General features: G+C 42.3%; 1 protein-coding gene across 1 annotated transcript; it reads left to right on the top strand.

Annotated features, from left to right (window-relative positions):
• The first annotated feature begins 34833 nt into the window (after window positions 1–34833).
• GABRA5 (gamma-aminobutyric acid type A receptor subunit alpha5) lies at window positions 34834–128192 on the top strand. Its single transcript, XM_040257044.1, has 9 exons — window positions 34834–34965; window positions 48805–48926; window positions 49751–49818; window positions 49921–50141; window positions 99759–99841; window positions 116608–116751; window positions 119131–119283; window positions 122322–122533; window positions 126901–128192. The coding sequence occupies exons 1-9, from the start codon at window positions 34880–34882 to the stop codon at window positions 127198–127200; spliced, it is 1389 nt and encodes a 462-aa protein (XP_040112978.1). The 5' UTR covers window positions 34834–34879; the 3' UTR covers window positions 127201–128192.
• Window positions 128193–144179: the final 15987 nt, after the last annotated feature.

Here is a 144179-nt window from a genome sequence, read left to right as displayed (position 1 = left end):
ATGGAGAACTAATACTCTTTCAATCAATGGCCATGATACAGTCCTTCATTTAAGTTGGTATTTACCAATATCACTTAATAAGGTTTTATGGCTTTCTATGAAGAGATGTTGAATATTTGCATGTTTGTGTAATTTAACCAGTTTTAAAATTTGAGTTATTGGATCTTCTATACAATTACTGATTCTTTCCTGATGCTTTTATCCAGTTGCTGAGAAAACTGGGTGAAAATTTCTCTCAATGATTGATGACTATTTTTCTGCTTCACTCTTTAGTTTGGACGATTTACATATATTTGAGTCTGATTTTTAATATGCTAAACAAATTATGGTAGGTGTTGCAAGGGGGCATCAGAGGGCAGACACACTGAAACCATACTCAGAGAAAACTAGTCAATCTAATCACACTAGTACCACAGCTTTGTCTAACTCAATGAAACTAAGCCATGCCTGCGGGGCAACCCAAGACGGGCGGGTCATGGTGGAGAGATTTGACAGAATGTGGTCCACTGGAGAAAGGAATGGCAAGCCACTTCAGTATTCTTGCCTTGAGAACCCCATGAACAGTATGAAAAGGCAAAATGATAGGATACGGAAAGAGGAACTCCCCAGGTCAGTAGGTGCCCAATATACTACTGGAGATCAGTGGAGAAATAACTCCAGAAAGAATGAAGGGATGGACCCAAAGCAAAAACAATACCCGGCTGTAGATGTGACTGGTGATAGAAGCAAGATTCGATGCTGTAAAGAGCAATATTGCATAGGAACCTGGAATGTCAGGTCCATGAATCAAGGCAAATTGGAAGTGGTCAAACAAGAGATGGCAAGGGTGAACGTTGACATTCTAGGAATCAGCGAACTAAAATGGACTGGAATGGGTGAATTTAACTCAGATGACCATTATATCTACTACTGCGGGCAGGAATCCCTCAGAAGAAATAGAGTAGGATCATGGTCAACAAGAGTCCGAAATGCAGTACTTGAATGCAGTCTCAAAAACGACAGAATGATCTCTGTTTGTCTCCAAGGCAAACCAGTCAATATCACAGTAATCCAAGTCTATGCCCCAACTAGTAATGCTGAAGAAACTGAAGTTGAACAGTTTTATGAAGACCTACAAGACCTTTTAGAACTAACACCCAAAAAAGATGTCCTTTTCATTATAGGGGACTGGAATGCAAAAGTAGGAAGTCAAGAAACACCTGGAGTAACAGGCAAATTTGGCCTTGGAATGTAGAATGAAGCAGGGCAAAGACTAATAGAGTTTTGCCAAGAAAATACGCTGGTCATAGCAAACACCCTGTTCCAACAACACAAGAGAAGACTCTACACATGGACATCACCAGATGGTCAACACTGAAATCAGATTGATTATATTCTTTGCAGCCAAAGATGGAGAAGCTCTATACAGTCAACAAAAACAAGACCAGGAGCTGACTGTGGCTCAGACCATGAACTCCTTACTACCAAATTCAGACTCAAATTGAAGAAAGTAGGGAAAACCGCTAGACCATTCAGGTATGACCTAAATCAAATCCCTTATGATTATACAGTTGAAGTGAGAAACAGATTTAAGGGCCTAGATCTGATAGATAGAGTGCCTGATGAACTATGGAATGAGGTTCGTGACATTGTACAGGAGACAGGGATCAAGACCATCCCCATGGAAAAGAAATGCAAAAAAGCAAAATGGCTGTCTGGGGAGGCCTTACAAATAGCTGTGAAAAGAAGAGAGGTGACAAGCAAAGGAGAAAAGGAAATATATAAGCATCTGAATTCAGAGTTCCAAAGAATAGCAAGAGATAAGAAAACCTTCTTCAGTGATCAGTGCAAAGAAATAGAGGAAAAGAACAGAATGGAAAAGACTAGAGATCTCTTCAAGAAAATTAGAGATACTGAGGGAACATTTCATGCAAAGATGGGCTCAATAAAGGACAGAAATGGTATGGACCTAACAGAAGCAGAAGATATTAAGAAGAGGTGGCAAGAATACATGGAAGAACTATACAAAAAAGATCTTCACGACCCAGATAATCATGATGATGTGATCACTAATCTAGAGCCAGACATCTTGGAAAGTGAAGTCAAGTGGGCCTTGGAAACCATCACTATGAACAAAGCTAGTGGAGGTGATGGAATTCCAGTTGAGCTGTTTCAAATCCTGAAAGGCGATGCTGTGAAAGTGCTGCACTCAATATGCTGGCAAATTTGGAAAACTCAGCAGTGGCCACAGGACTGGAAAAGGTCAGTGTTCATTCCAATCCCAAGGAAAGGCATACCAAAGAATGCTCAAACTACCGCACAATTGCATTCGTCTCACATGCTAGTAAAGTAATGCTCAAAATTCTCCAAGCCAGGCTTCAGCAATACATGAACCGTGAACTCCCTGATATTCAAGCTGGTTTTAGAAAAGGCAGAGGAACCAGAGATCAAATTGCCAACATCCACTGGATCATGGAAAAAGCAAAAGAGTTCGAGAAAAACATCTATTTCTGCTTTATTGACTAGGCCAAAGCCTTTGACTGTGTGGATCACAATAAACTGTGGAAAATTCTGGAAGAGATGGGAATACCAGACCACCTAACCTGCCTCTTGAGAAATCTGTACGCAGGTCAGGAAGCATCATTTAGAACTGGACATGGAACAACAGACTGGTTCCAAATAGGAAAAGGAGTACGTCAAGGCTGTCTATTGTCACCCTGCTTTTTTAACTTATATGCAGAGTACATCGTGAGAAACGCTGGACTGGAAGAAACACAAGCTGGAATCAAGATTCCTGGGAGAAATATCAATAACCTCAGATATGCAGATGACACTACCCTTATGGCAGAAAGTGAAGAGGAGCTAAAAAGCATCTTGATGAAAGTGAAAGAGGAGAGTGAAAAAGTTGGCTTACAATTCAACATTCAGAAAACAAAGATCATGGCATCTGGTCCCATCACTTCATGGGAAATAGTTGGGGAAACAGTGGAAACAGTGTCAGACTTTATTTTGGGGGGCTCCAAAATCACTGCAGATGGTGACTGCAGCCATGGAATTAAAAGACGCTTACTCTTAGAAGAAAAGTTATGACGAACCTAGATAGTATGTTCAAAAGCAGAGACATTACTTTGCCGACTAAGGTCCGTCTAGTCAAGGCTATGGTTTTTCCCGTTGTCATGTATGGATGTGAGAGTTGGACTGTGAAGAAGGCTGAGCACCAAAGAATTGATGCTTTTGAACTGTGGTGTTGGAGAAGACTCTTGAGAGTCCCTTGGACTACAAGGAGATCCAACCAGTCCATTCTGAAGGAGATCAGCCCTGGGATTTCTTTGGAAGGAATGATGCTGAAGCTGAAGCTCCAGTACTTTGACCACCACATGTGAAGAGCTGACTCATTGGAAAAGACTCTGATGCTGGGAGGGATTGGGGGCAGGAGGAGAAGGGGACGACAGAGGATGAGATGGCTGGATGGCATCACTGACTCGATGGACGTGAGTCTGAGTCAACTCTGGGAGATGGTGTTGGACAGGGAGGCCTGGAGTGCTGCAATTCATGGGGTTGCAAAGAGTCAGACACAACTGAGCCGAACTGAAACAAATTAAAATTGTTATATCTCCTTAATGATTTATAAGATACCTATCTTAATCACTAGCAAAATTTTTGCCTTAAAGTTTAATTTTATCTGATGTTAAAATAACTACACTGATTTTCTTTGGTTGGTATTTAGAGTTTAGCATTTTATAGTCTTTAATTTCAAATTTTCTATATCCTTGTTTTTATGTGTGTATTCTTTTAGCAGTAGATTTGACATTTATCTTTAGTGTCTTTGAGTTGTATCCTGACATACAAAAATATAAGCTAAATTACTTTTGTTGTTGTTTTTCAGTTGCTTTCTTGTGTCTGACTCTTTGCGACCTCATATACTGTAGCACGCCAGGCTCCTCTGTCCTCCACTATCTCCCAGAATTTACTCAAACTAACGTTCACTGAGCCATTGATGCTATCAAACCATCTCATCCTCTGTCACTCCCTTCTCCTTTTTCTTTCAAGCTTTCCAGCATGAGGGTCTTTTCTAATGAGTCAGCTCCTCACATCAGGGGGCCAAAATATTTGATCTCCAGCATCAGTCCTCCCAGCGAATGTTCAGGATTGATTTCCTTTAGGATTGTCTGGTTTGATCTTACAGTCCAAGGGATTCTCAAAAGTCTTCTCCAGCACCACAGTCTGAAAGCATCCATTCTTTCATGCTTAACCTTTATGCTCTCTCACATTCATATATGATTACTGGAAAAACCATAGCTTTGACTATACAGACCTTTGTCAGCAAAACAATGTCTCTGCTTTTCAATACATTGTCTAGTCAAGGTTATGGTTTTTTCAGTGGTCATGTATGGTTGCAAGAGTTGGACTGTGAAGAAAGCTGAGCACCGAAGAATTGATGCTTTTGAACTGTGGTGTTGGAGAAGACTCTTGAGAGTCTCTTGGACTGCAAGGAGATCCAACCAGTCCATTCCGAAGGAGATCAGCCCTGGAATTTATTTGGAAGGAATGATGCTAAAGCTGAAACTCCAGTACTTTGGCCACCTCATGCGAAGAGTTGACTCATAGGAAAAGACTCTGATGCTGAGAGGGATTGGGGTCAGGAGGAGAAGGGGACGACAGAGGATGAGATGGCTGGATGGCATCACCGACTCGATGGATGTGAGTTTGAGTGAACCCCGTGAGATGGTGATGGACAGGGAGGCCTGGCATGCTGTGATTCATGGGGTCGCAAAGAGTTGGACACGACTGAGTGACTGATCTGATCTTATCTGACCATAGCTTTAGTTTACTGTCTTCCAGAAATGTTGATAAATTTGTAGACTGAGCCTCAGTTTTGCCAAAACAATTGGCTGTGACCCTAAAATGTAGCCCTAGTCCACATTTCTCCCTTTCAATTTATAAAAGGGTAGCTTTTTTGTAATGGATCTTCAGATTTGTATTTAGATAGTGAACATGACTCAACTTCTATAAACTTTCTGTTGAGCTATAATATTATCATACTTATCTTTTCATCACTAAAACATAAAATTTTGCCAACTTTTCACAGTATTAAATAGTTGGAGCTCATAAAACAAAGCAGGTTTTCTGCAAACTCATGATTTACAAGCAAGATAGTGATGAAATTTTTAAACTTCCTTTTTTTATTTTTTCTTTTATTGAAGTATAATTAATATACAACACTATGTTAGTTTCAGATGTACACCACTATAATTTGATAGTTGTACATACTGTGAAATGATCACCAAAATATGTGTAGTTAAGTTCTGTCACCACACACTCACAGAAGATTGTTTTCTTGTTATGAAAACTTTCCAGATTGACTCATTAAAAGCAGAAAATTATGAAACTGTATTAGAAGAAATCAAAATGTCTACAAACAGAATGATATTCTGTACTTGATTATTGAAACTCTCAATATTGTTAAAGCATCAGTTTTTCCCAATTTGATGTATAGATTCAATGTAATCCCAATTAAAACCCCCCACAAAGATATTTTGTAGATACTATACTTTGTAGATGGGTCCAAAAATGGCCAACACAACACTATAGAAGAACAAAATTGGAGGACTGGCATTATCCAATTTCAATAGTTACTGTAAAGTCACAGAAATTAACACAGCATGGTATGGCAAGAAAACAGAAACAGATGACTGTAACAGATACAGGGGTCCAGAAACAGACTCACACAAAGTAGTCAATAGACTTTTTAAGAGCAAAATCAATTCAATGGAAAAAGTGTGATTTTTCAACTAATGGTGCTGAACAATTGGACAGAGACATGGAAAAAAATCTAGACACACACTTTACCTTTATTTCCCAAAAAATTGCATAAAATGATTCATAGTACTAAATGTAAATTTTAAGACTATAAAGTTTCTAGAAGGCAACAGGAGAAAACCTCCATGACTTTGAGTTTGGAAATGAGGTTTTAGATATAAAACTAAGAGCAAGATCCATGAAAGAAAAAAATGATGTTAAACTTGATTAAAATTAAAGACGTCTATTAGATTAAAGACACTTTTAAGAGATTAAAAGACAAAGCACAGGCTGGAAGAAAATATTTGCAAAATGTCTATCTTGAAAGGAATTTGTATTGCAGTTATGCAAAAACTGTTAAAAACTCAAAAATAAGAAAGCAACTCAATTAAAGAAGCAGGTTAAAGAACTGAAAAGATATCTCACTCAAGAAGATATTGAGATAGTAGAGTATATTAAAAGATGCTCAATTTAATCTGTCTTTAAAGAGTTGAGAAACAAATACGCCTTCTAAAATCCTAAAAACTGACAAGATCAAGATTACTGGCAATAATGTGGAACAATAGAAACTCTCCTCCAATACTAAAAGAAGGAGAAAAGAAATAAATCATCATGCCCTAAAAATATTTAATATTTGCCCATGTTCATAAATTTAAAAGCCAGTATGAATAGGCTACATACTCAGTTATTCCAGTTACAGGACATTCTGAAAAAGGCAAACTACAGAGATGATAGAAAGATCAATGGTTGCTAATTGTTTAGACTGAGGAGGAGGTTTAGATAGACAAAATAAGTTCTATGGCTATCAATCAGATTCTGTAGGCAATCAACTTATTCTGTATGACACTGTAGTGGTGGATACATGACCTTATGTTTTTGTCCAAACCTATATAACTTTAGGGACTTCCTGGGTAGCTCAGATGTTAAGAATCTGCCTGCAATGTGGAAGATCTGGGTTCAATAACTGGGTCAGGAAGATGCCCTGAAGGAGGGCATGGCAACCCACTGCAGTATTCTTGGCTAGAGAACGCCATGGACAGAGAAGCATGACAGGCTACAGCCCATGCGTTTGCAAAGAGTCGGATACGACTTACGGACTAAACATACCACCAACACGACTGCGTGACTAACCCTGTCACTTTCACAAGGGATATATTACCTTTCATAGAACTTTATAGTATAAGAAATTAACTTTAATACATGCAAATATTTTAGTAATCATTTAGGAAGTTGAGGGGACCCAAGATGGAGTCCAGAATATGACACCAAAATTCTAACTGTAGTGTGATTTGAAACAACAATAGAAATGGTATGAAACAACCATACAAATGGAAAGGAGGGAAGATGCTAACTTAAGCTACTTGAAAAATCAGTAGAATATGTAATACTAAAGGCAAAAGAAGCTGCACATAAGTACTGTATCTAGGTGATTAGGTATTATACCACAGGGATCTAGCTTAATAATTTTGAGGTTGCTACATATTTATACTAGAATTGAACAATTGATCGAGTGACTAGAAAATGGTGGGAGCCAGGTTCCTCACTGTCTGGTTCAGTTCAGTGCAGTGCAGTCATTCAGTCGTGTCCAACTCCTGCAGTCCTTACATGGACTGCAATGCGCCAGGCTTCCCTGTCCATCACCAACTCCTGGAGCTTGCTCAAACTCAAATCCATCAAGGGAGTGACGCTATCCAACCATCTCATTCTCTGTCATTGCTTCTCCTCCTGCCTTCAATATTTCCCAGCATCAGGGGATATCTAAAGAGTCAGTCCTACACATCAGGTGACCAAAGTATTGGAGCTTCAGCTTCAGCATCAGTCCTTCCAATGAATATTCAGGACTGATCTCCTTTAGGATTGACTGGTTGGATCTCCTTGCAGTCCAAGGAACTCTCAAGACTCTTCTCCAACACCACAGTTCAAAAGCAGCAATTCTCCAGCACTCAGCCATCTTTATGGTCCAACTCTCATATCCATACATGACTACTGGAAAACCATAGCTTTGACTAGATGGACCTTGTCAGCAAAGTAATGTCTCTGCTTTTTAATATGCTGTCAAATTTGTCATAGCTATTCTTCCAAGGAAAAAGTGTATTTTGATTTTGTGGCTAAAGTCACCATCTGTAGTGATTTTTGGAGCCCAAGAAAACAAAGTCTATCACTGTTTCCATTGTTTCCCCATCTATTTGCCATGAAGTGATGGGACCTGATGCCATTATGTTAGTTTTCTGAATGTTGAGTTTTAAGCCAGCTTTTTCACACTCTTCTTTCACATTCATCAAGGGGTTCTTTAGTTTCTCTTTGCTTTCTGCCATAGGGTGGTATCATTGCATATCTAAGGTTATTGATATTTCTCCCAGCAATCTTGATTCCAGTTTTTGCTTCATCCAGCCCTGCATTTAACATGATTTACTCTGCATAGAAGTTAAATAAGCAGGCTGACAATACAGCCTTGACATACTCTTTTCCCAACTTGGAACCAGTCTGTTTTTCCATGTCCAGTTCTAACTGTTGCTTCTTGACCTGCACTCCCTGATATTCCCATCCCTTTATGAATTCTCCACAGTTTGTTTTGATCCATACAAAGACTCTAGTGTAGTCAATGAAGCAGAAGTCGATGTTTTCCTGGACCTCTCTTGCTTTTTCGATGATCCAACGGATGTTGGAAATTTGTTCTCTGCTTCCTCTGCCTTTTCTAAATCCAGCTTGAACATCTGGAAGTTCTCGGTTCACATACTGTTGAAGCTTAGCTTGGAGAATTTTCAGCATTACTTTGCTGACATGCAAGATGAGTGCAATTGTGCAGTAGTTTGAACATTCTTTGGCATTGCCTTTCTTTGGGACTGGAATGAAAACTGACATTTCCAGTCCTGTGGCCACTGCTGAGTTTTCCAGATTTTCTTATATATTGAGTGCAGCACTTTCACAGCCTCATCTTTTAGGATTTGAAGTAGCTCAGCTGGAATTCCATCATTTCCAGTAGCTTTGTTCATAGTGATGCTTTCTAAGGCCCACTTGACTTAGCACTCCAGGATGTTCCCACTGTTAGTATAGATAAGCAAGCTGCAGGAAGCTACCATGTGGCAATGGTTTAAAGTTGACCTATTAGTAAGTAAGCTTAAGTTGTAACAATGTACCATAGATGAGATTGCCTTGAAAAAAAACAAAATTGTTCTCTTACCATTCCAGAAGCTAGAAGTATAAGATGAAGAAGAGTCTCCCTGATTTGATTTCTGGTGAGGGTAGCTGCCTTCTTGCTATGACCTCAGAAGGTCTTTCCTCAGTGTGTACATATGAACAGTAAGAGAAAGTGAGCTCTCCAGTTTTTCTTTTTGTCAGGATATTGATCCTATCAGATCACAGCCCCATCCTTATGACTTCATATAACTTTAAATACTTCCTTAGACGTACCATTTCAAATACAGCCACATTAAGGATATAAAGGAAGGGGCTGATATGGATATGATATGAATATTCAATCCATTACAGTTGGAGACTGTAATGGCATCAGGTCCCATCACTTCATGGCAAATAGATGGGAAACAATGGAAACAAACAGTGATAGGCTTTATTTTCTTGGACTCCAAAAATCACTGCCGATGGTGACTGCAGCCAGAAAATCAAAAGACACTTGTTCCTTGGAAGAACAGGACTATACATACCTGCATATACACAGGTTAGTATAAACATATATATTTCCTTGACTATTCAATTTAGATGTCCTAGAAGCTTGACATCCCATAGCAATGACCACATTTAACACCTAGGTCTTGGTTTCTAATGCCATTTTCCAGTAAAAAGAACAAGGGCTTCTGGGAGAAATGGCTAATGTTAACAATAGTTCAGAAATTGTACAAGATGAACCCAGAACATCTTGTATTTCCAGAAAGCAAATATGTAGTCAAAAGAAAAAATACACACCACACTGATGGGGAATTGTTAACAGGATACAGAAGCCAACTGAAAGAGCTCCCAGTATCCAAAGGTGGAACAATTTGATCAAATAAATAAAGTAGTACTGAATTTATAAAATATATATATTAAAATAAATGTACTTGAGTACACAGTGATATAGAAAGTAATTGATTGAATAAATAAAGGAGGAAGCAAGAGAATCCTCTTATTCAGAATTCCAAATAATTTATATAGCTACTCTGCCCCTAAGGATGTGGACCGTAGTTCTCTATTACTTACATGTGGACTAAACATAGTGACTTTTTCCTATGAGTACAGTTGGAAAGGAGTGGAGAAATATAATTTTACAGTTTGGAAAACTGCAAACAATTTGATAACAAAAGGAACTAATTATAACATCGGCTGAGAGTGGGCAGGAGTACCCACACAAAATTCAGTAGGACAAAAGGACAAAGGAGGACAAAAAAGAGACGGCTGGATCTGCACCTGAAGGGTGGGGGAACTGTCAGACCAGAAAAGGGTGAAAGAGAAAACAGTATCAACCATGCCAAAAGTTGGTTCTTTGAGAAGTTTAATAAATTTAATATCTAAATGATTTCTACAAAAAAAGAGAGGAAAAACTCAGAGAAGGGACACATGCAGCAGTATTTGGAGTGAAAGGACATTACTACAAATAAGGAGATACCAGGAATAAATGTATGCTAGATAAGTTTGAAATTTTATATGAAATGGAAAAATACAGTAGAATATAAATCAGTAAGTTTATTTAAGAAGAAACAGAAAATTTGATAAGTGCCATGTACAAATCCTATAGTTGAATCAGCGCCACTTTCCAGTTTTTCAGGAAAAAGAAAAACAACAACTACATAGGACAAAACAGTTTTATACATACACTCTATCCAACTTTGAAGGAACAAGTGTTTCTAAATATGTGCAAACCCTTGTAAAAAATATTTTATTTTTGCAAAAAAGGAGAAATCTCCCAAATCATTTCTAAGGCCAGTATAATCTTGATACAAAGACCAAATGAAAATTCTTTTGTCATATGTATTTTACCACAATTAAATTCTTTTAATTAAAAAATGGGAGGAAGACAATGAAGATGGTAGAGGAGTAGAGGCCATGGAGCCCATCTCTCTCCATGGATACATCAGGGATACACCTCCAGACACAGAAGATCTTGTAGAACATCAGTTGCGAGCAGGCAGGAGTACCTGACCACAGGAACAGAAAATATAGAACCACACACAGTTCAGTAGGAGAAATGAAGGAGGGCAGGAAAGAGCAGAGTGAGTAGGACTGGACCTGTGCCTGCAGGGGGGAGGTGAGGCAGGGGTCAGATCCCCACACTGGGGCATCTATCTGGGACAGAGATGAAGCATTTGAGGCTGTTGGAGAGTGAAGCAACTTATCTGTGACAGTCTGAATGGAATCACACAGATAATCCTAGCCGCAGCCGGACAGGGACACGAGTCCCCTAGAAAGCTCAGTGGCTGAGAGCTGGAGCATAGCGATTGGAGAGCAATCCCAGGCAAGCCCTGCTGTTGACTGTGGGGAGATGGCCCTAGGGGACCTGAGGGAGGCAACAACAGTGGGAAATGCTTGTGAAGGAAAGCCAGGCAGAGGGGAGGCAGGGCGATTCTGCTGAGTCACACACTGTGGGGCGGGCCAGCACTCTAGTCTCTCTCTCCCCACACGTCAGCACCTGGCAGCCGAAAGACCCCAGAGAGGGAGGTCCTCTAAGCACCTGAAGGGCCAAGCAATAGAGAAGAACTCCAGCCAGGGTGGACCTTTAAGTGTTTGATGTGCTGAACAAAAGAGAAGGACCCCAGCTAGGGGGCCCTGTAAGTGCCTGCACAGGCGAAGCAACAGAGAAAGACCAGCCAAAGAGGCCCTCTGATTGCCAGCTGCCAGAGGCTAGAAAAACTCAAACAGGTCCACGGCTCCTGTGGCTGAGGCAGTTGAGTCCCTGCACATTTGGTACACCAGTGTTCACATAATCCAAGCAGCTGCGCCACCTCCACACTCAGTCCTTACTGGGTTAGAGTTGTCAGAAGCTAGAAAAACCCTAATAGTACCATACTTCCTGTAACAACAGCTGCCAGTACCCTGCATATCCAGCATTAACAGGGTCCCTGTGATCCAAATTCCCATGCCCACTCCACGCATGATCTACACTGGGGCAGAGAAGCCAGAGGTTAGAAAAAACCGTAAGAGCACCATATTTCCTGCTGTCCCCACCACTGGCTCCCCTGAGTACCTGGTGCTGCCAGGGCCCCTATGACGTAAGCAGCTGCACCACCTCCAGAGCAGGCCCTCTGTGGGACAGACTCGAGTCCTCCAGGGCAGCCTCCAGAGCAAGCCCCTGTGGACAACTTACACACAGAGGTGGAGATAAAACCACAATCGAAACCCAAGGGTGGTGTGGCTAAGGACGAGGACACAAAACCTTCCCACCAGCTGTACAAGCTGCAAATTAAATCCATACAATCAACCTGGCAGACTTTGTGTCTATGGAATATGTAAAAAGACAATAAGAGTTTCCACAAAAGAAAATGCACTAGCACAGGCAAATGTGGACACTGGAGTCAAGAACATGCAGGAGTAGGACAAGATTAGAGGCTGAGCTGCCTCTGCAGCAGGTCCAGAGATGAGCTCAGTATTAGAGGGCATCCTAGGAAGGCGAGGTGGCCTGTGACTCACAGTGAGGGTGCTGACAGCTGAGATCCAAGGAAAACATTTATTATTCTTATAGTTTTAACTTGTTCAATATAGCTTCTAACATTTTTTTCTTTTTTCATTTACCTCCCCACTCTGTTGCTAGAGTTGTTGATTTTATTAGTACTAATACATCTATTTATGCTTTTGTGAATTTTTTAAATCATACTTTTTATTTCCTTTAAATACTTCTGCCTCTGCTTTGGACTTTTGCAGTTTTATGGGGTTTATCCTTTTTTTAATTAAAAAAATATTATTTTTTACAAATATTCTTTGTTAGGCTTTTTTATTCCTTTCCTCTTACAATTATTCTTTAAAATATATAAATATTCTTTATCTACCTCTATTTAACTTTGCTTTTCTATTCCTTCCTTTTCTCACCATGTTCATTAGCCTGGATTCTTTGGTTTTGTTTTCCAGTTTATGCTTTAGTTAGTTTTGCTTTTACTGGTTGATATAATTTTGCTATCCTTTGCTCTCCAGGTCAAACTCTTCTACTTTCTTTCTGTTTTTTTGGATTGTATTGGTTTTGTTTATGTGTGTGTATGTATGTGTATATATGCCATTATCTTTGTTAGTATCTGCCTGATTTTGTATTTGCCATATATCTGGGATTTGCCTTTTGTTTTTTGTTTTAGTGTGTCTGCTTTTCTCTCCTTTAATGTCATAACAAACCACCTGTGGAATCTCAGTTCCCTGGTGATAGATCAAGCCCTGAGCCTTTAGAGTGGGAGCACTGACAACATGACTCCAGACTGCCAGAAAACTCCTAACCCCAGGGAGTATTAATTAGTAAGAACTCCCACAAAGGCCTTGAGCTGTATATAAGACCTAGCATCATCCAACTGCCAGCAGTACCAAATGCAGGATGCCTCATCCAAATAACAAACAATACAAAAACACAATTCCAATCATCAGCAAACAAGATTACTGCTTCATACATCCTTGTCCATCAGAGGAAAAAAAAAAAAAAACTTACCTCCTCCCATCAGTGTACAAGCACAAGTCACACCCAACAGAAGCCTATATAAACCGTTGGAACAACCTTAGCCACTAAGGGCAGAGACAAAAGGGAAGAAGGAATTCTACCTCAAAACCTGAGAAAGGAAACTTCACACACAATAAGTTAAAAAAAGTTTTAAATAGGTGCTGAATTTTTGTCACAGGCTTTTTCTACATCTATTGAGATGATCATATGGTTTTTATCTTTCAATTTGTTGCAAAATTCTGTAATTATCCTTCAATAAAAAATTAATTAATTAAAAACAACATTAAAAAAAGTAAAAGAAATATTGTGCAAATGAAGGAACAAACGGAAAACACACAAAACCAAATAAACAAAGAGGAAATAGGCAAACTTCCTGAAAAAGCATTCAGAGTGATGATAGTTAAGATGTTCCAAACCCTCTAAAATGGAGTGGAGAAACTGCAAGAAGCAATGGATACAATTAACAAGAACACAGAAGAAATAAAGAATAAACAAACAGAGGTGAAGAACACAACCACTGTATGGCAAAACCAATACAGAATTGCAAAGTAAAATAAAAAATAAATAAAAATACTCTGGAAAGAAAGAGTAGTAGGTTAGCTGAAACAGGAGGATGGGTACGTAGCTGGGAGACAGAATGGTGGCAATAACTGCTAAACAGTAGAATAGAGAAGAAAGAATAAAAAGAATTGAGGGTAGCCACAGAGACCTCTAGCACAATATTAAACACACCAACATTTGAGTTATAGGGGTCCCAGAGGAAGAAGAGAAAGAGAAAGGCACTGAGGACATTTTTGAAGAGAGCACAGTTGAAAATTCCCCCAGCATGGGAAAGGAAATAACCAGTCACATTCAAGAGGCACAGAGGGTCCAGTATAGGGCAAATCCATGGAGAAACACATCAAGACACATACTAATCAAGCTAACAGAAATTAAACACGAGGAAAGAATATTAAAAGTAGTAACAGAAAACCACGATGGAACATACAATGGAAAACTCACAGAATTAACAGCTGATCTTTCTGCCGAAACTATGCAGGCCAGGAAGGAATAGCAGGATATAGTTAAAGTACTGAAAGACAAAAATGAATAAAAATAAAACTACAACCAAGGCTAACCTGCAAAGATCTCATTCAAAACTGATGGAGAAATCTAAAGCTTTAGAGACAAGCAAAAGTTAAGAGAATGTAGCACCTCCAAACCAGCTTTACAGCAAATGTTAAAGGGACTCATACAGTCAAGAAATGCAAGAGAAGAAAAAAGATCTACAAAATCAACCCCAAATAATTAAGAAAATGGCAATAGGAAAATATACATCAATAATTGCTTTTTTTTAAAATGGTGGATTAATGTTGGATTAAATGCTCCAACCAAAAGACACAGACTGGCTGAATGGATACAAAAAGAAGACCCACATATATGCTGTCTACAAGGAGCCCGCTTCAGGCCTCAAGACACATACGGACTGAAAGTGACAGGATGGAAAAATATGTTCCATGCAAATGCTAAGAAGAAAGCTGGGATAGCAATCCTCATATCAGATAAAATAGGCCTGTAAACAAAGAAGATTACAAGAGATAAAGAAGGACACTTCATAATGATCAAGGGATCACTCCAAGAGGAAGACATAACAATTGTAAATATCTATGTATCCGACATAGGATAATGAAGAACTGAGGCACCCAACACAGGAGCACCTCAGTGCATAAGGCAAACACTAACAGACATAAAAGGAGAAATTGGCAGGAACACAATGATAGTAGGAGGCTAACACTGCATCCACACCAATGAACAGATCATCAAATAGAAAGTTAATAAGGAAACACAGGTCTTGAATGATACATTAGATGAGACAGATCTCATTGATATCTTCCGGACATTCCATACAAATGCAGAAGAATACACCTTCTTTTCAAGGGCACATGGAACATTCTCCAGGATAGATCACATCCTGAGTCACAAATCAAACCTCAGGAAATTTAAGAAGATTGAAATCATATTAAGCATCTTCTCTGACCACAACACTAGGAGACTAGATATCAATTACAAGAAAAAAAAACTGTAAGAAACACAAACCCAAGGAAATTAAACATGTTTCTAAATAACCAACAGGTTACTGAAGAAAAGGGAAATCAAAAAATTTCTAGAAACAAATGACAATGAGAGCATGACAACTCAAAACCTACAGGATACAGCAAAAGTGCTTCTAAGAGGGAAGTTTATTGCAATAAAATCCTACTTCAAGAAACAAGAAAAACATCGAATAGACAACTTAACTTTACACCTAAGGCAACTGGAAAAAGAAGAACAAAACAACCCCAATATTAGTAGAAGGAAAAAAATCATAAAGAACCAAGCAGATATAAATGAAAAAAAAAAGGAAAGAAACAATAGTAAAGATTAATGAAACTAAAACCTGGTTCTTTGAGAAGATAAACAATACTGACGAACCCTCAGCCAGACTCATCAAGAAAAAAAGAGAGAAGAATCAAATCAACAAAATTAGAAATGAAAAAGGAGCGGTTACAACAGACAATGCAGAAATGCAAAGAATTATAAGAGACTATTATGAACAACTATAATGGCCATAAAATAGATAACAAGGAAGAAATGGACAGATTCTTAGAAAAGTTCAATCTTCCAAGACTGAACCAGGAAGAAATGGAAATTGTGAACAACCCAATTACAAGCACTGAAATTGAAGCTGTGATAAAAAATCTCCCAAAAAACAAAACCCCAGGACCAGATGGCTTCATGAGAGAAATCTATCAAACATTTAGAGAAGAGCTCATGCCTATCCTTCTAAAAATCTTTCAAAAAATTGCAGAGGAAGGAATACTTCCAAACGCATTCTATGAGGCCACCATCACCCTGATACCAAAACCAGACAAAGACAACACACAAAAAAGAAAACTACAGGTAATATCACTGATGAACACAGATACAAAAATCTTCAACACAATTTTACCAAACAGAATTCAGCAACACATCAAAAAGCTCACACACCATGATCAAGCTGGGTTTATTCCAGGGATGCAAGGATTCAATATATGGAAATCAATCAATGTGGTATACCATATAAACAAATTAAAAGATAAAAGACATATGATCATCTCAATAGGTTCACAAAAAGCCTTTGCCAAAATTCAGCACTCATCTATGACTAAAACTCTTCAACAAATGGGCATAAAAGGAATCTACCTCAACATAGTAAAGGCTATATATGATAAATCTACAGCAAACATTATTCTCAATGGTGAAAAACTGAAAGCATTCCCCCTAAGATCAGGAATAAGATATGGGTGTCCACTTTCACCAGTATTATTCACATAGTTCTGGAAGCCCTAGCTACAGCAATCAGAGAAGAAAAAGGAATCCAGATCAGAAAAGAAGTAAAGCTCTCACTGTTTGCAGATGACATGATACTGTACATAGAAAACTCTAAAGATAGTATCAGAAAATTACTAGAGCTAATTGGTGAATTTAACAAAGGGATACAAAATCAAAACACAGAAATTGCTTGCATTTCCATATACTAACAATGAAAAATCAGAAAGAGAAATTAAATAATCAATCCCATTCACCATTGCAATAAAAAGAATGAAATATCTAGGAATAAACTTACCTAAGGAGAAGAAAGAACTGTACACAGAAAATTATAAGACATTAATGAAAGAAATCAAAAATGACATAAACAGATGGAAGGATATTCCATGTTCCTGTGTAGGATGAATCAACATTCATTTTTCAAAGAACTAAAACAAAAAATTTCACAATTCATATGGATACACAAAAGTCTCTGAATAGCCAAGCCATGTTGAGAAATAAGAAAGGAGCTGGAGGAATCAACTTTCCTGAGTTTAGACTATACTATAAAGCTACAATCATCAAGGCAGTATTGTTCTAGCAAAAAAAAAAAAAAAAAACAGAAATACAGACCAATAGAACAAGATAGAGAGTCCATGCTCTCCATGGGTACCTTAGTTGTGACTAAGGAGGCAAGAATATACAGTGGGGCAAAGACAGCCTCTTCAATAAGAGATGCTGGGAAAACTAGACAGTTACGTGCAAAAGGAGGACATTAGAGTATTTCCTAATGCCATACATAAACACAAATTCAAAATGTATTAAAGACCTAAATGTAAGACCAGAAACTATAAAACTGTTAGAGGAAATAATAGGCAGAACACTCAATGAAATAAATCAAAGAAAGATCTTCTATGATCCACCTCCTAGAGTAATGGAAATAAAAAGAAAACTAAAGAAGTGAGACCTAATTAAACTTAAAAGCTTTTGCACAGCAAAGGAAACTACAAACACGTTGAAAACCCTCAGAATGGGAGAAAATAATAGCAAATGAAACAACTGACAAAGAATTAATTTACAAAATATACAAGTAGCTTATACAACTCAATATCAGAAAAATAAACAACCCAATCAAAAAGTAGGAAAAAGAGCTGAACAGACATTTCTCCAAAGAAGACATACAGATGACTAATAAACACATGAAAATATGCTCATTATTAGATAAATGCAAATCAAAACTACAATGATATTCCATCTCACACCAGTCAGAAGAGCCATCATCAAAAAGTCTAAAAACAATAAATGCTGGAGAGTGTGTGGAGAAAAGGGCACCTTCATACTTTGCTATTGGGAATATAAATTGATACAGCCACTATGGAATATGGTATGGAGATTCCTTAAGACCTAGGAATAAAATCACCATATGACTCAGCAACCCCACTCCTCAGCATATACACTGGGGAAACAAAAACTGAATAAGACACACATACCCCACAGTTCATCTCAGCACTCTTTACAAGAGCTAGAACATGGAAGCAACCTAGATGTCCATCGACAGATGAAAGGATAAAGAAGCTGCGGTACATATATACAATGGAATATTACTCAGCAATAAAAAGGAAGGCAAATGAGTCATATGAGGTCGACATACCAAGAGCCTATTATACAGAGTGAGGTAACTTAGAAAGAGAAATATATATATCTTATACTGATGCATATATATTGAATCTGTAAAGATGATACTGATGAATTTATTTGCAGGGCAGCAGCAGAGAAACAGACAGAAAACAGACGTATGGAAATGGGGGGAGGAGAGGAAGGAAAGGGTGAGATGTATGGAGAGAGTAACATGGAAATTTACAACACCTTATGTAAAATAGATAGCCAATGGGAGTTTGCTGTTTGTTTGTTTTTTTTTTTCCTATTTTTAAAATTTATTTATTTTAATTGGAGGCTAATTAGTTTACAATATTGTATTGGTTTTGCCATACATCAACACGAATCCACCACAGAATATGCTGTTTGAATCAGGGAACTCAAACATAGGCTCTGTGACAATGTAGAAGGGTGGGATGGAGAGAGAGATGGGAGGGAGGTTGGGGAGGGGGTGGAAATGGGTGTACCTATGGCTGATTCTTGTTGATGTTTGACAGAAAACAACAAAATCCTATAAAGCAATTATCCTTCTATTAAAAAATAAAGTGGGAAAAATAAAGCAATGAAAAAGAAGTTATAATTGATATCACATAAATACTAAGGACCATAAAGCACTACTGTGAGCAAGTCTATACCAATAAAATAGACAACCTGGAAGAAATGGATAAATTCTTAGAAAAGATCAACCTTTCAAGACTGAACCAGGAAGAAATAAAAATATGAACAAACCAATCAAAAGCATCAAAATAAAAACTGTGATAAAAATTCTTCCAAGCAACAAAAGCCTCAGGCCAGATGGCTTCACAGGTGGTCTATCAAATGTTTAGAGAAAAGCTAACACCTATCCTTCTCAAACTCTTCCATAAAATTGCAAGGGAAGAGCACTCCCAAATTTATTCTACAAGGCCACTCTCATCTGATACTAAAACCAGACAAAGATATCACAAAGAAAGAAAATTACAGGCCGATGTCACTGATGAACATAGATGCAAAAACTCTTAACAAAATGCTAGCAAACAGAACCACTGACAAATTAAAAGGATCATACACAATAACCAAGTGGGATTTATCCCGGGGATGCAAGTATTCTTCAATATATGCAAACCAATCAATGTGATACACCACATTAACAAATTGAAAATTCAAAAGCATATGATAAGATTTCCCTGGTGGTGCAGTGGTTAAGAATCTGCTTGCCAGTGCAGGGGAGCAGGTTTGATCCCCGATCTGGGAAGATGCCATATGCCAAGGAGCAAGTAATCCTGCGAGCCACAACTACTGAGCCAACATGCCCAAACTACGAAGCCCATGTGCCTTAGAGCCCGTGCTCCGGAAGAAGAGAAGCCAGCGTAATGAGAAGTCCACGTACTGTACAGCTAGAGAAAGCCTGTGCACAGCAATGAACACTCAGTGCAGCCAAAAATAAACAAACAATTTAAAAAATTTTAATGATAATAATAATAATAAACCATAAAATAATCTCAACAGATTAAAATAAACTTTTGACAAAATTCAATACCCATTTATGATTTTAAAATAAGATTCCAGAAAATGGGCATAGAAGGAACATACTGTAGGCTATATACAACAAACCTACAGCAAACATTATTCTCAATGGTGAAAAACTGAAAACATTTCCTCAAAGATCAGGAACAAGACAAGGGTGCCCACTCTCACCACTGTTATTCTACATAGTTTTGGAAGTCCTACCCATGGATATCAGAATAAAAAGAAAAGGAATCTAGATAGGAAAAGAAGTAAAACTCACTGAAGATAACATGATACTATATATAGAACATCATAAAGATACTATCAGAAAATTACTAGAGCTAATCAATAAATTTAGTAAAGCCACAGGATACAAAATCAATATACAGAAATGCCTTGCATTCCTGTATACTAATAGCAAATATCAGAAAGAGAAATTAAGGAAATAATCTCATTCCTCATTGCAACAAGAAGAATTAATTATCTAGGAATAAACCAACCTAAGAAGACAAAAGACCTGTATACAAAAAAAAAAAAAAAACTATACAGCTGATCAAAGAAATTAAAGGTGACACAAACAGATGGAGAAATACATCATGTTCCTGAATTGGAAGAATCAATATTACGAAAATGACTACAGTATCCAAAGAGATCTACAGATTCAGTGCAATCCCTATCAAATCAGCAATGGCATTTTTCACAGAACCAGAACAAAAATGTTCACAATTCTGTATGAAAACACAAAGACTCTGAGTAGGCAAGGCAATCTTGAGAAAGAAAAATGGAGCTGGAGGAATCAGCCTTCCTTACATCACACTATACTACAAAGCTACACTAATCAAAGCATTATGGTACCTGGCACAAAAATAGAAACCTAGATCAATGGAACAAGATAGAAAGCCCAGATATCAACCCACACACCATATGGGCACCTTATCTTTGGCAAAGGAGGCAAGAATATACAATGGAGAAACATAGACTCTTTAATAACTTGTGCTGAGAAAACTGGACAAATACATGTAAAAGAATAAAATTAGAATATTTAGAATATTCTCCTTCACTCATGACACCATACATGGAAATAAACTAATGATGCATTAAATACCTAAATGTAAGGCCAGAAACCATAAAACTCTTATAGGAAAACATAGGCAGCACACTCTCTGACATAAATTGCAGCAAGATCCTCTTTGACTCCTCTCCTAGAACAATGGAAATAAAAACAACAATAAACAAAAGGGACCTAATTAAACCTAAAAGCTTTTGTACAGCAAAGGAAACTACAAGCAAGATGAAAAGACAACCTTCAAAATGGGAGAAAATATTTGCAAACAAAGCAAGTGACAAAGTATTAATCTCCAAAATATACAAGGAGATTATGCAGCTCAATATTAAAAAACAACCCAATCAAACAATGGCAGAAGACCTAAATATACTTTTCTCCAAAGAAGACACATAAATGGCCAGCAAATACATGAAAAGATGCTACAACTGCTCATATTAGAGAAATGCAAATCAGAACTCCAGTGAGGGGTCGCCTCATACCAGTCAGAATGGCCATCATTAACAAGTATACAAACAAAACGTGCTGGAAAGGATGTGGAGAAAAGGGAACCCTCTTGCAATGTTGATGGGGATGTAAGTTGATACAGCCACTATGGAGAACAGTATGGAGATTCATTAAGAAACTAGGGGTAAACCTACCATGAGACCCAGGGGTCCCACTTCTGGGCATATACCCTGATAAAGCCATAATTCGAAACAACACATGCATCCCAATATTCATGGTAGCACTATTTACAATAGCCAGGACATGGAAGCAACCTAGATGGCCATTGACAGATGAATGGATAAAGAAGTTGTGGTATATATACACAGTGGAATTCATTTCATAAAAAGGAATGAATGAGTCAGTTCAACTGAGGTGGATGAAACTAGAACTTGTCATGCACTCTGTCATGCGTGAAGTATGTCAGAAAGAAAAGAAAAATAAATATCATATATTAATGCATATATAATGGAATCTAGAAAAATGTTACTGATGAGTCTATTTGCCAGGAAAAGAGATGAAGAGAATTAACTTTTGGACCCAGCAGGGGAAGGAGAGTGTGAGGTGAATTGAGAAAGTAGAACTTATGTATGTATAGTACCATGTATAAAAGAGATAACTATTGAGAAGCCGCTGTATAACACAGGAGCTCAGCTGGATGCTCTGTGATGACCTAGAGGAATAGAACTGGAGGGTGTATACTTATAGCTGATTCATGTTGTTGTACAGCAGAAACTAGCACAACATTATAATTACCTCCAACTTAAAAATTTGAATAAATTAAAAAGAAAAGTTAAATACAATAATTATCAGCATTTATTGACATCATAACAGATCCTCAAAATATATGAAAAAAAAAGACAGCACCATGGGGAGAAAGATATAGCTCTTCTGTAATAACCAGAGATTTCAGTACCTGCTCAATAAGAGACAAAACAGATAGACAAAAGATAAGTAAAGAAATAGAGGACTTAAATGACACAATATGTCAACTAGATCTAACATCAATATACTGAATACCCAACAGTGATGCACAAGACCATATTGTCTGTGAACAGAGATAACTTTACTTTTTCCTTTTCTGTTTATTTTTCTTTCTTAATTTCTCTGACTATAACTTCCAGTGCTATATTGAATAGAGGTGGCAAAGTGACATCTTGTTCTAAACTTAGAGAAAATGTTCTAGTCCTTGATCACTGAGTATGATATTAACTGTGGGTATTTAATATATGGTAATTTATTATTTTGAGATAGTTTCCTTCTATTTCTCATTTGAGTGTTTTATCAGGAAAAGTTGTTGAATTTTTTTTAAAGCATTTTTACTTCTATTGAGATGATCAATAGGTTTCTCTCTTTGTTTTTGTTTTATTCGATCTGGTAATTTGGTGTACTGCTTTATGAGATTCTCACACATAGGGTTAGGGTGCCTTCTAGGAACAAATCCCACATGGTTATGGGTCATTTTCACATGGGTCACGTATAAACATTTTGATATGCAGCTAAATTTGGCTTGTTAGTATGTCGCTGAGGATATTTTCATGAGTCTTCATAAGGCATATTGGTCTGTAGTTTATTTTCCTTTAGAAAATTTTATCTGGCTTTGGTATAAAGCTAAAGCTAAAGCTGGCCTTAAAAAAGGAGTTAGGAGGTGTTTCCTCCTCTTCAATTTTTTGGAACATTTTGAAAATGATTGCTGTTAATTTTTATTTAAGTGTATGTTAGGAATTCACCAACGTAGCCATGTGATCCTGAGCTTTTCTATTCTTCTTTTTTCTTTTATTTATTGAGGTATAGTTGCTCTATGACATTGTGTTAGCTTCTGCTGAACAGCAAGGTAAATCAACTATTTGTATACATAAAGCCCTCCCTCTTGGGTCTCCCTCCCATCCCCACCATCCCACCCATCTAGGTCACCACAAAGCACCAAGTTTAGCTCCCTGTGTTACATAGCAGGTTCCTACTAGCCATCCGTCATACCCATGTTAGTGAATATATGTCAGTCCCAGTCTCCGAATCCACCCCACCCCCACTGTGCCTACACATCCATTCTCTGTATCTGTGTCTACTGCTGCCCTGCAAAGAGGTTCATCTGCACATTTCTCTAGATTCCAGATATATGAATCAATACATGATATTTGTTTTTCTCTTTCTGACTTATTTCATTCCAACAGACTCTTGAGAAGTTTCTTATTACTGATTCAATCTCCTTACTAGTCAAAAATCTACTCAGATTTTCTATTTCCTATGAGTCAGTCCTGGTAGCATTTTGTTTCTAGGAATTTGTTTATTTCATTTAAGTTATACCAATTTGTTGACCTAAAATAGCCTACAGTGCCCTCTTCTAATCATTTTTATTTGCAGAGAACCAGTAGCAAAAAGTCTCAATTTCATCCCTGAGTTTAGTAATTCAAGTCTTCTCTCTCTTTTTTCTAACTACCTAAAAGTCTGTCAAATTTGATCTTTTCAAAGAACCAACTGTTGATTGTGCTGCTTCTCTCTGTTGTTTTTCTCCCCTCAATTTCATCTGTGTCTGCTCTCATCTTTATTATTTTCTTCCTTTGCTAGCTTTGTGTATAATTTGCTCTTCTTCTTAAGTTGGTTAAACTGTAAGTTAGTCTATTGATTTAAGATATTTATTGTTTTTTAAAGTAGGTATTTACAGCTATCAGTTTCCTTCTTAGCACTGCTTTCATTACATCCTATAAGTTTTAAGAATATTGTGTTTTCATTTTCATTTATTTCTAGCAATAATAAATCTCCAGCATGTACAGTGGTAAAGAATCCACCTTCCAATGCAGGAGACACAAGAGATGCGGGTTCAGTCTCCTGGTCAGGAAGATCCCCTGGAGTAGGAAATGACAACCAACTTCAGTATTCTTATCTGGAAAATTTCATGGACCAAAGAGCCTGGCAGGTTACAGTTCATAGGGTCTCAAAGAGTCAGACACGACTGTACAACTGAGAACACGCACACACGTACAAGCAAACTACATAATATTACCAAAGAAATTAAAGACTTAAATAAATGCAAAACATTCTACTTTCAGTGACTGGAATACTCAATATTTCTAGGCTGTCCATTCTATCCAAAAGAATCTGCAGATTTAAAGCTGTTCCTATCAAAATCTTGATGACATTTTTTTGCAGAATTACAGAAACATTTTCTTAGTTTCAGATGAATCTCAAGGAAATATGAGTAGCTAAACAATTTTCAAAAAGCAAAACAAAGAAAAATGAAATTTGAGGACTCACACCTACTGATTTGTAAACTTATTACAAGGCTACCATAATCAAAATAGCATAGTACTAGATAAAAGGCAGGGTAAAGAACCTAGAGAAAATTCCTTGCATTTATGGTCACATGACTTACCAAAGGATGCCAAGATCATTCTCTGAGGTAAAGAATGGGATTTTTTTTTTTTAAAAAATGGTGCTGGGAAAATTGAACATTCATATGCAAAACAATGAAGTTGAATTACAACCAAAGAACATATAAAAAAATGAACTCAGCACGGATCAAAGATGTCAACATAGAGTTAAAACTATAAAACTATCAGAAGAAAACAAGGTAAAAGTTCACGACTTTGAATTTGCCAATGATTACTTGAACATCAAAAGCACAGGCAACAGAAGAAAAAACAGGCAAACTGAACTTCATCACAATGAAAATTTTGTACATCAAAGGATAGTATCAACAGAGTAAAAAAAACATTTTCAAATTATATATCTGCTAAGGGATTAATACCAATATAATCCAACACCAAAAAGTCAAAAAACCCATTTCAAAAAGGGACAAAGCTCTTGAGAAGACATTTGAAAGAAGACATACAAATGTGCAACCAGCACATATAGATACTCAATATCACTATTAAGGAAAGGCAAAGCAAAGCAACAATAAGGTAACACTCTGCAAACCTATTAGGGTGCTGTCTCTCTGTATCTCACTGTCCACACTGTTCACTGAGCCCAGGGGAGGCAAGGTGTGATCTAAGAGGCTGGAAGGAGACTTGAGGAGCCCTAGTGAACTACAGACATGTTTATGCTCTCCTGGTTGATGCGGCAGACATAGCAGCAGACAAGCTATATTCTCTCACCTCATGGCTGACACAGTGGTCACAGCCTTGATGCAGCAGTAATATGCCACAGCTCTCTAGATGGAGCTCACCTGGAGGTCATACATACAATCTGTGACCAAGCGAGTACCTCGTGACGTGCGTGCTCCATGCTATAAATGATCTCAGCTGTTACAGAGTCAATATTTACAAAACCTGGTGTGAGGGAGCCTAAACACACCATCTTAACTAATTTGCTCTCTCCTCACAGGTGCCTATTAAGTAAAAACAAAATGAAAACAGAAGCAAACATTGTTGATTATTATGGGGAGACAAAACGTGCTCCACTGGAGAAGGGAATGGCAAACCACTTCAGTATTCTTGCCTTGAGAACCCCACAGGCAGGATGAAAAGGCAAAAAGATATCTCACTGAAAGATGAACTCCCCAGGTTGGTAGTGAAGAAGAGTGGAAAAATAACTCCAGAAAGAATGAAGACATGGAGCCAAAGCAAAAACAACATCCAGCTGGGGATGTGACTGGTGATGGAAGTAAAGTCTGATGCTGTAAAGAGCAATATGGCTTAGGAACCTGGAATGTTAGGCCCATGAATCACGGTAAATTGGAAGTGTTCAAACAGGAGATGGCAAGAGTGAACTTCAATATTTTAGGAATCAGCAAACTAGAATGGACTGGAATGGGCGAATTTAATTCAGAGGACCACTATATCTACTACTGTGGCCAAGAATCCCTTAGAAGAAATCGAGTAACCATCATAGTCAACAAGAGAGTCTGAAATGCAGTACTTGGTTAGAATCTCAAACATGACAGAATGATCTCTGTTCGTCTCCAAGGCAAACCATTCAATATCACAGTAATCCAAGTCTATGATCCAAAGAAGCTATAATGCCAAAGAAGCTGAAGTTGAACGGTTCTATGATGACCTACAAGACCTTCTAGAACTAACATGCAAAAAAGATGCCCTATCATCATAGGGGACTGGAATGCAAAAGTAGGAAGTCAAGAGATACCTGGAGTAACAGGCAAGTTTGGCCTTGGAGTACAGAATGAAGCAGGGCAAAGGCTAACAGAGTTTTGCCAAGAGAACACACTGGTCATAGAGCACATCTTCCAGCAACACAGGAGATGACTCTACACATGGACATCACCAGATGGTCAACACTGCAATCAGACTGATTATGTTCTTTGCAGCCAAAGATGGAGAAGCTCCATACAGTCAGCAAAAACAAGACTGGGAGGTGACTGTGGCTCAGATTATGAAATCCTTACTACAAAATCCAGACTTAAACTGAAGAAAGTAGGGAAAACCACTAGACCATTCAGGTGTGACCTAAATCAAAATCCCTTACGATTACACAGTGGAAGAGACAAACTGATTCAAGGGATGGATCTGATACAGTGCCTGAAGAATTATGGATGGAGCTTCATGACATTGTACAGGAGGCAGGGATCAAGACCATCCCCAAGAAAAAGTAATGCAAAAAGACAAAATGGTTGTCTGAAGAGGGCTTACAAATAGCTGAGAAAAGAAGAGAAGCGAAAGGCAAGGAGAAAAGGAAAGATGTTCCCATTTGAATGCAGAGTTCCAAAGAATAGCAAGGAGAGATAAGAAAACCATCCTCAGTGATCAATGCAAAGAAATAGAGGAAAACAATAGAATGGGAAAGTTTAGAGATATCTCCAAGAAAATTAAAGATAATAAGGGAACATTTCATGCAGAGATGGGTAAAATAAAGGACAGAAATGGTATGTACCTAACAGAAGCAGAAGATATTAAGGAGAGGTGGCAAGAATACTCAGAAGAACTATGCAAAAAAGATCTTAATGACCCAGATAACCATGATGGTGTGATCACTCACTTAGAGCCACACATCCTGGAGTGTGAAGTCAGGTGGGCTTTAGAAAGCATCAGTATGAACAAAGCTAGTAGAGGTGATGGAATTCCAGCTGAGCTGATTCAAGTCCTAAAAGATGATGCTGTTAAAGTGCTGCACTAAATATTGACAGCACATTTGGAAAACTCAGCAGTGGCCGCAGGTCTTTCCAGAGGTGTTTTGATTCCAATCCCAAAGAAAGGCAGTGCCAAACAACGCTCAAACCATGGCACAGTTGCACTCATCTCACACGCTAGGAAATTAATGCTCAAAATTCTCCAGATGAGCTTCAACAGTACATGAAATGAGATCTTCCAGATGTTCAAGCTGGATTTAGAAAAGGCAAAGGGGCCAGAGATCAAATTGTCAACATCTGTTGGATCATAGAAAAAGCAAGAGAGTTTCAGGAAAACATCTACTTTTGCTTTACTGACTATGCCAAAGCCTTTGACTGTGTGGATCACAACAAACTGGAAATTTCTTGAAGGTATGGGTATACCAGACCACCTTACCTGCCTCCTGAGAAACTTATATGCAGTTCAAGAAGAAACAGTTAGAAGCAGACATGGAAAAATGAATTGGTTCCAAATTGGGAAAGGATTACAATCAAGGCTGTATATTTTCACCTTGCTTATTTATCTTATACGCAAAATATATCACACAAAATGCTGGGTTGGATGAAGCACAAGCTGGAATCGAGATTGCCATGAGAAATATCAATAATCTCAAATATGCAGATGACACCACCCTTATGGCAGAAAGCACAGAGGAACTGCAGTGCTTCTTGATGAAAGAGAAAGAATAGAGTGAAGAAGCTGGTTTAAAGCTCAACATTCAGAAAACTAAGATCATGGCATCTGGTCCCATCACTTCATGGCAAATAGATGGGGAAACAATGGAAACAGTGAGAGATTTTATTTTCTTGGGCTGCAAAATCACTGCAGATGGTGACTGCAGCCATGAAATTAAAAGATACTTGTTTCTTGAAAGAAAAGCTGTGACAAACTTAAACTGCATGTTAAAAAGCAGAGACATCACTTTGCTGACAAAGGTCTGTATAGTCAAAGCTCTGGTTTTTCCAGTAGTCATGTATGGATGTGAGAGTTGGACTATAAAGAAAGCTGAGCACTGAAGAATTGATGCTTTTGAGCTGTGATGTTGGACAAGACTCTTGAGAGTCCCTTGGACTGCAAGGAGATCCAACCAGTCCATCCTAAAGGAGATCAGTCCTGGGTGTTCATTGGAAGGACTGATGCTGAAGCTCCAATACTTTGGCCACCTGATGCGAAGAACTGACTCACTGGAAAAGACCCTGATGCTGGGAGGGATTGACGGCGGAAGGAGAAGGGGATGAGAGGATTAGGTGTTTGGATGGCATCACTGAGTTGATGGCCATGACTTTGAGCAGGCTCCGGGAGTTGGTGATGGACAGGGAGGCCTGGTGTGCTGCCACGGGGTTGCAAAGTCAGACATGACTAAGTGACTGAACTGAAATGTAAATTTTATATTATGTACATTTTATCACAATTTAAAAAGTAGGTTTCTGACTGTTAAAGTAAAAGTTAACTGATTAACTATGTAGAAGTGTGACAACACCAGAAAATAGGGCAGCAAACAATATACAAGTATACGGTTGTGAGATTCATATACTACACGTGAAACGGCATACATCACTTACAGGAAGGTATAGATGCTGTTAGTGGTAGAGAATGTGCCTGCCAATGCAGGAGACATAAGAGACGTGGGTTTGATCCGTGGATCGGGATGATCCCCTGGAGGAGGGCATTGCAACCCACTCCAGTATTCTAGCCTGGAGAATCCCATGAAGAGAGGAACCTGGCAGGCTATGGTCCATAGGGTTGTAGAGTCTGACACGACTGAAGTGACTTAGCGTGCATGCCTATTAATTTAGAGATTTCTATTTCCAACCTTGGCGAAACTAATAAAACAAAACAAATAGATGTAACTAACAAGCCAGTAAAGAAGATAAAATGGAATCCAAAACAAAGACTTATGTGCTTCTATTTGCCAGGTAATGTAAGTGAAGGGGCCAGCCCAGGTGTAAAAACAGAAGAGACCATGTGGCTCTGAGGATCCCGTGCCTAGTATAAGTGGGTGACAGCTGGGGAGAAGGTGGTAATGTATATCCACTATTGCTAAATTTGACCTTAACTATTTTTCTTTTAAGAAAAGCCAAAAATCTATCTATTTATGCATTGAATAGCTATAATTCATCTATTCATCTAGATGCAATTAATTTATGAATAGAATTATTCATCTATGTTTCATTGATTCATGTGAAATCTTCTGGTATTTAAGTTGTCTTTATTTTAAAATAGCGCCGACTAATTAAACACATCTGTAGTCTACATATAGCCTTCAGATAACTAATATGATAACTCTAATTTAAATAAAGTGAACAATAAAAGGAATCAATGATGGACTAAAAATATAGAGTGTGATTTCTGTGAATGGAACATTTATCAGTTAATGTGCCCCATACCTTCCTACTTTCGTTCCTCCTCTTACTTTTACCTTTTTCTGATATTTTCTTTCCAATTTCTTTTTCAAAATCCAAATCAACTGCCATCTTTTCCCAGGAATTTTGTTTCTTCTTCTAGTCAGAACTGACATTTCTGTTTCCTTAACAGTCAAGACCCTCTTGCTTGGGCAAAGCACTAATAAATCCACTTGGAGTACATGTGAATCAATGTGCTTATGATTCCATTAATGAAAAAACTCAAAACATTTATTAAATTTCCCCGACAGACTGGACCTGCAACGTTCATTCATGCTTTTGGCCTAAATTTGTCTCTTCCCAACACTTTTTCTGTATACAGCCGCTATGAGGAATCTGTTCTGGAACATGTACTTCCCTGACCAAGGAAACTTCAATGACTCCTTCCCTGCAAGAAGTTGATTCCTTGGCTCCACAGTTTTTGTCTTCCAGTACCTGACTCATCTTATCTCTTGCTATCTTTACCCTGCACTTCAATTTTCCTAAATACTAAATCACACAATTCAATGAATTGACTCTCAGCTCTCAGCTTAGAAGACTCTCCAACTTCTCACTAAGCTCTGCTTCCTCATGGCAATACTGTTTTTTGTTTGTTTGTTTGTTTGTTTAGCCATCTCTACTCCACCTACTGCCACAAACAGCCTAGCTGTGCTGCCTCTGTTCTGGGTGGGATAGAGGGTGCCCACCCATCACCCAGCTTCCCCAGGTTCAGCTATTTTAGTCTCTCACTTGGAAGCTCTTATGGAGACTGGTCCAACCCAAGGTTATGTGGAACTGTAGTGCCCTCTACTGCTTTCCAGAACCATGAGTACTTTGCTTTCTGTCATTCAGCACAAGGGAAAATACTAATAGAACAAATGGGAATTAAGTGGATAGACCATCATTTCCCAGGGCAAACACTGAATTTCGTATTAAAACAAATATTATGAAATGCTAATAGATATTCTTCTAACATGTGAATTTCCATAAGGTATGCCTTATTATTTTACTATGCTATCAGGTCCAATGTAAGGCTTTTATATGTTCATAAATATTAAGAGACGGGGTTATCATTTCATCACATGGAGAAATTAAGTATTTAAGCCACATGGTTAAATAAAATTTAAAGATTAGCTCTCAATAAACATAATTTCCATGTGTTCAATAATATGCATTGACATTAGACTGATAGGGAAAAGATGCAAAGTTTAAAAATAATTCATGAAAAGAACATAAATTCAGTAAAGTATTATTATTAAAAATCAGTATCTGTAACTCTCACTAATACAAAATAATCCCTGGTTTATCTACATTTATTTGCAAAAATTACTAAATGATTTCCTTTGGTAATCTCTAAGGCTTTAAATTCACTAGTTATTTGAACTCTTTGATTTGCCTTATGTTGTTTAATATTGGGAAAATAGTAATTATCACTGGTATCTCTAAACTTAGAATTCTAACACTTAATAGGTTACAATTATATTGATTTTTATTGCTTTTAATTTAATGATTTTGATTGTCAATGAGCTTTATCTTAGTGATATGATTTTTGAGTAATTAGAAAATGAAGAAATGTCTGTGTTCAATTTATTCATTTTAGCATCAGAAAAGCCTTTCAAATAAGCATCTTATCTAATTTATATTTCATGCAGAATCACTGGAATCAGAGCTATTTAATACTATGACTAAGTGTATACCCAGAATAACACTTCCTTATATTTGGAGCATTTATGTATTTTTATGTCCTATTTCTGAAATACATCTAGAAGCTGCTATTTTTAGAAAATCTTAGAATTTTTGGCATGTACAAAAGTACCAGCAGTTAGCTTAGATTTGGACTGCGTTGTATTAAACAGAACTAAGGATAGTGTGACTTCACACATTGAATGCTTAAAGATCTTTTCTGGAGGAGAGTTAGAAATTTGCCCTTCTCACAATTATTCTGTCAAGAGTGACTGTAAACAATTCAGTCTTTTGACTCTGACTCTCAAAGTCTTTCTTTGTCTTTCGTCAGAGTATGACAAAAGACATAGAAATGATAACACACTGCTCATCAGGTTCTTGCTGGGTTTATTTAAATATTGAACATCTCCCCCTGGGTGTTCTCATAGCCAGGAGGCATCCGGTCCGGAGAAAATCAGACGCTGCCCTCTTAAAACCAGAACTGTGCTTGCTTTGCTTCCCTATCGTGCCCAAGCCTCATTTGTGCCAGCCAGCCTCAGCCCTCAGAGTAGGCACGCAGAGGCAGAGACGAACATGACCGCAATAATGAAATTTCACGTGTTCGTGGGTGCGGGAGGTAACGCCCTACAGCGGAATTCACGTCCGATACCCACTCACAAGTCTGCAGACCCTAAGTCCTTTTGTCACTGACAAGAAGGCTTCTTGTCCAGAAAGGGAACTTTCCAGCCTCCCCAAATGTACAGAGCAATTAGGTAAGCGTTTAATTCTAATTAATCCATTTTACTGACTTTCCTTCCCATAGCAATGAATTACAATTTTTTAAAAAGTAGCCTCAGAGGCCAGTTTCTTCCTATGGAGAGTAGGAGCTGCAGACACAGGGGCCTGCGTGGAGGAGGACTGAGGCAGGACTTAGGCCCGGCCAGAAAGGCGCTCAGGGCTGGTCCTGAGACAGGAAAGCTCTCGGCGCCCCGGCCTTAGGCGCCTGCCTGGACACCCCCTTTCCATCTCAGCCCTAAGAAGAGGGACACGAGGCACCGAGACACTCCCGCGGGCTACCAAGAAACTTCATCAGAATCGTGGCCTGTCCCAGAGCTGGCCAAGCCGGGGACCCCGAACGACCCCCCTTCCTCGCAACCGGCCCGGGGCCAGGGCGCGTTCGGTGAGAGTCTGGCGGCCTCTACCGGAGCGCCTCCGCAGAGGAGCGTTTCTCAGAGCCGGAGCCGACATGTAGCGCTCGGGCGAGGTGAGAGCGCGCGCCGGCGCGCCGGGGGCGCCGGGGGCTCTGCAGCGGGGCGGCGCGCGGCCTCGGGCGCGGAGCTGAGCCGCAGGGCGGCGGCGGGAGCGCGGGGGTGCCCGAGGCGCTCGGCCCGGGAGCACCGGGGAAGTTCGCGCTGGCGGCATGGGGCGGTGACGCCGCACCGGCCTCCGCGCCTGCCAGCCGGGGAGAGCAGACGGGGGAGGAGGATGCGCCCTCGCCGACGGCTCGCCTTCCCGGGCCGGCGCGCGGGGTAAGCCCGGGCGCGCTGGACCGGGGCCGTGGGGTCAGGAGCTGCCGGCGGCGGCGGGAGGGCAAGCGGCGCCGGCTCGGCCCGCTTGCCTCTCCTCGAGGCTGCCTGGCTCGGGGAGGGCGGTGGAGGCAGGCGGGGCGCCGCGGGCGGCCGGGAGCGCAAACTTTCCCCCGGCGACTGCGGAGGCGCCACCACCCGCGGGAGGGCAGGGGCGTCCAGAGCAGCGCGGCGCCGCCGGACGGGGCGCCGGGGCGCAGGACCCACGGACCTGCCGGTAGGAACTGGGGCACGAGGCTCCCTCCGCGGTCACCGGAGCCGAGGGCCGAAAACGCCCCCCGGGGGCCCCGCCAGCCGCCGGGCTCCGAGGCGCGGCGGGCTGGGCGCTTCCTGCAGGGTGGGCGCGGGCTCAGGCTCGAGACTGGAGGCGGGGGCGCGAGCGGGTCGCTCTGGCGGCTCGAGGCCGGGAGACACGGAGCCGACGCTGCACCGCGCGCTCCGGGCCGAGGAGGAAAGCGCCGCGCGGCAGGACGCTCCGCTCGGACCCGGGGCGGCAGCAGGGCAGGTCTGCCGGGGCCAGAAGCGAGCCGGGGAGGGTGGGCAAACGGTTGGCGCTGGGAGCGCCGCTGCGGACCGGGCGGGCGGCCGACTCTACCCGGCCGCGGGCGCCCGGGCGCGGAGGCTGCAGCTCTGCAGTGCCACCCCCGCGCCCGCGAGCCCCCGCGGCGGTCCCGGGACCGTGGGAGCCAGGCTGTCTTTAGGGGTCCCGACTCCCCCAAAGCCTGGTCCAGACTGTCACCAGGCTGAGGGCGGCAGGAGGTGCCGCCCGGGTTTCCCGCATGCAGCGCCGCGTGCTCGCCGCCGGGACTCCGGCCCGGGTTTGGGGAGCAGCCCCTGGACGCACCCAGGCAATCCCCGCCCTGCCTTTCTCTACTCGAGGGCCTTGGTTTCGGAGGTGGAAGTACCTGTTGTGTGTTTCTCTTTTCTGGAGTTGGCCTGGGGTCTCCTCGGGAAAATGTTGCTTTTGAACACGCTGTGCTCCTTTATGATGTCTATCCATTTGCGTTATGCGCATATTGAGAAATATATCCCTTCTCTAGGGTTAGTTGCAAAGCCCAGGGATTGTGCCTGCTTGGGTTTCAAATGCATTAATTAGGGCCCACCATATAACCCAGAGCCGAGAGACTTTCCAAAATGCAGTGATTACTAAGTTCTTTAGTCATGGGGACAGATTGCTGAGAAAGTGGCAGCCTTCTTTTATAAGCAGTTCTTATATTGCCGTGATCTTGCAGAAGACCTGTTTAAATGTGCCTTTTTTTCCCCTCTTTCCACATACTTTCTCATAGCACCTTGCAGAACAAGGAGTAGCTTGCTGGCTTTGACGTGTGGCAAATATTTCAGAAAGGTAAAATTATTCCACTTGTGGATTTGACAGATGTAAAATACAGTTAGATAACTTCAGGCATTGATTCTAATAATAGGACTAGAGGGTCATTTGATCACATGGAAAAAGTAAAACAAAGAATTTGCGACATGGGAAAGATAAATTAGGAGAATGATTCCGCACCCTGAGTAAAGGTGAAAATCAAGCCTACTGTAATTTCTTTTTACACCCCAATTTACTGGCTAGTGAACACAGATAATTCCTGATATGGAGCTGTGATGGACAAGGACAGCCCGGCTCCTTTCTTTATGAATTGTGTGTGTTAGCAGTGTGATTTGATTCTAGGAACTGTTTCATGACGACATTCATGTTTATGTTTTTTCCCCTTTCAGCTTCAAGATCAAGGTGGAGAAAGGAATAGCTATTCTTCCAAATTCATCTGCTTCAGCTGTTATTCTTACTGGGAATGGACAATGGAATGTTCTCTAGCTTTATCATGATCAAAAACCTCCTTCTCTTTTGTATTTCCATGAACTTAGCCAGTCACTTTGGGTAAGTTATCATCTCTGCTTTGATTTTACAATTTTCAGGGCACATGTACCTTTTAGAAACTTTGCTGAGCAGTATATCAGCACACCCTCATTGGCCACCTTTGCAGTCCCACAGACTTATCAGAGTCCTTGCCTTACCCCACGCTTAATTCCGAGCAAGGCTGCTCCAAGTGTAAGGTCTCTGAAGTCAGTCAGAGAAAAGAGGCAGATTATGTTTTCAGAAGCGGAAGCCGAAGATGGTTTCAGAGTAAGCTGTGTTTCCTCCCACTCAAGTTAAAGCAGGATTCAAAAGCTGAACCTGCCTGAAGGACATTTATTGCTTGTTGGACAAAGCAGTGGGCAACATTCTTTGTCGTCCTTAGTTCCAAACAAACTAAGGATTGCCATCCTTAGTTCTGACAAGGACTTGCAGTGGTCCTGACTTGAGCCAAAGGCCTTGAACTGTGGCCATCGGAATGCAAACGCAGATAGCGGAAACTGCATGTGTCTGATGATCTGCAGGACCCCAGGGCATTTGGTGTTACCAGGGCCTTTAAGCTCTTTCATCTTGGCCTTTAGTCTCAGTGTTCTGATTCTAATAGTTTTTCATCAAACTAGTGATAACCCAGGGTCCTGACAAACTTCTTATGAGGTGCTGACTCTGTCCTCTTCTTCCCAAAATTGCTCTTGCTAACCCCAAGGATTGTAACTTGAAGTTGGTGGTGTGTTTATTCGATAAGTCGTATCCGACTCTTTGAACCCCTTGGACTATAGCCCGCGAGGCTCCTCTGTCCATGGGATTCTCCAGGCAAGAATACTGGAGTGGGTTGCAATTTCCTTCTCCAGCGGATCTTCCCCACCCAGGGATTGAACCTGTGTCTCTCTGTCTTGGCAGGCGGGCTCTTTACCCCTGAGCCAGCAAGGAGACCCCAACTTAAAGTTGGTGGAGTGTAATTAAGAAGTTAAATTTTAGGACAAAAATCGCCAAACACCCCTTACGTGAAAATCAGTGGTGAAGGTTGCCCTTGTGTGAATCTGCAGGGCACAGTGGCTCTGCAATACATCCCCACGAGTCAGCAGGAAGGAGGCCCCTCCAAAGTCCATGACCCTCTCTCTTTGTTCTCAGGACATTTTCTGTACTTCTGACATTCCCAGGTCTGTACAGACGAGAAAGCAGAGAGAGAGAGAGGTCTGTGACCATCCCCAGGTGTGTGGCTGGTACATGACAAAATGGGGCTGTGTTCCAGCTCCATCAGAGACTTGTCTGGCCCTCAGCACCGTGAAGGGGATGGAGTATGCATGCCTAGCCTCCTAGCCAGTCAAGGCGTTCCCTTGGGACAGAGTGTCGGTGGTTATTCTTACCTTGCTGCTCGTCTTGAAGGGGTACTTCCCTACTTGTGCCTTTGGTTTCCTGATCTGTTCAGTGAATGTCTTCCCTTCCAAGGGCTCTCCCTGCTGCTAAATCTTCTAGGATTTAACCATAGTGTTCCCACATACATCCTGCATACATCCCTCCTGCATGAGAAGTGTGTTTAGAAGTGAAATCAAACACAATATTTTAAATTTCCAAGTTAATACATTAGGTAAGTAGTTTGCTTACTGATATATTGCATACATTTATCAATATTTCAGATGTAAGAAATATGCTAGGATTGGAAACATGTATTTTTTCCCTAAGATTTTAGTTGAATATAATTCTGTGAATCTGCATATTCCATAGTCAAGAAGGTATTATGCTTACCTGGTGGATGAAAGTCTGAAGTATGAAAAAATGTGCATATGGAGTTTGGCCATTAGAAGCAACTGTACTTGATTTCCTACTCAATTTGATGACTTTCTGAGGTCATCTTCAAAATAGAGAGATAACTCTTAGTTTCTAGAAGCTAATACAGAACAAGTAGTAGAATAGCCCTTCATCTCCTTAGATAGTTAGTTGTCGGAGAAGTTTTGAACCTGTCAGATATAAGTTTAATAGTCCATCCTAAAATGACACCTACTAACTGCAGAAATTAATGAGACCCAGAATAGTATGTGAAAAAGGAAAATATCCTTAATTGCACCACACATACAATCATCCTTCCCATTCTGGTGTGTTTCTTCCCCTTGCTTCTATGCCTAGCTTTATACAGTTGGGATCATACTGTGTTTTCAGTTCTGTAGTTTTTGTGCTTTCTTCACACCAATACTTTGTTACCACAAAGTCTTAAAATGTATGATGTAAAATGGGCAAGTGTATTGCAGTGCATAAATGCTTTGTCACGGGCTACTTCCCTAATTAGGGGCGTTTGCATTGTTTCACATTGAGTTGTTTTCCTACATATCTGTGAACATATCCGTCCTACAATTGCTTTAAGTATTTGAGTTCATTTCTATTAGAAGATGTTTCTGTAAGTGGAATTTTACTCAGCTCCCCTGAGTGCTTTTAGCTCTTGGTTTTGTGCGTCCAGTTGCTTCTGGGGACCAAGATCTATAGCAAAGTGGGAAGTCAAGTAGGGTATGGTTTTCAGCAGAAGGCATCTTGACGTCTAGGGGCACAAGGCCCTATCGATTTCCCTTTTCATACAAGGCTCTTCTCACTTGGTTATTACTGTAAATGAGCTTAAGAATAATTTTGTCAAATTGCAAAGAAAGTTTCAGAACACTTACTTGATTTAAAATCTTGACAAAATAATATCTATTGCAATATGAGGTGACTGTTGTTACGTTGTCTGTTTTAGAGGACACTTAGGAGCTGAGCATCGTTAGCCCTGGCTTGCAGTCAGGGAGATGGGAGGAAAAGATGGCACTGGTGGGTTTACCATGCTGCTTGTGCTGGGGTTCTGTCCTCAGCCCTCCTCAGAGGGAACCTGCTGGGTGGTCCTGGTGTTCTCGTCTTGACTTCACATGGTTTGCATGGAAGGTCTTAGTCAGACTGACCTATAGAGGAAGGGGACATAATTTTGAAAGGAATTTTCTGCATCAGGGTAGAGAGAATTTTCCGTTCTGAGATTACAGAAAAAAAGAGCTTGGTAAGCTCTGTTATCTTCCTCCAAAGAAAGAGTTTATGTGATTTGTTCTAAAGAAAGGTGAACAGGGAAGCATGAAAGGCTGTAATTTGCACATTGTGGGACAGAAGAAATGTGGATACCTGTAAATACATAAAGAAAATCAGACAACTGGTGAAGGGTAAAGAGAGTGATAAGTAACTGCTCGCAGAGAGCAGAGGAAAGAGGCAGGATGCTTGTGCTTCTGTGCAATACAAAATCATACACTGTTTGCAAAAAACATGTGGATCTGGCAATCAGGAAATTTATGTGATGAGTAAAATGTATTTGGTGATTATATAAGATACGGTGAAATTGCTTTGAAAATATGAGTCTCGTGTCTTCTCCCTTTTATTTTCTAAATTTGATCAGAGCCACCAGTAGCTCATTTTCAGTAGCCTTTGTAATTCTTCTGTTAGTTTTAAGTTATATAACAGAGCATGAGTCAAGTGTATAACAGAGCAGAGACATATCTGACTGTCGGCCTTGTGTGATGTCACATTCAGAGGCATGGCATAATTGGAGGCGTTATAGTTATTTTAACCAGTAATCACACATACATGGTATAAAGACGCCAGCACAGAAATGATGTTTGTATCAATGTAAGGTCAAAACATAATTTAATCTGAAGTTACTTTATCATCATCTGAAAAATCATACTTTTCAGACTTGATCAGATCAGTGATAATTGCAAGATAAATTTGAGGATTATCAACTCAATAATATGGTGAAATCTGATTCCATTCATTTAGTAATATTAAACACTGTTTAGAGGTTTATCTATTAGAAAGTAAAAAATGCATTAGAATTTTATCACATGGGAGCTATCATTCAAATAGACTTTGGAAAACACTATTCTATAATTGGTAATTATAGGCAGGTTCTTGTAGAAGTGGCTTAAGAACAGGAACAGATAAGGTTCTTTATCTGTCTCCACAAGCATGCTAACCGGGACTGTTGGTTTCATGAAGAGGGTCTGTTCATACACGTTTTCAAGGACAGTTCTCTTCTCTTAACTAGAGCAGAAAGTGCACTCTCTCTGAGTCATTCATGTACTCACGATGTCTTTTTAAATGGCGAGAGGGAAATTCCCATATGGAAAGTTCTTCGTGCTTGTTACTGTAGAGTCACAAGACCAGGACTGATGGTCATCATGACAATTATAAAACCACAGAGAAGTGCTGTGAAGCAGATAGGACACTCACAGGTGAGGAGGCACTTACGTGGAGGCTGCAGGGATAGCCAGAGACCTTGCACATAGTAAACATTTCAGGTGACTAAGACCCTGTGCTGTGCTGTGCTTAGTCACTCAGTTGTGTTCAGCTCTTTGCGACCGCATGGACTGTAACCCACCAGGCTCCTCTGTCCATAGGGATTTTCCAAGCAAGAATATTGGAGTGGGTAGCCATTTCCTCCTCCAGGGGATCTTCCCTTCTACCCAGGGTCAAACCCAAGTGTCCCGCATTGCAGGTGGATTCTTTACCATCTGAGCCACCATGGAAGCCCAAGAATACTGGAAAGGGTAGCCTACCCCTTCTCCAGTGGATCTTCCTGACCCAGAATTGAACTGGGGTTTTCTACATTCCAGGAAAGCCTGACTAAGACCCTGCTACAGAGTAAGGCCAACATTTTTTTAAGGCACCAAAACAAAATACTTCCAAATTACCTGCTTAGAAACTTAAAACTGCTAAGCAAAGCTTAGATGGACAGTCAGCCAGAGTCGACCCCCCCAGCCCTGCTCTGGCCATCAGCTCCAAGATGAGTAACTGGCTTGGTTCAAGGGGTGAAAGAGAATGTAGGTGTTTGGATTTTTTTTTTTTACAAAGGTACAATTGCATAACATGCATATTTTAATTGGTGTGAAATTTCAAAGGAAAATATTAGAATCAAAAGTAGAATTCTAGTGGCAGCAACAATACTTTTAAGTGCTTACATGAGTACTTCTTCATTTCCAGAATGCATTTTCAAAAGAAATGTACTGTTTAATTTTCACAGAATCCTCTCTCTGTAGGTGAAAAGAGGGAAGGTGATAGAATACAGAGAAACATGTCTAAGTTTCATCATGGAAAAGTGGGAAAGTCAGGGTCCATCTCCAGGGCCTGAGCCTGCACCATCAATGCAGGACCTTCTCCAGAATGTCTGGATATTTAAGCTGCAACGAAAAGGGATAGAATGGGGGAAAATCTGTACATTGGAATCTTCTAACCTAGAACTCAAATAGCACTGCTCTAAAGATAGTCTTTCATAGCCTGAATAAAATCAAATGCAAAATATATACCATGAAATATGATGTAATAGAGAGGGAACCATGTTATAGGAAAATTAAGATATACAATGAAACAGACTTTAGCAGTTCATTGAAAATTCTGTTTTATTTGTATTTATTTAACACTTTATCTCAAGATCAAAAGGCAAACCTAAAAATAAATGAAACCCAGAAGCAGTTTCATTTTCACTTTTAACCACAGGAAGAAATTGGGCCATCACTCCATAATCAATTTAGTTCCTACTTCAGGGATGTAGGTATCATTTTGACAGAGGACAGTGAAGCTGTTCTTTGTGGCAGCAGTTACTAAGCCTGCCTGCAACTCAAGTTTCCTAATCTCCAAGTGAAAGTAATAACAGACCCTATGCCACAGGGTTGATGTGAAGGGTAAATGCATGTATGCTAAATGCAGAAACACAGCCAGGTAAGAAGGGAGTGCTAAGTCCAGGCTAGCACTGTTTTTCTGGGTATTGTGACCAAGAAGCGCCAAGGTTTGCTAGACTCATGGGCTGGGCACAGGAGAGTCCACAAGCTTAGTCCCATTGGCAGAGTCTCCCTTCTGTGTAAGGGTGCACATTCACAGTTATAGGTTCTGGATCGGGGTTTGGGCATTCTGCAGGATGGTGCCCTGCAGCTACGTCAGGGTCTATTGAGTCCTTCCTACATGCCAGGTACTGTCCTAGGTGCTGAAATCCTGTGATGGGCAGAGCAAAGCCTACCTTCCAGGAGGGCTCCTTCTGGTGCAGTAAGTAAACACATACTTATCAATTGGGTCACAAGGATTGCAGCGAAGGGTAATTCAGAGTAGGAGGTAGTGAGTGTGCTGGGAGATGTCCTCAGCAGGTGTCTGAAGAATGAGCCTATCTTGGTAGCAATGACCGGACAGTTGAGAGGAGCAGCAGAGGCAGGGTGACTGAAGAGGCCAGCTTGAGGATGGGGAAGGTTGGTGGGAGGCAGGGCCAGAGAGGCAGCGTGGGTGGGGGATAGTCAGATCGTCTGTAGGCCATGCGGGGTAGCACTGGGACAAGCAGTTGGCCGTTGAAGAGTGAAATCTGATCCCACTGAGACTTGACAGTAGAATGACAAACAGTAAAGCTGACTCTGGCTGTAAGTGGAGAGTAAAGTCAGAGTCTGGGTCGGGAGGCTTAGTAAAGGAGGGGTCAGGAAAGGCAGTCAAGAGGCAAAGGCAGTGTCCCAGGGGAGGGGCGTTTTGGCCAGCAGGATCGGTTGATGGGCTGCCATGAACATGAACGAACACCTGAAAAGGTGGTGGGTTCAATAGGCTGTTGTTGAGCTGGAAGAGACGGCAGGGGAGGAGGCTGCTGAGAATTATCAGTGCAGTTCTGGACCTGTGCGAGCTTTGTTAGATATCCAAGCAGCCAGGCAGGCCATTGGGCATACAGGTCTGGACTCAGAGAGAGAGAGAGAGAGAGAGAGAGAGTTTGGGACTGGAGACATGAACTTGAGAGAGAGATTTAAAGCCATTAGATTGAATGGGATCAATTAGAGATTGAGTTTAGACTGAAGGAGTGTCTCTAGACAGCCCTGGGAAATGCCAGGTTTAAGGAGAAGAGGCGGGGGAAGATAAGAAGAGGCTATGTCTTGCACTCTAAGAAGGGGATGGGCTCAGCTGAGGGCTGAGACTGGACCCACAGTTTTGGCACTGGGAGGAGCAGCTGCAGAGGATTTTACTGGGATGCTGGGTGAGGCGGGGGCAAGAGCAGGGCAGAGTGACAGCAGAGACCTTTGAGGAGATAGATCTTCAGTGAGAGGGCCTCTCTTCAGACGAGAGGCTGAGGATGGAGCAATACCTGAAGTGGAATATAGGATGAATGAGAGACTTTTCAAAGACCTGATGTAATTACTGATAGGGATGGTTAGGGAGGGAGGGAGACCCACGTGTAATAAGCACTGGGATGATTCATGTGCTTTATAACCACATTTGCGGAGCATCCAGTGCAGCTGGAGGACAGGAAGGGGATGAGACTCCGGAAGTCTGGGGTTAGATGACGGGGGTGTTGCCTGTAAGGCAGGCACCTGGGTCCTACCTTGCAGGTTGTAGGATTCTGAACCAGGCTGCAGTCGTGGGGACAAGAGTGGAACATCTACATGAAGCGTGGTGTGCAAGGGTGGGGTGGACTTGAGCTCTGTCTGGAGAGGTGATCGGCAGGACTGGGGCACTTTTGACGTGGAAGCCACCTAAGAGTTCTGGCATAAAGCTTTATGGGCACAACTTTATCCACATAAAGCACATGTGCCAATCAGTCCATATTTTCCATCATAAGAGGAAACAATTTAATTGGAAACTCGAGTTTTATTTTCATGTCTGGTTATATCCACCATGATATTTTAAAAATTTTACATATTTTAGCATAGTTAACTAAAGTGGTGTGCAATGGAAATTTGAGGAAAACATCACAAAACAGTGCCATTTAGAGGTACTTATTTAGTGAGCTTAAAGTAATGAGCGAATAAACTGAAGCTACTTTTCTCAGAAGTAACTATATACTGGAGAAAGAATGCAGAGAGAAATGCAGTTCCAGAAGACAGATAAGCTGCTGCGTAAAAGCAATTCTGTTCAAGTCCCAAAGTAAGTTCACATGAAAGCTGGTCTGCAGATGCAATTATCTATACCATTTTATGGAAATCGAAAATGACTGTCAGCATAAGCAGAGATCACAAGAAATGCATCACATATTGCCATCAATAGCACCATTTGTGGTACGAGACTCAAAAGATTTTTCTTCCCCAGAAGTGATGACATAACTGTTCAACTTGAACCATTTAAAATACTGAAATAAGGAGGCATCATCAAGCATCACTTGGTAAAGTGAAACACCTTTAAAGATGGACTCTACTGCGTAGTGTTATTATTACTAGTAGAGACATTCATACTGATAGAAAAGTTGCGTTGGAGTAAAGTTTCCTCAGAAACAAAAAGACTCTTAGATTTGACGAGTAATACCACTCTCCTCTTTCAGAGTAATGCATGGATTCTATTGCAGGTTTCACCCGCCCTGATACCTGGTTTTGGAGAAAGCTTTCTTGCGATCCTTGTCATGTTGCATTCAGATTGCTCCCTCCGCATTCCTCCCCAGCTCGCGTCAGAAACCCTGCTAATGGCCTGTCCATCCCACCTGTACAGCCCTGCGCGGCCTGAACACTGGCCCTCTCCACCTCCAGTCTTACCTCTGATAAGCCCATCATCCCGCAGGTGCCTGGGGCCACACGGAAAGACAGTGAGCCTGTTGAGGTGCTTTGCCTTTCCCACCACCTTCAGGCCAGATCCTGCAGGTGGAGCTTGTCACATGAATATGAACCCACACACAGGGCTCTTCTCACTAGGGTTCTTACATGCCCACCGCAAATGTCAATATTTTTCTTGTTTGTTTTTTTTTTTTAAATTTTTATTGGAGTATAGTTGATTGGTGTCAGACTTTATTTTTGGGGGCTCCAAAATCACTACAGATGTGACTGCAGCCATGAAATTAAAAGACGCTTACTCCTTGGAAGAAAAGTTATGGCCAACCTAGATAGCATATTCAAAAGCAAAGACATTACTTTGCCGACTAAGGTCCGTCTAGTCAAGGCTATGGTTTTTCCTGTGGTCATGTATGGATGTGAGAGTTGGACTGTGAAGAAGGCTGAGCACCGAAGAATTGATGGTTTTGAACTGTGGTGCTGGAGAAGACTCTTGACAGTCCCTTGGACTGCAAGGAGATCCAACCAGTCCATTCTGAAGGAAATCAGCCCTGGGATTTCTTTGGAAGGAATGATGCTAAAGCTGAAACTCCAGTACTTTGGCTACCTCATGAGAAGAGTTGACTCATTGGAAAAGACTCTGATGCTGGGAGGGATTGGGGTCAGGAGGAGAAGGGGACGACAGAGGATGAGATGGCTGGATGGCATCACTGACTCGACGGACGCGAGTCTGAGTGAACTCCGGGAGTTGGTGATGGACAGGGAGGCCTGGCGTGCTGCAATTCATGGGGTCACATAGAGTCAGACACGACTGAGCGACTGAACTGAACTGAACTGAACTGAACTGATAGTCGATTTACAATGTTGTGTTAGTTTCTGCTGTACAGCAAAGTGAATCAGTTATACATATATCTACTCTTTTATAGATTCTTCTCTCATATAGGTCATCACAGAATATTGAATAGAATTTCCCTTGCTATACAGTAGGTCCTTATTAGTTATCTGTTTTATATATAATAATGTGTATACATCAATCCCAATCTACCAGTGTATTTTCTTAGCGCCGCTACTCACAGACCCCTTCCTTTGGCTTGAGGCCTGATCTTAATCCTTGAAGGCTCAGGTCTGCTCTCCTTTCTTCTGGCCTCATACAAAGCTTGATCCCTCTACTTCCGGGTCCTAGGACGCCCTGCATTTAAGACTCCTGAAGCAATCATGTTCTTCAGGAATCCTCTGGGAGCATGGCCCATTCTTTTAGATCCAAAGGTTAGGGGTGCCACCTTTGTCATCGTCACAGTTCCCACCACAATGCCAGGCACACAGCAGACACCCACAGCGCCTTTGCTGAGCTGAGCTGCTGGGATGGTGAACGTCTGTGAAAATGTGATGAGAGAGGTGCGCTCTGGGGTCATTTGGAGTCACTCTGGAAGCTGGTTCACAGAGCAGCCTGTTTCCGACTTAGCTCTCTAGTCTTAAAACAGTCCCTCTCCCTTCTGACTTCACATGAAGATCACTTGAGAACCTTAAAAAATACCAGTGCCCATTCCTCCTAAGGCCAAGTCTCTAGGGTCTAGAAATTGGAAGAAGCTAATGCAAAAGTCACAGATTCAAATGCCCTGAAGACACCAGAGGTAAGACCACAGGGACAGGTGGGAAGTTTGCACAATTACTAGAGTTGAGGCTTTCTAAAGTCATGCTTATTTTTGTTCTGAAAACTGTGTGAAATAAACCCATTAGTGCACCACATTTCATGGCTGCCTATTCCCTACTCCACTTCGTCAGAAGTCCCTGAAAGACCCAGACCTTTAGGCCTGGCGGGGGCCATTCACGGCGTCTGAGGAAGTCCTTCCACCACCTGAGCAGCGGGTCCCATTTGTGTCCCTGCCCATGTCCCAACCATCACCTTCCCTCCTCAGCCTGGAACGTGGGGCTCAGCGTTCAAGCTTAGGGATCGAGTCCTTGTGCCTTTTGTATAGACGATGTAAAAAATGAGAATGTTTTAACGAGTGGTGGGATCTGTATTTCCTTTATTGTCCCTTTTCTGGAACATCAGTAATATGAACATGTTGCAGCTGTTTCATGGACATTATTTATAGAAAACATGCACTAACTATAAGAAAATGTTCAAATTTTCAGACAACCTAGTTTATTAATCCTGATACTGAAGGGAAAACTGCCAAATTTTTCAAGGATTTCTATTTTATATAAAATTGTTCTCAAAAATAATGCATCTAGTCTTAGGTCACAGAATCTGCTCCCTGCAAGAACAGAGCCTTCAGCTTGCCTTAGAAGTGTCTGTGTACTCACAGCTGACCTGAGGGCCGGCAGAGCTCTTTGGTTTTACTCAGAAGACGCAAGCTGAAGCCTGCTCCCTGTACCCCTGAGGGCTGAGGGTATCTTGTGTTTCCACCTGGAGGCCTTGTGGATTTGCTCACTGCATGGAATTGCTCACTGAAGGCACAGCTCGTATTTGTGTGTCATTTTGTTTTCCTAGCCCAAATGGAACAAAGCAAGCTGAAGTCACTCTGTATGTTAGAAGCAGTCTGTAAAAATTATACAGCTTGATATGCATGAGAAAGTTCACCAGGCCACGCTGAGAGTCTCCTGTATGCTGGCACACCATTTGCTTTCAGTAGTAAGGAGAGGCCTTCCTCTCCATAGCTGTGAAGACAGTGCACTTTGTAACCACCACTTACAAAGAAATGGTTTCTGAGAAGGATCTATGGACTGAGGAGGACTTACCAGTTGTTCACAAAAGGAACCTCACCTGCCCTGACAGGCATTTTTCAGGACTTCTAAAGAAACTATTTGTGACGTCCTAGGGCCTACCTTCAGTAAATACAGAGAAGAAATCATGGCAAATCCCCAGCCTGGCATCTATTTTTGCTTTTAAGACCACAGATAAATGCAAGAAACAGTTATAGCAAAAGAGGGCAAATGCTGAAATTCCTGCAAGGGTGTCTAGGGGGCAGCGCTCCTGGAGACATGATGGCACTAAGTGGTCTGTGGACATCTCCATGGTCTCTATCTGCTGACAGTCAAGACTATTCAGAGCAAATATAAGTTAAGAATATTTTCACAACAGATAGTGTAATAGTTTTTAAAATGTACTTGAAACATTAAGGTATGCTTTTTCTTTTTTGATTGTGACTTTTATATTTTTAATTAAGATAGAATTAATATGTAACATTGTGTAAATTTGGGGTATGTAGCATGTTGATTTGATACATTTATATGTTGCAACTTGATTACCACCTTAGCATTAGCTGACATCTCTGTCATGTCACCTAATTATTAAGTCATTTCCTTTTTGTGATGGAAACAAGATCTAGCCTCTTATTAACATTGAAGTTTATCACATAGTATTGTTAACTAGAATTACTTCCTTGTGCATTCGATTCCCCCAAATTATTTTTTTTCTAGTTGTAGGTTTGTAACCTTAAACAACATCTCCCAAATTCCATCATCCCAGCCCCTGGATACTCTCTGTTTCTATGAGTTGGCTATTTTAGATTTCACATACAAGGGATAGCTTTTTTCTGCTAGTTTGCATGCTCTCATCTCTCTTCTGTTAAAGAGCCAACCGGGACCTTCCAAAAATTGGACACTTGGACAAAACCTAGAATTGAGTAACCAAAGTGGTGATCATTGTGAGCTTCACGTGAAGTGGACATTGAGGCCAGACTTAGTTTGAGCAATAGTTGCTCTGTTGTTGCTCAGCTGGGCCCGTGCACAGACTTTCTTTCATAAATTTGGAGGACAGTGTTAAGGCCCTTCATCCTGACATTAAGTTTTCAAGACTGAGTGCTTTGTCTTCCTGTGTGAAACTACAATGGATGTCAGAGAAAAGGGAATTCAGTATTTTTAAATACTAAGTCACAGAGTAAAGAAAAAAAAATGTGTCTGTGGGCTCCAAAGGTACATAATTCAGTCTTTAACAGGACTGAATTTTAGGTTGTTAGAGCTTCAACTATATGCATTTTAATGGTGATGAGAAAATTAGATCCAAAGAACATTATAGTCGTTCATTCAAAAGGGAAACACTTTAGGCCATTAGAGGATTGATCTGTTTAGATGCAGTCGGTGAAAATGACCAATTTTCGAGAAGCGGGTGGGGCAGGCACACATCTGTGCTGCCCCGAGAACTGCCTGCTGATGGCGAGGTTCAGCTTTCACTCCAGCTACTCTGTGAGCAGAGTGGGGCTCACAGTGACACTTCAGAGGGGCTCTAGGAGGCCCCTTTTCTCCTCCCAAGTACCAGGGGTGCTGACTTCTTGGGACCACAGCCGGCTCTCAGCTGGATGAGTTCCCCTTGAAGCCAAGCCAGATGGCAGGTCAGGTTCTTGATAATAACACACATCTTGCTATTTGCATGTCTGAACAGGTAGCAATGGATGGACATCTGAGGTGGAGCCCATGATGTTCAGCTGTGTCAATCATCTTCTAGACTGTGACTTTCTTTCCCTGCCGATAACTTCTTCAGCTTTTCCCAGATCTGCTCAGGGCCGATTCTCATTTCCACCTGCTCCATTGGCATGCACTTTTTTTTGACATAGACTTTTGAGGCCTAAGTTGAATTGTACAAATTAGACCGTTCTTCCTGTGAACCTCCTGCAAGGGTCCACCCGCTCTTCTCAGCGCTTTATTGTAAGTTGACATGTTGATCACAGAACACTGTGCTCCCCGAGTCTCTGCTCTGGGGCCACATCACGTAAAGTCGAGGTTTTCAGCCTGGGCTCTACAACTCCTGCTCAGCCAGCCTGTGCTCTGACTGAGAGGAGCGTGCCGGCAGAGCTGACGGTGCAGAAGCCCACCACCATCCCTCACCAGTGATCCGTCCTGGCATAATGCTCACAGCACAAGTGCTCCCAGTCAAGAGTGCAGGAAAACGTGGGCACACCAATCTTACTTTCAAATTAGATAGAAGCTCTAATGTCCCCCGGTACCCCAGAGCCCATTGCAGTGGAGTAACTAACAAAATGAAGGCTCAGTTTCTCTGTATTTGAACCAAACTGCTGAAATGCCCCACGAGTGGGTGAGGCTCTGCCAGTCCATGTGCAGTGACTAATATGTCTTAAAAATGGCTACACTATCAACGCAAATAGTTCTTCAGAGTCTGGGAGACATGGCGTTTGATTTGATGGGTGACCAGCCCAGAGCCAGCATTCTCAGACTGGCTGTTCAAGAATTAGGGCTATTTAAGATATTCAAGAATAAGGATTATGTAAGCAAAACAGCTTGGATAGTACAGGAGATCATTCTGCCTCCAAGACAAGTCAACATATCATTCCCTGTTTCTATACTTTGAGAAAAAATTGTAAGAAACAATTAAGAAAGTCTGAACTCCTTCTTTTGTTTCTCTGTTAAAAAGCTTTTCACAAATGCCAACCAGCTCTGTAAAAGCTGAGACCGATGACAACATCACGATATTCACCAGGATTCTGGATGGGCTGCTGGATGGTTACGACAACAGACTGAGGCCCGGGCTCGGAGGTGGGTGCAGGTCCTGGCTGAGGCCCTCGGGCCCAAGGCACATTTCTGCTTACACCCAGTCTCGAGCTCACATTTGCTGTGATTCAAACACTTCCTCAAAGGGCTTCCTTGCTAGGAGTTTGACTTGGTGGTGTTGCAAGGCTGCTGCATGTTGTCATTTTCCAGATGCAAGAAGCCAGGGAAGGTGATCTCCCTGAAAACTCCTTTTTCTCTCCAGATAATGGTAACATCCATTTTGGTCCACTCAAGGAGAAACCACTTCTTAGGTGATACTGAAGCTGAAGTTACCCTGTGTTAGGAAATACTTTATCATCAACCTCATACCCTCCTGTCTCTGCAAGTCCTTTTCAGAAATCCACTATTTAGTGCAAGTGTTCTTCACACGTTGCCTATTACAGGTTTAACTTTTCACTAGAGCCATAATTAGTTTTTACTTTGACCCTATAAAGCTGATGAAACTAAATGAGTAGTAAAATATGCTTTCAGGGTAGAGCTGGCTTGATTTTGTGCTGGGAGTCCCGTGCGTTTCAGGCGTGTTGGGGGGGCCTTGGCTCTACCAAGTTTGCATGTGTACATTTGAACCTGCTCCGTTCGGTGAGGAGGGACCCCCTAGCAAATCCATCCCCAGAGGAAAATGTTTAGTCCTTCTTCATCATTTGCATTTTTTATCAGGGGTATTTGCTTAAACCATGGGTTGACCCTCTCTGCCTCTTTGACAAGAACAGTCCACGTAGGCTCCCTGACCCCATTTTACTGCACCCTGAGTTATGTCCCTCTGAACTGTGAGCTGAGGCCCTGGCGAGGAACCTGTGTCTGTGTTTCAGAGCGTATCACTCAGGTGAGAACGGACATCTACGTCACCAGCTTCGGCCCCGTGTCCGACACGGAGATGGTGAGTGCGCTTGCGGCCCCGCCCGGACCACTCTAAGCCCTGACGGCACCGGCCCAGGGCTGCCCTGCCAAGCCGTCACTTGGTTGCCTCCCTTTGTGCTAGGAATACACCATCGACGTGTTTTTCCGACAAAGCTGGAAAGACGAAAGGCTTCGGTTTAAAGGGCCCATGCAGCGCCTTCCTCTCAACAATCTCCTCGCCAGCAAAATCTGGACTCCAGACACGTTCTTCCACAACGGGAAGAAGTCCATCGCCCACAACATGACCACGCCCAACAAGCTGCTGCGTCTGGAGGACGACGGCACGCTGCTGTACACCATGCGGTGAGTGCCGCCGGCTGGCGGTGAGTGCCAAAGCTGGCTAGTTGGAGGGTTTGTCGTATCTCTGTGTGTGTGTGTGTGTCTGTGTGTCTGTGTGAGATGGGTGCTTTTCACCTTCTGACTTGCCCATACTGATGTCCATGTAGATTATTTCTTTGGGCTACTTACTATGAGTTGATAGTATTTATCTAATCTATACTAGTTTATTTGATTCAAGATCAAGGGCATCTTTAGAAGAGTGGTAATGTAACCTAGGGAAAATTTAACAGATTTTATTTTAAAAGTCTAAGGAGACCCCTTTTTTGTTGCGATTGTGCAGTATTTTGAAGTTTTAAAAGTCTGTTTGTTGTGTAGTTTGATAACATTTCCAGCACTGAGGTTAAATTTTAGCACTTGTCATTTAAAATGATCATTAGTCATTTTTTGAAAATTCTGAATTATTCATTGCATCTGAGTAAATCAATATATTGACCAGTAAGAAAGACTTCTTTATAGCTTTTCAGCTTCCATGGTGGGTCTAAGTAGACTTTAGAAGATATTTTTAAATTAATGAAAAAGAGAAAAGGAAAGAAAAAAGCATGAAAGCCAAGTTTTTTAAAAGGTACATTATTTAGGTAGCTATTATAGATATTTTCTATCATAGTTATAATTATTCACAATAAACTTTATATTTAAAAGGATAATTGTAGTGGAAAATAATGTGAATACAGTCATCTTCAAAGACTGCATGTCCTAATGTAATTCTGAGGAATGCTTTGGCCTATTGTGTCCCAAACCTGCTTGACAACTGGCCATGATTTGTCTTATACCAGCCCAGTAAGGATTCTGATCAGTGATCTGCACACACACCTCGATGTTTTGTTCCAGTCTTTACTCTTCCTTTTTCTCTACATTGATCTGGAAGGTGTTTTACCCGTAGATGGAGATAGGAGTTGTGAGCATTACATCAATGCCTTACCCATGCAGAACGCATGTGGAAAGCTGAGGAATATCTCGAGGGCTGACGTTCGGTCCCCGCTCGTCGTGCTGTGGGAAGGAAGGCTGGGCAGTGAGACAGGGCACTGCGCTCAGCCTGTGAGCAGGGAGTAGTGTGAAGACGAGCCCCGCATCCTGGCCGGTGCTGGGGTCCCCCGCAGAGGGGGCCCTGGGTGGGCCTGCCATGCACCTGTGCTCTGTTCCCCAGTCTGCATAGATTCTTGTCCTTGATTCACACCTGGCTCCCGTCCTGCAAGGGTCAGTTCGGTCCATTGCCTAAGACTGTGGGATGCCTTCATCCTGGGCACAGTTGCATGGACAGGGTATAAGATAAGCCTCTTGTCCAGAAGGGGAGGAGGCAGCAGAGGGGCCTCTTACCAAGTGTCTGTATACCAAAAAAGTCCCCAGTACACACAGCCCTTCGGCCCTCAGACCACCCAGCCAGGGGACAGCATTTCCACTAACCAACAAATAGGCAGAGGCCAGAAATGTTTGGTAATCAGCCCAAGGTCACAGCTATGAAGGGGGTGGTGGCAGCAGGAATCTGAGTTCTGGTATGAGCAATTTCCTTGTTTAATCCACCACATTTGGAAATCGGAGGGATGCAGCATTATTAGACATGCAGTGGCCTTCTTACCTTTGGGAAAGTGTCATGCCCAGAAGGAAGTGGTGAGAACCAGAGTAACTTAGCAGCGATTTGTCCTCATTTGTGCAGAGGAAGCCTGCTGTGAATGAGTTGCAAAGTTTTCTTTCCCAGTCTTATTCAACATGTGGAAAGTAGAACTAGCTACAGTTGAAAGCATTAGGAATTATAGTATGATTGGATCTATAGCTATAATCTGATAGTATTTTAGTCTACAGATTTAGCAGAGATGGTGAGATGGCAATCATAATTAACTGGACAGAGCACAGAGCCGCATCCAGGCCTCACCCCATCACTGGGCCTTTAGAAGTACAGCCTTTCTGTCTAGCTCTTTGGTCACTCCCACCAAATCTTATAAAAGCAGTGATATACTTTGACCCAGTAATTTCTATGTAATGTCCGTCTTAAGGAAATAACTAGGAGTAAGGACTAAGCTTTATGCACAAAGGTTTCTACTATCATGTTACTTGTGATACCAAACAAAGGGAAAAATATAAAAATTCTGCACATTTTTTCAATTAAAATTGTATTTAAAAATTTTTATTCAGACTTTGGATCTAATAAAAAAGATGAAGAAGAAATTAGAGTTCACATCCTACACTTTTAACCTGAGATACATATTGAGAAATATTTGCAAAGTACTGTTACCAACTTCTGAAAAGTAACTCTATGGGAGGGATTCATTTATATAACATCCCCACCATGCTCCAGAAATCATTTAAGGTAATATTAAAAGACACACACAATTCAGATGGATGAAATTCCTTAGGTGATTCCTAAGAAGCTAAGGGAACATAAGCTATTGGTGCCATTTGCTCCCAAAATGTCTTCTAAAAAGCCTTTGGTGCTTTCCTAGAGCTGATCTACAATTTCAGTTCCGAAAAACTTTCTATCACCTATGCATAATCTGATTATAGGATCTGATGATAAAAAGGTAAGTCCAAAGAGAGCCGTAGACATTTCCTGATAGACCATCAAAGAGAGGACCCTTAAAATGCTCTGCAGTTTCCTTCAGAATGACCTTGTAGCAAATAAAAGTGATAAGTTTTACAGAGCCATACGCAGAGGTGTACTGTGGATGCCAGACCAGTGGCCCGGCATCTTTAAGGGGAGCCCCAGCGCAGCAGTTTCCCTGGGTTGTCATTGCCAGAGATGGGGAGAGAAGAGGCACAGAATCCAGAGCACGACTTCTGTCCACCCAAGGACTGAATTACTGCCCTTCTGGCCGGCCTCACTAACTGCCTGAGGTTTTTCCCTGGGTGGAACTTTAGGTCATCATTGAGTAGTAGTGAGTTTTTATTCCGCTCCCCTGCAAGCTCGGACATGACCACGGGAGGGCGTGTGCCAAACCTCATGACACATTGTAACAGTTGAGCTGGGAGATAGTGACCAGCTCTCATCTCTGTTTCTGGCATGCCTTCTGAAGGTGCAGACTTGTGAGGACCACACAGGGCTTAGTGTCCTGGTCTTTGGGTGCCTGATGGAAGAGCCAGTCTCTCTAGTCTGTGCTGTAGGAAACTGCAACAAGCAAGAAAGCGCTGACAAGGAAGCGGGCTCTGGTAGTATCACATGGTGTCAGAACCTGGCTGCTGTTGCACCTAGGATCACTGTGTCCACGCCCATGGGCAGGTGTTTGAGAGTGCCAGTGACTGCCGTCCTGGTCATGGAATGCCCTGCACGGGGGAAAAGAGCCCTGAGCAGACCAGAATCACTCTGGCACACTATGTATTTCCCTGTGCTATTTTTGAGAAAGGCATATTTTTATGATTGTTTACACCCCGTTTGGATTTTCATTATTAGTAGACATCACTGCTTTGAATTGGAGCTGTAGGAAGAGAAAGGAGCATGGATTTTGGAGTTAGGCTCACTTAAGTTCAGATCTTGACCTTATCATTTAGTGGTCATGAATGCTTGGCCATTTTACTTTAATCTCTTAGAACCATTGTTTGTTATCGTTTCTTTCTTTCTTTCAGTAGAGTGTAGCTACAGGCTCTGAGAATGTCAGTTTGAGAACATATACAGCTATTCCTTGAATGGCCACTGGGAGGCAACGCAGTCACATTGTTTGCATAGTGATTGGCAGTGACCAGAGAAGGAAATGGCAATCCACTCCAGTACTATTACCTGGAAAATCCCATGGACAGAGGAGCCTGGTAGGCTACAGTCCATGGGGTCGCAAAGAGTCGGACACAACTGAGCGACTTCACTCCGTTTAGTATACGTAACTTCCTTGAATGAGATTATATACACGTTACATATGTTTGATTTGTGGGTAATATATTTGAAGGAGATCACACATATATAACTACAAGTTTGTAACTAAGCACTGGTGTGTGTTTAAGAGCGTCTACATCCCTACATGTAAACCAGTGTCCTTCATGACACCAGTAGATATATTGGCCAGATCTTGAAATTTTTAAGCTAACATTGATTTTAATGATTAGAATCAATGTATTATTTAAATATTTATGAAACAGGAAAATCACCAAATATGGAATACAGTTATGACACTGAGACCAAAGAAAATCAGTGTTAATGGTTTGGTCTGTATCGCATATACGTGTCTGCCTGTGTGGGCACACCTGCATACACGTGTGTATATCTGCGTGTGTCCACACATACTCTCCTTTAGATTTCGAGTGGTCTCATTCTCTGAAAATTGTTTTGTAAATAGCTTTATGATCTAAAGTCTATTGAGCACCTTTTCCCCTCATTAAACGTTGTTCTCAAGTTTGTGGTCCATTACATCCATCTGGTCAGTATCCTGTCATTATATTTCTCTAAAGAAATGCATGTCGTTTTAATTTTTTTTTTTTTTTTACTTTATGATAAACATTGTAATCAGTTCAGTTCAGTGGCTCGGTCATGTCCGACTCTTTGCGACCTCATGAACTGCAGCACGCCAGGCCTCCTTGTCCATCACCAACTCCCGGAGTCCACCCAAACCCATGTCCATCGAGTCGGTTGATACCATCCAACCATCTCATCTTCTGTCATCCCCTTCTCCTCCCACCTTCAATCTTTCCAAGCATCAGGGTCTTTTCAAATGAGTCAGCTCTTCGCATCAGGTGGCCAAAGTATTGGACATTCAGCTTCAACATCAGTCCTTCCAATGAACACCCAGGACTGATCTCCTTTAGGATGGACTGGTTGGATCTCCTTGCTGCAAGCACATAATTCTATCCATTGCATAAATTCCAGGTATTGGTCAAAAGATAAGCCTTTCAGTACATATTTCCATGTTGCTCTAAAAATTCTACCAAACTCCCTCCCTCAGCAGGGGAGGAGGGGTGGTCCCTGTTACTTCCTCGCTGACATTTTACCTGTGGAACTGAAAACAGAGCAGCAGCCCGTTGTGTTACATGAGATGCAACCAGCGATAGAAAGGTCCACGTGTCCCGGTGAGTCTGAGATTTATACTCACACCAGCCTTCTTCTTTCCCTTTGGGAAACACATCTCGCAGAGCAGCTTGTGAACTGACTTGACCGAAGATGGCCTTTCCCCCTGAATGAGGGCCTGGGCGCCTGGCTGTACAGCTCCACGCCCACCTCCATCTTCCTGTCAGTGTGCACCTTCCACCTCCCTTGTTTTCCTCCAGCACTGGGCCCCAGACTTCCCCAGATGACCCCCCGGAGCCTCCTACTCTCCAGCTCACTGGCCCCAGCTTATCTCAGAGTCCCCCGCTCACAGCCCCCGAGTAATCTTGCCTGGAGTGTTTGCCACCTGCATCTGACATCCCTGCTGAACTTCGGAGCATCTTTGGGGAAGGGCCTATGTCTTGATCATGCATGATTCTCTGTGATTTCTTACAGTCCGGGGACTCTAGAGGCCTGGCTCCTGACCCTCAAGAGGAGTTTACGTTTGTGAAGAGTAAACCATAATGACTGGAGAAGGAAATGGCAACCCACTCCAGTATTTTTCCCTGGAGAATCCCATAGACAGAGGAGCCTGGTGGGCTACAGTCCATGAGATCACAAAGAATCGGACACGACTGAGTGACTGACACACACACACACAAACCATAATGAACAAAACATCTTCCTTAATCTCGCCTACATCACTGCTCAGCCCTTAGTTTGACAGATTTAGAAGGGAGACCTAGAAAATTTCCACAGACATGCTCAGTGTATGGATGTCTGCCAGTTTTATACGGATTCAAGTTTATGTTTGGCTAACAAATTGTACTTTGGAGCCACATGAGGCCATCTTACTACAGGTTTCTTGGCTACTTGGTTTGAAAACGTGACTGGAATTATCCTGGGTCAGTTCACTGCAGTTAGTGTTGATTTTTAGACCATTAGATTGGATTACTTCATCCTTTGCAGATGGACAACTCCAGCACATTTTTGTCTTCTTAGGTTCTGAACCAACAAAGGCTGTCAGACACTCACTTCTAGGCTCCTTCCACTGTGCTCTTGTGGGCTGGAGTCTCAGGCTTCCCTATCCAGGCAGGGACTTTGAGCTCAGGGCTGCAGCTCCCACAGTCTTGAGGAATCTCTATGGCCTCTCTTTGGAGGCAGTGGGTGGGAGGCGGTGGGTGGCAAGTCCCAGGCAGCTGCTGGCTAGTGACTTGGTCCTAGACCCCATCCCCAGCCTCACAAAGGTAAGGCCCAGGCCCTAAGTAATGTTGAATGGAGAACACCTCTTGACCTGGGCTGCTAATTGCTTTTCAAAAAAAGTATGTAGCCTTTTTTATGTGCCAGATACTTTAGAAATATAAATTCATCTAATCCTCAAATCACCCTAACAGCTTGGTACACCATCATTATCCCTGTTCATAGATGAGGCAAATGAAGCAGATGAAAATGAATACACAGGAAATAGTCAAGGCTGTATATTGTCACCCTGCTTATTTAACTTATATGCAGAGTACATCATGAGAAATGCTGGACTGGAAGAAATACAAGCTGGAATCAAGATTGCTGGGAGAAATATCAATCACCTCAGATATGCAGATGACATCACCCTTATGGCAGAAAGTGAAGAGGAACTAAAAAGCCTCTTGATGAAAGTAAAAGAGGAGAGTGAAAAAGTTGGCTTAAAGCTCAACATTCAGAAAACAAAGATCATGGCATCCGGTCCCATCACTCCATGGGAAATAGATGGAGAAACAGTGGAAACAGTGTCAGACTTTATTTTTGGGGGCTCCAAAATCACTGCAGATGGTGACTGCAGCCATGAAATTAAAAGACGCTTACTCCTTGGAAGAAAAGTTATGACCAAACTAGATAACATATTCAAAACCAGAGACATTAATTTGCCGACTAAGGTCCGTCTAGTCAAGGCTATGGTTTTTCCAGTAGTCATGTATGGATGCGAGAGTTGGACTGTGAAGAAGGCTGAGTGCCGAAGAACTGATGCTTTTGAACAGTGGTGTTGGAGAAGACTCTTGAGAGTCCCTTGGACTGCAAGGAGATCCAACCAGTCCATTCTGAAGGAGATCAGCCCTGGGATTTCTTTGGAAGGAATGATGCTAAAGCTGAAACTCCAGTACTTTGACCACCTCATGCGAAGAGTTGACTCATTGGAAAAGACTCTGATGCTGGGAGGGATTGGGGTCAGGAGGAGAAGGGGACGACAGAGGATGAGATGGCTGGATGGCATCACAGACTCGATGGATGTGAGTCTGAGTGAACTCCGGGAGTTGGTGATGGACAGGGAGGCCTGCTGTGCTGCGATTCATGGGGTCGCAAAGAGTCGGACACGACTGAGCGACTGAAATGAACTGAAATGATAGAGTCCAAACGCCCAACTCACCTACCTATACCTACTTTATCACGGTGTCTAAGAAACACACAGCAGTAGGGTACGCACGCTATTCTGCCAACCTGCATGAAAAGTCTCCACCAGGTGGCGCCCTATCCACTTGCATTTCAGGGGAATGGGCTCAGGAGTGCCTTGTGTGAGACCCAGGGGAAGCTCTGGTCTCCCTGAAACTCATTCAGGGAGAGTAAAGTGCTGCATCTCTGAGCTGTGTTGCTATGAGAGGCGCTTGGTGTGTCTGCGACTGGCCTGAGGTTTCTCAGAGTCAGGAAGTCCGTCCTAGCACCACACCCTCACTGGCACACAACTGGCCTGTACCTCCTGCCATGCCATTGGGACGCCAGGGTGCTGACTGTAGAGCTGAAGGGCTCCTGAAAAAGTGCTTCCGTCTCCTCACCTGGGGAAACATGAAGGGTCCTTCTAGGATGCTGAAATTGGTGGTCTCATCTCAGACGTAACCTGGGCATAATCTCGTCTCACGCATAACCTGTCAGATGGCGAAGAATCCGCCTGCAATGCACGAGACCAGGGTTGGATCCCTGGGTTGAGAAGATCCCCTGGAGAAGGAAATGGCAACCCACTCCAATATTCTTACCTGGAGAATCCCATGGACAGAGGAGCCTGGCGGGCTACAGTCCACGGGGTCACAGAGTCAGACACAACCGAGCGACTAACACTGCCACTTTTCACTTCATAAATGTCAGACAAGTACCTTGCGAATCGCATAAATCAGAGAGGTCTTTTAGTTATGTGGATAATGCCCTGAGAGTTTCTGTGTTAACCCTGAAAAAGAGTACGCTCTTGTCTGATGTTTATGGAGGAGAATGAAGATGCCGAGTCCTCGCTGCTGAAAATGTTTCCCGAGGGGCATGGGATCATGAGTTTTGGGTTTTGTTTTTCCTGTAATTGTACTTTCTCATACAGTAGCCAGTGCATCTTGTTGTTAATTTTAAGGTCACATAAAATGGAAAATTCAGCTTCTACGTCGTACTGGCCATATTTTAAGCGATCAGTAGCTAGCGTGAAGTAGGGCTTCAGTATCAGACAGCACAAATATAGGCCATTCATATCATCACAGAAAGTTCAGGTGGAAACCCAGCCTAATCCAACAGAGCTGAAATGTTTCCCAGGGGTCGTATTTTGCCATTGGCCCCGACAGTTGCACACAGCACTGTGGCCAGCAGTAGCCAACTTTCTGCTATAACACATACGAAGAAGGGACGCCGAGAATCCTCAGACTTAAGTAAAAAATTTAGAATGGCTTTGAAACAGTTAAAGCATTTATGATACAGTATTTTTACAACTGTATTTTTATATAGGCAAATATATGTATTTTCTAGTTTTAACAGAATAGTTGACATATAATGCTGTGTAAGGTTAAGGCGTACAGCATGTTGACTTGACGCCTTGTGCGTTGCAACATGATAACTACCACCATGTTAGTAACACCTCTGTCGTATCACATAATTACCATATCTTTTTTGGTGTGGTGAGAACATTTTAGGTCTGCTCTCTTAGCAACTTTCAAATATGTCATGCAGTATTACAACTATGGAGAAGGAAATGGCAACCCACTCCAGTATTCCTGCCTGGAGAATCCCATGGACGGAGGAGCTTGGTGGGCTGCAGTGCATGGGTTGCAAAGAGTCAGACAGGACTGAGCGACTTCACTTTCATTACAACTATAATCACCATCCTTCCACTCTGGATACCTAGAACTGATTCATTCTTAACTAGAAGTTTGTACCCTTATACCAGTATCTCCCCAATTCATCCGCCCTCCAGCCCTGGTCACCACCAGTCTACTCTCATTTCTGGATGTTTGGAGTTTTAAATTCATACAACATTTGCCTTTTTCTGTCTGACATAATGCCTTCAAGTTTCATCCAAGTTGTTGCAAATAGAAGAATTGTCTTCTTTCTCATGACTGAATAATATTCTTGTGGATGTACAAATATGAGTATATATTACATTCTCTCATCCAAAGATGAATACTTAGGTTGTTTTTATAACTTATCTTTCTTTTAATAACAGGATTTGTGAAAAATCCTGCAATAAGGATTACAGGTAGTGCAAGTATCTCTTGTAGTTAGTTTCCATTGGAAATATTCACCAAAGTTAGATTGCTGGATCATATGGTAGTTCAATTTTTAATTTTCTGAGGAACTTATATTCTTTTTCTGTAGTGGCTACACCACGTTACATACCCACTATCAGTATGGGAGGACTCCCTTTTTTCCACACTTTCTCCAAACTTTTTATCTCTTATCTTTTTCATGATAGCCATTTTGACAGATGTAAGGTGGTGTCTCATTGTTGTTTTGATTTGCGTTTCTGTGGCAACTAGTTGCTGAGCATCTTTTCATGTACCTGTTGGCCATCTGTTTGTCTTCTTTGGGAGAATGTCTTTTCAGTTCCTCTGCCCATTTTAAAAGTTGGATTTTTTTTTCTTTTTTTTTTTTTGGCTATTGAGTTGTATGAGTTCTTTATGTTTTTTGGAAAGTAAACCCTTACTAGATATATGATTTGCAAATATGTTCTCCCATTTTGTAGGCTGTGCTTTCACTTTTGATGATTATTTCTTTGGATGTGCAGAAGCATTTTAATTTGTTTGTCTGTTTCTTTGTTTGCTTTTGTTGTTATATCCAAAAAATGGTTGCCAAGGCCAATGTCAAGGCATTTTTCCTCTATGCTTTTTTCTAGCAGTTTTTTCTTTCAAGTTTTGTGTCCAAGTCACTGATCTGTTTTGAGTTAATTTTTATGACTAGTGTAAGATATGGCTCTGATTTCATTCTTATGCATGTGTTTATCCAGTTTTCTCAACACTAGGTATTGAAGAGTTTATTAGCCAGTGAGTATTCTTAGCTCCTATGTGAAACATTAATTGTCTATATGTTAGAAAGTTTATTTCTGGACTCTCAATTCGTTCCATTGGTCCGTGTTTCTATTTTTAAGGCAATGCCATACTGCTTTGATTACTATAGCTTTGTAATATAATTGAAATCTGAAACCATGATGCCTCCAGCTTTGTTCATCTTTTTCAGAACTGCTCTAGCTATTCAGTGTCTTTTGTGGTTTTATACAAATTTTAGGATTGTTTTTGTATCTCTGTGATAAATGACTTTCAAGTTTTAAAAAGGATTACATTGAATATATAGACAATTGGGTAATATGGACATTTTCCTGATTCATGAATGTGAAAATTTTCCATTTGTTTGTGTCTTTTTAAATTTCTTTCTTCAAAATCATGTTCTTTTCAGTGAAGAGAACTTTCATCTTTTTGGTTAAACTAATTCCTAAGTATTTTATTGTTTTTTGTGCTGTTCAAAATGAGATGTTTTTATTTTTCAGATATTTTGTCATTAATGTATAGAATTACAGCTGATTTTTGCTTGTGATTTTTGGGTCTTGCAACTTTATTGAATTCATTGATTAGTTCCAATAAGTTTTTGATGGGAGTTTTTAAGTCTCTCTATATAAGATCATATCATCTGCACATAAACACAATTTTCATTCTTTCCAATGTGGCGCCTTTTATTTCTTTTTATTGCCAGATTGTTCTGTATAGGATGTGCAGTAACTATGTGAAATTACAGTGGTGAGAGAGAGTACTCGTGTCTTATCCCTAATATTAGAGGAAAAGCCTTTTAGTCTTTCTCTGTTGAGTGTGAAGCTAGCAGTGGTCTTGTCACGTATGTGTGCTAAGTCACTTCAGTTGTGTCTGATTCTTTGCAACTCTATGGTCCTCTGTCTATGGGATTCTCCAGGCAAGGATACTGGAGTGGGCTGCCATGCCCTCCTCCGGGGGATCTTTCTGACCCAGGGATCAAACCCACGCCTCTTATGTCTCAAGTGCTGGCAATGGTTCTTTACCATTAGCGCCACCTGCCAAGCCCCAGTCTTGTCATATATTCCCTTTATTACATTGAGATATACTGTATACTGAAATTGTTAAATGTTTTTATTGTGGTAGGATCTTATTTTTATCATGAAAGGATGAATTCATTTTAAGTGAATACTTCTATTGAGTTCATTGCAAGTTCCTTATCTTTTATTCTGTTTATGTGATTGTTGTTGTTGTTCAGTCACTCAGTCATGTCCAACTCTTTGCAACCCTGTGGATTTCAGCATACCAGGCTTCCCTGTCCTTCAGTATCTCCCAGAGTTTCTCAAGCTCATGTCCATTGAATCAGTGATGCCATCCACCTGTCTCATCCTCTGTCATCCTCTTCTCCTCCTCCTGCTCTCAATCTTTCCCAGAATCAGGGTCTTTTCCAATGAGTTGGCTCTTTGCATCAAGTGGTTAAAGTGTTATGTGATGTATCATATTTATTAATTCCTTGCATCTCTGGAGTAAATCCCACTTGATTATAATGTATGCTCCTTTTAATATGCTGTTGAATTTGGTTTGCTAATATTTTGTTATGAATTTTTGCATCTAGATTAATCCAGGACATTGTAGTTTTCAGAATAGTATCCTTGTCTGGCTTTGGTATCAAGGTGATGCTGACCTTGTGAAATGAACTTGGGAGTGTTCTTTCCTCTTCAATTTTGGAAGAGTTTGAGAAAGAGTGTTTTCATTGTTCTTTTACTGTTTGGTAGCATCCATCAGTGAAACCATCTGCTCTTAACACTTTTCTTTGTTGGAAGATTTTCAATAATGATTAAATTTTCTTGCTAATTTTTCATCTGTTCATACTTTTTATTTTTCCTATAACAGTCTAGGAAGGTTGTATATTTCTGAGAATTTTTACAACTCTTCTAAGTTATTCAATTTTTGGCATATATTTGTTTATAGTAGTTTTATGATTCTTTGTATTTTGTGATATTAGTTGTAAAATTTTCTCTTTCATCTCTGGTTTTATTTATTTGAGTCTTTTCTATTTTATTCTTAGACTAGCTAAAGGTTTGTCAATTTTGCTCCCATTTAAAAATAAAACCCATTAGTTTTGTTAATCTTTGTTATTTCCTGATCTGTCTTTTTAATATTTCTGCTCTGATCTTTGTTATTTCATTCTTCTGCAAACTTTGGGCTTAGTTTGTTCTTTATCTATTTCCTTGAGGTATAGAGTTAGAGTATTTATTTGAGATCTTTCTTTCTTTTCTCTAGTTGAGGCATTTGTACGTTTTCCTCTTCACACTGCTTTTGCAGCATCCCATAGGATTTTTTAAATTTTATTTTTAATTGGAGGATAACTGCTTTACAAAATTGTGTTGGTCTCTGCCATGCTAAGTCACTTAAGTTGGGTCCGACTCTGCGACCCCATAGACGGCCACCTACCAGGCTCCCCCGTCCCTGGGATTCTCCAGGCAAGAACACTGGAGTGGGTTGTCATTTCCTTCTCCAATGCATGTAAGTGAAAAGTGAAAGTGAAGTAGCTCATTCATATCTGACTCTTAGCAACCCCATGGACTGCAGCATACCAGGCTCCTCCATCCATGGGATTTTCCAGGCAAGAGTACTGGAGTGGGGTGCCGTTGCCTTCTCCGATGATGGTCTCTGCCATACTTTAGCATGAATCAGTGATAGATATACATATGTGCCTTTCGTCTTGAACCTCCCTTCCACCTCCCTCCCCGCCCCACCACTCGGTCATCACAGAGCAGCGGCCTGGGCTCCATGTGTCGTATAGCAAAGCTTGTGGACCGTCTTTTTTCCCTATGGAAATAGGAAAAGGAGTACGTCAAGGCTGTATATTGTCACCCTGCTTATTTAACTTCTATGCAGAGTACATCATGAAAAACACTGGTCTGGAAGAAACACAAGCTGGAATCAAGATTGCTAGGAGAAATATCAATCACCTCAGATATGCAGATGACACCACCCTTATGGCAGAAAGTGAAGAGGAACTAAAAAGCCTCTTGATGAAAGTGAAAGTGGAGAGTGAAAAAGTTGGCCTAAAGCTCAACATTCAGAAAACGAAGATCATGGCATCCGGTCCCATCACTTCATGGGAAATAGATGGGGAAACAGTGGAAACAGTGTCAGACTTTATTTCTGGGGGCTCTAAAATCACTGCAGATGGTGACTACAGCCATGAAATTAAAAGACGCTTACTCCTTGGAAGAAAAATTATGACCAACCTAGATAGTATATTCAAAAGCAGAGACATTGCCGACTAAGGTCCGTCTAGTCAAGGCTATGGTTTTTCCTGTGGTCATGTATGGATGTGAGAATTGGACTGTGAAGAAGGCTGAGTGCCGAAGAACTGATGCTTTTGAACTGTGGTGTTGGAGAAGACTCTTGAGAGCCCCTTGGACTGCAAGGAGATCCAACCAGTCCATTCTGAAGGAGATCAGCCCTGGGATTTCTCTGGAAGGAATGATGCTAAAGCTGAAACTCCAGTACTTTGGCCACCTCATGTGAAGAGTTGACTCACTGGAAAAGACTCTGATGCTGGGAGGGATTGGGGTCAGGAGGAGAAGGGGACGACAGAGGATGAGATGGCTGGATGGCATCACTGACTCGATGGATGTGAGTCTGAGTGAACTCCGGGAGTTGGTGATGGTCAGGGAGTCCTGGCGTGCTGCAATTCATGGGGTCGCAAAGAGTCGGACACAACTGAGAGACTGAACTGAACTGAATGTGTGTGTTTCAGCACTACTCTCTGTCGGTCCCGCCCTCTCCTTCCCCTGCTGTGTGCACAAGTCTCTGCTCTATGCCTGTGTCTCCTCTTCTGCTCTGCACATAGGCTCATCAGTACCATCTTTATAGATTCTGTATAGATTATACATAGATTATATATAGATTCCATATGTGTATATATATATATAATGCATAGATTATATATAGATTCCATATATATACACATTAACGTATGATACGTATTTCTTTCTGGCTTACTTCACCCTGTATAATAGGATCTAGGTTTATCTGCTTCATTAGAACTGACTCAAATGTGTTCCTTTTTATAGCTCAGTAATAATCCATTGTATATAGGTATCACACCTTCTTTATCCATTCATATGTCAGTGCATATCTAGGTTGCTTCCATGTCCTAGCTATTGTAAATAGTGCTGTGATGAACATTGGGGTATATGTGTCTTTTTCAGTTATGGTTTCCTCAAGGCATATGCTCATTCATGAGATTTTTGGGTCGTCTGGTAGTTTTATTCCTAGTTTTCTAAGAAATCTCCTTACTGTTCTCTACAGTGGCTGTATCAGTTTACATTACCACCAGTAGTATGAGAGTTCCCTTTACTCCAAACCCTCTCCAGCATTCATTATTTGTGGATTTTTTGATGGTGGCCATTCTGACCAGTGTGGGATACGATACCTCATTGTACTTTTGATTTGCATTTCTCTAATAATTAGCAATATTGAACATCTTTTCATGTGTTTATTAGTGATCTGTATGTCTTCTTTGAATAAATGTCTGTTTAGGTCTTCTGCCCACGTTTTGATTTTTTTTTTTTTTTCTGGTGTTGAGTTGCATTTACTGCTTACATATTTTAGAGATTAATCCTTTGTCAGTTGTTCCATTTACTATTATTTTCTCCCATTCCAAGGGTTGTCTTTTTCACCCTGTTTATAATTTGCTTCACTGTGCAAAAGCTTTTAAGTTTAATTAGGTCCCATTTGTTTATTTTTTGTTTTATTTCTATTACTCTAGGAGGTGAGTCAGAGATCATCTGTGCTTTATTTCAAAGGGTGTTTTCACTATATTTTCCACTAAGAGTTTTGTAGTTTCTGATCTTATATATAAGTCTTTAATCCATTTTGAGTTTATTTTTATATATGGCGTTAGGAAGTGTTCTAATTTCATTCCTTTACAGGTAGCTGTCCAGTTTTCCCAGCATGGAAAAGACTGTCTTTTCACCATTGTTTAGTCTTGCCTCCTTTGTCAAATATCATTTGCCTATAGGTGCATGGGTTTCTCTCTGAGCTTTTCCATATAGTAAGGTCTTAGGATTTAACAGTAATACACAGAAATCCATTGCATTCTTATACACTAACACTAAAAAATCAGGAAGAGAAGTTCCAGAAACAATCCCATTCATCATTGCAACAAAAAGATTAAAGTACCTAGGAGCAGCTGGTAAAGAATCCGCATGAAATGCAGGAGACCTGGGTTTGATCCCTGGCTTGAGAAGGGAATGGCTACCCACTCCAGTATTCTTGCTTGGAGAATCCCATGGATAGAGCAACCTGGCATACTCAGTCCATGGGGGTCACAAAGAATCAGACATGACTGAGCAACTAACACTTTCACTTTAAAACCTATTTAAAGAGACAAAAGACCTGTGTGCAAAAAAAAAAAAAAAACTATAAAATACTGATGAAAGAAATCAAAGACAACACACACAGATGGAGAGATATACCATGTTCTTGCATTGAAAAAATCAATATTGTGAAAATGACTCTACTACCTAAAGCAATGTATAAATTCAATGTGATACCTGTCAAACTACTAAGGGTATTTTTCACAGAACTAGAACAAATGATTTCACAACTTGTGTGGAAACACAAAAGACCCCTAACATCCAAAGAAATTTTGTAAAAGAAGAATGGAGGTGGATGTGCCAACTTTCCTGCCTTCAGACTATACTGCAAAGCTATAGTCGTCCAGACAGTATGGTACTGGCACAAAAACAGAAATACAGACCGATGAAACCAGTTAGAAAGCCTATAGGATTTTGTGTGTTATATTTCCATTTACATTTGCTTCAAGGTATTTTTGACCCTCCTTTTGATTTCTTCTTTGACCTTTTGATCATTGAAGAGAGTGTTATTTAATTTCTATATACTCATGAGTTTCCCAGTTTTCTTCCTGTTGTTGATCTCTAGTTTCATACCATCATGATCAGAAAGACACTGGGCGTGATTTCAGTCTTCTCAAGGGTGCTAAGACTTTCCATGTCCTGCCCTGGAGAGTGTTCCTTGTGCATCATGGAGAGTGTGTGTCCTGCTGCTCTTGGGCACTATGTTCTGTATGTGGCTGTCAGGTCCGTTGGTCTAAAGTATATTTCTAGTCCAGCTTTCCTTATTCATTTCCCGTCTGAATAGCGAAGGTTGAAGCAATGGTGTTGTTCCAAGTGGGGTATTGAAGTTCCTTACTATTATTGTACTGTCTATTTCTCCCTTCAGGTCTCTGAGTATTTGGTCAGTATATTTAGGTATTCTGATATTGGGTGCATATATTTTCAAGATTGTTATATCATGTTGATGGATTGAGCTGTTATCATTATATAATGACCTTGTTTGTTTCTTCTTACAGTTTTGGTTTAAAGTCTGTTTTTTCTCGTATAAGTACAGTTATCTCTGCTTCCTTTCAGTTTCCATTTTCATGGAATATCTTTTTCTGTGCCTTCACGTTGAGCCAGTTTGTGTCCTAAAGTTAATGTGAGTCTCTTATAGGCCACTTATGACTGGGTCACGTTTCTCTGTCCATCCACGTATTTTGTACCTTTTGATTGGAAAATTCAATCCGTTTACATTTACATCAAGTAATTGTTGTTGGATAAGGACTTAACAGTTGTGGTGGTTGCCAGAACTGGTGGTATGCACACAGTCACCTGCAGGGGCCAGCTGCAGACACGTATGTAATGATGGAGGGGCAAGGCCAACCGCGGGGGCCCTGAATGTCAGTGTGCACTCGTGATTGCTGGATCATGCCGTGGGTGTGGCATGATGGTGGCACACAGCGGGAAAGAAGGGGCCAGCTGCAAGGGAGTGCAGTGGCATAGGTCAGCAGCAGAAGACGGGGCCCACTCCGGGCCCACCAGCTGTGGCGGGGCCCCTGGCTCTGGTGTGCTCCCCTGTGCCCTCCCTGTAGTGGAGGCTCACAGTGCTTGCAGGCCTGCTGGGTGTGCTGGCCTCAGTGCACATATGGCACAGTGTCTCGGCAGGAACTCATGCAGACGCGGAGGCCTGGGCTGGCTGCTGGTGTGGTGCCCAGGCTCTGGCGGGGACACAGGAGAGGACTGGGGAAAGACTCAGATGGCTGGTGTCAGTGAGATGCCTCTGGGGTGAAAGCTGGAGAGATCTGCAGGGTTTTGACGGTGGCTGCGCTGCCTTTGCTTTCCTCACTGGTGACTGCCGGTTTTGTCTACAGAGCGGGTCATTGTGAGACACGGTCATCCTGCTATGTGGCTGCTCCTAGTAGCCCCTGCTTTTCTTCCTGTTTCTAGCCATGTCGTACACAGGTTTGGCCAGTCTTCGTTGCGTGTAAGTGAAATAGGACCTTTGCAAAGTGTTGAGAATACCTGTAGAACCTGATCACTCACCCAGATCTTCATCTCCTAAGAAGTGGAGAGTGGGCTCCAGATCTCTCAGAGCTGTTTTTGTTCACAGAGAGCAATTCCGTTGTTGACAGTTGTGGAGGGAAAGGGACTGGACCTTCAATGTGATGAGGTCACTCCTCTTCTAATAAACTAACTTTATTTTTACTTATTTATTTTTTTTTACAGAGAAGATCAAGTTTTTTTTGTTGTCGTTCCTTTTCTTTTCTCTTTTTTTTTAATTATATTTTTTTACTTTACAATACTGTATTGGTTTTGCCATACATTGACATGAATCCACTAACTTACTTTTAAAAAAGCATTTAAACATATGAAAAATCAAATAGATTCTAAATATTTTTAAAGGCATCCAATGAAAAATAATAAACATTGCAAGTCTGGTTTTTATTTTTGAACCTATTTTTTTTTCAACTGAATCCAGTTTCTTCCCCACAGTGCTTCAGACAGTACTAATAAGGTCAATAATGTGTGTATGCTTAGTTGTGTCTGACTCTTTGTGACCCCATGGGCTGTAGGCTGCCAGGCTGCTCTGTCCATGGGATTCTCCAGGCAAGAATACTGGAGTGGGTTGCCATGCCCTCCTCCAGGGCCTCTTCCCAGACCCAGGGACTTTACACATGTCTCCTGTGTCTCCTGCAACGCAGGCAGATTCTTGACCACTGAGCCACCCAGGAAGCTCACACCTTTAAATATAAACCTAGAAAATGTTACTTTCTGTTAGTACTAAAACAGAGAAGAAAAAGAACATGGGAGAGAATAACAGGAAAGGCCCTTTATATTGGGGGTGGGCCCAGGAAAGGCTTCTCTAAGTCACTTTGCAATTGTGGCCAGAAGGACAAGGTAGTACTGGTTTGGTGTCCTGAACCAGCATTTTAAGGAGCGGAGGAAAGGCTGAAGCAGGGAGTGAAATGCAGAGGTTTAAGCTTGGGTATCTGCTGTCTTGCAAACACAACAGGGCTTGGAGGAATCAGACTTCTGAGTGGAATCACACAGTGCTCTTAGGGGGTTTGCCACATCAGGCAGGAGATGAGGACAGATCTTTGGGAGACAAAACCAAAGAAATGAGGTGAAACAGTCATTTTAGAGGAGAACTGACAGGACTTGCTGGTGGAGTTGAAACGGAGAGATATGTGCATGACAAGTGTCAACAATGATTCCCAGATTTGTCTTGCAAAGCAGCACTGTTCCAAGGTCACAGTGTGAAGGAATGCGTGCATGAGGACAGCTGAAGGGCACCAGGATTTCCTGAAAAGGTCAGAGGAAGGCTGAATTCCATTTTCATTACACTCAGACCGTGTGGCTCTGAGGCTGCACATGAAGATGCGATCGCTCGACGTTTGGGTTTGACTTTCAACAGGTTGTTAAACCCTTTCCCTGGGTGCTGATCAGCAGAGGCCACGCCCTGAGCAGCGGGTCTGAAGGGCCGGCAGATAACAGAGCTGTCCCAGAGGGGTTCTGCTGGCCTCCCCACCCCTGCAAGTAGAGTGATCCCTCCGCACCAAGCGCACAAGCTGTACTCACACCCTGGCTGGAAAATGGACGGTTGTACAGACATCTGGAGGTCATTCTCCTTCTCCTCCCCTGCTCTCTGTTTTCCTGGTGCGAGCCTGAGCTTGTGGAAGGACCTTATAGAGGCTGTCAGTGCCAGAGTCAGAGCAACATGTGAGCTTGCGTGGGTGTGTGGGAGGCGGTGAGGGGATGAGCCTTAATCTTCCAGCTGAAAGTGTATTGTTAAACTATTAAACAGGAGGGGGAGGCGAGATAAAGGTCGGTTTCACTCCTCTCCCTGTGTTTAATTTAAATAAGTAAGCAGCGATCACTGGAGCTGACCTGTATGCCAGTCTGTCTCCTGCCCTTCACCCTGTGAGCTCTTCACTGAACCATCCTTTTCTCCCCTTTTTCTCTCAGTTGATGAAGGGATGGAGCAAGAGGAGGGAAAAAGATGGTTCAGAGAAGAGCTCACAGGGTGGAGGTCAGGAGACAGACTGACTGACAGGCCAGCTCCAGTTTAGATGGCATGTAAATTCCATCCGTAGACCCTGGATGTCATGGAGATGGAGGCAGGCATATTTGGAAACAGGTCCATGGGGACCTGCCTTGGGCTGGTGGGCAGGAAGCAGGGTTAACAGAGGGAGTGATGGAAGACTGAGCTGAGTTGTGGGGGCACATGGCTGTGTGGCTTGAGGGGGAGATTTGCAAGCGTGCTCTAGACATAGGGACAAAAAATGTGTGAAAATATGAAACTAGGAGTCCAGGTGAAATAGTATTAAAAATGTGTGATGATATTTCAGAAGAATAAAAGGCAGACAAGGACTGGTTGGATCTCCTTACAGTCCAAGGGGCCCTCAAGAGTCTTCTCCAACACCACGGTTGAAAAGCATCAATTCTTTGGCACTCAGCTTTCTTCACAGTCCAACTTTCACATCCATACATGATCACAGGAAAAACCATAGCCTTGACTAGACGGACCTTTGTTGGCAAAATAATGTCTCTACTTTTCAATATGCTATCTAGGTTGGTCATAACTTTCCTTCCAAGGAGTAAGCGTCTTTTAATTTATGGCTGCAATCACCATCTGCAGTGATTTTGGAGCCTCCCAAAATAAAGTCTGACACTGTTTCCACTGTTACCCCATCTATTTCCCATGAAGTGATGGGACCAGATGCCATGATCTTTGTTTTCTGAATGTTGAGCTTTAAGCCAACTTTTTCACTCTCCTCTTTCACTTTCATCAAGAGGCTTTTTAGTTCCTCTTCACTTTCTGCCATAAGGGTGGTGTCATCTGCATATCTGAGGTTATTGATATTTCTCCTGGCAATCTTGATTCCAGCTTGTGCTTCTTCCAGCCCAGCGTTTCTCATGATGTACTCTGCATATAAGTTAAATAAGCAGAGTGACAGTATACAGCCTTGACGTACTCCTTTTCCTATTTGGAACCAGTCTGTTGTTCCATGTCCAGTTCTAATTGTTGCTTCCTGACCTGCATATGGACTGGATCCAACCAGTTCATTCTAAAGGAGATCACCCCTGGGTGTTCTTTGGAAGGAATGATGCTAAAGCTGAAACTCCAGTACTTTGGCCACCTCATGCAAAAAGTTGACTCATTGGAAAAGACTCTGATGCTGGGAGGGATTGGGGTCAGGAGGAGAAGGGGACGACAGATGATGAGATGGCTGGATGGCATCACCGACTTGATGGATGTGAGTTTGAATGAACTCTGGGAGTTGGTGATGGACAGGGAGGCCTGGCGTGCTGTGATTCATGGGGTTGCAAAGAGTCGGACACGACTGAGCAACTGAACTGAAGGACCGATTCTCTGTATACAAGGCAGGTTCCTTCTGCTCTGGGTCCCTGGGAATTCTAGGGCAAGGAGCAGAACCTCTCCTGGCCCCTCGACTGGCCAGCCTTCTCCTCCCTTCTCAGATGCCTTGGAGTAGGGACCGCTGCTCTCTGCAGCAGATCAGCAGCATGACGAGAGCATGGCTCTAGGCTGTTGCCCTCTGTCTGTCACATGTTTATAAAAGCCAGTCCCTGATTGTTGAGGATGAATCCAGTGAGACCCACTTCTCCTCATTGGCCTTCATCTTAATCCCTTGGCCTCTGGACGCTGGGGCATGATCCCCTCTGCAGGCATTCACCGTCGTACTCTGTATAAACCTGTGCTTCCCTGGGCTCTGTGCTCACGAGACTCTTCCTTTCCTCCCACACTAAGAAGATGCTAATACCTGTTATTTTAGCCATTTGAGGTACGTATGCTCTCCTTTAGAGATGTTAGGTGTATATTCTCCCCTTTTCTGTAGAGCTGAACTGAGACTTGGTACCTTTTAAAGCTGCACAGACCCAGAGACAGCCTGGCCAGCAGAGCATCAGGCCCTTGGGTACTTCGTCTTCTTATTCCCAGGTTTCCTTTCTGAAAATTCTTCTGTTTCCATGGCCCAGCCTGTCTATTTGCTGACGTTCTGTAAAACACAAGCATTGATTTCATCTTGTGTGGTCCCGCGTTGACCACACAATGATGACCTGTAGGACACCCCCTCAGGCTCATCTGTCAAGGTCTGAAATGTGGCCCAGAATTCTTCCCAAATAGCAAGTGCCTCCCTAGTGTTTTGTTGGGTTTTTTTCAGCCCTGGCTACCAGGGGCTGCCTATTCTTCCTGTCCTGCCCTGCCCACTCGGCCACGTGGGCCCTTCACCTCCACTGGAAAGCTGCCTTGGCACTTGGTTGGCTCCTGGCTCTCAGGGAGTCCTTCTGAATACAGAAGCCAAGACAGTCTGAAGCACTGAATGTCTCTTGTTAGGGATACAGAGCTTGTTAACTAACTTGCAAATTCCTGACTTGATGCCAACTTGAGTGCAGACTCTGGAACTATTCCACTTGGGTTGGAATCCTAACTGTGCCACTAATTGTGCGACATGGGAGAGATTCTGTAACTTTTTCATTTGTAAGATGGGTATAAAAATAGTACCCATGTTCTAGGATTTTTGTAAACACAAGTGAAAAAAGATTTTTCACAGCATTTCAAAAGCTTTTTTTTTTTTTTTTTTTCACTCTCCAAAGGAGAAACTCATTTAGTTGCCAGCCAGGTTGGTCAGGGTCTCCGTGAAAGCCAAGCAGACCCTGCTCAGGCTTTCCGATGAAGGGATGGAGGGGCCCCCAACCACCTCCCTTTCATTACACGTTTTTCCTCCAGAGTTGTCCATTTACATCCTTCCCACCCTTGGCCATTCCTCAATCTTGAATTTGCTCAGAACCCAGCACTTCTGGGGTCTCCTTCTCTTGAGTCACACAAGAGTAGAAAGGCTATTTGGAATAGATTGCCTTTATATATGTATATAAGGGCTCTGAGGTATCTCTGGGTGCATTAGTGTTGGCCCCAAATGAAGCAGAAATTTCTTGGTGTCTCTGCAAAGCAGCCATAAAAGCTGTTCAGAAGATCTCATAAAAGGCATGTGAAATGAAACATAATGTCTCACAAATTCAGATCTTCACCCCCTTTGTAAAGTCACTTTTCAACTATCCAAATTCACAAATTCAGGTATATTTCCTTTTTGTTTTACTCTGTATGCCATAATTTTTGTTAAGTCAGAAAGTGGGGGAGGGTGTTGCAGGTAAGAAGCAAGTGATTTCGTTATTGTTGTGGGACAAATTGTGTCCTTCCCACCAAGTTTATGTGTTAAAGCCATAAGCCCCGATTCGTCAGAATGTGGTTGGGTTTGGAGATAGGTCCTTTAAAGAGGTAACTAAGTTAAACAGAGGTCTTTGGAATGGATCCTGGCCCACTGTGACTGGTGTCTTTATAAGAAGAGACGGGGACACAGGTAGGCACAGAGGCTGTGAGGATACAAGAGAAGAAGGCATCTGTGAGCCAAGGAGAGAGACCTCAGTAGATACCAGGCCGGCTTTGGTCTCCCACTTCCAGCCTCCAGATCTGTGAGAAAATTTATTACTGTGGTTTTTGCCCTTGAATCTGTGACACTTTGCTTTGGCTCTCTTAGCAAACACACCCAGACATCAATGAAAAGCTACAGCGCCGTACAAACCATCCCAACCTGCTGTGCATGGCTTCCTCACCACACTCTCAATTCCTTACAAACCTGGAGAAGTACAAGTTACTCACTGGTAAAATCTAGAGTTTCAGAATGCATACATCTTTTATAAGTCTGCTAATGATAGGCAGAACCTCTTGTCACTTTTCCTATTTTATGCTCAGCTTTTGTGCTACAAGTATCTCATTCTCTGCTTTGCAAACTTGCATCATGAAGAGCAGTCAGCATTACTTATAGGCTATTTGCTGTGTGCTGGGGATAAAAACCAATCCAGAAAGGGACTTTCTGGGCACATTTTATCACACTGTTTTCTAAAAGTAATGCACTTTCCCTAAGGTAGGCTTGAGCTCAGAAATTTAAATGATAGAAAAACCTGAAACTCTTCCTGATTCACAGAAACTCCACGCAGTTTCAAAATATTTGTCTGGCCACTTACTGGAAATGAGACTGTCATAAAATGAGTTGCCAGAGTAGACAGCAGAGCATTCTGAAATGTGAAGTGAAAAGAAGAGAGTGATGGCCAAACCACAGTCATGGAAATCGAGAGGAAGGATACTGACGGGCAGTTCTGATAGGCAGGACGTTAGCAGAGAGCAAGGAGAGGTGGCCCCTTCAGCTAACCGTCCTTCGCCGCCTAATCGCCTAATCCCACCAAGTCATTTACCAGCTCCACCCCCAATACAGTACTCCAAAGATGGTCAAGGGGCCGGAAGAATCCCCGTGGCCAACTGGCAGGACTTTCCCTACTCTAGCACAGGTGCAGGCCTCCCACTGTCCTGACTAAAGTAACCGTTGGCAGCCGTTGGAGTTATTAACTGCTCATAAATATGCCATGAATAAATGCATCTAATTATAATAGACTGAATTATTGGAAGTGCATGGACAGGAGAGCATCCTGTTGTATAACATGCAGCTGTCAATCAGTGACCCCCGTGGACTATGCAAATGGCCCTGAGTTAGCAGCTCTGCACCCCAGCTCTGCAGGGCCGTTTGCCCCCCTTGGCCTGGCGCAGTTCACTCTTGAGGTGTTCTCCCTGTTCTTTCTCTGTGTGTGCTTAGTCACTCAGTTGTGTTGGACTCTGGGACCTGCTCTTTCTTTCCTTTTTGTTAATAAGCTTTCCTGCATCAGGTAAAGGCCTTAGATTCTTCTTTGTGTCCTAAGTGAAAAACAAAGTCCTCAGGAAGAAGGGTCTCCAGAGTCTCTTTCTATGAACAATCTAGGGAGAAAATCACTGAGTCTCTAAGTCTGGACAAAGAAATCCCCACTGTTCAGTAAGGCCAACAGAAAATCTAACCCAATCCTCACTTTGAGGAGGCTGCAGCCACCACTCAGATGGCACTCAGCTGTCGAGCATCTCCCAGTTTAGCAAGTGTCTCGTCTACTTACCCGCGTGCTCCAACACCACCTTTCTGTCAACTCCCCAAAGAAGGATGTGGTCATCATTTGAAAGATTCTGGGTTGTTAAAATATGTTAGATAACATAATAAATCCTGCTCTAATGTCCATTATTCACAGCATTTAGAATTCTGGAAGAAGAGATTCAGGCATGGAAAACTACAGCATCCGTGGTGGGGAAGACTGGAGCTGTGGGCCTCAGTTACTGCGCAGTGCACCCTTTGGCTTCTCTGTGAGAAAAGCTGAGACACTTGTATTTTCTGTTTCACTTAGCCAGTTTTTATTATTTCCTTTCTTCAGCTAGCTTTGGGTCTAGTTAGTCTTTTTCTACTTCTTTAATATGTAAAATCGGGTTATTGATTTGAACTCTTTCTTTTTTTTAAATGCAGACTATTTGCAGATCTGAATTTCACTCTGAGCACTCTTTTTAATGCGTCCCATAAGTTTTCAAATGCTGTGTTTTTGTTTCCATTCATCTCAGAGTTTTATCTCATTTCTCTTGTGATTCGTTCTTTGATCCATTTGTTATTTAGGACTGTATTATTTAATTTTCACATGTTTGAGAAATTTTCCATTTTTCTTCAGTTACTGATTCCTAGTTTCATTCCATTGCTGTCAGGGGAAAGGCTCGGTATGATTTCAATAGTTTGGGATTTTTTGAGACTTGTTTTGTGGCTGTTCGTGTGGTCTATGTGCCTTTGAAAAGATGGCTATTGTGGATGAAGTTCTCTGTATACATCTGGTAGGTTCTGCTAGGGTTATAGTATAGTTTAAACCTTCTGCTTCCCTGTCATCATTCTCTCTGGTTTTTCTAACATTACTGAAAGTGGGATATTGAGATCTCCTAGTGTTATTGTAAAACTGTCTATTTTTCCTGAATTTTGTCAATTTGTGCCTTATATATTTTTGAGATTCATTTTTGCTTATAATTTCTATATATTCTTAACTGATTGAGTTTTTTTGTCATTATATAGGGTCCTTCTTTGTCTCTTGTAAAAAATTTTATGTTGAGCTCTCTTTTGGCTGTTTTCCCCCCCGCCCAATCCATTCACTTTCAACTAGTGTTAACATTTTTGGAACTAAAGTGAATCCCTTGTGGACAGTATATAGTTCGTTCATATTTCTTTATTGATTCTATTCATCTCTTGCTTTTAATTGAAGTGTTTATTTCCATTTAGATTTAATATAATTACTGACAAAGAAGGACTCAAAGTAATGTAGTAAGGGATCTTGTCATAGGCTGAACTGTGTCCTTCCAAATTCATATGTTGAAATCCTAAATCCTCAGTCCCTCAGCATGTGACTGTATTTGGAGATAGGGTCCTTAAAGAAGTGATTAAGTCTATTTGCTTTCTTTATGCCTTAATTTTTGTTTAGTTCCTCAGCTCTTCCATTAGTGGTTCCTTTGGTATTTATTTTTTTATAATGCACTATTCCACCATCTCACTTCTCTTACTGTTTATTTTTTAGTTATTTTCTTAAAGGTTACTCTGGGGATTTACATTAGCTTCTACATTTATGACAATCTAGTTCAAATTGATACTGACTTAGTTTCAACAGTATATAAAAGTTTGATCCTATAGTTCTGCCCTCGTCTTATGTTGTTACCATCACAAATTGTGTCTTTAAATAGAGAGTACCAAGTAACATGGCTCTATAATTACCATTTTATGCAGTGCCTTTAAAGTCATATAATAGGGAGGTTTATGAACCAAAAATAAAAATAATCCTGGCTTTTATGTTTTGTTTACCTGTGTCTGTATTAGCACTGGTGTCCCTCATTTCTTCACGTGACTCACAGTTTCTCCTAGTGCTTTTGTTGTCACTTAAAGGACTACCTTTAGTGTTTGTAATAGAACAGATCTATCAACAATGAATGCCCTCAACTTTTATCTGGGATATCTTAATATCTCCTTCAGTTTTGAAGGATACTTAGTTTCTTACAGCACTTTGAACATGCCCCTTCACTGCCTCTGACTTCCATAGTTTCTGATGGAAATCAATTGTTAACCTTATTTAGGATATCTGGAGCAAGATGAGTTACTTCAACCTTGCCGCTTTCAAAATTCTCTCTTCATCTTTGGCTTTCAGCAGTTAGATTATAAGGTGTCTTAGTGTGGATCTCTTTAAGTTTATCCTACTTGGAGTTTTTTTAACTTTGGTGTTGATATTTCTGATTAAATGAAGACATTTTTGGCCATTGTTTCTTCAGATACTCTTTCTGCCCCTTTCTCATTTTGCACTTGTTCTGGGACTCTTATTGTATACACTTTGATATTCTTTTTAAAAATGTAATCAGTTTATTTGTTTGAGTGCCAAGTCTTGGTCGTGTTAGTGGGATCTTTGATCTCCACTGAGGTATGCAGAACCTTAGCTGCAGCGTGGGGACTCTTAGTTGCGGTGTGTGGGGTTTAATTCTCAGACCAGGGATTGCACCCAGACCTCCTGCACTGGGAGCACAGAGACCTAGCCTGTGGACTAGCAGGGAAGTCCCCATTTTGATATTTTTGATGGTTTCCCAGAGGTCTCTTGGACAGTATCATTTTCATTCAATCTTTTTCTCTCTCTTCTTGAACTGGATAATTTTACTTGACTTATCTTCGAGTTTGCTGATTCTTCCAACTCAGATCTGCTATTGAAACCCTCTTGTGAATTTTTCTTTTCAATTATTGACATTTTTGACCTGAAGAATTTCTGTTTGATTCTTATTATACCTTCTCTCTCTTTATTGATATTTTCTCTTTGTTGAGCTGTTGTTCTCTAGGTTTGCTTGATTTCTCTGTCCATTGTTTTCTTTAGCTCCTTGACATTTAAGGCAATTGATTTAAAGGGATTTTTGATAAATACAGTGTCTTTGCTTCCTCAGGGACTGCATCTGTTCATTTCTTCTTTCCCTCGTGAATGGGATATCAATTTTGGGGGGATCTGTTTTTATGCCTCTTAATTTTTTGTTGAAATTGGCTGTTTTGATTATCTTAATACAGTGACTCAGGAAATCAGATCCTGCTCCATCAATAGAGTTTCCTGTTTTGCTTTCTGTGGTATTGTTTAGTGAGTTTTCTCAACAACTTTTTAAAATCTGTATTCTTTGTCATGGGTGGTAACTCATTAGATTAATGGCCAGAAAGTGGTTTGATAGAGATTCCTTAATAACCTGGAGCAAAAAAAAACAGAAAAACTCAGCCTTTGTGGATCGCCTCATGTGTATGTTGGAGTGCTTTTTAACACTTAGCCTTTTAAAACTTTGCCTTAGTTTTCACCTCCTGCATGTTCAGAGCCTGAGGGTCAGCTGGAGATGAGAACTCAGGGTCTTCTTGGGTCTCTTCTGAGCGTGTATTCAGTCCTGAGCATGCACATGGCCTTCTAGATTCTCTGGAATATGTGGGCAGTTTTCACCCCCTCTTTCCCCAAGTATCTCCTTCCTCAGCTTCTCCTTCCTAGGCTTTCAGTCTGTTTCTTGCTTGCCCCATCTATATCCATTGCTCCTGTGACCGTGCTGAATACATTTACCTGCAGATGTTTTCAACCCAAATACCCTAGGAAGACATCTCTGAGTCAGTTGAAACAAATGCAAGCCTTTGAGCTAGTCCTTCAGGACCCACAAGACAGATCAAAACAAGCAACTAACATTCTGTGAGAATAAGGTCCATATCATTCCTGTTACCAGCAACCTGCACCAGGAATATGAGTTCCTATTTTCAAGACCACTGCAAAGCTGGAGAGTGGGGGCTGGTACCAGGGTAAATTAAAATGCTACAGAACTTGCTTACTGGTTTTCAGGCTTTGTTTTTTTTCTTTACAAAATATTCTCTGGCTATTTTTTATTTTATAAATGCCAGAGTTCCATAAAAAGTTGATCCTGACCATTTTTGCAGCTTATTCACTGTGTTTGTTCCCTAGTTCCTCACTTCTACTGATGTTACCTTTACTTCTCCTCCAGAATTTTCAAAGCATTTACTGTGTGTCAGGCTTTGTACAACACATCTGTATTGGTATTTGGTATGTGGGGACTTAACACTATACAATAAGCTTTATATCAATATAATCCCCTTTATAGGGAAATGGCACATGGATGGAGACTGAGCTGAGCTGAGCTTTGGAGTTGGGTCTGTTCCATTTTACTATCTACTCTCTCCCCCATGACACTGTTGATTGCATTATGCCTCATGATTAGAGATGTACTTGAATTTCACTTTGAGAAAGGAATGTCTTTGCATATTTGTGCTGTTTCTTTTTTGCAGCATTCTTTTTATTGCTCAGGCTTATGTTTATTTTCCTACATCTGATTTATTAAGATGGTTTATTGCTGGGTGTGGATACACATACAAAATTAACCAAAATTTTCCATTCTCACATCAGTCATAGTGTCTTCCTAAGAAACACAAGCATTAAAAAAGAAAGAGCTGTGTTAATCAAAATAGATCAATAAAGCTTATATCCCTTTTTGCTAAGCAATATGACTGTTGGTAAAATTGTCACTTATCTACTAGTTTTCCCAAAAGATAGAAGAATTTCTGGCATCTTCCTTCCAACAGCTGAAGGGGAATGATAGTCCTAATAACAGTGCAAGTTCAGAGAGGATTTTTAGCAGAATAATTTTGATGGTTGGTCCCTTGTACATTCCTATTACATTGAAGAGTACGAAATGAATCAGTTAGCTTTAGGATGACATGAAATGTGTAACTCAAACTGGAAGTAAGTTGTAGAATTTGATTTCATTCCTAAAAGGAAGAGTTTCATTATGTTACTTCAATAACAGTGTTTTTGAAGTGTGGAACATTACAGTTGTAGAAAAAAGAAAACACGGATCATTTTAGTATAGTATTATTGGAACTTTCAGATAATGCCCTGCGTTTTGCTTTCTACAAGGCTGTCCTTCACTGAATTTAAATTCTATTGCCTTTAAACAAGCCATTGCACCCTTTGTTCACGGACCACTCCCCACCCCTTCCTGGACTGTACCTGCTAAACTTGGTATCTCTTCTCATCTTTATCACAGACCAAACCCCTTCTTTAGATTTGGTTAGGCCAGGGTAAGTACTAAGGCCAAGATTCCTCAAGAGGGCAACTAACCAGGACAGGCAGCATGGCCAGACTCTGAATAAAACTAGGCTTGCACTTCTGATTTGGATCAAACACAATTTCAGTAGGTCTACAACGGTCACCGAAGGGACCAGTTTGCACAGGTTAGTTAGTGAAAGGACAGGGTGGGGACGGCTGTACGTGGCAGTGACCTTTGGGTTCCAACATACATTGCTCCCAATGTGTCAGTGTTTAGATTTTAAAAGTTCTGCTTTTATAGAACTGAGCTTCTGTTATATATATATATATATATATGTTTTATATATATGAGCTTCAGAGTGTGTTTTCCTCAAAACATTATTATGAATCATAGTTAGTTTTCAGGAAAACCAGCAATGCCTAACTGACAGATAGTGAAAATGGTATATCACTATTTATCACGACCCACAGAACAGTGATTGTTTACCGGAAGAGAAATGCATTCATGTATTCTTTTATTTACTGAAGAAGCTTGCAGTTATTCTTAGCATAGGAGTATAAGGGAGAAAGCTCCAATAAATAAGATTTTGACTTTAAGCAGGGTTCATGGGGCAGTTTCTGAAGTAGAAGTAGGGCTATCTGTACCTAACACCAGTGACTTAATAAATACATAATGTGTGGACATGTAAATAAGCACATATTATACTAATAAAAAGACGAATTGTTTGTAATACCTGAGTAAACCTCTGTTATTTGCCAATCTAGAGGTAAGTCAAATATAAGGAAAAGAAGCATATAATCCTCAGAGCTAGGCTTCTTTCAGAGACCTCCCCCGTCTCTGCCCAGCGCAAAATGTGTCCCTCATGCAGATATGAATCTGCAGCTTTCTGTCTGAGGACGAGACTCAGGTGCAGCGCAAGGAAGAGTCTCTGGAGTGTTGAAGGGGCCCTGCACAGCCCCACCCAGACGGGAATAACCAGAGCAGCACAGGGAGGCCATGGAACAGTGATGATGCTGCATGCAGTGAAGCCAGCTGGCAGTGCCAGGCCTCTGCCACCTCCAGACCCAGCAGTGCTTCAGATGGGTGCAGCCACAGTCAATAGAAAGTTGTGTACATTAAGCATTTCTGTGTTCCTTCCAAGGGGCTTCTCAGTTGGCACTAGTGGTAAAGAGTCCGCCTGCTGGTACAGAGATGGGGATTTGATCCCTGGGTTGGGAAGATCCCCTGGAGGAGGGCCTGGCAACCCACTCCAGTATTTTTGCCTGGAGTATCTTATGGACCGAGGAGGCTAGTGGGCTAAAGTCCATGGGGTCGCAGAGTTGGACAGAAATGAAGCGACTTAACACACATATGTATGTCCCTTCCGAAAGCTCACTTGGAAACCTATCACAGGCAAATTAAGCCTCGCCTCTTCCCCTTAATGCCAATCCGTAAGTACTGTGTGAGTACTGAATTTCAAGAGTCCTCAAATAAATCCCATATATTGCCTGAGAGTTACTGCAGCCTAGTGATAGGCTGAGTGACCAGTGGAGGCATATTATTCAGCTGTACAAAAGAATTAAATAATATTATTTGCAGGAACATGGATGGACCTAGAGATTGTCATACCAAGTAAAGTAAGTCAGAGAAAGACAGATACATACGACACCACTTATGTGTGAAATCTAAAATATGACATAAATTATATTTAAGAAACAAAATACACTTAGTGATATAGAGACCAGACTTGTGGCTGCCGAGGAGGAGGAGGAGGGAAGGGGTAAAAACGGTGGAGGTGCAGCCTGGAGCTTAGTCACTGATCAAGCCAGGGTACTTTGCATGAGGCGTCCAGTCCATTTCATTACCCAGGCTGTGATTTTCATGGTAGTGAACACTTTGTGCCAAGGGGACATTTCATGCAAAGATGGGCTCAATAAAGGACAGAAATGGTATGGACCTAACAGAAGCAGAAGATATTAAGTAGCGATGGCAAGAATATACAGAAGAAGTGTACAAAAAAGATATTCACGACCCAGATAACCACAACGGTGTGACCACTCACCTAGAGCCAGATATCCTGGAGGGTGAAGTCAAGCGGGCCTTAGGAAACATCGCTATGAACAAAGCTAGTGGAAGTGATGGAATTCCACCTGAGGTGTTTCAAATCCTAAACGATGATGCTGTGAAAGTAATACACTCAATATGCCAGCAAATTTGGAAAACTCAGCAGTGGCCACAGGACTGGAAAAGGTCAGTTTTCATTCCAAACCTAAAACATGTTCAAACTACCACACAATTACACTCATCTCACACGCTAGCAAACTAATGCTCAAAATTCTCCAAGCCAGGCTTCAAAAGAACATGGACCAAGAACTTGTGGATGTTTACACTGGATTTAGAAAAGGCAGAGGAACCAGAGATCAAATTGCCAAAATCTGTTGGGTCATAAAAAAGCAAGAGAATTCCAGAAAAACATCTCCTTCTGCTTCTTTGACTACACTAAAGCCTTTGACTGTGTGGATAACAACAAACTGTGGAAAATTCTTAAAGGCATGGGAATACTAGACTACCTTACTTGCCTCCAGAGAAATCTGTATGCAAGTCAAGAAACAACAGTTAGAACCTGACATGGAGAAGGGACTGGTTCCAAACTGGGAAAGGAGTATCTCAAGGCTGTATATTGTCACTCTGCTTACTTAACTTATATGCAGAGTACATCATGCGAAATTCTGGGCTGGATGAAGCACAAGCTGGAATCAAGATTGCCAGGAGAAATATCAATAACCTCAGATAGGCAGATGACACCACCCTTATGGCAGAAAGCGAAGAGGAACTAAAGAGCCTCTTGATGAAAGTCAAAGAAGAGAGTGAAAAAGCTGGCTTAAAACTCAACATTTAGAAAACTAAGATCATGGCATCCAATCTCACTACTCAGGACAAATAGATGGGGAAACAGTGCGAGATTTATTTTCTTCTGTTCCAAAATCACTGCAGATGATGACTGCAGCCATGAAATTAAAAGATGCTTGCTTCTTGGAAGAACAGCTATGACCAACCTAGATAGCATATTAAAAAGCAGAGACATTACTTTGCCAACAAAGGTCCATCTAGTCAAAGCTATGGTTTTTTCAGTAGTCATGCATGGATGTTGAGAGTTGGGCCATAAAGAAAGCTGACTGACGAACAGTTGATGCTTTTGAATTGTGGTGCTGGAGAAGACTCTTGAGAGTCCCTTGGATGCAAGGAGATCAAACCAGTCCATCCTAAAGGAAGTCAGTCCTGAATAGTCATTGGAATGACTGATGCTGAAGCTGAAGCTCCGATACTTTGACTACGTGATGCGAAGAAATGACTTATTGGAAAAGACCCTGATGCTGGGTAAGATTGATGGTAGGAGGAGAAGGGGTCAACAGAGGATGAGATGGTCCGATGGCATCACCGACTTGATGGACTTGAGCAAGCTCTGGGAGTTGGTGATGGACAGGGAAGCCTGGTGTGTTGCAGTCCAGGGGTCACAAAGAGTCGGACACGACTGAGTGACTGAACTGAACTGAACACTTTGTAAACTATTTATAAGTTGACAAAATCAAATTTCTTTTTCAACTTTGTGAGGATTATTTGACAATGGGTTAGTAATATTATTATTATTTTATTTTATTGATGCTAATCTGTTAGTTTCCTGTTGCTGTTGTAACAAATTACCACAAACTTAGTGGCTTAAAACTGTACAAATTTATTATCTCACTGTTCTGGAGACCAGAAGTCTGAAACATATCTCACATTGGGAGGTTTGTGTCTCTTCCAGATTCTCTAGTGGAAAGTTATTTCCTTACCTTCCCTGACTTCTGGAGGCTGCCTGCATCCCTTGATTCATGGTCCTTCATCACTCCCTCCACCGTCAGTGCTTCCAGCATCACATCTCCCCTCCAACTCAGACACTCCTGTCTCCTTATAAGTAGCCTTTGTGCCTACATTGAGCCCACCCAGATAATCAGGGTAATCTCCCCATCCCCCAATCCTTAATTTAATCTCATCTGAAAAGTCCCTTTTGCCATGGTAGGTTTTATGTTTATAAGTAGGAAGAGGAAGGATTAGGACATGAACATCTTTGGCAAAATCATTGTTTTTCCTACCACAGTCTATGTTCTGCCCCCAAATTCATGTCTGTCACACACGAAAAAAATATTAATCTCATTCCAGTATCCCCCAAAGTCTTAAATTATTACAGAAGCAAATTAAAGTCCATAATCTCAACTAAATCTTATCAGTTCCAAAGTTCCAAGTCTGAATCATCTAAATCAGCTATATGATCTTCCCTGAGGCACAGTTCTTCTTATCTGTGAATTTGTGGAGCTCAGGAAACAAATTTGTTGTTGTTCATTGTCCTCAGTTGCTAAATCATGTCTGATTCTTTGTGACCCCATGGACTGCAGCCCGCCAGGCTCCCCTGTCCTTCATTATCTCCCAGAGTTTGCTCAGATTCATGGCCACTGAGTCCGTGAGGCTATCTAATATCTAACCATCTCATCCTCTGTCACCCCCTTCTCCTGCCTTCAGCCTTTCCGAGCATCAGGGTCTTTTCCAATGAGTTGGTCTACCGCATCAGGCGGACAAAGTATTGGAGCTTCAGCTTCAGCCCACAAGTATCACCCACAAAATACAGTGGTGGGACAAGCATAAGATAGCAGTTAAAGATATTGCCATTTGAAAGCAAAGAAACTAATAGGACAAAAGGAAGCAGTGTTCCGCCCAAATTTCTAAATCCAGCTGGGCAAACAGCAGTAGGTTTCAAGGCCTGGGCCTGATCACCCGTGACTAAAGCTCTATCCTTGGTGTCATCCTTTCTTTTTCATGAAGGATAGCACATGTTTCCAGTTGAGTAGTTTTTTCCCTACCTATTTCTTGCATGTAGAATGCTGGGGTTCTGATAGCCTTCTTTCATTTTGCTTCTGTCTGTCCTTTTCAGTCTAAACTGACAGTGTTTCTGCTGGTAAAATTTTGAAGAATCATGTAGGTTTCCTGCATACGTCTCAAGAATTTACACCACTAGACCTCCTCCATAGATCTTTCATGAATAATTCATTCCTTATTCCTGGCTTTTGGTAACATGGCTGAGACAGTCCATGAATCACACACCTAATTTCCTCAAAGAGTCTGAAGCAGTAGCAGAAGGTTGTCCAACCACCCCCTTGGCTTCCTCTTAAGCATTTGTTTTCCTCACAATGAATCACCCAAGTATAAGCGTCTTTTGTAACCTGGGTAAATTGAGAATTTTCCCAAAGCAAGTCCTGGTCCCTTTTTCATTGACAGTTCTTACCTTAATCTATTTTCTTCTCGCATTTTGCTCTAAGCAATAGGAAGAGGCCACAACTTTAACACTTTGCTTGCACTCTCCTCATATAAGAGTCTAATTTCATTATTGTATCAGTTTCCTATAGCTACTATAAAAAATTTTACCAGACACTTGATGACTTAAAACAACACACATTTATTCTGTTAGATTTCTGGAGACCATGAGTCTGAAATCTGTGGGATTGGGGCAAAATCAACGTTTTGGCAGGGCCCCAGATGCTCTAGGCCAGAGTCTGTTTACTTGCCTTTTCCAGAGGAACACCGAGGGTCCCGCCAAAATCAAGAGGAGCCCCATTTCCGCATACGATGGGGACCTCAGGGACCTGCTCTTGTGGCCTCAGGAAAGGCCAGTCTCCATGTGAGTTACGAGGGGCCTCTAGGCATTCCTCTCCAGTCGGTGCCGGGGCCTAAGACCTCATGTGGAGTCGAGGCTGGAACCTGAGGATTCCTCTCCACTGCTGACATTGGCTAAGGACGCCTTCCTGCATCTTCAAAGCCAGCAGCACAGCATCTTCAAATAGCCATGCTTTCATCCCATCACATTTCTTTTGTCTACGTGTGGTCTCCTTTGCCTTTCCCTTATAAATGTCTTTATGATGCAATTTAGTGCCCGTCTTGTCAGGCTCCCCATCTCAAGACCCTTACCTTAATCACATCTGCAAAGACCCTTTTCCCATATAAGGTAATGTTTGCAACTTCCTGGAATTAGGACCTGATATCTTTAAGGGGCATTGTTTAGCTTGCTATATATAACCTTTTATAAGTTCTGCTTCCCACATAAGCCTTCTGTCACTGTACAGCAACAGTCTCCTGTCGTCCAGGTTCCAGTTTCCTAATTTCTTTCTGAGCCCTCATCATTAGCCTTTAATGTCCATATTGCTAGGAAACTGTGTTTGTTAATGTAGGTTTTAGCTACGTTGCTTCTCACTACAAGTTCTCATTACAGAATCATCAACATTCACATTTCAAGTACTAGTCTGTTCAGTGTAGTCTAGGTGTTTTCTGTGATGACGCTCAGAATTCTCACAGCCTCTTCCTATTGTCCAGTTCCAACTCGATTCCACATTTTTTAGGTATTTGCTACAGTAGCATCCCACTTCCAGGTAGCAGATTTTGTATTATTTTCCTATTGATGTTGTAACAAATTATCACAAATTTATTGGCTAAAACACAATTTATCTTACAGTTCTTTAGATCAAAAGTCCAAAAAGAGGCTAAAAAAGGTCTTATGAGGCTGAAATCAAGTTGCAGGCAGCAAGACTGCATTCCTTCTGGATTCTCTAGGGGAGAAGCCTTTCCTTGCCTCTTCGAGCTTCAAGAAACCACCTGCATCCCTAGGGTTCCTGACGGCAATCCCATTAAATTCTGCTTTTGTCATCCATCACTGCTTTTGGAGGGGAGCAAGTTTCGAGTTGTTTATTAGGAATTAACCTATGAAGAAAGCAAGGAGCAGGTTTGGGCACAAGAAGAAGTCAAACTGCAACGTGGGCTTGGTAGGGAGTCAGCCACATGAACATTCAGAGTGGCCCACGTTAAACCCAAATGGCCGAGCCTCTCTCTGTCCACTCCCCTGCTTAGTAACAGACACCAACTTCCTTGGGAAGAGTATGGCCTTGAGGAAGCTGGCTCCCTGCAGCTCAAGGGGGTCCTCCAAGAGCTGACAGCGGGGGCTGTCCACTGACTGTACCCCCGCAGTGGGGCAGAAGGCCTTCCTTGAGAGGGGTCTGGACAACACAGATCTGCCCACACCACACACTCTCCGAGTTCATACTGTACAGTCATCATCTACTGTTTTTTCTTTCTACTTCAAAAAATAAAAGTTCTGACCTGGCAGAAATCAAAAGCCAGTGTTTGTGAGCAGAGGGAAACTAGCTGGGCTTAGTTGAGTAGGCCTGCATTCTGATGGGTCTTGGAGTAGAAGGAAAGTTTGGATTGGTTCTCTGGTACAATACTTTTCTTTTGCTGTAATATAATAACAAATGACCACATGCTTAGCGGCCTCAAACAGCAAACAGCACAAATTTACTATCTCATGGTTCTGTAGGTCAGAAATCTAGTTCCTCTGTTTGGGGTCTCCCAGAGCTGAAATCAAGATGCTTGATGATCTGGCCTGTTAGCCAGAGACTGGGGGAGGATCTGTTCCCAGGCTCACTTAGGTTTGTGGGGAGAGAGCAAATTGGCCAGGATGGCGTGTTCAGCTTTCTCACACCATGTTTTGTAAATGATGACTAGGTAACAGTGAGATCATTTGTAGCACCACGCATGCACGTCACGAGGTACTCGCTTGCTCACGAGCTACTTTGTGAGGTCAGCACATGTGAGCTCCACCTAGAAAACAGTGGCATTACTGCTGCAGTACGCCGTGTCTATGGGTTCACTCACGAGAAGAGCGACTATAGCGTGTCCACCGCTGTGGCTGCTGCACCAGCCAGGTGAGAATGAATTCCTCTGCAGTTCCGATGGCTCCTCGAGTTTCCTTCCAGCCTCTTAGGTGGCGCCTTGTGTACCTGCCTTCAGTGAACAGTGTAAACAGCGAGACAGTGGGCATCATGAACAGGATCAGCAGTGTGAGGTTGTTGGCAGAATTCAGCTTCTTGTGGTCGCAGTGCTGAGGATGTGTTCTTGCTGTCAGCTGGATTCCTCTCTTAGCTCCTTCAGGTCACTTACGTTCCTCATCGTGTTTCCCTTTATCTTTGAACCAGCAATGATGACATTGTCTTATGTTTTGAATCGCTCTGACTTTCCCTTCTGCTACTGTTTCTTCTTTAAAAAAAAAACAAAAACACTTTTTATTTTGTATTGGAGTGTAACGGATTAACAATGTTGTTACAGTTTCAAATGAACACCAAAGGGATTCAACCATCCATATAAATGTGTCCGTTCTCCCCCAAATTCCTCTCCCTTCCAGGATGTCACATAACACTGAACAGACTACAGTAAGTACACTCTGCCGTACAGTAAGTAGGTCCTTGTTGATTATCCATTTTAAATGCAGCAGAGTGTACCTGTGCATCCAAACTCCCCAACTTTCCTTTCCCCCCAACCTTTCCCCCTGGCAACCATAATCATTCTCTAAATCTGTGAGTCTGTTTTATAAATAAGTTAATTTCTATAATGTCTTTTTAGATTCCACATCCAAGGGACGTCATATGATGTTTCTGCTTTGTCTTGTTTCACCGAGTATGCAATCTCTGCATCCATCCATGTTGCTGCAAATGACATTATTTCATTCTTTTCTGATGGCTGAGTAATATTAAGTAATATTAGACTGTATATATATACACGGCATCTTCTTTATCCATTCCTCTGTTGATAGACATTTAGGTCCTTTCAGGTCTTGGCTGTTGTAAACAGTGCATCAATAAATACTGTGGTACATTACTTACTGTACAGCAGAGTGTACTTACTGTAGTCTATTCAGTGTTATGTGACATCCTGGAAGGGAGAGGAATTTGGGGGAGAACGGACACATTTATATGGATGGTTGAATCCCTTTGGTGTTCATTTGAAACTGTAACAACATCGTTAATCCGCTCTGGATATATGCCCAAGAGTGAGACTTCAGGGTCATATGATAGTTCTACTTTTAGTTTTTTGAAGAACTTCCCTATTCTCCATAGTGTCTGTACCAGCTTCCATTCCCACTAACAATGTAAGAGGGTTCCCTTCTCTCCACACCCTCTCCAGCATTTATTGGCTGTGGATTTTTTGATGATAGCCCTTTTGACTGGTATGAGTTGATATCTCATTGTAGTTTTGATTTGCATTTCTCTAATTGTTAGAAATGTTGAACACTTTTTCATGTGCCTCTTGGCCATCTGTATGTCTTCTTTGGAGAAAGATCTTTTTAGATCTTCTGACCATTTTTTGATTGGCTTGCTTCATGAGCTGTTTGTAGATTTTGGAGACTAATCCCTTGTCAGTCACATTATCTGCAAATCTTTTTACCCAGTCTGTGGTTCTCTTTTTGTTTTGGTTGTTGTTTTCTTTGTTGTGCAAAAGCTTTTGAGGTTAAGTAGGTCCCATTTGAGAGTCCCTTGGATTGCAAGGAGATCCAACCAGTCCATTCTGAAGGAGATCAGCGCTGGGATTTCTTTGGAAGGAATGATGCTGAAGCTGAAACTCCAGTACTTTGGCCACCTCATGCGAAGAGTTGACTCATTGGAAAAGACTCTGATTCTGGGAAGGATTGGGGGCAGGAAGAGAAGGGGATGACAGAGGATGAGATGGCTGGATGGCATCACCGGCTCGATGGATGGGTTCTGAGTGAACTCCGGGAGTTGGTGATGGACAGGGAGGCCTGGCGTGCTGCGATTCATGGTGTCGCAAAGAGTCGGATACGACTGAGCAACTGAACTGAACTGAGGTCGCATTTATGTTTGTTTTAATTTCTGTTATTATGGGAGACATTTGAAAAGATATTGCCGTGATTTATGTCAGAGTTTTCTTCCTGTGTTTTCCTCTAGGAGTTTTAGAGTGTCTGGTTTCACATTTAGGTCTTTTCGGTCTTTAAACATTTTGAGCTTACTTTTGTGTGTGGTGTTAGAGAAGGATATGATTTTGTTTTTTACGGATAGCTGTCCAGTTTTCACAGCACCATTTGATGAAGAGACAGTCATTCTAACATTGTGTAGTCTTGCCTCCTTTTCAGAGATTAATTGACCATAGATGCATGGCTTTATTTCTGGGCTTTCTGCCCTGTTCCCTTGATGTATATTTCTATTTCTGTGCCAGTACTATACTGTTTGGATAACTGTATCTTTGTGGTATAATCTGAAGTCTGAGAGCCATTCTGATTCTGCCACTTCTGTTTTTCTTTTTCAAGATTGCTTTGGATACTCAGGTCTATTGTCTCTCCCTACAATTTTTTTTTTTCCTAATTCTGTTAAAAAAAAATTGCTATTGGTAATTTGATAAGGATTGCATTGAATATGTAGATTGCTTAGGGTAGTATAGTCATTTTGACAATATGGATTCTTCCATTCCAAGTACACAGTATATCTTTCCATCGGTTTGAGTCTTCCTCAATTTCTTACAGTTTTCAGAGTACAGGTCTTCTGTCTCCTTAGGTAGGTTTATTCCTACTATTTTATTCTTTCCTATGTGATGGTAAATGTAATTGTTTCTTGAATTTCTCTTTCTGGTCTTTTCTTGTTAGTGTATAGAAATGCAGCAGATTTCTGTGTGTTAATTTTGCAACTTGCAACTTGCCATATTCATGGATGAGTTCTGGTAGTTTTCTCAGAGCATCTGTAGGATCTTCTGTGTATAGTATCGTGTGTGCTCTGTTGCTCTGTCATGTCTTTGAGACCCCATGGACTACAGCCTGCCAGGCTCCTCTGTCCACAGGATTCTCTAGGCAAGAATACTGGAGTGGGTTGCCATTTCCTCCTCCCAACGCAGGGATTGAACCCATGTCTCATTATGTTTTCTGCATGGGCGGGTGGGTTCTTTACCACTGGCGCCGCCTGGGAAGCCTGTATAGTATCATGTCATTTGCAGACAATGACAGTTTAACTTCTTCTTTTCCAATTGGGATTCCCTTTACTTCTTTTTCTTCTCTGATTCGCATAGCTAGGACTACCAAAACTGTGTTGACTAAAAGTGGCAAGAATGGACTTCCTTGTCTTGTTCCTAATCTTAGAGGAAATGCTTTCAGCTTTTCACTAGTGAGTATGATGTTAGCTGTAGGTTTGTGTGGCCTTTGTGTGTTGAGGTAGGTTCCCTTTATGTTCTTTTAATGTGTTGTTAGATTTGGAGTGCTAGTATTTTATTGACGATTTTTGCATCTGTGTTCATCAGTGATATTGGCCTATAATGTTTTAGTTGTCTTTGTTTTTGGTGGGAATGAGTTTGGGAATATTCCTTCCTCTGCAGTGTTTTTATATTTTCATCTTTGTCTTTAATTTTTGTCAGTTTGGTTATTGTGTGTCTCAGCGTGTCCCACCTGGGTTTATCCTGCCTGGGATTCTGCACTTCCTAGACCTGGCTGGCTGTTGCCTTTTCCATGTTAAACAAGGTTTCAGCTATTATCTCATCAACTATTTTATCAGGTCCTTTTTCTCTTCTCCTTCTGGGACCCCCTATAATGCAAATGTTGGTTTATTTAATATTGTTCCAGAAGCCTGTTAGGCTGTCTTCGTTTTTTTTTTTTCTTCATTCTCTTTTGTTCATTCTCTTCTGTGGCAGTGATTTCCACCACTCTGTCTTCCTGGTCACCTATCGATTCTTCTGCCTCAGTTATTCTGCTGTTGATTACTTCTTGTGCGTTTTTCATTTCAGGTATTATATTGCATTTTTCATCTCTGCTTATTCCTTAGTTCTTCTAGGTCTTTGGTGAACATTTCTTGCATCTTTTCGATCTTTGCCTCCATTGCCTCCATTCTTTTTCTGAGATCCTGGATTATTTGCACTATTCTTATTCTGAATTCCTTTTCTGGAAGGTTGCCTACCTCTGCTTTGTTTGGGTCATTTAGTTGAAGTGTTCTCTTGTTCCTTCATCTGGGCCATAATCCTCTGCCTTGTCATTTTGATTAACTTTCTGTGGTTGTGGTTTTCATTCTGGAGGTTCTAGTAATTTGGCCTTGATTCTGCTATCTGCCCTCTGGTGAATGAAGCTCTTGATGGGACAGACTGACCATGGATAGCACTGGTTCTAGTTCTGGGGGGTGGATAGCACTGGTTCTAGTTCTGGGGGGCGGGACTTGGCTTAGTAAAATTTATTTTAGTTGTTTGCTGATGGATGGGTTTGAATTGATCTGAGGCAACCCAGCCCTGGACTCAGGCTTTATTGTAGGGGCGATGGTGACAACCTCCATGAGGGCTCATGCCTACAAATATGTCTGGAACTGCTGCTGCCAGCGCCCTTGTCCCTTAGGGGGCCTCTGCCAACCATGCCTCTGCAAGGGATGCTCCAGCACTAGCAGGCAGGTTTGGTTCCATCTCCTGTGGGGTCACTGCTTCTATCCTCTGGGTCCTGGTACACACAAGATTTTGTGTGTGTCCTCCAAGAGTGGAATCTGTTTCCCCCAGCCCTGTGGAAATCTGCAAGCAAATCCTGCTAGCCTTTAAAGTCAGATTCCCTGGGGATTCCTAATCCTTTTGCCAGATCCCCAAGCTGGGAGTTGGACCTGAGGCTCAGTACCTTCACAACAGGGGAGAACCTCTGTGGTATAATTGTCCTCCAGTCTGTGGGCCGCCCACCCAGCGGTTATGGAATTGGATTTTGTTATGGTTGCGCACCTCCTACTCTCTTGTTGTGGCTTTGTCTTTGGACGTGGGGTATCTCTTTCGGCGGATTCCAGCACCCGCTATCGACGAGTGTTCAGTGGTTAGTGGTGATTTCAGTGCTCTCACGGGAGGAGGTGAGCATGCACCCTTCTCCTCTGCTGGCTTGAACCAATCTCCCGCCGCATGGCTTCTGACTGACACTCCTGCCTGTGTGATTGTGCTTGGCCCATCCGGATAATCCAAGATAATCTCCCATCTCCCAGAGGCCTTCACTTAATCACATTCCCAAAGCCCTTCTGCTATTTAAGGTAACGTGTTTACAAGTCATGAGGTTTGGGGGATTAGGACATGGACATTTTCGCAGGACCATTATTCTGTCTGCCATGACACCTATTGTATCCATATAGTATTTTCATGTAAATGAAGGCTTGGCTCTGAAGAGCATATTGGGTAGAAATCTCTATTCACACCTATTAACTTTTCTTTTTTTTTTTTTTCCCAGAGAATAAAGCAGCTGTTACTATTTTCTTTTCCATTGGGATAAGCTGGATCAGAGAGGTTAGGCAGTTTACAAAGGTCTCACAGTTCCTTAATGGTAAAGCTACTCTAGAGTTTGGCTCTTTTAACATCTTAAAGCACGCTGCACTATGGACTGCCCCTGCACAAACAAAGGGCTCTCTAGGGAGTTTACATCCAAGTTGAAGCAAACAGCTTAAGTCACAAAATGCCCTTTTCCTGGCTCTAAAATTAAGATATTAAAAATGGACCTTATGTTCCAATAAGTTAATGCTTGACTATCTTTAGAAATTGGAAGTAAAACAGAAATATAACCTTTGGGGAAGAATAAAACCATATCCTTGGATCTAACAGTAATTCACTGAAGTTTTTCCATAAACACATTCATTAACCTTTTGAGAAAAGTGTTTCTATGAGGTGTCCTGGCTGGCTCCTTTGCTATGACAGTCCATATTCCATGGAGTGCTTTGATCTCAATTTTGTGTGAAGGAGGTTGATTATACATTAAGGGACACTACATTTTAAGGATCCTGTGAATGGAAGGGTCTCTCTTATCTAGAGACATTGATGAATACTATAAAAGCCTTTAAAAAAATGTTCAAAGGCATCAAAACTTTAAATGTTCTCTTACTAAGGTTGAAGGTTGAAACATTTGCTATTGGGAAATTTATCTGAATAATACATTGATTCCTCAGAGGAAGATGCTACCATAAATGAAGTACATTTTTTTGATGTTTGGAATTCTAATTCTAAGGAAGTCTATTATATTGGGGAAACAATCTATGAGGCAGTAATGTACAAAAAAAATCTTCACGACCAAGATAATCACAATGGTGTGATCACTCATCTAGAGCCAGACATCCTGGAATGTGAAGTCAAGTGGGCCTTAGAAAGCATCACTGTGAACAAAGCTAGTGGAGGTGATGGAATTCCACTTGAGCTGTTTCAAATCCTGAAAGATAATGCTGTGAAAGGGCTGCACTCAATATGCCAGCAAATTTGGAAAACTCAGCAGTGGTCACAGGACTGGAAAAGGTCAGTTTTCATTCCAATCCCAAAGAAAGGCAATTCCAAAGAATGCTCAAACAACCACACAGTTGCACTCATCTCACACGCTAGTAAAGTAATGCTCAAAATTCTCCAAGTCAGGCTTCAGCAATACGTGAGCCATGAACGTCCAGATGTTCAAGCTGGTTTTAGAAAAGGCAGAGGAACCAGAGATCAAATTGCCAACATCTGCTGGATCATCGAAAAAACAAAAGAGTTCCAGAAAAACATCTGTGTCTGCTTTATTGACTATGCCAAAGCCTTTGACTGTGTGGATCACAATAAACTGTGGAAAATTCTGAAAGAGATGGGAATTCCAGGCCACCTGACCTGCCTCTTGAGAAACCTATATGCAGGTCAGGAAGCAACAGTTAGAACTAGACATGGAACAACAGACTGGTTCCAAATAGGAAAAGGAGTAAATCAAGGCTGTATATTGTCACGTGGCTTCTTTAACTTATATGCAGAGTACATCATGAGAAACACTGGGCTAGAAGAAGCACAAGCTGGAATCAAGATTGCTGGAAGAAATCTCAATAACCTCAGATATGCAGATGACACCACCCTTATGGCAGAAAGTGAACAACTAAAGAGCCTCTTGATGAAAGTGAAAGTGGAGAGTGAAAAAGTTGGCTTAAAGATCAACATTCAGAAAACGAAGATCATGGCATCTGGTCCCATCACTTCATGGGAAATAGATGGGAAACAGTAGAAACAGTGTCAGACTTTATTTTTTGGGGCTCCAAAATCACTGCAGATGGTGACTGCAGCCATGAAATTACAAGATGCTTACTCCTTGGAAGAAAAGTTATGACCAACCTAGATAACATATTCAAAAGCAGAGACATTACTTTGCCAACAAAGGTCCATCTAGTCAAGGCTATGGTTTTTCCAGCGGTCATGTATGGATGTGAGAGTTGGATTGTGAAGAAGGCTGAGTGCCGAAGAATTGATGCTTTTGAACTGTGGTGTTGGAGAAGACTCTTGAGAGTCCCTTGGACTGCAAGGAGATCCAACCAGTCCATTCTGAAGGAGATCAGCCCTGGGATTTCTTTGGAAGGAATGATGCTGAAGCTGAAACTCTAGTACTTTGGCCACCTCATGCGAAGAGTTGACTTATTGGAAAAGACTCTGATGCTGGGAGGGATTGGGGGCAGGAGGAGAAGAGGACGACAGAGGATGAGATGGCTGGATGGCATCAATGACGTGATGGACGTGAGTCTGAGTGAACTCCGGGAGCTGGTGATGGACAGGGAGGCCTGGCGTGCTGCGATTCACGGGATCGCAAAGAGTCGGACATGACTGAGCAACTGAACTGAACTGAATGATAGCATTCATTGAGATGGTAATTGTAGAATCCTTTTTATGCTTTTACTTTTTTTAAATGTTTTACTATGTTTTATGTTTTTTCTTCAAAAGAGTTTTCTTTTTAGATCCACTTAAATTCTTTCTACCTGTCTCTACCCAGCCTCTCTCCTGCTGTATGCTAAAGCAGACTCCTTGGTATATGTTCCTTGCCATTGTAAAATGTCAGTGCAGTAGTCTTGGCCTAGATCTCAGGGCCAAACAGCCAGAATAAAGCAAGACATGAGAAGCTAAACCCACAGTTATAGAAGGGATGGCTCCTCACCTCCCTTATAGACACACAGTGTTAGCCAAGAAAAAGAAGTATGTGAAGAAATGGAGAAAAAGTCAGGAGTGGGCAGAGTGACAAAGGTGGGAGGCCAAGTCTCCCTGCGGGGGTCTTCTCTGACAAATAGTGCCCCCTATGGCCATGGATACTGAAGCAGAGAACCAGCTCCAAGCAAGGGGCAGAGGAGTTAACCATGACTCACCACATTGTCAAGAACCCAGCCAACACATCTGGCTCCAAGGCAGCCTCCAGACCCAGTGGGCCAAGGGATGTTTTCCAAGGGACAGAAGCCCAGTTGTGTGAGCTCCAGCCAGGCTAGTGTCTCGAGAGGAGATTCCGCCACGGAAGGACCCTCTCTATATTACTCTGTGGTGGGAGTGCAGCCAGTAGTTGTTGAGCTGGGTAGGGGCAACTTGACATCTGCAGCAGTGGGTCTCCTGTTCGGAGTCTGTGTGCCCTGCAGCAGGGCTAGGCCAGTCGGTTCCACCTGAAGCACCCCGCTCACCGCCCCGCAGCGTTCCCACGGCCTGAGCCCAGCATCTTCCTTACACCAGGGCCATCAGCTGTTGGAGCGGAGGCTGCATGTGAGACAGACTTTCCTAATCATTAGCATTCTCTGTGCTTCCATATCACCATTTCTTCATGGGCTTATTTTCACAGTTATTGCTTTGTACATGGCACTGTAGCTTTGTATATGCTTTCTATTTCCCTACTGTAAATTTATTTCTCAAGAAAATTCTAGATTTACTGGGTCATTGTGATTTTATTCTCTAGAACATATTTGACTCACTTAAGTTTTTCTGTTCCACTATAGCTTTTAACAAATGGCTTAAGTTTACTAATAACCGAATAGAGTAACACTATTTTCTTTTATGTTGGCTGAATGTCTTCCTCAGGCTGTGGTTTTTAAGTCCTGTTGTCTTAGTTATACTAAATAAATATTCCTTTACCTTACTTATTTCATAGTCTCTAATAATAATCCATTTTATATAGTTTATGCTTGAAGATGTCCACATATGTACAGATATATCCATATCCTATGCATGCTTACATATCTGCATGCTACGATTAAATATTACACCTTTCAAAGTCATGATTCTGTATAGATTTTAATGATTTGGGCAATACCTCTACTTTAATGTTGGGTAACCAAAAGACTGCATTTTAGAAACCAAGAAGAATGAAATGAGAACGTATGTACCTGTGGAAAATATCTGGACAAAATGTATGAGGTGAAATTATAAGTGAAATGATATATATTTGTAACTTTCTTACTTATAATTTATCTGCATTTTCCATATTTTTCTATGAACATAGGTGACATATAATTTTAAATATCATCTCCCTGCCTGAATGTGAAACTTTTAGTATATTCTCATCCACGTGCACTCACATCCCTTAGAACTGACCCCATTCTGGGGAGAGTGGTCCCCCCAGACCACCGGAAAATTTCTTCTCTGTGATGGACACACACCTTCCTTCCACTGACACATGTTTTAGCTCCATTCAGAGAATACATGCATTGACCACTCCATCTGGAATTGTCAAGCGTGAATTATGTGCCCAATTAAAGAGCAAAAGGGTAATCTATCTTGAAAGAAGGAAGCAGTAAAGAAAAAAATGATTGTATATTTTGATTCTCATCCAAGGCACATAGGCAAGATCCAGACTTAATATAACAAAATAGAATTGTAACATCCATTTTAAAGTTGAAAATTGTGCAATTTGATTTCATTTTATGTAATTATTTTTCATTTTAAATAATAGAATTAAACATTGAGAAACAGAAGATTAACTCCTAAAGAAATTTAGATTTACTACCAAATTAGCAGCTCTATAAAGAAATAAAAGCACCACAGATCACTTTTCTAACACCATACACAAAAATAAACTCAAAATGGATTAAAGATCTAAACATAAGACCAGAAACTATAAAATTCCTAGAGGAGAACATAGGCAAAACACTCTCCGACATAAATCACAGCAGGATCCACCTCCCTGAATACTGGGAATAAAAGCAAAAATAAACAAATGGGACCTAATTAAAATTAAAAGCTTCTACACAACAGAGGAAACTATAAGCAAGATGAAAAGACAGCCTTTGGAATGGGAGAAAATAATAGAAAATGAAGCAACCTACAAACAACTAATCTCAAAAATATACAAGCAACTCCTGCAGCTCAATTCCAGAAAAATAAACAACCCAATCAAAAAATTGGTCAAAGAACTAAATAGACATTTCTCTAAAGAAGACATATGGATGGCTAACAAACACATGAAAAGATGCTCAACATCAGTTATTATCAGAGAAATGCAAATCAAAACCACAAAGAGGTTCCATTTCACACCAGTCAGAATGTCTGCGATCCAAAAGTCTACAAGCAATAAATGCTGGAGAGGGTATGGAGAAAAGGGAACCCTCCTACACTGTTGGTGGGAATGCAAACTAGTACAGCCACTATGGAGAACAGTGTGGAGATTCCTTAAAAACCTGCAAATAGAACTGTCTTATGCCCGAGCCATCCCACTGCTGGGCATACACACCGAGGAAACCAGAATTGAAAGAGACACGTGTACCCCAATGTTCATCGCAGCACTGTTTATAATAGCCAGGACATGGAAGCAACCTAGATGTCCATTAGCAGATGAATGGATAAGAAAGCTGTGGTACATATACACAATGGAGTATTATTACTCAGCCATCAAAAAGAATACATTTGAATCAGTTCTAATGAGATGGCTGAAACTGGAGCCTATTATACAGAGTGAAGTAAGCCAGAAAGAAAAACACCAATACAGTATACTAATGCATATATATGGAATTTAGAAAGATGGTAATGATAACCCTGTATGCGAGACAGCAAAAGAGACACAGATGTATAGAACAGTCTTTTGGACTCTGTGGGAGAGGGCGAGGGTGGGATGATTTGGGAGAATGGCATTGAAACATGTATAATATCATATAAGAAATGAATCGCCAGTCTAGGTTCGAAGCAGGGTGCAGGATGCTTGGGGCCGGTGCACTGGAATGACCCAGAGGGATGGTGTGGGAGGGGGGTTTGGGATTGGGAACACGTGTACACCCATGGCAGATTCCTGTTGACGTGTGGCAAAACCAATACAATATTGTAAAGTTTAAAAATCATAAAATAAAAAATAATAAGAGCCCTCATCACACACACACACACAAAAGCACCACAGGGACAGCTCTGCAAATACAGCCAGCCTCAGGTCACAGAGCCTGTGGGAGGACTTGTCGTTAGGTCTGTGCATTCTTGTCCAGATCCCTTAATATCTGTGTCTGACTTTCTGACTTTCTTCCCTTGAAACTGGGATGATAACAGCAATAAATCACGCTGTTCTAATTAGATGTGTTAATAGAGGTGAAGCACTTAACACGGTGCCTGGCACAGACCAGCAGCTCTTATGACCAGTGCTGTTTCTGTCATTGGTGACAGTGGTAGTGGATGGTATTAGTATCTGGAAGACCAGACTTGGATTAAAAACAGTAAGGAAGTCGCTGCTTCACTTACTCTGAAGTTTCATGGTAGCAGCCCTGTACCTGATAATCATAGCCAGCTTCTGGTTAAAGCATGTTGCTGTTGTTCAGTCACTCAGTGGGTCCGACTCTTTGCAACCCCATGGACTGCAGCACACTAGACTTCCCTGTCTCTCACTATTTCTTGAAGTTTGCTCAAACTCATATCCATTGAGTCGATGATGCCATCCAACCATCTCATCCTCTGCCACCCCCTCCTCCTCATGCACTCAATCTTTCCCAGCATCAGAGTCTTTTCCAATGAATTGACTCTTCTCATCAGGTGACCAAAGTATTGGAGCTTCAGCTTCAGCATCAATCCTTCCAATGAATATTCAGGGGTCAAAATATGGACTGTGCATTTATTCCACATTTATATTTTTGAGCTTATAAATTATTTCAGAAAAAAATATATTTTCAGCCTGGTCAAGGGAAGTTTTTTAGATTACTCTTGGTAAGTGATGTGAGAATAAAAGAATAAGTTATTTTTAAAGGCATCGCAAATTGCTTTACAAGTGGTAATGTATGTACAGACACATCAAGCCACAGAACTCCTGAGTAGATTTGATTTAAACCTTATTTCTAAGATATTCACCTACAGTGTAATCCTATGTAATTTAATGCAACATTTTAGAAAATTTCGTAAAAGACTTTAATTAAAATAATGAGTGGAGTACTTAATATGCCTTTCTGGAACATGGTGTCCAATAAATGGAGCTGACGAGTCATTGAAAGGTCCCCATTTCTTGTTTTTCAGCTTGACCATCTCTGCAGAGTGCCCAATGCAACTTGAAGACTTTCCAATGGATGCCCATGCCTGCCCTCTGAAATTTGGCAGCTGTAAGTTATTTTCACAAGTAAGAACCATGGATATACTTTGGGTTTATTTCTACATTCATTTAGAAGCATTTAGATACTATATGTAAATAAACTCAAGATGAGCTTCAGTCTGCTTGGGAAAGCTGGAGAGTCAGTAAGACACACACACTGGTCCTCTCAGAATGATTTCCCTGCCTGTAACTGAGAGAATGCAAGTGGAGGCTTTTGCCCTCTAGGATATGCTCCTGGGGAAACAATTCCTTACCCCTAGACCTGCTTGGAGAAGGCGATGGCACCCCACTCCAGTACTCTTGCCTGGAAAATCCCATGGATGGAAGAGCCTGGTGGGCTGCAGTCCATGGGGTCGCTAAGAGTCGAACACGACTGAGCGACTTCGCTTTCACTTTTCACTTTCATGCATTGGGGAAGGAAATGGCAACCCACTCCAGTGTTCTTGCCTGGAGAATCCCAGGGACGGGGGAGCCTGGTGGGCTGCCGTCTATGGGGTTGCACAGAGTCGGACACAACTGAAGCGACTTAGCAGCCGCAGACCTGAACTGCCCAGCAGACCTGCACCAGGCAGTTCTTTCTCGTGTTCACTTCTCAGATTCCAGGTCACCTCCTCCAGGGGCCCTTAATGACCCAATTTCCATTACCCACCTCAGAACTCCTTATTGCATGGTAGTCATTGCTCTGTTGAGTCACTTCTCAGATGTTCCATATGAACATTTGATTATTTATATGTGGTTATTTAATTTTTAAACAGTTTGGGATTTTCCTGTTATCGTTCTGCTATTGATTTCTAGTTTAACTCCATTATAATCAGAGGATACCTTCTATGTGATTTCACCTTTCTTACATTTATGGGAGTTTATTTCATGACCCAGAGGATTCATCTTGGTATTTGTTCTTTGAACACTTGAAAATCATGTATATTTTGCAGTTACTTGGTGGAGTGCTCTGCAAGTATTAATTAGATCCTGTTGAATATGCTGTTGTGAGTTCTATACTGTTTGCTGATTCTCTGTCTACATCAGTTGTTGAGCAAGAGGTGTTGAAGTCTCCAACTAATTGTACAGTTAACTATTCCTACTTTCAGTTCAGTACTTTTTTGTTCCATGTATTTCTCACTTTTTCTTTGGTGCACACACTTTCAGGATTATAGTCTCTTCTGGGTGAATCAGCCCTTTGTGATTGCATAATATTCCTCCCTGTCTCTGGTCATTTTCTTTGTTTTAAAGTCTACTTTACCTGAAATCTATATGGCCACTCCTGCTTTCTTTTGATTATATTTGAATGATATATATGTATATATATATTTCTATTTGCATGATCATGTTGAAATGAATTTCTTTTAACATGATGATTAAGTTGGTGTATGTTTGGGTCATAGTTTTAAATTCACTTTGCCAGTCTTTATCTTTTAATTGGTGTATTCTCATAATTTACACTTTCTGGAAGGCTTGTCTGCCACTTTATTTGATTTTTTGGTTTTCTGCTCTCTGTGTTTTCTGTTTCTTTATTTTCCTTTTCCTAACTCCATGTGGGTTAGCTGAACATTTATTATGGTTCTGTTTTTTTTTTAATTTACACTGTTTTGTTTCTATCTTCTTATACACCTTTTTAGTTATTGCTGTAGATATTACTTTATACATACATGATTTATTATTGTTTACTGTTGTTCTTATTTTACCAGTTCACATGAAAGCTATGTTCCTTTATCCTAAGATAGTGAAAATATAGTTGTCTTAAACATTTTGTCTGTATTCACCTAGAATCACATCAGAGAGTATTGTGTTTATTTGAACCATCAAACTTAATTTTGAAATCTCAAGAGAAAAAGGATATTTTTTTCTCTATTTTTACTTATGGTGTTCTTTTATTGTACTCCCAGTGTCCCAAGATTTCTTCTTTTATAACTAAAAATTATTTTATCATAAAAATAAAATAAAACATTTTGAAATAAATGTTATATTAAAACTGGGCTTCCCTGGTGGCTCAGATGGTTAAGAATCTGCCTTTGATGTGGGAGACCTGAGTTCTATCCCTGGGTTGGGAAGATCCCCTGGAAGCGGGCATAGCAACCCACTCCAGTGTTTTTGCCTGGAGAATCCCCATGGACAGAGGAGCCTGGAGGGCTACAGCCTCCTTTATAACTGCTTAGCAAACTTCCTTTAACCATTCTTTTAGGATAGACTTCTGGAAATAAATTCTCTTAGTTTTTATTCATCTGAAAATATCTTGATTTCTCTCTTCATACCTGAAGAACATTTTTAATGAATATAAGATTCTGTTCTGACAGTTCTGTGGCGTTTGAAAAATGTGCTACTTTATTCTTGCCTCCATGGTTTCTGATGAGAAATCTGCTGTAATTCAAATCATATTTTCCTTATAGGTGAGATATCTTTTCTCTTTGTTGCTTTCAAGCTTCTTTTTTTTTGTCTTTAGACAAGTTTGACTATGATGTGTATTAGTGTGGATTTCTTTGGGTTTATCTGATTTGAGATTTTCTCTACTTCGTGAATCTATAGGCTTTGGTCGAATTTAGGAAGTTTGAGCAGTTATTACTTTGAATACTTTTTCTGCCCCATCCTCTGTCTCTTCTTTCCTGATTCCAATGACATGAATATTAAATCTTTTGTTGTATTCCCCCAAGTTCTGAGGCTCTTTGCGTTTTTTCCTATTGCATCTGTGTATGGTTAGGCTCCTCAAGATGGCTGTTCTCTTGTTCTTTGTATATCCCCTGCCTGACCAGTGGATATACACCTACACCCTGCTCACACGACTGACTTAGATACATGTCCCAGGCCCCAGCTAACGCCTGTTCTAGCTTTAGGTCAGAACTCAGCTCTCCTCTCCTCTCATCAAAGGGTTGGTGAGGACTGGTGGTCTCCCTGGTAACTGATGAGCCAACTTGGCACCATTTCCCCCTGTAACTGGCAATCTCCCCTTCCCTCTGGGCGAAGGGGGCTACCGTGTCCTGCCGGCCAGCCAGCACACCTGGTGGGGTGCTGCCCCAGGACCTTGCTTCAGATGTGTGAGCTCCCTCATCCTTTAAACCACTGACACCTCTGTCACTCCCTGTTTCTTCAGTCCAGAGGATGGCCTCCTAGGCCTAAGAGGTGCAGTCCAATGCTATCTTTTTCAGATAAACTTAATTTTTATTGTTGTGTATTTAATTTTACTGATACTTTCTTTTGTTCCCTCCATCTTGCTGATGAACCCATTTAGTGAGCTTCTTATTATGGTTATTAGTTATTATTTTCTTTAATTTTATGTGTCAACTTGACTGGGCCCCAGGATGCCTAGATACTTGTTAAACATTATTCTGGGTGTGCATGTGAGGATATTTTTTAATAAGATTAACATTTAGATTGGTTGACTGAAGAAAGCAGATTGCCCTCCCTACTGTGGGTGGACCTTGTTCAATCAGTTGAAGACCTGAAATAGAACAGAAGGGCTGGCTTTCCCATGAGTAAGAAACCCCTCCTACCTGACTGCCCTGAGCAGAAATGTTGGTCTTCTCCTGCCTTTGGGTGAAAACGGAAACAGCTCTTCTTAGGCTTCCAGCCTCACAGTTCTCAAACTGGAACTGCACCATCAGCTCTCCTGGGTCTTCAGCTTACTGACTGCAGATCTTGGGACTTCAAGCTACTATTACTTCGTGAGGCAACACCTTATAATAAATCATATACATAAATGTGTATATCTTATAATTAGTCACATATACGTATGTCTATATAGAGATGATATACACATACATACCCTATTGTTTCTCTTTCTCTGGAGAACCCTGACTAATACAGATTTTGGTTATGAGAAGTAGGTGCTACTCTGGCAAATGCCTGAAAACGTGAGTGTGGCTTTAGAACTGGGTAAGGGATAGGGGCTGGAGAGTTTTGTAGTGAATGTTTAAAAAAGCTGAGGTTGCTATGAAGGGACTGTTGGCTGAAATGAGGATGTTGAAGATACTGGTTAGGGCTCCAAAAGGAAAAATAAAATAAAAAAGCGCTAGAGAGAAAATTTTTGTATTCTTAGAGAATACCCAAATAATCATGAATAGAATGCTGCTTGAAACTTGGATGTTAAAGGTTTTCTGGTGAGGTCTCAGAAAGAAATGTGAAACAGGCTTTTGGAAAATGGTGGAAAGATGCTCCTTGTTATGAATCAGCAAAGCACTTGACTAATTTGTATTCTAGTGGTTTGTAGAAGGTAAACCTTGTGAGTAATGAAATTGGGTATTTAGTTGAGGAAATTTCTAAAGTGCTGGAGAAGTTGTTTGGTTCCTCTTGAGAGGCAACAGATGAATTAAGGAAGGAATTGTTAAGCCAAAACAAAGAAATGAAAACAAATTCCAGAACTTAAAGATTTGGGAAATTCTTATACTCATATTGCAAAAATGAGGAAGTTTGTTCATGATGGAACACCAAAAAAAAAAAAAAAGGTTACCATGGTGTTATAAGCCATCTCAACTGAAGCAGGAAGAATGAGCCCCAAAGTGATTCAAAGGTGCCAGTCCTGGCCCAGGTGCAGCATGCACTGGCCAGGGAGTGAGGCCACCTCTCCTCTGCCATCAGCAGAACCCTGAGTGATGCTCCCTGCAAGGCAGTGGGTGTGAGGCTGCTCCCTGAACACTGAACCAGAGAGGATTATGTCCGAGCTTTAAGATCTAGTGAAACTTGCCTTGCTAGGTTTTGGACTTGCTTGAGACTTATCAGCCCTTCTTTTCCTTTTGAAAGGGGAATGTCTATCCTATACCCATCCCACCATTATATTTTAGAACAAAACAACTTGTTTCACAGGTTCACAGCTGGAGACAAATTTTGCCTCTGGATGAATTGATTCTAACCGGTATCTGATTTAGATGATGTTTAGATGTGACTTTGGACTTCAGACATTAGAATTGATGCTTGGAAAGATTTAAGACTTTGGGGCTTACTAGGATGGAATGAATATATTTTGCATGTGAGAAGGATATGAATTTTGTGGGGGCCTATGGTAGAATGATATGAACTGAATTATGCCTCCCAAATTCATATTTTGAAACCCTAATCCTTAGTGTTACTACGTTTGAGCATAGAGCCTTTGTAACTAAAGTTAATGGAGGTCATAAAGGTACAACCCTCATCTGATAGGATTAGTGCCTTTATAAGCAAAGGAAGAGAGAGATCTCTCTGTCTCCACATGCATGCAACAAGGAGAGGCCATGTGAGTACACAGGGAGAAGACAGCCCTCTGTAAATCAGGACAAGAGTCCTCACCAGAATCTGCTAACACTTTCATCTTGGACTTGCCAGCCTCCAGAACTGTGAGAAAATAAATTTCGATTAAGTCAACCAGTCTATAGTACTTTGTTATGGTAGCCCAAGCAGACAAACACAAATACTAAAACTTATGCTTGAGTTTTGTTTTTCTCTTTCATTTCTTTGATGAGACTTTCTATTTTTTTATTTGTTTCAAGCATGTTTGTAATTGATCATTGTGGCATTTTACAGTGGCTGCTTAAAAAACTTTGACAGTTAATTCTAACATCTCTGTCATGTCTTCCTTGACAACTATTGATTTTTCAAAATATCCAGTTTGATCTTCCTGGTTATGATTAGGACACATGTGTTTTTATTGGAACCTGGACATTTCATGTATTATATTATAACACTCTAGATTTATTGAAAGCTTCTGTTTTAGCTAGACTTAAAATCACTGCTCTGCAGGGAAAGGTGTAGCACAGCCTTCTTACTGCCAGGTAGGCTTCCCTTCTGATGCTGGGAGGGATTGGGAGCAGGAGGAGAAGGGGACGACAGAGGATGAGATGGTTGGATGGCATCACCAAGTCGATGGACATGAGTCTGAGTAGACTCCAGGAGTTGGTGATGGACAGGGAGGCCTGGCGTGCTGCGGTTCATGGGGTCGCGAGGAGTCGGACACGACTGAGTGACTGAACTGAACTGAGGCTTCCCCCCAGCTTCCGTTGACAGAGGGGGGCCTGGGTTCTGGCTGCTGCTGGTAGATACAGGACCTCGAGCTCCGTACCAGTGTCCCCTGACACTGTGTGGGTCGGCTAGCCTCGGGGTGGTAGGAGTCTGAGCTTCCAGTGGGCCTCCTGTGACACAGCCCCAGCAAATGTCAGGAGGACTGCTCCTGCTCGTCGGTGGGGGTCCAGGCTCACCTCGCCCTCTTGCCCCTGCAGAGAGTGGGTGTCAGTGCTGCCCACCTACAGAAGGCCCTGCCCTCAGGCTGGACCTGTCCTCATAGCTGCTGAGGGGAAAGCCTAGCTCCCCACTCTCTTTGCAGGCCTGGGTTGGGGCAGGGCAGCATCTTTTCTGTGGTATGTGACTGGAGTCAAGTGATTATTTTCTGTCTTTTTCTTTATCTCTTTTACCACTCCCTGCATCCAAGTGCCAGCTCCTCTCTGGGGCCCTCCTGCCCTTGTTCACTCTCCATTTCCTTCAAGGAGTTATTTTTCATATGGTGTCCAAAGTTAATAGTTATTACCTACTAATAGCCACTCTGCCATTACTGGCAGGAACTTCCTTTAATTCTGAGAGTTTCCTTTAAAATTAATTTCCTTCCTTAATTCCAAAGGGATTTGGAGGATTAGAAGTATGTGTGATGAACCAAAATTAAGTTAATTTATGGGAATAAATCAATTTTTTTCAAATTATGATCTTCAAATGCCATGTAGAGATAACACATACGTTTACCTGGGGAAAGTAGTATAATAGAAAGAGACTCTCAGTAGAATTTATTTAAACTCCTACTGCCGTTGGTGGCTGAGCACATCAGTAGTTGGGACAAACCCTTCGAAAGGTCCCTGGGGCACCTCATTTAGGAAACTCTGAGTCATTATGGCACTTAAAATTATGCCACTCTTTGCACCTGAAAATTATGCTCTTCATTTGATCAAAGGTAGGACACTAAAAGTCAAAGATTGTTATTTTTCACCATTATCTAAATAAATTCAAGTCAATGTGATGTTCAGATTTAATGGCAGTGGTGTGCAGGGCAGGCAGCACAAAGCAATTTTGGGGGAAATAAAGTATGTGAGCTTTTAAACATTCTTTATATCATCTCATATTCAGTGACTCTCCAGCTATGGTTATATAATTTATAATATTCAAAGCTAAAGTATGTATCTAATAAGACCTCTTCATTTCTACATTCAACCAAACAACATCAATTTAATATATATATAAATATAAAAATTTGTGTATACACAAATGTATGCATTTCTTGAACTTCCTAGAGAGACAAAACCAATATAAACATTTCTTAACTCTCATACCAAATTTATTTTTATCTGCCTGATATTTTAAGATTGGTTTGAAAATGATGTGATCACTTATTTATATTTGCTGTTACTATCATTACTATGATATGCAAGGCAGCTTAGAAGATTTTCCTCATATATCATGTTTGAATTGACCAAAAGCTAGAAAACTTCATAGACTTCACTTTTCCTCAGCTCCTGTGGTTTCAACTCAGAACTAAATAGCTTTAGGAGGAGAAATATTATTTGGTGAAGTGTTTTTCTTACTTGTGTTTTATCTTTTGGATTTACTAAAAATAGCTGCTTGGTCAAATAGCTCACTTCTACCCTTGGCATCCAAGGCTGCAGAGGCTAAATGTGATAATATAATGAGTTTCAAATTACCCAGTCCAACAACTCTCTGCTGTTAGGAGACAAAGCAATGCAGATAGTTGTCATTATTCTGATGAGCCACGTGCTCTGGCTTCTCTAACGCAGAACTGAATTAACATGCATTTCTCTTATTGTTATATCTACTCTCAAGAATTCAAACAGTTATTGAAATTAGCCCTGGCTTCTAGAGCTATATTTCCCAATCTGCAAGGAAATTCCTTAAAGATAATTCAGTTCAGTTCAGTCGCTCAGTCATGTCCGACTCTTTGCGACCCCATGGACTGCAGCACACCAGGCCTCCCTGTCCATCACCAACTCTCGGAGTTCACTCAGACTCATGTCCATTGAGTCGGTGATGCCATCCAACCATCTCATCCTCTGTCATCCCCTGCTCCTCCTGCCTTCAATCTTTCCCAGCATCAGGGTCTAATGACATGGCTTAAATTTGGAAGTGAGTGCTTAAACAAATCAAGACTATTTAGAGAAGGAAATAGTCCTTTTTTTGTTGTTCATTTTATTTGTGAAGTTATGCCTTAAGTAGTAGACCAAGTTTCATGAGAAATCATCTGAATTGATGAGAATATACTCTAAATTAGACGTGGACACTATTTTGGTGGATCTCCAGTAGACACAATTTCAGGCCATAAGTGTCATGAGGTTGAGCTGTTAGAGTGTTCAAACATGTGAGAAAACAGCTCTGCTACTGGTTTGGTCATGCCAGTACGGAGCGACTCCACTGGTCTGTGGGTGTCTAGAGCCCAGGTTTCAGAGAGCCTGGTGTGAGGTCTTGGAGACACGCTGGAGTTTTATCTGTGTTGTGCGTTGGTTGACCTTGATTACTGTCTGGCAGCTGTGTCGGGGGTGCTCTGCTCTTAGCACCCTGCGAGGTATAGTGGGAAACAGGCATGGCCAGGGTTCCAGGAGCGAATGCTGGGGAGATTAAATAATTCAGTGAAAACCCTTGTGAAACTGAGGGCTGTTTGGGGAAGCTCATGGGGGTCATATTTTGAACTGAGCCTGGAGGCTTTGGATGGAAGAAGGCATAATGGATAAAGGATAAAACACAATTGACAGGTGATCAGTTTGTGGAGGCACTGACATCCCCCTTTGGGGAAGAGACAGGGCAGTGTCACAGTTCAGATGTTGTTATTGTTGTTCAGTCGCTCAGTTGTGACCTCGTGCTGTTGTTGTTGTTGTTGTTTAGTCACTAAGTCAGTCTCCATGGATTGCAGCATGCCAGGCTCCTTTGGCCTCCACTGTCTCCCAGAGTTTGCTGAAATTCGTGTTCATTGAGTCAGTGATGCTATCTAACATCTTATTCTCTGCTCCCAGATAGGAAGGGACTTGAATTCCAAAATGCAGAAATAGAGAAGTGATGTGGAATAAGGGGAGGATGTGCTGAAGTCATTGTTTTGGAAGTGAAAGCAAGTGCTTGGCATGTCTTGAAGCAGTGGAGGCGATGAGAGCTGAGAGCAGGGTGGTGGCCAGTGTGACAAGTAGATTATGAGATGGGCTCTGTGCCCATGTATGAGTCAAAGATGGCATCGTGATTTAAGACCAGGTGACTTGCAAAATGCTATTTTCTATGAGAAATTGGGAAGTAATTGGAAGGAGCTACTGGTATGAATGTGTAAAAAGCTAATTGGATTTTGAAAGGAACAGGAAAGTATATGGAGGGGTTTGATCCTCATATTCCTGGTTTTTGACTTGCTTCTCACTCTTCTTCACAAAGGAAGCAGCCCTTCTACTGGGAGGGTGACAGTCCTTTGTCTCCTTCCCTGATTTGGTTCCACTTAAGTCTGTAGACATAGAGAGCATGGTCTCTCAACTCTGCCTCAGACCAGCGGGCAGTCAGTGACCCCATGTAATTTTACAGAGACCCAACTGTGGGGTGGTGATGGGCCATCTGACTAGCAAATCTCAGTCTTTCACTATTGCTTTCTGGGTAGCAGAGCAGCAATGTTATCTGCTCATCTCCATCTGCAGAGAGCTGCACTCACTTCTCAGCTGATTCTGGACAGGCAAAGCCCCACTGATCTCATTGACTGAAAGCAGGGATGCGGAGTGTCTCATAGGTCATTAGAGATCATGTATCCACAGACATTTATATTTTACAAAGTTTCTAATTTAGATTATGGAATTGATGGGTCAGGTGTTGGCTTGGTTTTCAGTTCAGGAGAGGGACGGGGCAGTTGAAGGCAGGTGGGTCACACAGGTGATGGTTGATGAGGTCACCTGGGACAGGTACTCTGCCGATTCCTACCTCAGTTTTAGAAGGAGGAGGAAGACTGAGGACACGGGCATCAGAGAACTAAAATCCTGTACAGTTTGCCAATCATCGAAATTCTCATCACCTGCTAACCCACATTTCTTCTAACATAGGCAGTGAATGCACAGAGTAGGAGAGGTTTCCTCGCTGTCCTCACAGCCCGTCACGTAAGACTAATCGGTGGTTCCCACACACTTGGTTTGCTTTTGACAATTAGAAAATGAATCCATGTACAAAGATCTCATGAGACTGGATTTGACACCAAACAAAACTTCTGTCCAACCTATGGCTTTGTTCCTTGGTCACTGTTTACTGTGGACCTACTGCGTACCAGGCACATGGTGAATACTTGGTTGTCACGAGTTCATGTTGCCCTGAGCACCTCCAGGCTGTTCCCCCCAATCTGCAGATGACAAAGCGGAGCTTAGAGCAGAAAAGTGACGGTCAGGATCATGCCAAAATGTTTCTCTCATCGTTAGACAAAAACTCATGGCTTCTAAAAGGCCTTGTAAACAAGGGGTTGATGTGCCATTGTGGCCATTTATTCAGGATTTGCAGTGCCAGAAGAGGACAGATAGGAAGTGTCAACCCGGGGACAGAGCTGCTCGGAAAGCAGTGATGAATTGCCAAGTTGGCTGTGGGTGAAAATATTTCAAACCTTCTTGCCTAGCTCCACTGATGTATAGTTGGAGGAAGGCAAGCGTTATGTTTTTGGAGCTCTAAATCATGACAGATGATGGTGGTGTGGCAAACTTGATGGCCTCATTTGCTGTTGTCCCAGCTAAGAGATTGTTTGCCACGCATCTGACACAAAGAGCAGAATTTAGTGCTGCTAAATGCCATTGATATCAATGGGCCATTTAATACTAGCAGTTGGAAAAACAAGATGATATGAGTTATTAGTGTGCGTTGTAGTTGACATTCATACATTACTCTGTGATTTCAAGTAACTTTTATCTAGTTACAATTCTGATTTTCTGGGGTCCTTATTGTTGGATTATGGTGGTCCGTAATCCACCCCACCCCATCCCCATCAGCAGTGGAGAAAAAGGCTTGGAGGCCGGCGAGCCTGCAGGTAACAGAGGCAACCTCTCCTCAGCCTCTGATCCTTGAAGCACAGACAGGATTTCCTGGTCTGCATGCTCCTTGGCCACAGGACTCAAGGAGAGCCATACCCAGTCCCACAGACAGTCAGGACTGCGTGCCCAGCCACACCCAGTCCCACGGCGAGAGTCAGGACCGCATGCCCAGCCACACCCAGTCCCATGGGCAGAGTCAGGACTGGGTGCCCAGCGGTCTGGTCTGTACCCCGCCATGTCTGCGACCCCACTACCCCAGAGCTCCCACCTGCATGCCCGCGTCCTGGTCGGCTTCTTTTCAGGCCACCCAGGCGGGCTCCCACCCCCTCCTGAAAGCCTCATTTGTCCCAAAGGCCCCCCTCTTCCCATCTTCCTTGAGGACACTGGCATTGAGTGGGTAGCTCCGCAGCTAGGGGAGGAGGGAAGGTGCGTCGTGTTCTGTGCTCTCTGCTCTCACGCATGTCTTAGCACCCAGTCATCCTTGGATCTCAGAACCGCCCAGGTTACTGAGACCTATTGCCCCAAGGTTTGTTCTCCTTTCTGAGCTTTGCGATTCACAGTTCCCAGCCAGCTCACATCTTCCAGGGGTCGTGGGGGCCTCTGTCCTTCTTTGGGGCAGGGGACAGACTCACAGCCCGTGGTGTGTGGATTGGGACCGGAATGAGGGGTGCTGGTGGGACTTGGGCAGCCCTCGTCCCTGTGAACATGGCTGGGCTGGGGCCAGCCTCACAGAGCAGCAGCCCAGCCTGCCCTGGGGCACAGCGGCTGGGGAAAGGACAGGGGCACAATACAGCAGGATGGGAGCTGCCCGCACCAGTCTGGGGACAGCGGGGAGCCTCATCACCGTCCACCACCCACTCCACACTCAGCCCCGGCCAGAACCCAGTGTGGCCACTCTGCTCCAGTCCATGTCTCAGCGCTACAGCCCTGCGGCCTTCAGGGTGCTGTGCAGTGTGAATGATAGAGGGAAATCTCACCTCGTTTATGGGGAACTCAGGGAGCCGTCAGCACGAGCCTGACTGTGTCTGTGACCAGACACTTGGAAAGCAGCTTGCCAGTCTGGAGTGCATCGTCAGCCCCCCACGCCACCCCGGCCACATCCCCCGCAGCAGAGAAGGGAACTTACAGCAGAAGGCACTTGTGCTGGAGGGCTCCAGTGCAGCCCATGTGAAAACACGCTTCTGCATTACCTGAGACTTGAAAGGGCATGCTAATTTAAAAACACATGACAAGAACACTCAGCCTCCACTTGTGGTGTAATTCAAGTGTAGTGGCCGTAGTGTCCCATTAACTGGTGAGCACGTCTGCTCTATTTACATCATCCTGTTTGATATCTTACTCATACACAGGTGGCCCTGGAATCGTGTCACTAATTCTCAGGGTTCTAACGACCCGCTCGCCAAGGAGCGTCGTGAGAAGCAGAATTCCCAACTCTGGGAGCTGCGGCTTTGCTCAGAGATGGGACGCAGTGGGTTTTGGAACCATGTTGACTAACACACATCTGAGGGGAGAACACCCAGTGAAAGAGGAAAGTGATACAACCTCACCGAGAGAGGTGTCCACCCAGAGCACTGTTCTGTGTTGCCCTCAGATCATCACGAGCCGTCAGACACACACTGTGACCAGGAATGCTTGGGGTGCCCGTCTGGGCCCGTACGAGCCATGGCAGCCCACTCACACGTTCTCCGACGGGAACCAGTGCTGAGGCTGGACGGGCCTCCGTGATCCTTGTTACGACTTCACAACATACTCAGCAGCAACCGCCAGGAAAAGGGAGCTTTGAAAAAACCAGGTTTATCACTCAGAGATCTCAGAGGGCACATAGCACCCCCAGGGCCACGCAGCACAGTCATGGGTGAGGGAAAGAGGAAGAACATAGATGTGGGGCCCTGCCTTTATGGGGGTCCAGGGTGGGGTGCATAGGGTTTCACCAGTTCAGTTTTTATTGGCAAATTCAAAACATAAGAACGGGAATTAGGTGTTCTACCTAGCGAGAACTGGGGTCATCAGGTTGTCAGTTATCTAGGTCACCTTGGGTTTTCTTGAAGAGGAACTGCATGGGTGGTTGGTCCTTTATCTAGTGGAGTATGAATGCCTTTTAAACAGGTGCCTTGGCAATCAGCAATTGAAAGCTTGATGCCAGGCACTTAACACTCCAATTTTAAAAAGTTTATTATCAGTCACTTGCACTCCAGAGACCTACATACACATCATGTCCCTGGTAAAAAGATTCGATACCTAAGATGTGATGTCACCCAATCTAAATCTGTAGATCTGGTTCAGGTCCAAGATAAATCTCATCAGAGTATTTTGGGGAAAGCCTGACTCTAACATGTGTGTGGGTGAAGATGAAAAGGGGACACTTTGCTCTTCCAGCTGCTGGTGTCTAGAGTTCTGCACTCTGTGTGGTCAAGACGAGGGGCTTGAAATTGCGATAGAAAAAGGAAGCAGAACAGACAGTTCCACAGAGAGAGCCTGTGCCCGAAGGAGAACTTCGTTGTCAGAATAGGCCCTGCAAGGATGTGGGCGGGAGGAACGGCTTAATGATTCTGGTGGCAGCACAGAAAATCTCATGGAGAGGGTGCAATTGGATACTTATATAGAAAATATGTACAGAAGTCAGCTCCCTGTATCAAGGCCCTAATGGTTAAAGATGGAGCATTCCAGCTTTGATCAGGAGGGCCTCCGAAATAAGATGCAGAGATTAAAAGGTTGATAAGTTTAACTCACTTAAGCTACCATTTATAAAAAAAAATTTTTTTAAGTAAGCAAAGTGATATAGGCACAATTTGAAGAAGGTGTTTACAACACATGGAACCAAAAACATTATGTATATCAGAATATGTAAAGAAAACATTCAAACGGGTAAAAAACACAATCAGATTTTATGAAGAAAACATAGCAAAAAAAAAAACAACACCTTTGTTTAGTGATGTCTGTAAAACTACAGAGCAAACAGTGCAGTGATTATGTGATTACTGTCAAGTTTGGAATACAACCTGTGGGGGGGCAGTGAGTTCACAGAGGGCCTGGAAGTTTCCTCTGTGTTAACTCAGTGTTTGCTCCATACTTGCTTGGTTTTATTATTTTTCAAATATTAGGAATGCTCTTTTGCACATAAATCAAGAATAAGGGTAGTGATGTGCACTAGCAGAGAAACTCACACACTTAGTAGGAAGGAGTACTCATCGCTGGCATGACCCTTCTTCTGGCTCCTGTGGAGGCCTGTGGCCACACGTGCACTCTTGCCCGTCTGCCCAGCAGTGGCTGCACCAGGCCCATGAGCCGTGCACCAGGCCCTGCCTGGTGGAGTCCCCCCGAACCCACCGCCCCGCCCAGGGACGCCTTCCCGGCCAGCCCGCCTGTCTCCTGAGACGCCTGCAGAGGCCTCCCTGTGAGGGCGCACAGCTCTTTGTCGGGGGTTGATGTCAGGCGGGGAGCCCAGCGTTCAGGCTTGTGCATACGGCGCTGGGGTCTGGGTGTGACAGCCGTGCTGTAGGTGTGTGGGTTCACCATTGGGGGCCTTGAGAGACACGAGGAGCACTCGAGCATGCAGGTTCCTTCACGCCAGCCACTCCCCGGAGCCCCTCTTGTAGAGGCGACCCCAGCTGTCCCCCGAAGCCTGTGACCCAGGCCCCCAGAAGCGTGCTCCCCGTCCTCAGTGCAGCGGCCGCCGCACCAGTGCCTCTGCTGCCTCCTCACCTCTCAGCATCTGGGCCCTGCAGGCCCCTCCCCTCCACCGACACACACCCCAGCCGCTGCTTCGATGACGTCCGTGTGCTGACGCCGGCGATCTCACCTCCCCAGACTACCCCACTGAAAGCTGCACGTCTCCCCTCGGCAGAGCGTGTGTCTCCCTGTAGCGATCACTGCCACCTCACATATAACATGTTCATGTATGTTTGTCTCCCTCCTCTGGGAGATGGTCTTCTGTTTATTTTCCATCCACCTGTTCTAATGTTCTGCTGCCGTGACATGTTATCACAAACTTAGCAATTTAATTGAAACAACGTATTTATTAAGTAGCCTTATTGCAGTCATCATTTTATAATATCAGTTCAGTTCAGTTCAGTCACTCAGTCGTGTCCAACTCTTTGCGACCCCATGAATCGCAGCACGCCAGGCCTCCCTGTCCATCACCAACTCCCGGAGTTCACTCAGATTCATGTCCATCAAGTCAGTGCCATCCAGCCATCTCATCCTCTGTCATCCTCTTCTCCTCCTGCCCCCAGTCCCTCCCAGCATCAGAGTCTTTTCCAATGAGTCAGCTCTTCGCATATATACATATATAAAATCATGACATTGTACACCTTAAACTTATACAATGATATGTATCCGTTGTACCTCAATAGTTAAAACATTAAAAAATAGAACACTTGTATTATCTCCTAGTTCTACAGGTCAGACTGAATTTGCCTGGTGTCCCAGCTCTGGGATTCCCATGGCCAGAATCGTGGTGTCAGCAGGGCTGCCCTCCCTTCTGGAAGCTCTGGGGGCGAGTCCACATCCAGCCCCTCAGGCTGCGGGCAGGATTCAATCCCACGATCTGCGGGTTGAAGTCTCTGTTTCTTGCTGGCTGTCACCAGGAGTCATTCTTGCCCATAGAAGGGCTAACTCCATACCTTGGGTCATGGCCCCTTCCTACACCTCTAAAACCAGCAATAGAAGTTGAGTTCATCCTTTCTGCTTCGAATCTCTCTGAGCTGGGTCTCTCTGACTGGCCTCAGCTTGAGAAGGTTCTCTGTTTTTAAGGACTAACGTGGTTATATTGGGTCCACTGGGATCATCTAGGAAATCTCCTGATTTTAAGGCCCATAGCTTTCATTTTGCAGGGTGCCTTTTACCGTGTAAGGTAACAGTCACAGACATGAGGCCAGGGTTAAAGTTCCTGCTGCCTGCCTCACCTGCCTGCCAGGACAGGGCAGACAACTGGACACGTGCCCTCTGCAAAGTGAAGCCTTTATAGGGCTGATGTGGTCAGACGCTGCTGCAAGTCAGAATCACAGACAAATGGAGACCAGACATGAAAACTCCCTGAGCAGACAACCAGGTTTGTCCTACAAATGAAGCTGAATTTAGCTTATTTTCTAAGGCTAACTTGACCTGGGTCATTTGCCTCTAAGAATTACAAGTAAAACTTAAACTGTTTCCCGGGGTTGATATGAGCAATTCCGTGTAGAATATTAGAAAATTCTAATATTGTAACCAACCACTTTGAATAATAAACCATCAACTCTTTCCTGCTATACAAGCTGCTTTATAACAGTGTACCCCTGAGCCTCAATCCATGCTTTGGTTTGAGAGCTCTCAGGTTGCAAACTGTCTTTTTCGTGTGTGCACAGTGAACTTACTCATTGCTGCTTGCGTGATTCATCGTGTTTACTTTGACTCTTAATGAACCGTTGACACCCTGATGGAGCTCTCGTCAGCTCCATCGTAACAGTGGCCGGCAGACATTGTCACAGTCCCGTTCTCAGGTAGAAGCACTGAGCACAGGAGCCTTGCCCCAGAGCATGGAGCTGGCAGAGCCCCAGGCCCTGTGGTCTCGGCCCGTGCGACGGTGCACCCAGAAGAGAAGACTGTCCGTGGGAAGCACTGGGCCTGACTTCTCAGCGCTCTGCCCTGTGGAAATGAGAAGAGCTTCGACTGTGGAGCTGTCTGCCCTGGTCTGACTGCCTGTGCTTTCTGTAGGTCATTCGACTCTTCAGTCCTCCCTCTCACTACTCTTGTAGACATGTGTGGTTGTACCGGGCTGCAAACGGTCCCAGGCTTACACTGCTTTCTTTCCCCCACCGTGCAGATGCGTATCCTAATTCTGAAGTCGTCTATGTCTGGACCAACGGCACCGCCAAGTCAGTGGTGGTGGCAGAAGATGGCTCCAGGCTGAACCAGTACCACCTCATGGGGCAGACCGTGGGCACGGAGAACATCAGCACCAGCACAGGTAGCCCTCCTCTCCCGCACCCACCGCGGGCACACACCCGGGGGGAGCCCCAGCTCTCCTGAGCCACAAGGAGCTGCCACGTCCAGCCCCTCCTCCGGCCGCATACGGAGGCGCAGCTGTGGCGTCCCGGCATTAAGGGTCACGAGGGACGGTAATCCGAGGTGCGTTTGTCGCCATGTGAGCACCAGTGACCGCGGGCCCTGCTTATGTAACAATCCTGCCAAACACCGAGACGCCAGCAGCAGCCTCTGCAGCAAAGGCAGAGAGCTGCCTGCACATTTTCCCATTTACCTGCTCTGCTGTTTCCCTGTGTGACCATTTCAGGGATTCCCCTGGGGTTGAGTTTTGGCAAGCACAGCGAGCCGTGTAGAAATTACCACAGCCTTCGAGGGTGCAGTTAACTCCGTCAGGCACAGGGCTGGCTTGAGCCCTCAGGGCAGCACAGGCCTGGCATCACTTGATGCCAAGTGGGCAGGATCTCCAAAGGAACACAGTGCATTCCTGGCCTACAGCGACACGGGGTGTCCTCAGACCCCAGCCCCAGTGGTCATGATCACTAGCTTGGCTGTGAGCAGGGGAAGGTCCTCCAGGGTGCCAAATGGCAGGAGAAATGTGGGAGAAGGGTGGACTGAGTCCTGCTCGCAGCATGAGTTCTAAGCCCCAGATGTTGCCCCGGTCAGCATCACCACGGCTGGGAGCTGGCCGGAAGCAAGGGACGCACATTGCAGCCTTCCACTCAGTGCCCGTCCACTGGAGAGGGCTGGTGTCCTCGGAAAGGGCCTGGCAGGCCTGGGAAAAGGCTGCTGCAACATACTGTTGCTGCGTTTGAGGGGAAGGAAGAGGCAGCAGGCCGGGTTTTATGGGAACAAGTGGGAAGGTGGCATGGCAGATACTTGGGGTTAAGGAGTGCAACGCTAATGAAGAGTGCTACTGTTTCATGTCATTCTGTAAACATTTTAAAATGGGATTCTGCCCCTATTTGCATTTTTAAAAAATGACCTTTTCTGAATGTTATCTTATATTGCTATCCTCGACTCAAAAATAAAACAGAATGAAAAGAACCGTAACAGCAAAAGAATTTATAAGTTGGAGAGTAACTTCAAATCCGAATGCAGAGAAACAGAATGGCATTTTCCCTCTTCTCAAGCACTGAGAGGCAAAATCAGATCATGGCAAAGCATACCTCCCCCCTTCTCTGTGTCCCTGTCTCCTTCTGTGGGATGGAGCCCAGTCCCTCCTCTCGCCTGCCTGGGGCTGTGGGGAGAGTGTGGTGACGCTCGGCCCTGCGGGAATTGTGGTCTCCTCTTCTGTAGGGAGCAGATTTTGCCACACGTGATCTTAATTCATGCTGTGAGGAAAGGCACCTAGGGACACATCCACAGCTGACCTTACTGAGCACTGGGCTTTGATTCCAACAGCAAGCTTCCACGCTTCAACCAGTCTCAAACGCCTCAACACTGAGCCCATGCTTCAGTGTGACCACCCTCAAACAGATGGGCCCATCTGGGGTCCGCCTCAGCAGAGGCCCCCCGACCCTCCACCTGCATCCACAGTTCTGCCAGACTCCCTGGCCACACCGTCTGATTCTTCCAACCAGTCAAAGGACTCTTGTCCTCAGATCAACTCAGCTCTGCCTTCACATCTGGAAGCACCCTTCCCGTCTCCCCAGGGAGAGGCAGACTCACGCAGCCAAGGAGCCCGTCTCACCCCGCTCCCCCTGTAGCCGCCTTGGCTCCTTACCAGTTCACCGTCAGTGCAGCGTCATTCTCCGCAATGAGGGGGAGGTCGGCGCTCGCCTCCCACACCACCAGGCAGATCCAGAGAAGGCCCTGGGGCATCGCCAAGGAGATGCCCCCGCTGTCCCTGGGAGGCGCTGTCAGGACCCGCCACGTCCTGGGTCTGCTGCTTCTCACCCCTCTAGCCAGGGGCGGGGCACTGAGCCTGGGGGGGCCTGGAAGCCCACCACCCCTGCCAGCCCTCTGTGGCTGGGAAATGAGGAAAAACCCTCCACCCGCAACAGTGCTCTGTGATGTCCTGAGTTATATGTAGAGAGGCTAAATCCTGAAATCCCGAGGGCAGTAGCAGTGAGGGGGGCAGGTGGAGAGCGGCACAGATTGTAACCAGGGATTAGGAAAACACACAAATCTGATTTTCCCCAGAAAAGCATCCCCCCACAGAGGCTCTTCAGAGGCCGGGGGTCAGGAGACTTACAAAACAACCAGCCTCTCCTTCACCCAAACAGGACGATTAAACGCTTGTGCAGAGGGAAGGTGGGGAGAAGGGCGGTCCCGAGGAGACTGTGACCAGGGGCAGGAAGCACAGGGCGGGACTGTAGGGCTTCCTTTAGGTGGCTGACTGCACTGATTTGCTTATTTGCAGGTGAATACACAATCATGACAGCTCATTTCCATCTGAAGAGGAAGATCGGCTACTTTGTCATCCAGACCTACCTCCCCTGCATCATGACCGTGATCTTGTCACAAGTGTCCTTTTGGCTGAACCGAGAATCAGTTCCCGCCAGGACGGTGTTTGGTGAGTGTGCCTACCCCAGGCCTGCAGGCTGTGTTCTGCCTAGTCCAACATCCCAGAAAACAACAGCCTAGAGCTGCCTGTCTATTCTGTGACCTTGAAAACAAATTCAGTCTTAAAAGACTAGATTTAGGGCTGCTTTCTGAACCAGGGTTCAGAGCAATTTGATCATCCTTTCCCTCCTGAAAAGCCTTTAACCAGTAGCCTGGTTTTTTTCTTTCCTTTTTTTTTCGAGGCGGGGTTGGCGGCGGGGGCAGGACAGTGTTTCTGAAATCTCCAGCAATCTGTCTTACATGAGATTTTGCTACAATATTTTCACAAGTCTCATAAAGTACTATTTTCTATGTTATCAGGCTGTTTTCTTTGAAATGTGCATGCCACTTCAAAATTAACTCCCAAGTTGCACTCAATATGTTGCATGTGATATGATAGTAATAGGTTATATATATAAAATAGAATATGATAGTAATAGATTATATATATATAATATAATACATATTACTGTGTGTGTGTGTGTGTGTATGTTAGTTGATCAGTCGTGTCCAACTCTTTGCGACCAGGGAACCTTCCTGACCCAGGTACAACTACCAGGAAAATGCTACATATTACCATATATATGTATAAATATGAGCTTCCCAGGTGGTGCTAGTGATAAAGAATCCACCTGCCAATGCAGGAAATGCAAGAAGTGTGGGTTCGATCCCTGGGTCCTGAAGATCCCCTGGAGAATGAAATGACATCCCACTCCAGTATTCTTGCCTGGAAAATTCAGTGGACAAAAGAGCCTGGCAGGCTAAAGTCCACGGGACCACAGAAATTCGGAAACGACTGAGCGACTGAACAAGAACAACAAACGTATAAATAAACATATATGAGATATATGCGTGTATGATATGTGTATATACGTATACATATGTATAAGAATCTAGAATATTATCTGACATCCCTGAGACATAAATCAAATTTAGCCAGGTCTAGCTAGCTAGCACCTTGACACAGCAGACGTGATCCCATGTTTAACTCTCACTTGGAAGCTCATTTCATCAAATTCAACATTAAAAGTAATTTTATGGGTCAGCTGTAATGGATATTCACATCTTTCTAAACTATAAAGTACTGTTCCCACCTCAGCTCTTCCTATTTTACTTTTTCTTCCAAAGAAGGAAAGGTGCCCTGCATTTCCTGCCAAAACTCCTGTAGGTGGAAGAAGCCGGAGATCCTGGAGATTTCCAGGAAGGGCTCAGGGCTGCTTCCGTGCAACCAGCTCTCTGCCACCAACCACTTGCTTCATCTGCCTCCTCTGATTTAGCATCAGGAAGGTGTGGAGGTTGGCTTGTGGCTAGACAGTGTTCCCCCAGCTCTTTAGGAGAACATTAGTAGATGGGCAAGGAAAAAATTTTAGTTTGGAGGATGCCTTATGTTCCAGTCTGCTTCCTTGTAGAGATTTTCAGCTAGTGTTAGGATGTTAAAAGACTCAAGGAGACACAAGAAGCCTGTTTAAGGTCACACACAGAGCACTGCTCTCTAGCACAATGATGAGCTGGATTTCTAAGAAAAATCACAGGTGACCACTGATTTCTCATTAAGCGTCAATTCTATGCACAGTGCCGTGTTCGGTGAGGGTATGTAACTATCTCTGAAGGATGACACTGAATCAACACTAAGCTGCTATGACCACCAGCAACATTACACTCTTCTGATGCTGTTTTCTGGGGCTGCCCTAGCACAGTCCCTCCCACTGAGGGCTTAAGCAATAGAAGTCAACTGCCTGGAGTTAACTGTTCTGGAAGCTACAAGTCCCAAATCAGCAGAGTTGGTTTTCTCTGAATGAAGGCTCTGTGTCTGGCCTCTGTCCTAGTTTCTGGTAGTTTCTTGGCATGAGGCAGCATAATTCTGGGCTTCACATGGGGTTTTCCCTGGGTGTGTGTGTGTGTGTGTGTGTGTGTGTGTGTGTGTGTGTGAGAGAGAGAGAGAGAGAGAGATACCAGTCATATTAGATTAAGGCCTACGCTAATAACCTCATTGTAACTTCATTACTTCTGTAAACACCACGTTTCTAAGATCTGGAAAGTAATTCTGAGTTCTAGAGATCAGGACTTCAACCTCTGAATTTGGGGAGGGTGGCACACAGTCCCACTGGAACAGCTGCATTGCACTCACACCCCGTGCATAGCCATGTACCCTTATGCAAGCAAAACTGTGCTAAAAGGAAAGACAGAGCTTGTGGAAACTACACGGGCTGTACGTGTTCAGCAGACCTGGGTCTAGTATTGGCTCTCATTTGCCAGCTGGTGAATTTGAGTGCATTACTATTTTTAAATCTTTAAGCTCTTCACCTGCCAAATGTGAATGTTGACACCCATCCAGAATGTAGCTTAGATCAGGGGCTGGCCCCTAGCAGATGCCCAGTAAAGGCTCAACAGCTCCCTCTGAGGAGCTAGACTCGCTGTATGCTCACTGCAGATTTCCCTAGAAGACAAGGCAGATGGCTACAGGCATCTTACACAGCAGCCTCAAGGTGACCCAGTTCTTTCTTAAAGGGAGTGCCAAGACCTAGATTCAGATGTGGTACTTCTGTTGCACTTGGGTCCTCGGAGTCTGCAGGCTCCGGTAGGTCTATGTGAAAGCGAGTCTGCTTTACGAGTTTTCTGGATCCCACAGTTTGTCAGGAGCACAGTGAGTCTTTGTGAAGTGCTTCTCCAGAGCCATGGGGACATCCCTGCCCATAAGATGCCCCAGTCTTCTAACTTATCCGTGTTGGGCATCCGCTCTCTGCAAGGCTCAGGTCAGGACAACAGGGACGCAGTTAGGGTGTGTGTACAGATCAGACCCAATCCCTGCCCGCCGCGATCCATGTTCTGGCGAAGGAGACAACAGACAAGATAAGGAAGTGTTTAAAGGAGCGTGTTGTGCTTTGAGACTCGTCGAGAGACCTGGGCTGAGACAGGTTCTTTCTGTCTGTGCCTCATGCAGGGGTGTTATGCTGGGGTCCGGTGCTAGAGCTGACCCTTGTTCCTCTGTCCTCCCCTTATCTTGACCAGGGGTGACCACGGTGCTGACCATGACGACCCTCAGCATCAGCGCCCGGAACTCGCTGCCCAAAGTGGCCTACGCAACAGCCATGGACTGGTTCATAGCCGTGTGTTACGCTTTCGTGTTCTCTGCGCTGATCGAGTTTGCCACCGTCAACTATTTCACAAAGAGAGGCTGGGCCTGGGATGGGAAAAAAGCCTTGGAAGCAGCCAAGATCAAGGTACTGACTTCATTTCCCTCCTTACTCCAGAGAAAACAGGCCTGATTTTATGTGCAACTCTAAGGCCAAGTGTTTCTCTTCCCTACGTCCCTCCCCCTGAAAAATGAGTCCTTCCCTTATATGCACGGACCTTACAAAGTCTTATAACAGGTCCTGTTTTAACTTTATTTTCAATCACCAGCTTCATTCAAGAGAAAGATCTGATTTCATGGTGATGGTTTGGGCTTGTTTATCCTCAGGCCTATTACTTTTGATGAAGTACCTCTGTCTGTTCAGGGACTGCTTACCCAGTTTTGAATTGTACAGTCAATGGTTCTGGTCATTCTTTTGCTACTTCACCATGCAGTGTCTTCTGCAAGGTGGCTGAAGGTCATGAAGGGAGCATTTGAATTGCTGAAAGCAACACAACAGCAAACACACCCGATTCCACTCATGAGATGATCTGGCTTGCTTAAACGAGGGAAGAGTTATCATGGGAAGCATTTTTCTGTACAGAGCAATTAAGTGCTGAGTATATAGAAAGAGATTGGTGCCTGAATCTAAAAACTATTTAAAGAAAAAGGTTGTGCAACATTCCAACTTGAACCAGGTCCTTGGGGAAAAGAAAATAACATACATGGAAGAGAAAAGAAATAGCACGTGGTAAAGTGCTCATTATACCATACATAAAACAAACGAGCAAGTGAGAGATGAGAGATGAGCAGGCCAGAGTTGCCAGAATAGGCTTGAATGTGAAACTCCATCTGTCCTTTGGAAATCATCACAAGGGCAGTCCTGGGGCCTTCCTGGAGACTGGACCCCAGACCCCAGACCCATGATGGCACCTGGATACTCTGCTGCTGCTGAGGGCACTCAGGGGTGCACACCCACAGCTGCACAACTGTTTTTTCATTCAACTTTTCTTACGAAAAGTCCAAAGTTCTGACTTGACCTGGCCCATCGGATTCTTCCTACTTCCAAGCACTGTGAGTCCACTCCCACACCGAGGTTTTAGTCATGCAAGAAAGACCTGCTTCCAGGCCCAGCTCACCTGTATGGAGATGGAGGAAGGCCTAGTGGGCCCGTATCAGGCCCCTGAGGGCAGGAGGGGTGGGGAGAGGTGCCGGGGTGTGTGGGGGGGGGCAGGGCCTTGACAGGCATGACTCTCCCAGACACGTGTGTCTGGGGGAAATGACGGGGGCAGAAGCCAGCTGAGCAGAGCAGGTGGTTGGCAGAGAGCTGGGAGAACACTGCAGAGGCAGAGGACTGTCGGACTGGGGGCTCTTGACTGAAGGGTCCCAATAGGCAGAGCCACAGGGGTGTTTGTACCCCAACAAACATGAAGTCTGGGGAGAGGGTCTTCCCAGCACCGTGTTGCAGGGAAGTAAACGTTTGTTATGGGCCTGGTGACGGTGACTGGAGGTGGCCCCCTTGAGTGGGGCAGCCAGCTGGGAGGTGCGGCAGGAACTGAGGCCGTCAGGCTTGTGTCTGTGAGCCTAGGAGGAAGGCGGAATGGCCCTGAATGTTACCAAGTGGGCCGTCATTATCATCAGCCACCTCATTTTCCCGTACCTGGCCTCCCTGTTCTTCCCACTCATCACAGGTCTGAACATAGACCAGAAGGGAGAGGAGGGCTTGGAGGTAAAGTAGCTTATCTCACTCCAGACTAGCACTGATCTCCTGGAAGACCGTGTGTTGCCCCCAAAGGTTGTGGAGCGGGGGTTCCCATGCCCTCGGCCAGTGGAGGCATCAGGGTATCTGCAGGCATCCCTGCCAGCAAGCCCTACTTCAGACATGGCGGTGAGCACGAATAAGGCAGCGTATGGTTACTCTTTTTGCGTGAACTGGCTTTTACGTACAGGCGGAGAAAACTTGAACACCAAACTGCTTGCCATCATTACCTGTTGGGGTCTTCAGAGTTGGGGGTGCCAGGCAGTTTTTAGGGGTGAACACCTGTGAAAGGGTAGAGGAAAAAGTTCAGGTTGACCGCGAAGGGAGCGGTCTGCGGGCCTCTGCGCCCTGCGCTGGGCAGCAAGTCTTCCCGGAAGGAGCACCAGGGGCCCGTCTCCGACCGCCGTGGCGGTCCTCAGGCTTGTGCGCCGCCTCCCTCGAGCAGGACACCCGCGCCTGAGACCACTCTGCTGTCCTCCAGTGTGTGCCCTGCCCTGCTTACCCCAGGACGTGAAGGCTGCACAAGACGCTGACGGAGCTGGTCTGTCAGGCTGGAGGCAGCCCCGCACGGGTGCGCGCAGAGCCACAGGGTCTGCAGAGAGCCCTCCTGCACAGTTGCTCACAGGCCTGCTCTGCTCTGAGGCTCACGGTCATCCTCGCCGCAGACCCAGGTTCTCTTGCTCCCTGGGTCTGTGCGCACACCTACTCAACCTTGCTTTCCACCGCTGCTTCCTGCTCCCTCTCCCTGCCCTTCCTCTCTGCTTTTTACCTTTCACATATGTTTAATAGTTAATATATTTTCTTTTCTTTTTTAAAACTATAGTCACCAGGCTGTGCACTACATTTCCCGATCTTATTTAAAACTGGAAGTTTGCACCTTTTGACCACCTTCATCAACTTTGCTCCCCACCCCACCCTGACCTCTGCTGACCCCGTCTGCTCTCTGTATCTATGAGTTCAGCTTTTTGTTTATTTGGGTCCTACATATAAATGAAGTCATATGGTATTTGTCTTTGTCTGATTTATTTCACTTAGCACAGTGCTTTCAAGGTCCACCATACCTGCTGTAAATGGCAGGATTTCCTTCATTTGGCTGAACTGTATTTTCCATTGTGTGTGTGTATGTGTGTGTGTGTGTGTGTATAGTATATAGTATGAGGCTTCCCTGGTGGCTCAGCAGTATAGAATCCACCTGCAGTGCAGGAGACACAGGATCGATCCCTGGGTTGGGAAGATCCCCTGGAGGAGGAAATGGCAACCCACTCCAGTATTCCTGCCTGGAAAATCCCATGGACAGAGGAGCCTGGTGGGCTACAGTCCTTGGGGCTGTAAAAGAGTGGGACACAACTTAGCGACCAAACAGCATTCATATATATATATATTTACATATTTATATATGTATATTCATGGTCAGTCACTTCAGTTCTGTGTATATGCATATATATATATACATATATGTGCGTTTTGTTTAACTATTCATCTATAGATGGATACTTGTTGTTACCAATCTTTGCTATTGTGAGTAATACTGTCTTGAATGTGAAATTCTAGAACAGGCAAAATAGTTTATGGCATAAAAACTGAGAATAGTGGTTCCTTTTGCTGGGATGAGGATGGAAATGGGCTGGGAAGGGGCATGGTGACCTTCTGGAGTGCTGATGGTGTTCTATCTTGGTCACCAAGATGGTGATATATTATCTTTAATGTATTCCTGTGTTTTTCTAAATTTAATTCAGTGAGACTGTGTCAACTTGGTAAAAGAACATAATTTTCCCCAACATTCTATCATGGGAATTTGCAAACATGTGGAAATGTTGAAAAATTACACAATGAAAACCTCTACTGTTAACATTTTACTATGCTTCTGTCATCGCCACCTATCTGTCATTTATGTTACCTAACGTCTATCTATCCATTCACCCATCCAGCCATCCTCAATCCATCAGTGCTTCTTAACTCTTGATGGATTCAAAGTAAATAATGCATTTCCCACTAAATAATTCAGCAAGCATGTCACTAATTAGAGTTCAATATTCATTTACTGTTTGATTCTTTTGAAGCAAAAACTTGTCTTATGACGTGCACAAACACTAAGTGTACTCTTGAGAAGGTTTGACGAACATGCTCACCTGTATAACCCAAATCCCTGTGATGACAGAGCATGTTGTCACACTCCAGAAGGCCACTGTCCCCCTTCCCAGTCCATTCCTGTCCTCGCTGAACCAGAGGGAACCATTTCCTGACTTTTCTACTATAAACTATTCTGCCTGTTCTAGAATTTCATATTCAAGACTGGCCACACAGGGTTCTAAGCCTAGAAGTCTGTGGAAGGCTTTCCTCCACCAGAGATAGGCTGATCCCCCTGTCTGTCTCTATCTCTTTTGAGAACTGCTGCTGCTAAGTCTCTTCAGTCGTGTCCGACTCTGTGCGACCCCAGAGACGGCAGCCCACCAGGTCCCCCGTCCCTGGGATTCTCCAGGCAAGAACACTAGAGTGGGTGGCCATTTCCTTCTCCAGAGCATGTCAGTGAAAAGTGAAAGTGAAGTCGCTCAGTCGTGTCCAACTCTTAGCGACCCCATGGACTGCAGCCTACCAGGCTCCTCCGTCCATGGGATTTTCCAGGCAAGAGTACTGGAGTGGGGTGCCATTGCCTTCTCTGTGAGAACTGATAGTTGCTTGCAAACATCATGCCCTTATATTCTTCTTGTATTTTGCAGAAAAAAGAGCGTGAGCTTACAATAAATAAGTCAACTAATGCTTATACTACTGGGAAGATGACCCATCCCCCAAACATCCCAAAGGAGCAGACCCCCGCAGGGACCACAAATGCCTCTTCAGCCTCAGTAAAACCTGAAGACAAGACTTCTGAAAACAAAAAGACTTACAACAGCATCAGCAAGATTGACAAAATGTCCCGAATTATATTCCCACTTCTGTTTGGCACTTTCAACCTAGTCTACTGGGCAACATATTTGAATAGGGAGCCAGTGATTAAAGGGGCTACCTCTCCAAAATGACCTTTCGTGCTCCCAAACTGCAAGAGAGCCATATGTCAGTGACGGGCACCAAGGAGAGGTTGAACTTGTGGGGGGGGGGCCTCCCTTATTTGGGCACTATCTTTCAGGAAATTTTTGCATGTTTAATTATATGTACAAATAATATTGCCTTGATGTTTCTATATATAATGTCAGATGTTTCGGAGATGACACATTGATAAATAAATCAAGCCACTTTCTAGAAAAACGGGAGACATGGCACGGACACTCAGATGCTCAGCACCTTACACTGATAGTTTACAAACAAGCATATTTTTACCTGTTCCGAGTGTTACCTAACACTGTTTTTTATACTTCAGATGTCATTTCATACAAATTTTCCCAGCAAATAAATATTTTAGGAAATGCTCCATGATTATTACTTGACCAACTCTCACAAGAAACAGATATCACAAAGAGCACATTTTGCATTGAAAATTCAACTATGGGCATTTATGTACAAAACTAATTGCCTTTGATAATTCTTTGAAATTAAAGAATTTCATTGCTCTGAAATTAAAACTACTGCATGATCTTATGTTAAATAAAATAAATACTTATGCAGACATTTAATAATAGAAGCATATAGTATGTTAGATTAACAGATAAAATATTTCCCCAAGGAAAAATTTAACTGCTTAAAAAATTTTTTTTGGTGGAGTGGGAGTGAAACTTACTTCTGTCCCTCTGACCACCCACCCCCCTACCAACTAACTGAACAATGACCAAGAAAGAAAAGATCTTAAAACAAAAAGTAGTGTGATGACAGTCTTGGCATCTGACCTGAGCATACACTGTCTGAAACACTGACCACAATTCACTGCAGCCAGAGTATAGTGCTTCAGTGGTGAGAAATTGTAAATGAGTTATTTTCCATTTTATTTCCCTGTATGTTATTTCATGATTGACTTATTGCTCTGTTAGCTTTTGTATATGAACCCTAAATGTTCATTAAAAAATAAAAATGAAACTGATCTTGTGGAAAATATGTCATTTTCTGAAAATATTTCAAATTTTGGTGGGTGTACTGACTCATTTTCTAAAGATGATATAAAGGAAACCCATCATGAAGGTGCTTGGGAAAAAAGCCTCTTACTTAGCTGTTCATCTCTGTTCCAGTCTGATTCTTCTGGGTAGCATGGAAAGAGAAAGCTGACTTCAACCACAATGAGGTGAATAGGTAGAACCAGAAGTTCTTTCCATCACATACATCTCCATGATACAGTTCTCCACCGGTCTCTGCTCGATAGAGTCCTCCCTGAAGGTAAGCTTACTGTTCAGTCCCCATGCCTTTCCTTTTGCTGTTTCTGAAGAGTGATAAAAAGAACTGCATGTAGACCATCTACTTACTGTTAGAGGGATAACATGTATGAAAGGAAAAGTTTCTTTTTCCTCTCATAAAACGGATTTTATGACTATTAGCAAATGGTATCAAAGTTCAGTTCAGTTGTGTCCGACTCTTTGTGACCCCATGGACTGCAGCACACCAGGCGTCCTTGAAACAAGGACGTCCTCCTCACCAACTCCCGGAGTTTACCCAAACTCATGTCCATTGAGTCAGTGATGCCGTCCAACCATCTCATCCTCTGTTGTCTCCTTCTCCCACTGCCCTCAGTCTTTCCCAGCATCAGGGTCTTTTCAACTGAGTCAGTTCTTTGCATCAGGTGGCCAAAGTATTGGACTTTCAGCTTCAACATCAGTCCTTCCAATGAACACCCAGGACTGATCTCCTTTAGGATGGACTGTTGGATCTCCTTGCAGTCCAAGGGACTCTCAAGAGTCTTCTCTAGCACCACTGTTCTAAAGCATCAATTCTTCGGCACTCAGCTTTCTTTCTAGTCCAACTCTCATATCCATACATGACTACTGAAAAAACCATAGCCTAGACCAGACGTACATTTGTTTACAAAGTAATGTTTCTGCTTTTTAATATGCTGTCTAGGTTGGTCATAACTTTCCTTCCAAGGAGTAAGCGTCTTTTAATTTCATGGCTGCAATCACCATCTGCAGTGATTTTGGAGCCCGAAAAAATAGTCAGCCACTGTTTCCATTGTTTCCCCATCAATCTGCCATGAAGTGATGGGATTGGATGCCATGATCTTCGTTTTCTGAATGTTGAGTTTTAAGCCAACTTTTTCACTCTCCTCTTTCACTTTCTTCAAGAACCTCTTTAGTTCTTCTTCACTTTCTGCCGTAAGGGTGGTGTCATCTGCATATCTGAGGTTATTGATATTTCTTCCAGCAATCTTGATTCCAGCTTGTGCTTCTTCCAGCCCAGCATTTCTCATATTGTACTCTGCATAGAAATTAAATAAGCAGGGTGACAATATGCAGCCTTGACGTACTCCTTTTCCTATTTGGAACCAGTCTGTTGTTCCATGTCCAGTTCTAACTGTTGCTTCCTGACCTGCATACAGGTTTCTCAAGAGGCAGGTCAGGTGGTCTGGTATTCCCATCTCTTTCAGAATTTTCCACAGTTTATTGTGATCCACACAGTCAAAGGCTTTGGCATAGTCAATAAAGCATAAATAGATGTTTTTCTGGAACTCTCTTGCTTTTTTGATGATCCAGCGGATGTTGGCAATTTGATCTCTGGTTCCTCTGCCTTTTCTAAAACCAGCTTGAACATCTAGAATTTCACGGTTCACATATCAAAGTTATGCCCGCCTAAACTGACTACTTCATGGAACTTAATTCTTAAAAACTCATACACCTCAGCATGTTTGATGGGCACAGATATGGTCATGGCCATGGACACACGTATAAGCACGTATTCAGAAGTCTTTTCTCTTGAATAACTATATAAATGCCTATAGCATCTACTCACTGAAAACTCCCAAGTGCTTATTCTGAGAAATCTTTCCACAGGATTCAATATCAAGTATTATATTTTCCTGTATAGATGTGAAAGTTGGACCATAAAGAAAGCTGAGCACCGACGAATTGATGCTTTTGAACTGTGGTGTTGGAGAAGACTCTTGAGAGTCCCTTGGACTACAAGGAGATAAAACCAGTCCATCCTAAAGGAGATCAGTCCTGAACATCCATTGGAGGGACTGATGCTAAAGCTGAAACTCCAGCTTTGGCCACCTGATGCAAAGAACTGACTCATTGGAAAAGACCCTGATGCTGGGAAAGATTGAAGGCAGGAAGAGAAGGGGACAACAGAGGATAAGATGGTTGAATGGCATCACCGACTCAATGGACATGAGTTTGAGCAAGCTCTGGGTGTTGTTGATGGACATGGAGGCCTGGCATGCTGCAGTTCATGGGGTCGCAAAGAGTCAGACATGACTGAGAGACTGAACTGAACTGATTATACTTTATCACAGTAGTGTGAGAGATGCACAGAACTACTTCATTCTTCAAAAAGACTGGTGCCCATTTATGGCATCCCTGGTTCATTAAATATATAGAGGTTCCATTGCCCCTTCTCTGCCTTGTTTCAGGATATCATAATAGAAAAGTAAAGGTCAACAAAAAGGATGCTCTTAAAACTTCATGCAAGAAGCATTTCTCTTTTGCAAAAGGTGGTATATTTGTAGAATTATGTGTGCTTTCCATTATACCCTGATAGCTCAGTTGCTAAAGAATCCGCCTGCAATGCAGGAGACCTGGTTCGATTCCTGGGTTGAGAAGATCCACTGGAGAAGGGACAGTCTACTCACTGCAGTATCCCTGGGATTCCCTTGGGGCTCAGCTAATAAAGAAGCTGAGTGCAATGCAGGAGACCTGGGTTCGATCTCTGGGTTGGGAAGATCTCCTGGAAGAAGGGAAAGGCTACCAACTCCAGTATTCTGGCCTAGAGAATTCCATGGACTATATAGTCCATGGGGTCACAAAGAATCAGACACGACTGAGAGACTTTCATTATCACTTTCCATTATACCACAGCGTAAAATCAGCCAAAACCAAAGGCAAATCCGATGCTGACTGTGCAACTTCTGTTTTTATTTACTATTTGTTTATATTTGTTTATGTAGTCTTCACATTTTAGCTTTGCATTGTAGTTTGGAGAAACATATAGGTTGGATCTAAAAGGCTACACACAAACACTCATTTTAAACATCTCAATCCTAATGGGAAATTTTATCTTCCATATTAGGTTTCATAGTTTTCTTGACAAATCCGAGCCTTTGTTACAGGAAACCGTCAGAGCCCTGCTAGGGGAATTCCAGTTGAGGATACTGCTGCATTCATATGCTGCTCAGCCTTAAATTAGTGAAAAAGATCACATTAGTTTTCTGTTAATTTTGTTTTATAGATATTTCAATGTTTGTTATTTTTAATGAGGATATAATGAAGAATAACCTTGGGAAAAATGATAAGGTAGGGGATAAAAATTTTGAAAATAATTATAAATTACACTGCCCTACTTTTAGAACCAGAGTATTTAACATATCTCTTTTGATATCACCATAAATAGAAAGAATATTCTAATAAGTCAGCAATCAGTATTACTTCCAGAGAAGGCAATGGCAACCCACTCCAGTACTCTTGCCTGGAAAACCCCCTGGAAGGAGGAGCCTGGTAGGCTGCAGTCCATGGGGTTGCTAAGAGTCAGACACGACTGAGCGACTTTACTTTCACTTTTCGTTTTCATGCGTTGGAGAAGGAAATGGCAACCCACTCTAGTGTTCTTGCCTGGAGAATCCCAGGTACGGGGGAGCCTGGTGGGCTGCTATCTATGGGGTCACACAGAGTCGGATACAACTGAAGTGACTTAGCAGCAGCAGCAGCAGTATTCTCTGTTTCTCAGGAAGAGATGGATCCATTTAGGGTAGGCTGTGGTGAAAGTTGACCTAAATGCTTATATACAACAATTTGGTTCAGATATTTCTAGAGTAACTATCTAAATTAAAGTGGTACAGCAACACCTTGCATTGAATATTGGCAAGGATTATGTAAATCTCCTAATATATTTATGTTGATGCTTTAGGAATAAGGCTCTGTGTCTCCTTTGGGATAAGTTAGGGGAAATAGGTAAGGTAAATGAGAAATCTCTATTTTACAAATGAAGATCAGTTCAGTTCAGTCTCTCAGTCATGTCCGACTCTTTGCAACCTCGTGAACTGCAGCACTCCAGGCTTCCCTGTCCATCACCAACTCCTGAAGCTTGCTCAAACTCGTGTCCATCGAGTCAGTAAGGATATTGAAACCCAAAGAGGCTAATCCATTGGCTCAAATCTTATCACATATTAGGAGAAAATGTATTTCAATTCTCATAGTTTCTAAATTTGACTTCACAACACCATGCAATTGCTTCCAGATGGAAGCTGATTTAGAACAAAAATGTAACCTAAATTGGAAAATCTTGCTTTAAGCACTGGTTGAATGATCATCTGATTATCTATTAAGAATGCTCTGGAGAATATTTTTTTATACTGAAAATGTGACCTTTAAGTCTATTCCTTCTTATATAAGATTTCTGTGCTTCTGTGATCTTAGAAACTCATCTTGACAGAATAGACCTGTCATGGTAGCACTCTCCTCACCTGACAGAGAGAGAGAGGAAGGAGCAAGGCTGCAGGCAGCAAAGAGACAGAATCACTGACTGACTAGAACACAGTGTCTGGATGTGATTGCTCCTTGCTGAGCACCTGTGCAAATGATTAAGGTGACTGGAGTGGGGAACGGGGTCTACTCAATGAGAAAGCAGAACTATGATGACACAGAGTCTCCAGGCAATACAGCTCCACTGTAAGAACTAGCTTCAAATCACAAAAGAACTTTATTTTTTTTTAATTGGAAATGCTATGGTCTCTCAGTGAAAACAGTATTTTAAATATTAAAAATTATTCTTAATGTCTCTTCTACAATACTAGCACATCTGGGACTATCAACACTGTAAACAAACATGGTGAATTTGAATATGAATTACTCTGATCATTGCAATTACTTGCCAGGTTTGCAGTGATGTAAGGTAATGCTTTTGAAGTGTGCAAAAATGTTCATTTCATCAAAGATTTACATGATTATCTGTTGATGCCATTTTCAATAGATAACTCCAATCTCAGTGGCTCTGTAGCTTATTTAAAAATGAGCATAGGTTCTTTATGGAAACTCATGATTGAAAAATATTTACTGCTTAGAATTTCCCTAATATAAAAGTCTGAAGAAATGGTTTTCCTTAATTTTTCTGAAGTCAAGTTGAAAGACAAGTGAAGGAGAAAGAGATGGTTGGATGGCATCACTGACTCAATGGACATAAGTCTGAGCAAGCTCTGGGAGATGGTGAAGGACAGGGAAGACTGGCATGCTGCTGTCCATGGGGTCACAGAGTTGGACATGACTAAGCTTCTGCACAACAACAAAAAGCCAAATATCAGATACCACATTTTACAGTGAACAGCCTTAAAAGGAAAATCTGTGCTCTGTGAAAACCTAGAGGGGATGGGATGGGAAGGAAGGTAGGAAGGAGGTTCAGGAGGGAGGGGACACATGTATAGCTATGGCTGATTCATGTTGATGTATGGCAGAAACAATCACAATATTGTAAAGCAGTTATCCTCCAATTGAAAATAAAATTTTTTAAAAAGGAAAATTTGAAATTAGTTTTAATTGACTCAATATAGTAATTTAAGTCTAATTTATTCTATATTCTTTGTGTTGTCTCCCTAGCAGTGAACACTATTCCAGGCCAGTGACAGGTGCTCAGTGACAGTAAATTGATGAAGGGAAAGAATACTGGAAAGTGGGTGGACTGGATGTGATGAAACCTCTTTGGGTAAGGGTTTTGTATCCCACCTAAGGAAAATATGTCTGTAAGAGTTTATAAAATAAGACTTTTGAGATTTTTGCTGCTGCTGCTGCTGCTGCTGCTGCTGCTGCTGCTAAGTCGCGTCAGTTGTGTCCGACTCTGTGCGACCCCATAGATGGCAGCCCAGCAGGCTCCTCTGTCCCTGGGATTCTCCAGGCAAGAATACTGGAGTGGGTTGCCATTGCCTTCTCCAATGCATGAAAGTGAAAAGTGAAAGTGAAGTCGCTCAGTCGTGTCCGACTCTTAACAACCCCATGGACTATAGCCTACCAGGCTCCTCTGTCCATAACGTTTTCATATTCCACATAACAACACTGGTAACACCCCCACCCCTCCCCAAACAGCAACAATTGGCTTGGCCTGAGTAGCAGGAAGACCATTTAGGTAAATAACCATATAATTTATTATGCAGAGGTGAAGCTTCCAGATGGTGAAGTAAGCACCTCAGTAAATCATCTCTCCTCAAAACACAGTGACAACCCTGGCAAGATTATTAAAGCAACCATTTCAGAACTCTGGATATTTAGCTAAAAGCACACAACAAATTAAAAGTGTTTGTTGAAGAAATCTACTGACCCTCAATGAGAGCAGTGGAGTCTATGACACTTTAACTCAGGGATACTCCCCTCTCCCTGCCAGCTACTTATGTGGTCCTGTGGAGACCAGCAGCCAATTTTGACCTGACTTGCAGCTCCACAGAGAAGCTTCATTCCCAGGGTGGTGCTGACAACAATAAAAATCAGTAGCAGTTAGGGAAGGTAAATTGTGCAGGTTCCAAGGGCTGTGATGTAAGCTGGGGCTAAAAAGAGTCCAGCCAAAAATTTAAAAAGATAATGTAGGGATTCACATGTCCATAGTGGACTATGAAAACCTCTTACATATAGCTAGATCTGGAAATCCGTGTGCATGTTCAGGGCTGTGTGAACAGTAAAGAAAGAGCACAGAGAGCTGTGCTGATCCAGGAATGACACCTACAAAGCCAAAACTAAAAATTAAACCAAGTTAAAGTTCATACTACAGGAAATACAAACACTGGTCAAGGAAAATTACTAAATAACAGCAAAAAAAAAAAATCTAATTTTCAATAATAAAAAATATAACAACAACCAGCAGAGCAGAAGGGATTTCAAAGTTACTAAAATATTTTAGTATGCCCAGTTTTCAACAAATACTATGAGATATACAAAGAAGCAGGGAAGTATAGCCTACGTATAGGAAACAAAACAATCTAAAGAAACTAACCTTGGGGTACTCAGATGTTCAGCATGGTGGGCAGCCTTTAAATCAGCTTTTATATAAATGTGCAAAGAACTAAAGGACACCAAGGTCATATATGCACTGTTACACTTAAAAATGGATAAGCAACAAAAACCTATTGTATAGCACATGGAACTCTGCTCAGTGTTATGTGCCAGCCTGGATGGGAGCAGGGTTTGGGGAAGAATGGATACATGAATATGTATGGCTGAGTACCTTCACTGTTAACCTGAAACTATCACAACATTGTTAATTGGCTATACCCCAACACAAAATGTTTTTGGTGTTAAAATTTTAAAAAAAAATTAAAAATTGAAAAGTAAAATAAAAAATCTAAAGAAAAGTAGGGCAACAATGTCTCACAAAATAGATAACAGCAATAAAGAGAAATAACTTTTAAAAAGAACCAACTAGAAACTCTGTAGTTTAAAAGTACAGTAACTGAAATACTCAGTGTTGTTGTTTAGCCGCTAAGTCGTGTACAACTCTTTTGCAACCCCGTGGACCATAGCCCACCAGGCTCCTCTGTCCATGGGCTTCCCCAGGCAACAATACTGGAGAGGGTTGCCATTTCCTTCTCCAGGGGATCTTCCCAACCCAGGGATCAAACCCACAACTCTTGTGTCTCCTGCATTGGCAGGCAGATTCTTTACCACTGTGTACCTGGGGATTTGCAAGATACGTGTAAAACACTATCAAATAGATCAATGTGTGTGAAATTTTAATGAGTCCTAGAAGGAGAAAGGAGAAGGCACTGGCACCCCACTCCAGTACTCTTGTATGGAAACTCCCATGGATGGAGGAGCCTGGTGGGCCGCAGTCCATGGGGCTGCAAAGAGTTGGACACGACTGAGTGACCGAGTGACTTCACTTTCATGCATTGGAGATGGAAACGGCAACCCCACTCCAGTGTTCTTGCCTGGAGAATCCCAGGGACAGAGGAGCCTGGTAGGCTACTGTCTATGGGGTCACACAGAGTCAGACACGACTGAAGTGACTTAGCAGCAGCAGCAGGAGAAGAAAAGAGAAAAAGAAGAAAAATACTGAAGAATAATAGTCAAAGCTTCTAGGGACTTCCCCGGTGGTCCAGTGAGTAAGAACCATGCAGGGGACACAGGTTCCATCCCTGATGGGAACAAAGATCCCACATGCCGTAGAGCAACTAAGCCCATTCGCTGCAGCTACTGAGCCCGCACACAACTCGAGAGCCTACCACAACTGCCTGCATGCAGCAACTACAGAGCCCACGTGCTCTGGAGTCTGAATGCCAAGGAAGAGCCCTCGCACCACAATTAAGGTCTGGCAGTCAAAAATAAATATTAAAACACTTCTATATCAACAAAAATTATCCTTCCAAAAGGCAGCTGAAGTAAAGACATTCCTGGGTAAATAAAAATGGAGTAATTAATCTACAATAGACCTACTCAACAAGAAATATCAAAGGAAGTATTTCAGGAGGAAAATAAATGATCAATGGTACTTGAATCCATACAAAGAAAGAAAACCCGTAAAAGTAATTACATAAGAAAATATAATAGGAAATATGAATATATTTTTAAATAGTTCTTCTCAGCTCATTTTAAAAGGTAGTTATTTGAAATAATAATTATAAAACTGTATTGTTGAGCTTATAAGCAAAAATTTGTAAGGTAATAATATCACGATGGGTGAAGGACAGAGCCCTATATTGGAACAAAATTTATGTATACTTTTGAAACTAAATTAATAATAATCTGAACTATGTTGTTTTTAGGTAGGATGCATGTTTAATCCCCATGCTATAAGAAAACAAGTAAAATCAAAAAAGAGTAAAGAATCCAACAAAGAAACTTAAGTGGTGCCCTAGAAAATAGCAGAAAAGGGATAACACCGGAACAAAGAAGATATAAGAATACAAAAAGCAAAATCAGGAGATGTCATTCAATCATATCAATGATTATGTTAAAAATGCACTTCGTAGTCCAATCAAAAGGTAGAGATAGTCAGACTTAATTTTACAAAATGATTTTCCTGTAGGCTGTCAACAAGAGACAGATTTCAGATTCAAAGGCACAAATAGGTTGAAAGCAAAAAGATGAAAAAGATACACCATGCATGCATACAGAAACCAAAAGACTGCTGGAATGATTATACCAATATAAAAAAAAAAAACACAACTTTAATATAAGAGTATTACTAGAGACAAAAAGGACACTTTATAGCAATAAAACCATCAGTTCATCAGGAACATCTAAAAATTCAAAGCAGATCCACACCTAAGGACACAGCCCCAAAATATATGAAGCAAAAAATGACAGAACTGAAAGGAGAAATAGGCATTTCAACAGTAATAGTTGAAAACATTAATGCCCCTCCACTCTCAATAACTGATAGGGCAACTGGACAGAAATTCAGCATGGAGCCAGAAGACAAGAAGAGCACTACTGACCAATCTGACTTCCCTGCTATTAATAGAACATTCCACCCAGCAACAGCAGAAATAACACACCTTCTTTACAAGTGCGCCTGTGCTGTTCTCCAGGATAGAGCACTTTTTGAGCCATGAAAGGAATCTAAATACACTTTAAAAGATTAAAATCATATCAAGTACGTTCTCAAAACATAACGAGAGTAAATTAGGAATTCATTGTTCAAACTAGGACACTTATAACAGGACTCAAAACTGATAATTACACCATGAAAACAGGCATAAATCACAACTGACTGAAGCAAATTCAGACTTGTGTTCATTCTCCCTTGGGCTGGGAATCCACTATTGAGTTCCTACAGTTCCCAATCCCTCTGCTAACCCTAACCCTCCAGATTTTGTCTGCAGCACCTTTTTTAGACGAGTTTGAACTGGGGCATTTCAGAAAACGTGCACCTTACTTTCAAGTGAGTTAATTTTAAATTCCACTATGCCCATCGCTATTTTAAGCCATTTAAAAAACATAGTTTAAATCAGAATTTTTTATTTTTTTTCTTGACTCCACATGACAAAAGGTGAGAAGGTAGGCTATGGGAACTCTTTAAGAAAAGCTTGGCTATTTTCTTTTGTTGCATATAGCTACTGACTGTGTCTTGGCCTTGAGAATACCTCACATTTTAAATGGTTAATTTCTAATCTTAATTTCTTCCTGGAAGTTCCATGCTTTACTAGAAACTATAGCAAATCTTCAACATCTTAAAATTTTCACATCGTAAAAAAAGAGAAGGGAAAAGAAATATTTCCCACTTTTCACACCTGTTGTTTTTGCTTACAGGAGTGAGTCAATAGAGCCTGATTGTATGGAGGGGTTTTCTTAGCAAAGTATTCTAACTGAAGTATCTGGGCATGAAAGAGGCAAAGGTAAGGCAAATTCTGGTCATTGGAAACCACTGTTTTGAACTCCAGAGCATTGTCTGTTAGAGGAAGTAGTTTGAATATTTTTGTGACCCTTTTGACATGACTTTATATTCTTCAGCAATAAACCAGAGGAGAAAACCTATAAGAGATAAAGATATAGATTTATAAATATATAGATGTATGTGACTGACATACATCAGTATTGCTCACACACTGCAGGACCTGGCTAGGCAAGTTCAAAGTCTACAGAGCAGGCTGTTAGGAAGGGACCGTCAGGAACAGGCTGGGACTCCAGGAAGGATGTTGCCCATGGGTGGGAATCTTTTCTCTTTCTCGGTTTCTCTCTCTCTCTCTCTCTCTCCAGAAATTCTCAATCCAGTTTTCAAGGCTTTACACCTGATTAGGTGTAAGGCCCTCTGAGGAAAATGTCCTTAACTTGAAGTCAGTTGATTAGGGATTTTAATTATACCTACAAATTCCTTTACAAGAGCACCTAGATTTATGCCTGTCTGATTAAATACTCAGGGGCAGTAGCCTAACCAAGCTGTCAAGTCAAAATGCCACTTACAGTCTTCCCCTCATCAACTTGGCACCCATGTACATCTCTTATACCATATTTAATCTCCAAAGACAGACAGTAACAAAGTTGTATTTCTGCCTAAAATGATGCAACTAACCTACCTACATTTTAGTAACTTTGTTACTGTCTTTATTTGGAGATTAAATAAATATGGTTTAAAGAGATGTGTATGATACAACTAACCTACCTACAGGGGCTTCCCAGGTGGCACAGGGGTAAAAAATCCACCGGCAATGCAAGAGGCACAGGTTTGGTCCCCGCGTCAGGAAGATCCTCTGGAGGGGGAAAGGACAACCCCCTCTGGAACCTTGCCTAGAGAATCTCATGAACAGAAGAGCCTGGCAGGCTACAGTCCATGGGGTCACAAAGAGACAGACACGACTGAGGACACATGTATGTAACATGCCTACAACCCAAAACATGCTAACACTTTCTCCAGAAGAGAACATGGAGTCTTTGAGTACTGTTCACTTATCCTTTGGTATCTTATAACCTAAATAATGAGACCTAAAATTAACTATTATTAACATCGTTTATATTAGATAAGGGGATAATAGAGGGAAGAAAACAACAATATTTTTATGTACACAAAAGCATATTTATACCAAAATAAAGAAATATTCATAACTGTTAGACTAATTTTTTAAACTGGTCACATCATTATAACTAGTATTTACAAATGCCACCTTCCACTAATCATTTCATATTCACTTTACCCTCTGCAAACATTTCCGTCGGTGATGGTGTTTTGCCTGACAAGCTGACCCAGATGCATTCCAGTGAGTTTCTGCTGAATTGTTGAAGTTCTTTATCACAGAACATGAAAGTACTAAAAGCCTTCTTAAGAGATCTCCTACATTCCAGACATGCTCTTCCTGACCTCTGTTGTGGAGCAGCACTCCACTTTCCCTGTGGTTGTCAGGGTTGATCACCAAGCCAGCAGAGTCGATTTCTTGTTTGGCCTGTAGATTCAGAGGCCTGAGCTCCAAATGGATGGCCAGTCTTATTCTGTTTTCAGTGGAATCCTTGTCATGCCCTCAGGTGGAAGCACTCCCTTCTTTGGAACTGAGACCTCTAGACCAGCAGAGTATAAGATCAAGGAGATAGGAACCAGAATTTTTCTAGGCATTGCTGCTTGGCTGGTGTCATAGGTGAGTTTTCGAAGGCTGCTGTAACTAATTACCATAGAGTGGGTGGTTGAAAGAACAAACATTCCTTTCACAAAATTCTGGAGGATGGCAGGTCCAAGGTCAAGGTAGACCCCGGGTCTGACAAGGGCGCGGTATCCAGTCTTCAGATGGTGGTCTTCCTGTTTTATCCTCACATGGGAGAGAGCAGAGACAGAGAAAGCAAGCTCTCAGGAGTCTCTTCCTGAGGGCACTAACCCCATCGTGAGGGCTCCACACTCATGACTCATTTCACACTCATGTGTCACACTCACAGCACAAAGGCCCAGTTTCCCAATACCATCACAGGGGGACCTTGGCTTGTCAACATATACCTTTGGGAGAAACACGGATATTCAGCTGAGAACACTATTCCTCTGTTCTATCAAGAAGGCTGCTGGAGGATAAGGGAAAACATAGTAAGACCAATGAAGTCCATGAGTTGGGCCCATTGTCACACTTTATTTGTTATAAAATGAGTTCCTTGATCAGAGCAATGGTGTGTGGTGTATGGAATAACACTGGAGTGGAAAAGGAATTCTCTAAGTCCATAGGAAGTGGTTTTGGCAAAAGAGTAACTGCATATCCAGAGTAAGCATCTCTTCCAGTTAAGAGTGAAGTCGCACCCCTTTTGTGATGGAAGCACTCAAGTTTAACTGTCTGGCCACCAGGTAGCTGGCTGCTTACCACGAGGAACCGTGCCATTCTGGGGCCTCAGTGCTGCTCTCTGCCGCTGGCAGACTGGGCCCTCAGCAGGGGCCGTAGCCAGGCCAGCCGAACTGAGGGAAGTCCGCGTTGCTAGGCCTAGGCAAAAACTCAGTCCCTGCTACCATGGCACTTTGCTCATGAGGCCCACTGGGCTATGACAGGGTGGATAAAGAGGCTGACTAGCATCTCAAGCATGGGCCAAACTGTCTAGTTAACTATTAAACCTCATCTCTGCTGAAGTCAGTTGTTGGGGAGCATTCATAAAGGACACATTTTCCTTCTGTGCACACAGAAAGGCCTCTCCACATATTCCTTCCTCAGGCTGCCCTTTCATCATCATTCCAACTGTGTTCTCTCCAAACCTTTGACTATCCGGCCACACCACTGGCCAAAGCCCATGACAAAGAATAGACTCATGCCTCTAGACCTCTTTCCTTCTAGGCGAAATGGGCGAGACATATTGTTTGAAGTTCTGTCGAGGATGATGCCCCTTCTCCTTGTGCCTCAGGGGTGGCCCAGAGAGCGGTTATAGTGCTTCTGCTCTCTGCTTTCAGATGCTGCCTGCATAGTGTACAGAATCACCTGGAAACCAGGCTGGGGTCATTTTCCTTCACCCAACAGTTTGCAGGAATCGCCCAGGAGGCCACAGCTGTGGCAGAGAGGCAGAGTGTAATATAGCAAGAGCAGGCCCATGGCATTTGAGTCACCTCCTCTTCTGGAAGGGAAAGGTGATCAAGGTTTCTGTGGTGTAAATCATGACACAAGACTAAAGAGTGGATATGCCAGGGAGGAGGGAGGGGAGGTGCGAGCATGTGGGTGTAGCTATAAAAGAGCAACACGACAGACCTTAGCGGTGATGGAACTGTACAGTGTCTTGATATATCAGTGCCAATATCTTGCTTATGATATTGTACCACAGTTTTTAAAGTTATTACTTTTGGAGGAAATTTAGTAAAAGTTATGTGGGATTTTTCTGTATCATTTTTACAAGTTCATGTTGAATCTACAATTCTTTAATTTTTAAAAAAAGTTTAATTAAAAGTTACAGCGATTTTCAAAAAAATGCAGAGGGAAGAAAGACCAAAATAAAGTTAAATTGATACCTTCTCCATAGCATATGAAAGACCAGAGAACAATGACAGCTAAGAGAAAATAACTTTCAAATTGAATTCTATACCCGGGATAACTATATTTTAAGAAGGAAAACACAGTGGTGACATTTTTAGGTTTATAAAAATCTGAGGATGCCAAATGATCCTCATTAAAAGGAATTCTAGGCAGTGGAAGGAGATCCTAGAAAGAAGCTTTGATGTAAAAGAAAGAAATGTGAGCAAAAATGTTGCAAACATGCTAATAAATCCAAACTCACACTGAACACACAAAGCAATTAAAAATCACCTAGTGTGCATGAAGAAAATAAAAGATAAACATGAATTCCTGCATATACCAGAAAGCAGCTGCCTGATTAGAGTTAACATATTCTTGTGTGTTATGTTATACATGTAAAATAAAATCATACTTATTTTTGATGGAGTAAAGCGTTTGTAACTTAATCCTGGCAAGCCTCTGGGAACCTTTAATGTTTAATTGTGGATCCAAAATGAAAAGGCTGGAACGAGGACAGAAGTATAGGGCACAATCTTGAATGCTGTGACAGAGCACAAAGAATTATGCTGGTGAGCGGAGGAAGGAGAAAATGAAGGGAAAGGGGAAAATAGGGGAGACGCAGAGAAAGAGGGAAATGAAGCTAGTCCATTGACTGCTGTAGAGACAGCAGGTAAAAGCATAGAGCATTCAAAACAGACAAACTGCTGAAAGGTTAGACAAGAAAAAGGATTACAAGCACCAGAACAAAACCACAAAACTTGCTGTGTTCCCAAACTGAAATCCAAAAACAGCAAAGAAGATATATAGAGAAAGATGAGACCTGGTACCAAATGAAGTCTTATCATAAAAGTGAAGAACTTACCTCTTCTATCGAAAGGAAAATATTTTTAAATAGGTTCATAAAGCAGAACTCAACTCTGCGATACAGAAACACACACACACAGAACCCAGTGATCAAGAAAGGCTAAAGAGAGTATCGGCAAAGATATACTGGGCAAATGAAAACTAGAAGAAAGCAGAGCTTGAAATCCTAACATCAGGCATGGTAACATACAGTTATAAAGAGATTTAACACAACAAAACACATTTAAAAGCAAAGATACAACAGTTAGAACACCTAGAAATACACCAAAAAGTATGGCCATCACCCATACAAAGAAGAAATAACAGAAGATGAAAGGAGACCAATATATATACATACATATATACAATATATATACATACATATATATGTATAAAGACTTTAATATTAGGATAAAATAAGAACAAAAAGTAAGTAAAGATACAAAAAAATTAAACAACATAATGAGACCGGGCTTATGATTATTTTGACATTACATCTCATAATTAAGAATAGACTTCCTTTTCAAATTCACAAGGACCAGTCATAAAATTAATCTCATATTAGTTTATTTAGTAATATTAGGAAATATCAGTATATTTATAAAGTAGATATTTCATAAATAAATATCTGATGATAACTCTCTGGCGATAAAACTAGAAAATAAAAATAAAATTTTAAAAATCTCTTCCAACAAGAAATTAAAAATTTTTTCTACTAAATAACACAAGGTTGAAGGGAGATGCAAAAATTGTCAAAATTTCTAAAACTCAAAAGTAATATGTAAAATTATACATAAAAATCTATGGTGTACATTTAAGGCACATCAAAAGAAAATTCATATTCTTAAACATTTATATCAATACAAATGAAAATTAAGAAAGAAATTCCCACTCACAAATCTAAAAGTAGAACAATGAAACAAACCAAAAGAAAATGCAAGGTAAGTAAAATAAAGATAAAAAGCTAAATTTAATTGTATAGCACATATAAAAACAGTGGAAACAACTAATGAATCAAAAGTCTGGGGATTAACAAAATGAAATTTATAAGCCACAGAAGAAAAAAGGGGGTAAGACACACAAAATAAGAAACAAATTACATAAAACCAAGAAAAGCAAGCAGCAGTCATAAAAGACTCCTTAGCACACCTTTGTTCAGTAACACTGAAACACAGATGAAATGGACAGTTTCTTGGAGGAAATAAATTGACTCCA

This window comes from Oryx dammah, unplaced genomic scaffold (genome assembly GCF_014754425.2).
Source record: "Oryx dammah isolate SB20612 unplaced genomic scaffold, SCBI_Odam_1.1 HiC_scaffold_16, whole genome shotgun sequence".
NCBI classification, from domain to species: Eukaryota; Metazoa; Chordata; class Mammalia; order Artiodactyla; family Bovidae; genus Oryx; species Oryx dammah.
Note: the sequence above shows the minus strand (reverse complement) of the source record. Positions and strands in the feature narration are given on the sequence as shown.

Coding starts and splice junctions, on each gene's coding strand:
- GABRA5 (XM_040257044.1), top strand. CDS start 34,880: ATGGACAATGGAATGTTCTCTAGCTTTATCATGATCAAAAACCTCCTT. Junction 119,284..122,321: donor TCCCGCCAGGACGGTGTTTG/GTGAGTGTGCCT, acceptor TATCTTGACCAG/GGGTGACCACGGTGCTGACC. Junction 122,534..126,900: donor TGGAAGCAGCCAAGATCAAG/GTACTGACTTCA, acceptor TGTATTTTGCAG/AAAAAAGAGCGTGAGCTTAC.